The 136,801-nt window shown below is 52.8% G+C and overlaps 12 protein-coding genes across 18 annotated transcripts in view; all 12 read right to left on the reverse strand.

The window, feature by feature from the left end:
- Positions 3,155-8,921, reverse strand: KLK1 (kallikrein 1). Its single transcript, NM_001001911.1, is given in 5 exon segments — positions 3,155-3,359; positions 4,288-4,424; positions 4,582-4,874; positions 6,433-6,592; positions 8,876-8,921. Coding segments are annotated over 5 exon segments (792 nt in total). The 3' UTR covers positions 3,155-3,203.
- On the reverse strand, positions 10,999-18,920 carry KLK15 (kallikrein related peptidase 15). The gene is made up of 6 exons (XM_013998716.2): positions 18,861-18,920; positions 16,852-16,939; positions 13,104-13,257; positions 12,529-12,812; positions 12,271-12,407; positions 10,999-11,626 (listed from the first exon to the last, which is right to left on the reverse strand). Exons 2-6 carry the CDS (start codon positions 16,904-16,906, stop codon positions 11,474-11,476), a joined length of 783 nt encoding a protein of 260 aa, XP_013854170.1. The 5' UTR covers positions 16,907-16,939; positions 18,861-18,920; the 3' UTR covers positions 10,999-11,473.
- On the reverse strand, positions 22,520-50,037 carry KLK4 (enamel matrix serine proteinase 1). Of its 4 annotated transcripts, none has more exons than NM_213802.1 (6): positions 26,760-26,817; positions 26,110-26,180; positions 24,680-24,842; positions 23,917-24,167; positions 23,694-23,830; positions 22,520-22,972 (listed from the first exon to the last, which is right to left on the reverse strand). In NM_213802.1, the coding sequence occupies exons 2-6, from the start codon at positions 26,168-26,170 to the stop codon at positions 22,820-22,822; spliced, it is 765 nt and encodes a 254-aa protein (NP_998967.1). In that variant the 5' UTR covers positions 26,171-26,180; positions 26,760-26,817; the 3' UTR covers positions 22,520-22,819. The 4 variants fall into 4 exon arrangements, with proteins under 4 accessions (NP_998967.1, XP_020949141.1, XP_005664846.1 ...); XM_021093482.1 differs by lacking the exons at positions 26,110-26,180; positions 26,760-26,817 and adding exons at positions 32,441-32,597; positions 49,648-49,730 and having other exon boundaries at positions 22,521-22,972; XM_005664789.3 differs by lacking the exon at positions 26,760-26,817 and adding an exon at positions 32,441-32,527 and having other exon boundaries at positions 22,521-22,972.
- On the reverse strand, positions 50,617-60,041 carry KLK5 (kallikrein related peptidase 5). Its single transcript, XM_021094831.1, is given in 8 exon segments — positions 50,617-51,107; positions 55,681-55,814; positions 55,924-56,180; positions 57,218-57,443; positions 57,446-57,487; positions 59,211-59,294; positions 59,561-59,717; positions 59,836-60,041. Coding segments are annotated over 8 exon segments (1,182 nt in total). The 5' UTR covers positions 59,962-60,041; the 3' UTR covers positions 50,617-50,951.
- On the reverse strand, positions 62,506-71,738 carry KLK6 (kallikrein related peptidase 6). Of its 2 annotated transcripts, none has more exons than XM_021094833.1 (7): positions 71,601-71,738; positions 70,361-70,479; positions 69,898-69,945; positions 68,732-68,888; positions 67,136-67,383; positions 65,848-65,984; positions 62,506-63,133 (listed from the first exon to the last, which is right to left on the reverse strand). In XM_021094833.1, the coding sequence occupies exons 3-7, from the start codon at positions 69,941-69,943 to the stop codon at positions 62,981-62,983; spliced, it is 741 nt and encodes a 246-aa protein (XP_020950492.1). In that variant the 5' UTR covers positions 69,944-69,945; positions 70,361-70,479; positions 71,601-71,738; the 3' UTR covers positions 62,506-62,980. The 2 variants fall into 2 exon arrangements, with proteins under 2 accessions (XP_020950492.1, XP_020950491.1); XM_021094832.1 differs by lacking the exon at positions 71,601-71,738 and adding an exon at positions 71,315-71,545.
- Positions 77,150-81,523, reverse strand: KLK7 (kallikrein-related peptidase 7). 3 transcript variants are annotated; one of them, XM_021093277.1, is made up of 6 exons: positions 81,430-81,523; positions 81,027-81,157; positions 80,374-80,533; positions 79,988-80,235; positions 79,522-79,658; positions 77,150-77,934 (listed from the first exon to the last, which is right to left on the reverse strand). In XM_021093277.1, the coding sequence occupies exons 2-6, from the start codon at positions 81,097-81,099 to the stop codon at positions 77,779-77,781; spliced, it is 774 nt and encodes a 257-aa protein (XP_020948936.1). In that variant the 5' UTR covers positions 81,100-81,157; positions 81,430-81,523; the 3' UTR covers positions 77,150-77,778.
- On the reverse strand, positions 87,970-93,109 carry KLK8 (kallikrein related peptidase 8). Its single transcript, XM_021094834.1, has 5 exons — positions 93,040-93,109; positions 92,419-92,578; positions 91,248-91,507; positions 88,890-89,023; positions 87,970-88,164 (listed from the first exon to the last, which is right to left on the reverse strand). The coding sequence occupies exons 1-5, from the start codon at positions 93,107-93,109 to the stop codon at positions 88,009-88,011; spliced, it is 780 nt and encodes a 259-aa protein (XP_020950493.1). The 3' UTR covers positions 87,970-88,008.
- Positions 94,631-101,986, reverse strand: KLK9 (kallikrein related peptidase 9). The gene is made up of 5 exons (XM_021094835.1): positions 101,903-101,986; positions 101,574-101,730; positions 98,079-98,344; positions 95,961-96,097; positions 94,631-95,378 (listed from the first exon to the last, which is right to left on the reverse strand). The coding sequence occupies exons 1-5, from the start codon at positions 101,943-101,945 to the stop codon at positions 95,226-95,228; spliced, it is 756 nt and encodes a 251-aa protein (XP_020950494.1). The 5' UTR covers positions 101,946-101,986; the 3' UTR covers positions 94,631-95,225.
- KLK10 (kallikrein related peptidase 10) lies at positions 106,031-110,248 on the reverse strand. Its single transcript, XM_021094837.1, has 6 exons — positions 110,132-110,248; positions 109,600-109,704; positions 108,669-108,852; positions 107,831-108,105; positions 107,519-107,652; positions 106,031-106,776 (listed from the first exon to the last, which is right to left on the reverse strand). The coding sequence occupies exons 2-6, from the start codon at positions 109,688-109,690 to the stop codon at positions 106,624-106,626; spliced, it is 837 nt and encodes a 278-aa protein (XP_020950496.1). The 5' UTR covers positions 109,691-109,704; positions 110,132-110,248; the 3' UTR covers positions 106,031-106,623.
- Positions 112,385-118,211, reverse strand: KLK11 (kallikrein related peptidase 11). Its single transcript, XM_021094838.1, has 6 exons — positions 117,802-118,211; positions 115,999-116,074; positions 115,133-115,289; positions 114,491-114,756; positions 113,529-113,665; positions 112,385-112,831 (listed from the first exon to the last, which is right to left on the reverse strand). The coding sequence occupies exons 2-6, from the start codon at positions 116,033-116,035 to the stop codon at positions 112,679-112,681; spliced, it is 750 nt and encodes a 249-aa protein (XP_020950497.1). The 5' UTR covers positions 116,036-116,074; positions 117,802-118,211; the 3' UTR covers positions 112,385-112,678.
- On the reverse strand, positions 119,189-125,229 carry KLK12 (kallikrein related peptidase 12). The gene is made up of 5 exons (XM_021094839.1): positions 124,761-125,229; positions 123,744-123,903; positions 122,339-122,598; positions 121,061-121,194; positions 119,189-119,916 (listed from the first exon to the last, which is right to left on the reverse strand). Exons 1-5 carry the CDS (start codon positions 124,795-124,797, stop codon positions 119,761-119,763), a joined length of 747 nt encoding a protein of 248 aa, XP_020950498.1. The 5' UTR covers positions 124,798-125,229; the 3' UTR covers positions 119,189-119,760.
- Positions 135,937-136,801, reverse strand: part of KLK13 (kallikrein related peptidase 13) — a 9,563-nt gene continuing 8,698 nt past the window's right edge. The window contains exon 5 of the mRNA XM_021094840.1: positions 135,937-136,801. This exon is cut by the window's right edge and continues 533 nt beyond it. The gene's annotated coding sequence lies outside the window, so the exon portion shown is untranslated.

Here is a 136,801-nt window from a genome sequence, read left to right on the forward strand (position 1 = left end):
TTATGTAACTGATCCTGAGAGCACTATTGCTATTCTGTAATATGTGTGGTTTGCCAAAAACAAAGCAGCTGAAGTAGTCTTGCCCTGCTCAAGAGCAGGCAAAGTAGGGGAGTTCCCATCATGGTCAGTGGAAATGAATCCAACTACTATCCATGAGGGCACGGGTTTGATCCCTGGCCTTGCTCAGTGGGTTAAGGATCTGGCATTGCCGTGAGCTGTGGGGTAGGTCACAGATGTGGCTCGGATCCCACGTTGCTGTGGTTGTGGTGTAGGCCGGCAGCTGCAGCTCCGATTCAACCCCTAGCCTGGGAACCTCCATATGCTTCAGGTGCGGCCCTAAAAAAAAAAGAAGTAGGCAAAGTAGGCAATGGCTAAGAGGAGGATATGGAATTCTCAGAAGGGGCTGAAACTCTTGTATTGAAATGCAAACTGGATAAACATTGATTTTAAACTGAGTGTGATTCTTTCATTTAGGTACCTTGGTTTTAGAGTTTTAGAGTACTGAATTGAAAGGCTTTTTTTCTTTTTTCTTTTTTTTTTTTTTTGCATTTTAGGGCCCAACCTGAGGCATATAGAGGTTCTCAGGCTAGGGGTCTAATAGAATGTACAGCTGCCAGCCTACACCACAGCCACAGCAATGCCAGATCTGAGCCACATCTGCAAACTACACCACAGCTCACGGCAATGCCGGATCCTTAACCCACTGAGCGAGGCCAGGGACTGAACCTGCAACCTCATGGTTTCTAGTTGGGTTTGTTTCCGCTGTGCTACAACAGGAACTCCTGAAAGTTTTCTTGTGTGTACATCTGTGTGTGTGTTCTGGGGCATATGGGGGGTGGGTGATTTGATATCCAGGGAGGGCTGGGGGTGAGAATGGGGTCACGAGGGAACAGTGGGCTATGAGTAGAGAGAAGTAGGGTGACTTTGGAGATCACTAAGGAGACTAAAGTGTCTTGTGTAACTTCAAGGGTGTTCTAGGGAGTGTCTGCCATTGAGGGCACTAGTGTTAAGTTAGTCTGGAACTTTGGGGGTGTCTGTGGGGCTGACTCTAGAAATGATAGGGATGATTCTGTGGGATGAACTCGAGGGTGTGGGTGGAGGTGACTCAGGGGTCATTGCATGGGGGTGAACTTGAAAGTATATTTGGAGTTGACCGTGAGGGTGTCTGGGATTAACTCTGGGTTAAATAGGGGTGATTTAAGACCACTTTGAGGGTACAAGTGGGGCTGACCTTGGGTTGACTTTATGGGGGTGACTTTGTGAGAGTGGGAGTCATTTGGGGGTTTCTAGGAGGGGACTGGCAGAGGGAGTGATTTTGGGGACATCTGTAGCTAAACTTTGAGTGTCTGTTGGGCATGCTCTTCATGGGTGTCAGGGGGATGAATTTCGTGGGTGATCTTGGAGGGAAAGTGGGGCTGACTCTGGGCCATTTCTCCCTTTCCCCCCAGTTCTCATCCACATGAGCATGGGCTTCATGATGCTGGCCCTGATCCTGTGTCTCATCCTCCTCCTGGCCATGAGCCTCTCCTTCCGGCAGGTGTTCCAACGCCTGAACAAGACCGACCTGGTCTTCAGTTCCCTCTGCTTCAGCATTGGTAAGTGCCGCCCCGGGGCAGGGGCCCCCTCCTAGGCCAGCATCTCTCCCTGGGGCTCTCTTTCTGGCCTCCGGAGGTGTATCTCAGATGGTCTCTCCTGCTGGGTCTCTGGGTCTCTTGGGATTCCTGCCTCCCTGTCGCAGTGTGTTTCTCGGCTCTACCACATCGTTTCCGTCGGGGTGAGGGGCGCTGGGGCTCTCGCACTCTCTTCCTGTGTCTCTCTCTTTCCACCCGCTCCTGGTATCTTTCTGTGCGTGTTCTGTGTGCTTGGAGGGTGGGAGAGGCAGTCTGTCTCCTCTCTTCTTTTCCGAGGGGCTCGGGGTCCCTGTCTAGCCTCGTGTCCATCTCTGGCTCCCCCCCAGCGCAGGGCTCCTGATTGTCCTCAGCCTGACGCTCTTTGTAGTCAACTGCGAGACGCTGAGGCCAAAGGCACAGGTATCTTACCTGGTGACCACCTACCTGTGCTGGGGCGCCGGCGCCTTGATGCTGTGGGCCGGTGAGGGGCGGGGCCTCTGGAGGAAGGGGCGGGTCTGGAAGGGCAGGGGGCGGAGCCCGGGGAGAACAGGGTCTCCGGCCGGGTTGGGGTGGACCTCGGGGGAGATCAGCCTCGAGGGGCTGGGCGGGGCTCGGAGTCCGGCAGCCTACCTAGCCCTCACCCCCAGGAACCCTGAGCTACTTAAACTACGTGGGCATGTGGGGCAAAGCGACCCCCTTGATGGAGCGGCGGCTGAGCTATCGCCGGTGGGCCTTGCAGCAGAGCACCCAGAAGTCCACGCCCAAATAGCAGCAGTCAGACTCATATTCCAAGCGCACCGAGGACGCGCCCAATTCTCTTCTCTCCCAAGCACCCCCCTCTGAGCCTCTCTAAGCAATTGCACCCGAGCTTCGCAGGACACAGACACGTAACTGCGGCCGGGTGCCGGGCCCACCCCTTCCATCTAGGCCAAGGGTGCGAGATGACCCACTCCCTCCGAGAGCAAGTGACAGAGCCCCACCCCTTAAACGAGAGCCCACCCTTTGCAGCTCTGTCGCGCCCACGGGGCTCCCTCGTCCCCCACCCCGGAAGTCCCACACCGCCCCCTCGCGTTCAGCCCCACCCCCGAGCCAAGCTAGGCCCCGCCCCCTGGCGTCCAGCCCTCGCAGGCCACGGCCCGAAGCCGCTCTCCATCATCGGAATTCCTCCCCCTCCGAGGGGCAGCACGGCCCCAGGATGTCCAGTCTTGGCCCCAGGCCGACACGACACTGCCCATCATTTGATGTAGCCCCGCTCCAAGGCAGAACAGGCCCCTCCCAGGGAGGCGTGGCTTGCAATAACATCCCCGCCCCTTCCTGGTTTACCCGCTGCAATAAAACGTGGGCCTAGCCTCTCAGAGCCCGACTCTGTTTAGTGCTCTCCACCTACTTTGCCCTGTGGGGTCTGAACCTTTCTCTGCCTCTTGGTCTACAACCTGCCTCTGGCCCTTCCCTTCCTCGCTGCTCTTTACTGTAGGCCGGACAGGTCCCGAGTGTCCAGGTGTCCGGCGTCTGGAAGGCCAAACAACATCAGGACTTGATGCGAATGTGTTGCATATTTGATTTTACTGTGGGCATGGGACAGGACGGGGGCATTCAGGGGTTTTCAGTAATGGTGTCATTGATCCAATCCAGATAGAAAATCAGTTTGGTGTAGATGGACGGCTTATTAGCGCTACCACACGGAGTGTGGCCCCAGGACGTGATCCCTTGCCACATACCGTTGCAGATCAGCGGGCCTCCTGAGTCACCCTATGGCACAAGCAGGAGAGGGAGAGTATGAGAAGGGGTAGCGAGGCCTGGGGGTCCAGCCGGGGAGCTCCAGCTATCAGATCTGGATGCACAGATCCAGACAGGGACTTGCCAGCTCTGGAGACAGAGACAGTCGTGGAGCTCGCGTGGTTAATGAACCGATTAGTATTCACAAGGACGCAGGTTCAATCCCTGGCCTCGTTTAGTGCGTTAAGGATCTGGTGTTGCCATGAGCAGTGGTGTAGGTTGCAGACGCGGCTTGGATCCTGAGTTGCTGTGGCTGTGGTGTAGGCCAGCAGCTACAGCTCCGATTCAACCGCTATCCTGGGAACCTCCATATGCTGCGGGTGCAGCCCTAAAAAGGCGAAAAGACAATGAAATATAAAATAAAATAAAATAAAATAAAATAAAATAAAATAAAATAAAATAAAATAAAATAGTAAAACAAGGTTAAAAAAGAGACAGTCTTCTCCTGAGTCCACTGCTAGAAGAAGATCAATGGGAATTCCAACAGAGGAACAGAGGGGACAGTGGCTGGAGTCCTGCCCCCGGGGGATGGGACCTTAGGGTCGAGTTTCTGCCCAGGGTGGACAAGATCCAGGAAGGGGGTGGTCCCCGCAGACACGTCAGGAGGGATGGGGAGGACCCTCCCATCTCAGACCCTCCCACCCTCAGGGCTGATCTCAGATGTCGCCTCTCCTGAGAAGCGTTCTCTGAGGGGACTGGACGCCAGCGGTTGAGGGAGGAATGCATGAAGGGTGACTGGGAGGCAGGAGATGCATGGGAATGGGGATGGAGGAAGGAGAGGGCGGAGGGAGCCAGCGCTGGGAAGCAACGGAGACAGATGCCTGCTTAGTGCTGAAGCCCGGTCCAGGATTGGAGTACCCTCCCCCGGCACTTCAAGGCCCCAGGGGACAGGCTGGCTCACCATACAGGTGTCCTTGCCACCTGGCAGGTATCCAGCACACAGCATGGACTCCGTCACCTTGTCAGGATGGGCATCGGCACAAAACGTATTCTGCAGGAGAGTGAGCTCCACACACTGGATTTCGTCGGGGAATTCGACTGTGGGCACAACATGGGAAACGCAGGGCTGTCGCAGCCAGACCCCACTTCCTCTGCCCTCCCCGCTGAGACTCCGGAGTCCAGGTCCCCCGCCCCCTCCTCTTACACCCAGGTGCCTGGGCTGCACCGTCCCGCCCCCGTCCCGCCCCCGACATACAGTCGTCTGGTCCTGGCTCGATGCTGCCCCAGCCGGAGGCTTGGCAGGTGCTGCCCAGTTCGGGTTCCTGGGTGGGCAGCTCCAGGACCTTCACAGCGTCTGTGATCTTGGCGGGGCTCTGCAGGCGGAGCAGCATGAGGTCGTGGCTGTAGTCCTTCCCGTCGGCCTTGGTGTGGTTCTTCAGGAGGCTCAGGTTGAAACCGGGGTGCGGGAAGTCCGCAGTGACCCCGAAAAACTGGGCTGTGTCTTCGTTCTCGAACAGGTTGTGGCGACCCAGCCAGACCTGATAATTACTGGGGAAGGAGAGGGTGGAGACAGTGAGGATGACGAGAGGAGGGGCCAGCGGGGGAGACTACGGGGCAGGGGGGCACAAGGACGGGTCCAAAATGAGGAAGAGAAACAGGAGGTGGGGGAGAGGGCGGGGGAAGCTCTAGCGTCACTGAAAACACAGAGACAGTAAGTGAACATATAAGAAGGGGAGTCGCCTCCCCCGAGTCAGAGACAGACGGGGAGTGAAGGGGGGGAGCCGAGGGCAGCAGAGGGCATGAGAAAGATGCAGGCGAGGTGGTGAGAGGGAGGGAGTACGTGACATGCAGGATGAGGAGGAGCCAGTGAGAGAGAGACTAAGAAAGGAGGAAGGGGGGAGTTCCCGCTGTGGCTCAGTGGTAATGAACTCAAGTAGTATCCATGAGGACCTGGGTTCGATCCCTGGCCTTGCTCAGTGGGTGAAGGATGCCGTGTTGTGGTGAGCTGTGGTGTAGGCTGGCCTGGGAACTTCCAAATGCTGCAGGTGTGGCCCTTTAAAAAAAAAAAAAAAGGAAGCAAAAAGACTGATCCAAGAGGGAGAGTGAGGAAAGGACCAAGTGAGGAAGGGAGGAGGGGGTAAGAAGAGAGAACGAGGAGTTCCCAATTGTGGCACAGTGGACATGAATCCGATGAGGAACCGTGAGGCTGCGGGTGGGATCCCTGGCCTCGCTCCGTGGGTGAAGGATCCGGCGTTGCCGTGGGCTGTGGTGTGGGTCGCAGATGCGGCTCGGGTCCCAAGTTGCTATGGCTATGGTGTAGGCTGGCAGCTGTAGCTCCGATTCGGCCTCCATATGCCAAGAGGGTGGCAGAAACAGGCAGAGGGGCTGAGAGTGTGAGAGAGGAGGCGGGGCGGGGCCTGGGACCAGCTCAGCCGCCGCTGGGGTTGGGTCCCCTGCAGGAGGGCAGGTGGCCTGGCCTTCAGCCCAAGGTCGGAGTCCCTTCCGGCCCCAGCCCCCTCTCTCCTTGACTCCTCCCCCTTCCCCCCTTAGCTCCCACCCAGCTCCAGCCCTCCCAGCCCGCCGGCTGCTATGCCCCCCACAGTGCTTGATTGTCCTGGAGGGAGGGGCTGGGCAGCATGAGACACTCCCCCAGCCCCCATATCCACTGGCTGGGGATACTCTTCCTTTCTCCTGGGGGACGACATGCTCAGTGATGGGAGAGGGAGTGAGGCAGAGATGGGGGGGGAGGCAGAGAGATGGAGGGTGAGACACAGGTGACAGGGTAGCAGAGAGCCCTTGACATGGTCAGAGACATGGAGACAGAGGACAAGTCAGAGTCACACAGAGAGACCCACAGAGCCAGGTCCTGAGAGACACAGCGATGGAGACATAGGAAGCGAGAGGGACAGTTACTCCGACCCACCAAGAGAGCCGGGCAGCCACGGAGAGGGCTTTTTCAGGGTCAGCCCTGCCCCTCTCCTTGTGACCCTGTGACCCTGGACCTCTCTGCCTTGGGTCCCCCAGCCCTCCCGTGGTTATCCGAAGAGACAGGGCTGGCTGCTTGATCTCGAGGGGACTTAACCCCCGTCCTGCAGCCCCTACTCACTCGTTCTTGCAGTGAGCTGCTGTGAGCACCCACTTGGGGTCCACCAGGACGCCCCCACACTGGAAGGAGCTGTAATGGTAGATAGCCACCTGCCAGGGGTGAGAATCTTTCTCACACTCCCTGCCTCCTATGATCCGAGACTGGATGGGGGGCGCAGCTCCTGTGGACAGGATGCAGAGTCAAGTTCAATGGCGGCAGAGGTTGGCAATGGGCCCGAGGGACTGGGCTGGGAGAGAGCACTGGGCTGTGGGATGGGGGCAGGGGGACACAGGACCAGAGCTGGGGGCTGAGGACAGGGGCAAGGGGTGTGGTGAATGGCCTGGAATTCTGGAACTGTCCCTGGAATTGTGGGTTGGTGGCTCATCCTGAGTGTGGAGACTATGCTGAGCCCAGAGTCACCCCCTGTGACCAGGGTAGGGGACAAAAGGTAGCACCTGGCCAGGCATCTGGTGGAGGGGGTGATTTGGCTTCTGGGGAACAGGAGGCTATAGGTTCTGAGAGGGGAAACCTCAGCCCCAAGGGACAGGCTCGGGGGTGCCAGGAGTAAGGGGCTCCCAGGCTGAGGCAATGATTAGGGCTTGGCTTGGTCTTTTGGAGGGGGAGTTTCTGGAAAGAACGCTGATTTGGGGAATCAGGTTAGAGGGGCCAAGAAGGGCCTCGGTGGAATTTGGGGGGCTCCTGGATTGGGGCTGGGAGATTTGGGGAGAATTGGGGTTCCAAGGCAAAGGCTGAATAAACAGATTCCGCTGAGGGTTTGGGGTCCTGTGACCTAGGAGTGGCATTCTAAGGGGAGTGGGGGCCCCGGGACTGGGCTGGGGTCAGACTGGGAAGGGCTCAGGAGGAGGGGGAGTGGAATGACGTCATTCTGGGACCAGGCGATCCTCACAGGGGTGGAGTTGAGGGTCTCAGGCTACTGGAAGCATCTAGGGCTCTTTTGGGAGCCGTGCCTAGACAGGAAGGGGCCCAGCAGCTGTGGGACTGCAGAGAGAACTCACCTGATGTGGAGGTTTTAGAATCATGTGTCAGGATCCTTGGGGCAGGACAGCTGGGGCTGGGAAGGTATTTGTTGGGATCCTGGGTGGGGGCATTGGTGCGGGGGGGGCGGGGGGGTCCCAGAAAACCAGAGGTTGGGAGGGGTCGAGTTGAAGAGGGGCTGGAGCTCAGGGCGGGATGCTAATTCTACAAGGAGAGAGCGTGTGGTTGTGGGTTCTGTGAATTGTTTCCTGGGGGGTAAGGCTGAGGGTTCTGGGAAGGAAGACACCCCACACCAGAAGGGGGGCCACCTGGTCACAGATGAGAAAGTCTGCCTTTGAAGAAGCGTAGGTATCTGGTAGAATTTGGGGTCCTGGGAAGATTGGGCGAGATTAGGTGCCAGGACTGGAGGAGCTCATGGAGGGCCGGCAGCTGGATGGGGAAAATCACCAGAATGTGGCCAGACTTGGGGCCAAGAGCCAGACCATTGGGCCAGAGAGAAATAGGGCAGGAGTTCCCGTTGTGGCTCGGTGGTGATGAACCTGATTAGTATCCATAAGGATGCAGGTTCCATCTCTGGTCTTGCTCAGTGGGTTAAGGATCCAGTGTTGCCGTGACCTGCAGCCTAGGTTGCAGATGCAGCTCAGATCTGTCACTGTGGCTGTGGTGTAGGCTGGCAGCTGCAGCTCCTATTCAACTCCTAGCCTGGGAGGCCATATGCTGCAGGCACGGCCCTAAAAAAAAAAAAAAAAAAAAAAAAAAAAAAGAGGAGTTCCCATCGTGGCTTGGCGAAAAGGTATCTGACTAGGAACCAACAGGTTGCCGGTTCTATCCGTGGCCTTGCTCAGTGGGTTAAGGATCTGGCATTGCCATGAGCTGTGGTGTAGTTCGCAGATTTGGCTTGGATCCCGCAGTGCTATGGCTGTGGTGTAGGCTGGCAGCTGTAGCTCCGATGAGACCCCTAGCCTGGGAACCTCCATATGCCGTGGGTGCAGCCCTAAAAAAAAGCCAAAAAAAAAAAAAAAAAAAAAAAAAAGAGAGAGAGAGAGAAATAGGGCATAGGATGGAGGACCCGGGTCCCAGAGTCTGATGGGGTTGTGTGGGGGGGTCTCTTTGGAAAAGAGAAACAAGGATGGCTCAAGATCTGCCCCTTTAGATAAGTGGATGGGAGCAGGGACCTGAGCGGGAAAGAGGAGAAAATTCTGCTTGTTCCTCGGAGGGAACAGGGACATAGGGTGAATAAGGTGACAACGAGGAGGGGCCAGTTTGGATTTTAGGGTGGGGCTGGGAGAGATAAGAAAGAGCCTTGTATTCTGGTCTGGGGCTGGACTATGAGTTGGAGGGGGTGCAGACGAGAGGGGAGTGAGGGGAGAGGGGTGAGGGGAGAGGGGAAGGGGTTACGAAGTGGGATCAAGGGCAGCATTAGAATCAGGGCCCACCGCCCCCTCCCACATCTTCCCCACTGTCTCACCAGTTCCTGCCAGGGACAGGGCAAGGCGCAGAACCAGGAACCACATGGTGACAGAGGTGTCCAGGGACAGCAGGCGGTGAGCTTGGAGCTGGGGAGCCTTCCTGAGGAGCCTTTTAAAGCCCTCACTCCCCCCCCACCAGGGCCCCACCCCTGCCCTGCTGGCACCCAGATGCTGGCCAAGGCCCTGCCCCTGCTTCCTGGGGGCTGGACCCCCACCCCCACCCCACCCCCCGCCCGAAGAGCTGTGACAGCGGCGGGAGAGCCAGCACCTGTTGTTCTGTCGTCAGCCCCTTGATCGCGCTGGAAGCATTCCTGAGACCTGAAGCCAGACAGGGCAGGGCTTGGAGCTCCTGGGGCCTTGCTCTTGGGGGCAGAGCCAGCGAAGGGAGGGGGAGGTGGGGTGAGTGGGATCAGAAACAAGAAGGTGGAAGAATCACTGACTCCAATACGCAGCTCCAAGTACCTTGAGCCCCAAGGTATATGGCTATGCACCCCGAAGACCCAGCATACCCCCAGAGCAGGGGGCCCTGATTCCTTTCTTCCTACACCACTTGCACCCAAAGATACCAGCTTCTCAGCTTCCAGTGCCCCCATATAAGCCCTGATTTTCAGAATGTCCTGACTCTTGAACTCCCAGCCTCGGGATTCAGGTTCCTTTCTTTCTTTTTTTTTTTTTTTTTTGTCTTTTTGCCATTTCCTGGGCCACTCCTGCGGCATATGGAGGTTCCCAGGCTAAGGGTCTAATCGGAGCTGTAGCCTCTGGCCTACACCAGAGCCACAGCAACATGGGATCCAAGCCACATCTGCAACCTACACAACAGCTCACAGCAACGCCGGATCCCCAACCCACTGAGCAAGGCCCCTGATCGAACCCACAACCTCATGGTTCCTAGTCGGATTCCTTAACCACTGAGCCGTGATGGGAACGCCTCAGGTTCTTTTCATAATAAAATTTTAGGTACCCCTCACCAAACCCTAGCACCCGTAAATGTGGGAATATGAAGTTCCAGGGGTCCCCAGAGTAAGTTTCCTAGACTGTCAAAACCCAATGTCCACCCCCCCCAGTGATGTTGGGGTCCCATTACCCACCTCCTCCTTGTATCCAAATCTGGGTATTCAAGCTCATGTCCTCCAAAGTCCCAGAGATGCTGGACCACCTGCCTTCCAAGGCCAACAGAACCTCACCACAGATTCCCATCCACCCTCCCCTCCATTAAATATTTAGGTTTCAGAAGCCAGATTCACAGACTTCCACATTTGGTGACCTGAAAAAGCACATTTTGGGGCTCCCTGAAGAGAGTCAGCAACTAGATTCCTGTGGCCTCCGTGGTAAACCCAGAGGCTGGACTCTTCAGTGAAATCAAAGCAGCTCTCAGGGGCCCAACCTCTGCTGTATGTCAGGAACCTACCTATGGAAAGGAGAGTTTTTGCCTCTTTGTCATGGCCACTAGGAAGCCCAGAGCTAAATTTTGAAGACAATCCCAGGCTAGGGGTCAAATCAGAGCTGTAGATGCTGGCCTATACCACAGCCACAGAAATGTCAGATCCAAGCCATTTCTGTGACCTATACCACAGTTCACAGCAACACCGAATCCTTAACCCACTGAGCGAGGCCAGGAATTGAACCTGTGTCCTCATGGATACTAGTTGGGTTCGTTACCACTGAGCCACGAGGGGAACTCCCAAAGAAGTCATTCTTTTTGTTTGTTTTGTTTTTTTTAAGTCGTTCTCTCTCTCTCTCTTTTTTTTTTTTTTTTTTTTTGTCTTTTTGCCTTTTCTAGGGCCACTCCCCCAGCATATGGAGGTTCCCAGGCTAGGGGTCTAATCGGTAATCGGAGCTGTAGCCATCAGCCTACAGCCACAGCCACAGCAGGCAATGCGGGATCCAAGCCACGTCATCAACCTACACCACAGGTCACGGCAATGCCGGATCCTTAACCCACTGAGCAAGGCCAGGAATTGAACCTGCAACCTCATGGTTCCTAGTCAGCTTTGTTAACCACTGAGCCACGACGGGAACTCCCCTAAGAGTCATTCTTGACCATCTAGTGTGTGCTGCACCCTTTCCCTAGGGTCGAGTTAGAGTATTTTCCCAGGGCCAGGCACTGCTCACATCAATGCACTTGCCTCAATTCATTTAATCCTCACGACAAGCCTGTGATGTCAGCAATATGAGATGGGGAAACGGGCAGACAGAATTTGGGTCTATTGCTCAAGATCAAATAGCTGGTCCTAGATGCTGAAGGAACAGAGCCCTACTGCCCTGCTTTAAGTCCTTTTTCCTCCCCTAGGGATCAAGGCAGTGGGTGAAAAGGAAGAGGGCATGGTGGCTCTATGCTCCCCACCTCGTCTCTGGCTCCCATTCCTCTTCATCCCCAGAAGAAAGTCACAGAAACTCCCACAGAGAAACTTGCATCAGTGCTTTCTGTTATTTTGGTATCCAGCGGGTGACCTGGAGCCCCAGCTCTGGTCCCAGATGAGCAAGTCCTTGGCTAACCTCTGGACCTTGGGGGGATGGCCCAGTTCTGTCACCAGGTCAAGAGGGGGCTGCTGGCCAGCCACGGGGGCTTCTGGGACACAGGTGGAAGGCCAAAACTGTCAGTTCCTCTTCATGGTTTCCTTGATCCACTCCAAGTAGCTGCAGACTTTGGTATAGACCCCAGGCTTGGTGGTGGTATCACAGGGGACATCACCCCAGGACACGATGCCCTGCAGGACACCCCCACAGACCAGGGGTCCCCCAGAGTCACCCTGTGGGGAGAAGGGGACGCTTGAGGGGGAACCCTCTGGACCCAGTGCCCCCACGCCCATCCTAATCACCATTAAGAATCACAATCAAAACTCAACCCAATCCCACCCCAGGCAAACCCACCCTAACTCAACTCAGTCCAACCCAATTTAACCCAATCCAACCCAACTCAACACAGCTCAATACAACTCAGCTACCTCAAGTCCAATTCCCCCCCATCCCTGAAACCACAGCCCAATAGACTCTCACATCTTTCCCATTCAAAATCTAGCCTAATTCATGCCTGTCCTCACTTCCAAGACAACCCAGCCCCAATCATCTTCTGCATCCCAAACACAATGCACCCCATCCCCAATTCAACCCTGATGTCTTTCTCACCTGAAATCAAACCAACTCCAGCCACTCATTCTCAACTCCAGCCCATGCTGCTCCCAAACCCTATGGTCCATCCCAACCCCAGCACCTCTCTGACCCTAACTGCAATCTCACTCCCATTCTAACTGCCCTTCCTTCTCCATCCCCAAATCTATAACACCCCCCACCCCCCAGCATATCCTCTGGCCCAAAGCAAGCCACCCGGCCCCATCCCAACTTCCAAACCAGTCCCCCCTCCCTCCTCCTTCCACCGCTCCCTCTCAGCTCTGACCTCACAGGAGTCGGTGCCTCCGCCCTCCACGCCCGCACACACCATGGTGTTCAACAGGCACCCCGGATAGTCCTTGTTACAAGATGCAGTCGAGATAACACTGATGTTGCCACAATGCAGCGTATCTGGGAGGCTCACTGGGGAGGACAGTGGATTTGGAGTGAATGCATAAAGTCTCAAGCCCTTGTCCCCTCTGCCCAAGAGCCCTGGCAAGCAGGATCCTCCAGGCCTGATATCCAGCTCCCTCCTTTCACGCACCTTGTGACTCTGGCCTCCCGGTGGCCCCAGGCTCCTTGCCAGACACCAGGCCCCAGCCGGACACCACACAGGCCTCGCCGGGCCGGGGGCAGCGCGTGGGCAGCGGGATCGGATGCACTTTGGCAGAGAGGTGCGCGGGCCGGAGGAGACGCAGCAACATGACATCGTGGCGGTGGCTTCTTTCTTCGTAACGAGGATGTGGGATGATGCGAGCAACAGCCCGCAGTTGCTCGGGGCCATCGCGCTTGCGCAGATTGTGCTCGCCCAAGCGCACTCTCATGCCGCTGTGCGCGGGCGGAGTGAAGAGCAGACAGAAAGGTCAAAGAGCGTGCCACTTGGGGTTCCCTGGCCCTCTGGGTATCTCTAGATCCCATTACCCTTTCCCCAAGACCCTGAAGCCAGTAGTTCCAGCCCCTGTCTTTCAGAAACCAAGGTGCCAAAGTCATGCACACTCCTGGAACTCATTTCCCGCCCCCCCACCACCGCCAGGCTCCAGCTCTTCCTCTGAATCAAAGATTCTCAGATCCTAGACCCTCCCGCCAAGCCACTCAGGACCGTGAGCCCTGCCTTCATACCGGGTTTGGCAGTGAGCTGCAGTCAGCACCCAGTTCGGGGAAATGAGGGAAGCGCCACAGTTGAAGCGTCCGTGCTCAAAGAGGGCCACTTGCCATGGCTGGGAGTGGGGTGCACACTCTTCACCCCTCGCCTTGTCACTGTCGTCTTGGGCCCCTGGGGGAGGGAACAGAGGAAGATCCTTGAGGACAAAGTTCTTTTCCTTCCCCGAGTCCTCACTACCTACTTTCCACCCGTGTCTTCTCCCAACTTCTTAAGATTTGTTAAGCACTGCCTTCTCTCTAGCTTTGACCACTGCTGTCCCCAGAACTGTCCCTCTGCCCTCAGCCCCCACCCATTTGCTACAGGGCTCTGGGAGAAAGAGGACAAGGAAAAGGGCAGAGGGCAAGAGTCCTCTGTGATTAAGAGTGAAGGCAAGGACGATGAATACAGGTCCAGAGAGATGGCCACTTGGAACCAGCCATTAAAGGTCATCGAGCTGTCATAGACATCAAAAAGATGTGACCACTTAATATGTATGACGCACAGTTTTGGCTCCAGAGTCTGGACGTCTCAGCCAAACGCAGTGTGTCTCACAAGGACGCAGATGTGGCCACACAAGGTCACAGGCAAATACACAGTCACGATCAGTCTTCCGAACTTAGCAGCTGATAAGGGCAGCACTTGAAGCTGAAATTCACTGGCAGGTACATGGGTTGCAGCTTCAGGAATCCCAGCACAGAAGTTCACATGTATATAGGATCAGGGACAGTTCAGACACAAGTGTGCCTGTGCACGTGCACACACACACACACACACACACACACAGATTTGGACATAGGAGCTCAGACCTAAATTTCCAGGGCGGAGCTGCATATACTAGGTCACAGGTTTGTGCACTTGGCCATGGGGTCTGAACAAGGTGAGTCCTTAATAAGGGTCTATGGGGAGAAACTCTTGATATACAAGTGGGCCCCCAAAGACTTGTCACCAACATGGGTCTGGAGTATAGTGGTGACATCTAGTGTAAAGCCCCCTGGATCCAAACATACTCTCTCTAGGACTTTAAGCAAACTGATCTCTCTGTGCCTCTATCTCCTCATCTGTATAATGAGATTATTGCAAGAATTAAATAGGGGAGAAAGAGGGAAAGTGAGACTATGATGTCTGGCACATGAATTACCTAATAAATATTAGTTATTTTATTTTCATTTTTTGGCTAGGCCCATGGCATGTGGAAATTCCCAGGGCAGGGATCAAACCCATGCCACAGCAGAGACCCAGCCACAGCAGAGACAATACTGGATCCTTAACCTTCTGTGCCACAAGAGAACTCCCAAGTTCTTTTCTTTTCTTTTTTCTTTTTTTCTTTTTTTTTTAGGGCTGCACCCACAGCATATGGAGGTTCCCAGGCTAGGCGTTGAAGCGTAGCTACACCACAGCCACAGCAACGCCAGATCTGGGCTGCATCTGTGACCTACACCACAGCTTGTAGCAACGCCAGATCCTTAACCCATGGAGCAAGGCCAGGGATCGAACTTGCATCCTCATAGTTACTAGTCAGATTCATTTCCACTGAGCCATGATGGGAACACCTGGAGTTATTTTAAACAAAGGACGTGCAGATTTATTTATGTGCATGTATGTGCAGACGTTTGAGTGTGAACTTAGCCTAAGTAGGTCAGATGTATGTGCAGGTGGAGAGAGTCAAGGTCAAAACTAAGATTCATCCCCAAGCCTCTTTGCAGAGCTTCAAAGTTAAAGAACCGACCTGTCCCAGAGCTCAGATGTAGACTCCCTAGATTGGACCCAGAGAAACATCAGACACAGAGGTGGCATTCAAGGTCAAAGACACGTTGCTGGAGACACAGGCAGCTAGAACAGGACATAGTTATCCACCTCTAGATCTGCCCCCAAGTCACTCGGCTTTCAAGGTCACTCATCAAGTTTAAGAGCTGGGGACCTGGTTCTCACAGATAAGCTGGATGTGGACACCCACCCACCCACCACAGTGCACCCTGCACAGAGATGTGTTAAGATCACAGGACCATGGAGTTCCCGTCATGCCTCAGTGGGTAATGAATCTGACTAGCATCCATGAGGACGCAGGTTCGATCCCTGGCCTCGCTCAGCGGGTTAAGGATCTGGAGTTGCCATGAGCTGTGGTGTAGGTCACAGATGCAGCGAGGACCCTGTGTTGCTGGGGCTGTGGTGTAGACTGGCAGCAGCTGTAGCTCCGACTCGACTGGTAGCCTGGGAATCTCCATATGCTGCAAGTGCGGCCCTAAAAAAAGCAAAAAAATAAAAATAAAAAAGAAATAAAAAGATCACAGGACCATGACCCCCTATGCTGGGACGTGGATATGTCCCTTCAAAGTCACAGCCAGCACAGACACTCACCCCATTTGCATAGTCACACCAAATGCCCACACTCTCCCCACCAGGGTCAGGAACGGGGCCAAGGGCCCTGGCAAGGCCGGGGGGAACGCGGATGTGGTGGACAAGGGGCTTAGCAAGGGAAGGGTGGGGTCGTCCTACAAACAAGGACAGGGAGGGTGCGGGCTGAACAGCTGGCCACCGAGGCCACTCCTGGCCAGTCCAAGCTGGTGGAGGGTGGGGGCCCAGCTGGGTGCAGCGGGCTGGCAGGAGGCAGGGAGGGGAGAGCTCAGAGCCCCAGGGGAGGCTGGCAGCGGGGCAGGGGATGGAGTCTGAGGGGCCCCCAGGAGTGAGGGTCATGTGAGGTTGGGTGGGTAATAAAAGTCCGCCTTCAGCGTCTCCAGGGTGGAGGCGTCAGGTTACAATTCATTTCTCCGTGAATGGTGGTGGCTGAATGTGGTCTGGAGCCACCAGGGGTCACCTTGACCTGATGATTGCCCCTCCTGGAGCTGCAAATCCCTCCCCTGTCAAATGAGGCCAGAAGTGCACAAGCCCCTAAGCCCCAAGCTCAAGGCCTTGTATAAATCAAATGCCCAGCATCACCCACCCTTACTGGGCACTACCCTGGGGCCAGGACCACATTTTGTTGTTGCTTTTTAGGGCCGCAACCGTGGCATATGGAAGTTCCCAGACTAGGGGTCTACACCACAGCCACAGCAACGTGGGATCTGAGCCAGCTCATGGCAACACTGGATCCTTCACCCACTGAGCAAGGCCAGAGATCGAACCCGCAACCTCATGGATCCTTGTTGGTCTTGTTACCCACAACGGGAACTTCCAGGACCACGAATTTAATTCTCACAAGCGCATGAGAGGGCCTGTGTTTCCTCTCCCCACGGTACAGTTAGGGAACCCGAGTCACAGAGACGTTAAGTAATTAGAAAGCGGCAGCGGCAGAATTTGAACCCAGACTTTGTGTTCTTGAGCCTCCCGGCATTTGTTTAATGGGTCTTATACCAGCTTTACCTAATTGTGTTGCTGAACCCTCCCCATTATGGCTGCAGGTTGGAGCTTCCAGAGAAGGTACTCAAGGACCAGAGAGGTGAAGCAATTCCTTGAAGTCACACAGCAAGGAAGGGGCAGCCCTTGAATTCCAGCTCGGGTCTGTGTCACCCCAGGGCCATGTTCACTGTCATGGGGACTCCAGAACAGCCCCAAGCCCCTGACAGACCGCTCCTGGAGTAGGGTGAGGACCCAGGGACCTTGGCGGGTAGCTGGGGTGGGGGTGGGTTGGCGGATCAGTAGATGGTGGGGGAGGGGCTGGCAGACTGCACCCTGGGCATGCTGGTGGACTGGGGGGGCCCCACACTCCCCCGGACCCTGGGCCCACCTCACCTGCACAGGTCAGCAGGAAAGAGAAGATGAGGTGAGACGTGAGAAGCAGCCCCATTGTGGAGGAGGAGCCAGGGCTCGGGGCGGAAGTCTGGGGGCGGGAGAGAATGAATTGGTTGAGCCTGGACCCTCCTGCCCCCACCTGGATCCCTCCAAACACAAGCTCATCCCACCTGCTCACTCGCTCTCTGTCTGTCTTCTCTTTTCTGGCCGCCCTGCCGTTGGAGTTCCAGAGATCAGATCTGAGCTGCTGTTGCGGCCTGCACAACAGCAATGCAGCTGGGGATCGAACCTGCCTTGAGGTGGTTCGATTGGCAGAGATGCCACCAATCCTGTTGCGCTGCCCGCCTATACCACAGCCACAGCCACAGCCACAGCCACAGCCACAGCAACGCAGGATTCGTAACCCACAGGGCGAGGCCAGGGATCGAACCCAGGTCCTCATGGATACTAGTCGGGTTCTTAACCCACTGAGCCACAAGGGGAACTGGCTCTAAGCCCCCCTCCTTTTCACTATCTTTGTTCTCCAGCCCAACATGCTCCTCCTCCAGGATTCTCCATCTCCCAAGGGTCTGCTGTTCCTCCAGGCACCGGGGCAGACCCCGCAGGTGCCCTCCAACCTTGGCAGACACCAACCCCATCCGTTTGCCCCAAGGCTCGGGCTCAGGATTCGGTCTTTCTGCACTCGATATCCTGCCTCGTGTCCTCTCCGGTCTTTTTCCCTAAGTCTGTCCCTCCACTCAAGTCTCACCCCCCCCACCAGCCTGTCCCCTTACACGGCCCCACAGAGTCTTTCTACACCCCGAGTTGACCAGGTCCCTTTTCACAGCCCTCGCAGACTCCCAGCGCCCCCAGGATAACATCCCAGCCACCCACCCCCGCAGCCTCACTTTCAAGGACAGGAGTGGCTTCTTCCCTTGCAGCCCCTCTGGCCGGATCTCTCATGACCTTGTCCTTTAGCTGCAGCCCATTCTTCCATCTTTCCGCCTGCAATCTCATGCCTCTGCACTTTTGCACAGGCTGTTCCTTCTCCCAACTATGCTGTTCCCGTCAATGGCCACTTTCTCCTTAAGGCTTTTTCTGATGTCCCCAGATCAATGGTCTCTGCCTCTCCAACCAGCACAAGAACCCCCTGAGGGCAGGCCTGGCCTGGCCGGACCCTGGCTCCCCAGCACTGCCCGGTGCAGGGATTTAGGAATGAATGAAAGTCCTACTTCCAAATTCATATTTGTCCTCTGAGGCTTAGCCCTCCCCTCATCTGGGAGACCTTGATAATTTTTTTTTTTTTTTTTTTTTTTTACTTTTTAGGGCCACACCTGCAGCATATGGAGGTTCCCCGGCTAGGGGTCAAATCAGAGCTATAGACGTCAGCCTACGCCACAGCCACACGGGATCCGAGCCATGTCTTCAACCTACACGACAGCTCACAGCAACACCAGATCCTTAACCCACTGAGTGAGGCGAGGGATCGAACCTGCGTCCCCGTGGTTACGAGTCAGGTCCTCAGGTTTGTTAACCACTGAGCCATAACAGGAACTCCTGGGAGACCCTGATACTTAACAGGTATCAGGTATCTTTTCTGGGTCCTACAGTACCTGTTCTGGTTCACTTGGCTTGGGGTCCTCTCTGGGTCCCCAGCCCTGCCCAGCTAGGAGCCCGGCATACAGGAGGACTCGGGGAGGTTGTGCTGAGCTGCCCTGCACCCGTGACAACTCATGATCTTGTTCTTGGCTCTGGTACAAGACAGCCTCCCGACTCCCTCGATCCCGCCCCCTCCCCCCGCCCATCCCGCTGCAGCGCCTTCGGCATCTCCAGGACATTTTCTTGGTTCAGGTTCAATGCAGGGCCTCAGTGAAGGACACCTGGCCCTACCCAGGTGCCCTTGACCTCAGCTCCCTCAGAGCGGTCCGTGTCTGCTCCCCGGAACCAGGGCCTCCCAGCTCCACCCTAGACCAGGGCAGACCCAGGTCTCTACTCGCTCCAACCCCCCTGCCCCATCTCAAAGGCCTCACCCCCTCCAGATCCTCCTGCAGTATCTGGGGCGGCGTGGATGCCAGAAGAAAAGGAGCAGACACTTGAATGCCTGAATTTATAAGTTCCCAGCCCCACCCGGGTCTGGGGGGGGTGGGAAGGTAGGGTGGGGTGGGAGGTGGCTGAGAGTCGGGTTTACAGGCGGGGACGCCTAGACAGCTGGTGGGGCGGGGGACAGGGCCTAATGAGCATTTATTAGGCTGAAGCTTTGGGCCGAGTCTGTGGGGAGGAACCTCCCTACCAGGGGCAGTTCATCGAGGGGGAGGAGGCAGGACGGCAAGTAGGGGGAAATCAGAGGAGATAAAAATACAGAGCCGTGGAGTTCTTGTTGTGGCTCCGCGGTTAGCGGAACCCGACTAGCATCCATGAGGACACAGGTTCGATCCCTGGCCTCTCTCAACAGGTTAAGGATCTGGCGTTGCCATGAGCTGTGGTGTAGGTTGCACTCGGATCCCGCATTGCTGTGGCTGTGGTATAGGCCAGCAGCTGTAGCTCTGATTCGACCCCTAGCCTGGAAACTTCCATATGCCGTGGGTGCAGTCCTAAAGAGACAAAAAGACCCCCCCCCAAAAAAAAATACAGAGCCAGGAGTCTGGAGCATGTAATCTGAACCTGAGGGTAGAAACTGGATTCTAGAAGCATGCTTCTTGTGCCTGGACTAGAGCACTGAATCTTGGATTCAGGACCTGGACTAGGATCCCCGATTCTGGATTCTGGACTCTTTTCTTTCTTTTTTTTTTTTTTTTTTTTTGCATTTTTTTAGAGCCACACCCACAGTATATGTAGGTTCCCAGGCTAGAGGTCTACTTGGAGCTACAGATGCCAGTCTACGCCACAGCCACGGCAACACAGGATCTGAGCTGTGTCTATGACCTACACCACAGCTCTAGGAAACACTGGATCCTTAACCCACATGAGCGAGGCCAGGGATTGAACCTTCAGCCTCATGATTCCTAGTTGGATTTGTTTCCACTGTGCCATGATGGGAACTCCCAGGACTGTCTATTCGTGATTCTGGACCATGGATCTCTGATTCTGGATTCTAGACAGTAGAGTCTAGATCTCCACAACCGATCCTGGATCTTTGGGTTCCAGACTTCCTTGTTTCTGGATCTTGGCGTCTGGATCCAGATCTCTGGGTCTGGCCCTCCAAATCTGAATTCTGAGTTGGGGAGTCTGGAATCAGGCTTTGGAGTCTGGCTTCTGGAGTTTGGGTCTGGAGTCCAGATCCTGACGTCTGGCTGAAGCAGATCTACGGAAAGATCCTGATGAAGGGGAGGAGACTGAGGTGGGGGGGAGGCCAGGTGGAGGGCGTGGCCTGAAGATCTGAGGGGCGGGTCTGATGTGGCCAAGAGCCTGGGGTCTGTCCTGGGGCCCGGAGGTAACTCGTACTTTCCCCACAGGGAGGGGCCAAGATGAAGAGCATGTTGGAGGGTGCGGACGAATGGGTGGGAGTTCACGACCCTCTTCCCCAAAGTTCAGCTCTGTCCTGGCCTGTCCCTTCCCCCACCACGTTGCCCCCCTAGCCAGGTCCCCTGCCCGCCTTCAGCTCCATCTGGCCCAGTGCAGCTTCAGCGCCCAACTGTCAAGAACTCTGAAGGGGGAGTTCCCGAGGTGGCTTAGTGGGTTAAGAATTGGACGAGGAAGGACGCTTCCATCGTGGCTCAGCAATAATGAACCTGACTAGGATCCATGAGGATGTGGGTTCGATCCCTGACCTCGATCAGTGGGTTCAGGATCCGGGGTTGCCATGAGCTGGGGTGTAGATCGCAGACATGGCTCGGACCCGTGTTGCTGTGGCTTCGGTGTAGGCTGGCAGCTGCGGCTCTGATTCATCCCTTTGCCCGGGAACCTCCATATGCCGCGAGTGCGGCCCTAAAAAGAAAAACAATACAAAACAACAAGAAGAAGAACTCTGAAGGGTCTCGGATGTTACTGACATATAGACAAACACGGTCGCTGGCCCCGGTTTCCTGGGTAGGGGCAGGACGCACCAGACTCTGAGTCAGAGACAGGGTTTTATTACTCAGGGCTCAGCAGACAGACATCACGGCCAGTTTCCGCACCTGCCCGTCCCTTCCAGCCCAGCAGCCAGGCACCATTGATTCATTTTGCCTGTTCTAGACTTCCACACACAAGCAGAATCATAGTAGACATTTAGTGTCTGTCTTCTTTCCCTCAGCACAGGGATTTTGAGATGCTTCTCTGTTGTCGTATGTACATATCAAGGAATAACGTTCCATTGAATGGACAGTTCATAGAGCGTCCATTCGCCTCTTCATGGACATTTGGGTTGTTTCCGATTTGGCTATTACAGTTTTTTTAATTTCAATTTAAAAATTTAAAAAATTTTTAGGGCCGCACTCGTGGCATATGGAGGTTCCCAGGCTAGGGGTCAAATCAGAGCTACCGCTGCGAGCCTACACCACAGCCACAGCAACACAGGATCCAAGTGGCATCTTTGATCTGCACCACAGCTCATGGCAACATCAGATCCTTAACCCACTGAGAATAGCCAGGGATTGAACCTGCAGCTTCATGGTTTCTAGCCAGATGCGATTCCGCTGCACCATGACGGGAACTCCCTATTATTATTTTTTTTAAGTATATATTTTTTTGTCTTTTTAGGGCTACACCCGAGGCATATGGAGGTTCCTAGGCTAGAGGTCCAGTCGGAGCTGTAGCTGCTGACCTACGCCACAGCCACAGCAATGCGGGATCTGAGCCACGTCTGTGATCTACACCACAGCTCACAGAAACTCCGGGTCCTTAACCCACTGCTCGAGCCCAGGAATTGAACCTGAATCGCCATGGGTACTAGTTGGGTTCTTAACCTGCTGAGCCACAATGGGAACTCCCCAAATTAAGGAGTCTTAAAATGCATTTAAGAAGACGAAACCTGGGGAGTTCCTGTCGTGGCATAGTGGTTAACGAATCCGACTAGGAACCATGAGGTTGTGGGTTCGATCCCTGGCCTTGCTCAGTGGGTTAAGGATCCCGCGTTGCCGTGAGCTGTGGTGTAGGTCGCAGACACGGCTCGGATCCTGCGTTGCTGTGGCTCTGGCCTAGGCAGGTGGCTACAGCTCCGATTAGACCCCTAGCCCGGGAACCTCCATATGCCGCAGGAGTGGCCCAAGAAATGGCAAAAAAAAAAGACAAAAAGACAAACAAGAAGACGAAACCTAAATAAGTCAACTAAAGCTAAATAAACCGAAGGAGGAATTCCAATTTTTTGCCATTTGCTGATTTGACTTTTCAGAAAGGACAACAGCCACAGAATCCATTTCTCCTAGCCTCCCATGGAGGTCTCCCCCCGCTTTTTTTTTGCTTTTTAGGGCTGCATCTGTGGCATATGGATGCCCCCAGGCTACAGCTAACAGCCTACATCACAGCTAACAGCAACACCAGATACTTAACCCACTGAGCAAGGCCAGGGATCGAACCCACATCCTCATGGATCCTAGTCGGGTTTGTTAACCGCTGAGCCACGAAGGAAACTCCCGGATGTCTCCTTCCTTTGGGACCCTGTAGCCCCAGGGCTCCCCTTTCCTGGATGGGGAAACTGAGGCCCAAAGAGGGGGAAGCTGTTTGTTGGAATCCCTTGGCTAGGAAGGAAAGCAAGGAGGGCTGTTTGAACAGAGTCTGTGCTTCTTATAGACTTTATTTCTGGCCTTAGGGGAAGGGACAAAAAAACTAAAAAACAAAAAAACAGGGAAAACAAACTTTCTCTACCAATGGTTAAGCGGGGCTAACCTGTGCCACTAGGGGGCACTGTGTTCAGGAAAAGACTCTCGGTGGGAGGGGACTCCTGGGAGGGAGGGGGTTGGGGGGTGTCTAGACTCCTGGGGCTGAGGGAGGAAGGCACTGGGAACCCAGATTCCTGAATTTCTTCAGCAGAGTACATGTGGGGGTTCCGTTTCATGCATCCCAGTCCTGGGAGTTAACTGGCCTGGATGGTCGTCTGTATCCAGTCCGTGAATTTGCAGAGGTTGGTGTAGACGCCTGGCACGTTGGGTTGGCCACACTGGGCTTGTCCAAAGGACACGAGGCCCTGCAGGGACCCATTGCAGATGAGGGGGCCCCCAGAGTCACCCTGTAGTGTGAGAATGAGAATCCAAAGCACAGAGAGTGGAGATTCGTGTGAGATCAGAAAAGAACCAAATGATTGAGAGTTCCCCTAATCCTACTCCTCCATGTCCTAACTTCTACCTCCGTGCCCTCCTTTTTTTGTTGTTGTTTTGGTTTGGTTTTGGCCTCTTCTATAGCACATGGAAGTTCCCAGGCCAAAGATCAAATCTGTGCCCCTGCAGTGGCAACGCCGAACCCTTAACCTGCTGTGCCACCAGGGAACTCCCTTTCCTTCCTCCTCTTCTTCTCCTTTTTTTTTTTTTTTTTTGTCTTTTTAGGGCTGCACCCGCCGCATATGGAGGTTCCCAGGCTAGGAGTCCAATCAGAGCTATAGCCGCGAGCCTACACCACAGCCACAGCAACACTGGATCCGAGCCTCATCTGCGACCCACACCACAGCTCACGGCAACACCAGATCCTTAACCCACTGAGCAAGGCCAGGCATCGAACCCACAACCTCATGGTTCCTAGTTGGGTTGGTTGACTGCTGAGCCACGTGGGAAATGCCTCTGTTTCTTTCTTTGCTTCTCTTCATTTCTGTGTCTATTTCTTTCTCGCAGTCTCTCTCCCCGTTTGTCAATGACCCCCCCCCCACAGCCCATATCTCTGTTGCTCACTGTGTGCCCCCCCACCCCTTCCTTCTGCCTCTCTCCCTGGATCCCCCCTCCCCTTCCCCCATCTCTCACGTGGCAGGAGTCCTTTTGGTCCTGGCCTCCGCCAGCGCAGAACATGCTGGGGTGGTACACGGGGCCGTAGCGCGCCTTGCAGACCTCCTCAGAAGCCACGGAGATGTTCACACACTGCAGCACTTGGGGCAGTCTGCCTGGGACGCGGAGCATCGGATCAGCCCCTCTGGCTGGGCGGAGAGCCCCTCGGCGAGGGCAGACACACCCACCCTCCTGAGCTCACCACTGGCCAGCCGACCCCAGCCGGAAACGAGGCAAGAATCCCCAGGGGTCGGGCACTGGGAGACGACGCTGATGTTCCGGACGGTGTCAGACAGCGACACCGATTCTTTCAACTTGATGAGCATGAGGTCGTTGGCCATAGACGGCTCGTTGTATTCTGGGTGCTGAATGGAGAGGCTGGCCTCCATCATCTGGCTGCCGGGTTCTTGTTCGGGCTCAAGATTGTGCAGACCCAGCCCGATGGTGTAGGAACTGAGGGCCAGCGGTGGACAGAATACTTCTGGGACACCTGCGCCCGTTATCTCCATTCTCTCCATCAACCACACTCTCCGTCCCCCCCGACCCCGCGGCCGCCTTCCTTGCTAAGCGCTGCAATAAGAGCTACGCAGCTGTGATTCAAATACTAATTCCCAATCGATAATCCGGGGGCAAGGCTTGCCTTAACTCGCTAGTAAACGCAGCAGCGGAGCTGGGATTTCAACCCAGGACTCTGTCTTTCCAAAGAGACCCCGCCCCCAGAAACCCTGGTTCCACCCTGACCACGCCCCCTAAAGCCAGGACCCGCTCCCCTCCCCCGGAGGGGGTATCCTGCATCCTGGGCCATTCCTCCCGGCGTGATCGCGACCCTGTCCCTCGCAGACAGAGACTTCTTCCACAGCGGGGTGCACTTTTAGTACCCAGAGATTGAATTTATTACGCCCCTGGCCTCCACGGACCCGTAGGACCCAGGTCCCGCCCCCATCCCCACCCCGCTCCGTGCTCACTTTTGGAAGCAGTGTGCGGCTGACAGCACCCATTGCGGATGCACCAGGACGCCCCCGCAGAAAAAGTCGTCTTCCAGGAACAGTGCCGCCTGCCAGGGCTGCGAGTGGGGGTTGCAGTCCTCGCCGTTTATGATGTGGCCGCCGTTAATGAAGGCGAGGGATCCTGAGAAGCGAGTCGGGGCCGGGGGATTTGCTCAGAGTGGGACTGGGGCTTCTGGGGGCGGGGCTCGGTGCAGGGGCGTGATCACGCCGGGAGGAACCGCCCGGGATGCAGGATACCCACTCCTGGGTGGGGGGTGGGGGGGTCTTGGTTTTAGGGGGCGTGGCCACAATGCAGGGGCGTGGTCATGGTGGGCTCAGGGTGGAACCAGGGTTTCTGGGGGCGGGGACTCGGTCCAGAGGGGCGTGGTCAGGGCAGGGGGACAGACTCAAGAGGCAGGATAAGGCCTCTTGGGGGTGGGGGGGGTCACAGTGCAGGACGTGCGGTCAGGGCCTCAGGGATGGAGTCAGATGCTGAGGGCAGCCTGGCTCTTAGGGGTGGAGTCAAGAATGAGGAGCTGAGCTCAGGAGGTGGGACCGGGGCTCCTGGGGACTGGGCTTTTATTCCACAGGTCAGGTTCCTTGGGGTGAGGTAGGGTTCAAGGGGTGGAGATCAGCGTATACGAGGTAGGGTCACTTGTCAGGATGAGTTTCAGCTGAGTGGGTCACATCCATATCTGGGGACCTGCATGCCACCTCTCCCTCTGTCTGTCTCTCTCTCACACTCACACACACACACACACACGTAACAAAGCACCACGCCAAGTTCGTGCACTACTGGGGCCACAGCCTCCCAGCACCAGCAGACCCTGGCACACAGGTGGCAGAGGCAAGGGCGACACAGCCAGACACTCAAGGAGGCAGTGCAGCCCTCTGTGGCCCTCAGAGCCTTGCCTTCTCTGGTTCAGTCTCCTGGACAGCAGCAAAAAGCTGGCTCACCCAGAAACCCCATCACAAGTGTTTCATGATGTGGGTCCCTGGGGTCCCCGCCGGCGATGGGTAACTCCCCCAGAAGCACAATCTCCCTTTTAGCCGCACTCCAGACTCCTCCCGGTCCTCAGGCCATCATCTCTCACGCCCTCGCCTCCTTGTCACTCCACAGGATATTGAGAGGCGCAGGCTGTTAGAATCTTCTCCCAATCACGCATCAGCTCTCACGAGGAGGACACCACACACAAGGATGCGCACAGCCACACACTTCCAGGGCACAGGTCGTACACATGCAAACTCCCGGTGATACGAGGAATTACACACGTGCAACCGGAACGCAATGGTCACAGAGTACTGTCACCCACGAAGTTTTGGTCCCATGGCAGAACACTGAGTCACGCCTGCAGAGTAACCAACACTGTACCTCGGGCGCAGATACACACACACACACACAGAGGTACCTGTGATACCAAGGAGGAGGTACCCCAGGAACCAGCCCCAGGGGTTTCCTGCTGCGGTCATCATTCAGCACCTGGCACGAGGGTCAGTTTCAGGTGAGTCTGGGGTCCTATGACCCAAGTCGTTCCATCTGTCTCTTTGTCCCCCCTTCCTGCCCCCTTCCCGGAATCTCATTGAGCAGACAAGAACCTATACAGCTCCCCTCCCCTCCAACACGCACACAGAATAGGATCTAAGACCCCGGCCCAGAGACCCAGAACCTAGAGAAATTCGGAGGCTGAGAAGAGAAAGAACGAGGGGGAGAGAGGGAGAAAAAAGAAAGAGAGAGAGAGCCAGGAGGAGAGGAGGGATGGAGAAAGCGTCTCTCCATCCATAAACCAGGAGACCGAGCCCTCAGAATGGAGGGAAGACAGAGACAGACAGAGATCGAGATGATCAGAGGTCATCAGAGACACGGTCATGGAGAGAGAGATTCAGAGACAGACTTAGGGAGACAGAGAAAACTGGAGAGCCACTCCTAATGAGAGTCCCATTTGGAGATGAGATCTGGAGACACAAGGTCCAGAGGCTGAGAATCACAGTGACAACACGGAGCTGCAGGGAAAGTGGATCACAGACTGTTGAGTTTTTAGGGGGCGCTGGGGACGCTTACCTGGCTGCCTGGGATCTCCCGATCCAGCGCTGGGCTGCGCTCCTGCCTGCTGCTTCCAACAAGCACCCACCCCCCGACCCCACCCTCGTGGGGCTTATAAGCCTCCTGGGCTGGGCCAGCCTGCCCCCTGGGGACACATTCCTGGGGTCAGGTGCTCAGCAGCCCTGGGCCAGGCTGCGGTCAGGAAGCAGGGGGCCTGGGGGACCTTGGCCTCACACCTACTTCCTTCTTGGTTCTCTATCCCTTTTCCCTCCTCTCTCTCTGTCTCATTTCCTTTTTCTTATTCTCTCTTGCTTCCATCCCTCTTTGCTGCCCCAGCAAAACTTCCCAGATTCAAATCCTCGGCATCACCTGTTCTGCCTTCCGAATCCTGGACAGGTGACTGCGCCCCGTGAGCCTCCGTTTCCCCATCCATAAAATCGGGGGAGGGGGGACCATTGTTCCTCCCTCCCTCCCAACATGTATCCAAAGAGACAATGTATTGTACAGCAACTCCACTTTGATAGAACTTTTTTTTTTTTTTTTGTCTTTTTGCCATTTCTTGGGCCGCTCCCACGGCATATGGAGGTTCCCAGGCTAGGGATCGAATAGGAGCTGTAGCCACCAGCCTACGCCAGAGCCACAGCAAAGCAGGATCCAAGCCGCGTCTGCAACCTACACCACAGCTCACGGCAACGCTGGATCGTTAACCCACTGAGCAAGGGCAGGGACCGAACCCGCAACCTCATGGTTCCTAGTCGGATTCGTTAACCACTGTGTCACGACAGGAACTCCCCTGATAGAACTTTTTAAAAAATGGGCCAAAAAAGAGAGAGACAGAGAGAATGCTGGGAAAGCCCCTGGACTCAGTGTCAGGCTTGTGGGAGATGCGCAATAATTGGGAGCAGGAGGAAGTCTTGGCTCATGTAAAGAACAACCTGGCACCTGCTGTGCTCTGAGCTCTGCTGTCACCCTTGAGACCCAGGAAGGGACAAGCAAACTCCCCGGGCAGGGAAGATCGGCAAACCAAAGGCAAACAAATATCTGGTAGCAGAGAACACAGGTGATGCTGGAGGGTGCCTGGGGTCAAGTGGGGTAACTGTAGTGGTCGGGGAGTCTCAGAGGAGGCGACTTTGAGGCTGAGAGCCATCATGGCACCTGAGCCTTGCAGGGAAAAGGGAAGTTGGTGCGTGCCAGGAAGAGCAAGGAGAGGCATGGACAGACCGTGCACGGAGACCATGAATGCCGGGGTTTAAGTGCAATGGGTTTTCAGCACAAGGTGGCAGGAGCAGCATGATCTTATTTATTATTTAAGAATATCCTGCATAGAGGATGCTAGTAGGGGTGAGATGGAAGCAGAGAGACCAGTGAAGAGGTGGGAGGTGGCAACAGCCCGGGTGGGAGGTGCTGTGGTCCAGAGAGAAGAGACAAGAATCAGGGAGTTCTCACTGGGGTGCAATGGGATTGGCAGCGTCTTGGGTGCGCTGGACGCAGGTTCGATCCCTGGCTGGCACAGTGGGTTAAGGATCCGGCCGTTGCTGCAACTGCGGCTAAGATCTGATCCCTGGCCGGGGAACTCCATACGCTGAGGGGCAGCCAAAAAAGAAAAAAGAGAGCGCGAGAGAATCCACATTGGGCAGAGGGGGGCTCATTTGAGGAGATGGGGGAGTCAGGTGCCAGCCAGGGGGAAGGAGATGAGGAGGAGGCCAGGATGGTGTTTTTGCGGCTCTGTCTGCGGACACGTGCACGTGCCGAGGCGCTGAGAAGGGTGGGGAGGAGGACTGCGCGGGAGGCGCCCACTGGGGAGCCGAGCGGTTGGACGGAGGAGCACCCCAGGGCAGACGGAGGTCAGGGCTGGTGAGAAACAGCGGGGAGTCATCTGGGGACAGTGGTGTTTAGAGCCATGGGGTGAATGAGATCACCTAAGGAGCGGGTGTGGACAGCGCTGATGACGGGTTGTGCGGGCAGATGACAGGGATGCTGAGGGGTGACCGTCTGTGCCTCTCTCCGTCTCTCTGAGTCTCTGTCTCCCTCAGATTCCTCCATCTCTAGCCACTTCTTAGCGTCTGCCTGGTCCTCTGGCTCTGGCTCCGTCTAGCTGCCTGCGTTTGGTCTCCTGGGGTCCCATGGCCCCTTGACCCCGCCCAGCTCCTGGGACCTGGGGCTCTGTCCAAGGGGACCGAGGAGGGTGCAGCGTGGGCTCAGGTCTCGCATCAGCCCAGACATGACTTAGGTCTGGACGGCGGGAGGAGGCGGATTGAGGCCAGCGAGAGGGACGGGACGTGGCTGGAAGCCGGGTAGGAGGGAATGGGTGTGACATCCCTCCACCTCATTCTGTGGCCTGTCCTTTGCCCTGTCCTGCCCGAGGTCAGGCAGGGGTGACCCAGGTCCTTGGGGATGGTTCCAGGATGTGGGGGGGGAGGTGGTCCCGCCACGGAGACACTTCCAGTCTGGCAGGGGGAACAGTCTGGAATGGGGCTTGGCGGGGGGATGGGGAGCGGCAGAGATGGGGAAAGACAGAAAAATAAAGTCACAGGCTTTCGATAGCGACACGGAGACAGATGGAGACAGAGGAACAGAGACACCCAAAGGGAACGGAGGGAAGAGAGGAAGACAGAGAGATATGAGACAAGGAGAGACAGAGACCCAGAGAGATGGAGGCAGAGACACACAGAGAGAAAGAACAGAGACACAGGAGTTCCCGTTGTGGCTCAGTGGGTTAAGAACCCGACTAGTCTCTGTGAGGATGCGGGTTTGATCCCTGGCCTTGCTCAGTGGGTTGAGGATCCGGTGTTGCTGTGAGCTGTGGTGTAGGTTGCAGACGCGGCTCGGATCCCATGTTGCTGTGGCTCTGGCGTAGGCCGGTGGCTGCAGCTCCAAAGAGACCCCTAGCCTGGGAATCTCCATGTGCCGGGGGAGCGGCCCTAGAAAAGACAAAAAAAAAAAAAAAAGCAAACAAAAAACGGAGACACAGAAGTTAACAGGAAGAAGAGATAAGACAAAGAGGTACAGAGACTAAGAGACAACAGGGTTAGGGACCCAAACTGAGGCAGAGGCGGACTGCAACACAGAGGGAGACAGGGAGAGAGGCCAGAATACTGAAGGACAGAGGGATGGGCACGGACAGAGGCAAAGACAAAATGACATGGAGGGATTGTACAGGCATCCTGGAGGTCATTTTTATTTATTTTTGGCTTCGCCTGCAGCATACAGAAGTTCCGGGGCCAGGGATCGAACCTGTGCCACAGCAGTGACAAGGCCAAATCCCCAACTGTTGGGCCACCAGGGAACTCCTGGAAGTCATTTTAAATATAGAAAAAAAATATATTTTTAATTTCCCCCAACTTGGCCCACCCCTAGCCCCCAAGGCCCTCCCCCCCCCAATAGTGTCACCCCATTCACAGGAACACCTTTGATTCTTCTCTCAGTTGCCCTAGCCTACCTTCTGGTCCTTTGGCTGGCATCTCCAAAACATAACTCAGACCCAGCCAGGTCTCTCCACCTCCACACCCCCGCTCCTGGCCCAGCCCCCTCATTGGGTTCTCTGTTTCCCAGTCGATTTCCCAGAGGGACATGGCTCCTGTGAATGGCTCCAGGCCCCTTCCCAGCCTCCCGTCCTCTGGGCCACCCACTAGTCTGTTCCACATGCCTCCAACACGCTTCCCTTCACACCCTCGATGACTCCTACTTCTCATTTCATCTTATCTCAAGTGTCACTTCTTCTGAGGGGCCTTGCCGGACCTCTCTCTCAATCGAATACAAGGCCCCCGTTTTCCTAGGTTTTGTTTGTTTTCTTGTCAGAGCCGCCTACATGCTTCTTCAGAGCCCTGGCAAAATTTACAAACGCGTTCCTGTTTGCGAGTTTCTTTTTCTAACACCTGCTTCTCTCACCAGCCCGGGAGCCCCTGGGGGGCAGGGCCTGGGTCTTTTCTGTTCACTGTGGAAAACTCAGAGCCTCCCCTGGAGCAGTGTGTACGCGCCGACCGGACACAGAGACAGACAAAGACGGACACCGAGAGAGAGACACACAAGGACAGACAGACAGAACGAGGAAAGAGCAGGACACGAAGACTGATGGAGAGAGAGGATAATGATATCAAACAATAGCCACACCTTCCAGCTGATAAGAGCACTCCACACCGAGTAGGGACAGGAGTAGGAAACATTTAATGGGATGAATCAATGAATGTCGAATTAATTTCATTATGCCAAGGGCTTACTCTGGTCCTGTTTAAAGTGCTTTATATTTTATTTTTATTTTATTACTATATTTTTAGGGCTGCCCTCATGGCAGATGGAGCTTCCCAGGCTAGGGGTCCAATCAGAGCTGCAGCTGCCAGCCTACAGCACAGCCACAGCCATGAAGGATCCGAGCTGCATCTTTGAGCCTCGCCACAGCTCATGGCAATGCCCAGAGCGAGGCCAGGGATGGAACCCACATCCTCATGGATACTAGTTGTGCTCGTTACCACTGAGCCACCATGAGAACTCTTCGACTCTGACTTCTAGCCTCTAAAAGAAAAATCAAGCATTCCTGATGAAGGAGTTCCTGTTGTGGCACAGCAGGTTAAGGATCCTGAGTTGTATAAGTCACAGCTGCGACTCGGATTCGATCCCTGGCCTGGGGAACTTCCATATACCATGGGTGCGGCAAAAAAAATTTTTTAAATTCCTGATGAAAATTTAGCATTCGGGGGCACCGTCTTTAAGGCATTGGCCTGCTGTGGCCCCCTTTGCCTGGCAAAGCAATAAAGCTATCTTTTTCTCCTTCACCCCCCCAAATTTAGCATTATCATGGAGATGCTGCTATAAGTGTGAAATAGTCACGAGATTTTCAAGACTTGGTACTTAAGGAAGCAAATTATAAAATTAATAATTTTATATTGACTGTAGGTTGGAATGATCATAATTTGGAAGCACTGGGTTAAAATAAAATATATTACTAAAATTAAAATTTTGCTTGTTTCAGGAGTTCCTGAATCTGACTAGTATCCATGAGGATGCAAATTCAATCCCTAGTCTTGCTCTGTGGGCTGTGGTGCAAGTCGCAGATACTGCTGGTGTTGCTGTGGCTGTGGTGTAGGCTGGCAGCTGTAGCTCTGATTCAACCCTAGTCTGGGAACTCCCATATGCCACGAGTGTAGCCCTAAAAAGCAAAAAAAATAAAATAAAAGTGTTCCCTGTTTCCTTTTGCTTTTTAAAAAATGTGCTATATAGGAGTTCCCGTCGTGGTGCAGTGGTTAACGAATCCGACTAGGAACCATGAGGTGGCGGGTTAGATCCCTGCCCTTGCTCAGTGGGTTAAGGATCCGGCGTCGCCGTGAGCTGTGGTGTAGACGCAGCTCGGATTCCGCGTTGCTGTGGCTCTGGCGTAAGCTGGAGGCTACAGCTCCGATCTGACCCCTAGCCTGGGAACCTCCATATGCCGTGGGAGCGGCCCAAGAAATGGCAAAAAGACAAAAAAAAAAAAAAAAGTGCTATACAAAAATTAATCAACAGAAGAAACCCTAATGAAATAAAGCTGGAGACCAGAAGGGGGAGCTCTTACCCCCTTGAACCAATAGCAGAGCCCAATAGGAAGAACACCCTCTTTTTTCCTGTCAAGGACTCAGCCAATGAAAAGCCAGGAGGCTCTTTGTTTACTGTAACCCCAACTCCTCCTCCCCCCCCCCCCCCCCGCTATAAAAGGGTTCTCCTCTTACCCTGCGTGGACTTGCACGTGGTTCTGCATGGTGGCTGACTGATCCCTGGTAAACCTATCTTTTCTGGAAACATCTGGCTGTCAATTTGTTTCAGGTCTACAGTCACTACTGGACGATTTTAAAGTGTACAGCTCTGTTACATTTCCATTGGATTGTGCTGACGTGGAGGAAATAAGAATAAAAGATTAGCCAAATGAAAAATCTTAAGTGGTCTTAAGTGGAAACAAACAGAACCAGTTTGTTAACCGGTTCTGGCTGGGACCACCCTTCCTGTGGCACCACAGCAGAAACTCCCCATCTACTCTTTTTGTTTGTTTTTTAAGGCCACCCCAGGGGCATATGGAAATTTCCAGCCTAGGGGTCAGATCAGAGCTGTAGCTGCCAGCCTACCCTATAGCCACAGCAACTTGGGATTTGCCACGTCTGCAACCTACACCACGCTCACATCAACCCTGGATGCTTAACCCACTGATGGAGGCCAGGGATTGATCCCACATCCTCATGGATATTAGTTGGTTCTTAACCTGGTGAGCCACAACAGGAACTCCTGTGATCTGCAAGACTTCTGATCACATTCAAGATTAGGAGCTAGAATCCTAACCATGACCCAAAAACCCACATGTAATCTGCCCCATTTGTCCCTGTTCTGACCTCCTCTCTCACCCGCTCCCCATCGATAACTCCAGCCACACCTGCATCCTCAATGCTTCTTATATATGTGAAACATGTTCCCACCTCAGGACCTTTGCACCTGCTGCTGTTTCTCTTTGCCCAGATATCTACCTGCCTCAGTCCTTACGTTAGGGGACCACTGACTGAAACTGCCCACCTTGGCCAGGCACAAAAAAAGGCCCTGATAAGGAACGTGGTGCTGCCCTGAGGACTGACCAGGAGGATTTAGGAGGGGCCAGTAGGAGGAAGGAAACAACCAACTTCCCAGAATCCTTGGCGCTGGAATCCATCTTGGCTGAGAGCCTCACATGCCACCAAGAACTCCGAGCCAGACCAGGTACAAGCCGAGCAGGATGGTTGGCCAGGGATGACCCGGAAACTAAACCCAGTCCCATAAAACCTGAGCCTGCAAGCCACGTGGCCGTTCTACCGGGTTCCCTCACCCTATGGCCCTCTGCCCTGATGCCCCTTCCCAATAAAGTTTTTGGCTTTGTCAGCACACGTGTCTCCTCAGACAATTCATTTCCAAGGGTTAGAAAAGAGCCCGTTCTCGAGGCCTTGGAGGGGGTCCCTCTTCCTGCGACACTTGTCGACTCTGTCCACTGGCACTGAATAGAAACGTGGAAACAGAGTTTTGGGGGCAGGAGAAAAAAAAATAGCTGTACTCCTTTGCCAATCAAAGGAGGGTCACAGCAGGCTAATGCCCTGAAGACTGTCCCCCTACCGCCTTGGGAGAGATTGGGAGGTGGTTTTATAGTTTTGAGGATGGAAACTCAGGATGCAGATAAGGATTAGGGTAGAGGTGAGCTGGCGTCTGGTGTTCAGCGGACTGGTGATCTTTTTTCTGGAGTAAAGAAGGCTTCATTAACATCTTCCATTTGTTGGGGGTTTGGGTTCCATCAAGAACTCAAAGCTATTTTTATCTATATTCCTTGAGGTGGGACCAGGACCCTGCCCTGAGGCTGCACCCTTGTCTCTTGACAGCTCCTCCGGGGTCTCTGCATCCCCTCCCTTCCCTGATTGGTAAATGTTTGAATTTTGCCCTTTGGAACTCGGGAAGGGTCCTGGAGCCTGAAGCTTATTCCCTAAAAATAAGCAATGGGGGGGGGCACACAGGAGCCCCACAGGGCCCTGCCCAGTTACACACTTATTCAGATTTCTTAAACACCCCCTCCTCAGAGAAGCCTTCCCTACTTCCCCCCCAACCTCCACCATCCCCCCACCTAGAGCGGCTCTGTTACTTTATCCTTTTTTTTTTTTTCTTCTTTTTCTTTTTAGGGCCACACCCGGGGCATATGGAGGTCCCCAGGCTACGGGTCAAATCGGAGCTACAGCTGCCAGCCTACACCACAGCCACAGCAATATGGGATCCAAGCTGCATTGGCGACCTACACCACAGCTCACAGCAATGCTGGATCCTTAACCCACTAAGCGAGGCCAGGGATCGAACCTGCGACCTCATGGATGCTAGTCAGATTCATTAACTGCTGAGCCAACGGGAACTTCTACCCTTTTATTTTATTTTATTTTATTTTGTCTTTTGTCTTTTGTTGTTGTTGTTGCTATTTCTTGGGCCACTCCCGCGGCATATGGAGATTCCCAGGCTAGGGGTCGAATTGGAGCTGTAGCCACCGGCCTATGCCAGAGCCACAGCAACGTGGGATCCGAGCCGCGTCTGCAACCTACACCACAACTCACGGCAATGCCGGATCGTCAACCCACTGAGCAAGGGCAGGGACCGAACCCGCAACCTCATGGTTCCTAGTCGGATTCGTTAACCACTGCGCCACGACGGGAACTCCCCCTTTTATTTTTTTAATTAAAAATTTTTTTTCTTTTTAGGGCCACACCTGCCGCATAGGGAAGTTGCCAGCTTGAACTGGACCTGCAGAAGCCGGACTATGCCACAGCCATAGCAGTGCCAGATCTGAGCCACCTCTGTGACCTATGCTGCCACTTGCAGCAATGTCGGGTCCTTAACCCACTGTGCAAGGCCAGGGATGGAACCCACATCTTCACGGATACTATGAAAGGCTCTTAATCCACTGAGCCACAACAGGAACCCCTACCCTTATTATCAGTATCTACACTCTGATCATATATACACACACACACACACACACACACACACATCTCCTTTGTTTTTTGCATATATATGATATAGCCTGATTATTAGCATGAAATATATTATGTCAATCTGCATTCATTTCCAAATGGTGCCGTAAGAAATTCCCACAGATTTACTGGCATAAAACAACACACATTTATTCTATTACAGTTGGGAGGTCAAAGTCCAAAGTCATTGTCACTGGGCTGATTCCTCCTGGAGGCTCTAGGGGGAGAGTCCATCCCCTTAGCCTTTTCAGCTTCTAGAAGCTGCCCACAATCCTTGGATCACTTTTTTTTTCTTTAATTGGTCACCAGCATTGAAAGATGGGGACATCATGGGGTTCTCATCATGGCTCAGCAGAAATGAATCTGAATACTAACCATGAGGATGCAGGTTCGATCCCTGGCCTCACTCAGTGGGTTAAGGATCCCCTGCTGCCGTGAGCTGTGGTGTAGGTTGCAGACACAGCTCAGATCTGGTGTTGCAGGGGCTGTGGCGGGGGCCGGTGGCTACAGCTCCGATTCGACCCCTAGCCTGGGAACCTCCATGTGCCGCAGGTGCAGCCCTAAAAAGATTTTTAAAAAGAGAGAGAGAGGGAGAGATTGGGAGAGCTTAAGCATCTCTTGAAAAGGCCATGACAGGTGTCAACTAAGCATCTGCATTCCCAGTGGCCATAATCGTAATCCATAATCCATCCCTTGCAGGCTCCGAGTGGCTACCGCCCTGGGGGCGTCCTATGGTTTTCCTTGGCTCCCAGCCTGTCGGCTTCCCCCTAATCTGCCTGGCCCCAGGTGGCAGCAGACTCTGTGACCCCAGTGAGGAAGGAAAAATAGAAAGGTGGATTCTGACTTGGGCACCAAGAGAGCGGAGGGAAAGCAAATGGCAAATGACAACATCATCATCGTCATGCAGCGGACTTGGTATAGGAGCTATTATCACCCCCACTTCACAGATGAGAAAAATAAGGCCCTGAGAAGCTGAGAGTCATTTGCGGCGCCAAGCGGGCTGGGTGTGAGTACCCCCCTCACCCGCCTCTGTGCACCGAACCGCTGTGCAACACTGCCCCCTTGTGGGGACAGAGAAAAACACAGGGAGAGAGAGAGACGGGCGAGGGCTGAGACCAAGGAGGGGCCCCCGGTTCTTTGAGCCTCAGCAGCCAGCGCTGGACCCAGAGGTGGGAGCCGAGGAGGCAGGCGCAGCCCAGGCTGGTGGCGGGAGCAGGGGCCGCCACCTGAGCTTTGTACCTGGTAACCAACCTCTGAGCCTTGCGCTCGGTGAACTCAAGCCTTTTTTTTTTTTTAATATTTTTTTTCTTTTTTGGCCGCCCCGCGCATGGCAGATGGAGGTCCCGGGCTGCAACGCAGAATCCTCAGCCCTCTGTGCGCGGCCGGGATGGAGCCTGCGTCCGAGCGCTCCCGAAAGATGCCGCGCCCATCCCGCTGTGCCCCGTTTTTTGGTTTTTGGTTTTTGTTTTCTTTTTAGGGGCGGCAAATGGAAGTTTGCAGGCTAGGAGTCGAATCGGGGCTGCAGCCGGTGGCCACAGCTTCACCGCAACACCAGATCCCCAACCCACTGAACGAGGCCAGGGATCAGACCCGCATCCTCATGGATACTAGTAGGATTCGTTTCTGCTGCGCCACCACGGGAACTCCTCCCTCGCGTCACTATTCTTAATTCTCTAAAACCACGAACCTGTCTTTTAAAAAGGCAGAGATAGATTCAGAAATACGGCTTTCCCCATTATAGAAGGAAACCAGTTTTTTTCACTGGCTCTATTCGTTAAGGCGGCGGGGGAGGTGAAAAAGGAAGCACTTGGTTTTTACTTGCTGGGGGAGAGTGTTAACTAATCGCTAACAATGCCCAGGGCATGCTGGGTAAAATTGTTTTTCCCAGATTAATTTGCTAATATTCCCATTAACCTTAAGATGTTGCTGCTTTTTGCTGTCTCCACCATAAGCAAGGAGAAACCTAGGCAAAGAGTCAAGTCATTTTCCGAGGCTCCACAGTAAGAAACAGTGGGGTTTGAACCCAGGGAGCCTTGCATGAGGATTTCTGTATGTGTAACATCATTTCTATTGCATTTTTTTTTTTTTTTTTTTTTTTTAGGGTTGGACCCACGGCCTTTGGAAGTTCTCAGGCTAGGGGTTGAATTGGAGGTATGCCTGCTGGCACAGCCACAGCAACAGGGAATCTGAGGGGAGTCAGCGACTGGCTCCAAACCACAGCTCACGGCCACGCCAGATCCTTAACCCATTGAGAGAAGCCAGGGATCGAACCTGCATCATCGTGTATACTAGTTGAACTCTTTTCCACTGCACCAGAATGGGAACTCCTCTACTGCATGTTTTAGATGAGCTGTGATTTCCACAGGGTACCAAAAGCAAAAATGTTTACTAAACATTTTTTACTAAAAAGGTACAGAGTGAGTGAGAAATCTCCACTGTGACCTCACGTCTCATGTCTGTCCTGCCTGTCCTGTCTGTCTTGTCCTTACCCCTTCTTCAAAACAAAAGAACGAAAATATATTTCCTGGGTCCTCTACAAGGATTTTTGCTGCCAGAACAAGTGAGTGGAAAGATTGAAACCCAGCAGTGCCCTTGGGGCTCCTGGGCACACAAGCCTTTCTGTGTTCCCCGCTTCTTGTTTATAGGGAATAGGTGGTAGGCTTCGGATCCTCCCTGAGTTCCAAAGCGTAGGTCCAAACAATCGCTAATTGCAGAAACCAGGGAGGAGCCGTCAAGAGACAAGGGTGTGCCTCAGGGCAGGGTCTGGCTCCCCCTCAAGGAATGCACCCAAGAATCTCTGCAGAAGGAAAGCCCCCAACAAAAGAGAAACAGAGGAGGACCAGAATCCCTCCTGAGGGCACTAAACACCAGCTTTGAAGAAGAATGGAATCTTGGAGTTGCCAGCGCAGTGGTTAACGAATCTGACTAGGAACCATGAGGTTGCAGGTTCGATCCCTGGCCTCGCTCAGGGGGCTAAGGATCCGGCGTTGCTGTGAGCTGTGGTGTAGGTGGCACCTTGGATCCCACGTTGCTGTGGCTCTGGTGTAGGCCGGCGGCTGCAGCTCCGGTTGGACCCCTAGCGTGGGAACCTCCATATGCCGCGGAAGCAGCCCTAGAAAAGGCAAAAAAGACAAAAAAAAAAAAAAAAAAAGAAGAAGAAGAATGGAATCTTGTATGGACCCCGATCTTTACCTATGGCTCTATTTTCTATGCTCAAACTATAAAACCACTTTCTAATCCCTCCCGGAGGAAGACACAGTCTGCAGGGCATTAACCTGCCATGGCCTCCTTTGCTCAGCAAAGAAATAAAACTATTTTTTTCTCTTTCACTCAAAACTCTGTTTTCTCATTTCTATTCAGCCCTGCTGGACAGACCGAATTTCAGTAACAAGATGTGTCTTTATTTATTTTCCTCTTGCCTTTAACCACCAGCCTGGGCTTTTGTTTTTGTTTTTGTTTGTTTGTTTGTTTTTCGGGGCCCCACCCGCAGCATATGGAGGTTCCCAGGCTAGGGGTCTAATCAGAGCTACAGCTGCCTGCCTACACCCCAGCCACAGCCACACCAGATCCGAGCCACGTCTTCGACCCCTACGCCACAGCTCCTGGCAACACCGGATCCTTAACCCACTGAGCGAGGCCAGAGTCGAACTTGCAACCTCATGGTTCCTGGTTGGATTCGTGTCTGCTGCACCACGATGGGAACTCCTGAGCTTCTTGAAAAGTAAGGTTTCTCCTGGTGCTCAGAGCACTTGGTGGATTCTTCTTTCTGTTATAAACATCCAAGACTTGTAAGGCCTCATTAACTTCAAGGTTTGTGAAACACTGTTGAGATAATTACATAAGTTATAAGACAATGGCTGCTGTGAAAATGACAGATGATTCATAATTATATCTATGAGTATAAAGCTCTCAGCTGGCAAGACATTCCCTCTCCCTCCTCCACACCCTAAAAACCTTATTACTCATTTTGTGGTGATCAGACCTGGCCAGAAAAAGCAGATTGAAAATAAAGCACATAAGATTGAGTGAAAAATGCACATAGGTGTTGTGGTCCTTACGTGTGGTTCGGAAAAAGAATGTTCAAAGCTCATAGTGAGGTGAAGAGAAAGAAGAGGGGTTTTTTGGTTTGTTTTTGTCTTTTTAGGGCTGCACCTGCAGCATATGGAAGTTTCCAGGCTAGAGGTCGAATTGGAGCTACAGGTGCCGGCCTATGCCAGAGCCACAGCCATGCCAGGTCCAAGCCACGTCTGTGACCTACACCATAGCTCACGGCAATGCTGGATCCTTAACCCACTGAGTGAGACCAGGGATTGAACCTGCATCCTCATGGATACTAGTTGGGTTCATTACTACTGAGCCATGAGGGGAGCTCCAAGAAAAAAGAGTTTATTGAGAAAAGAGATGCCTCTGATGCAGTGTGATGACTTCCTGATGATCACAGAGAGCCCAAGTGTGGGGTTGTGTCTTTTTACAGCACAGGGAGAGAGGTGAGGGTTCGATCCCTGGTCCTGGAACTTCCACATGTTGTGGGCATGGCCAAGACAAAACAAAACAAAACACCTACCACTGTTACATTAGGAAAGCTGTTAATAAGAGAATAAACCCTATGAGTTATTACAAGGAAAAAAGGTTTTTTTCTTTTTCATCTATATGAGATGATGGGAGTTTGCGAACCTTATTGCAGTAATTATTTCATGATGTAGGTAAGTCAAATCATTACACTGCACACCTTCAACTCACAGGGTCGATTATATCTCAATACACATGGGAGGGAAAAAAAGGAACGGAAATCAATCGAAAAGTGAATAACCAAAATGTGAGGCCCTCAAACAAGAAAAATAAACACATAAAATGTTAAGAAAGACCTCCTGATTCTGGAGTTGGTTACGAAGTTTGTGACACTCCTTTAGTTAGTTGCATAAGTTATAAAATCATGACTAAGTGTGAAAATTAGCGACGACTCCCTTAATTGTTATCAGTGCCGGTAATAACACAGCACCAAAGCTTCCCTGGCTTATTGCCTAAGGTGCACTATTTTATTATTTTATTTTTTGGCTGCGCCATGGGGAAGTTCCCAAGCCAGGGATTGAACCCACACCACAGCTGCTGTAGTGCCAATGCCAGAGCCTGAACCCACTGCACCATGAACGAACTCCCAAGGTATATTGGTTTTTTTGGGTTTTGTTTTTTGGCTTTTTCCCTTTTCTTGGGCCGCTCCTGCGGCACATGGAGGTTCCCAGGCTAGGGGTCGAATCGGAGCTGTAGCCACTGGCCTACGCCAGAGCCACAGCAACACAGGATCCGAGCCGCGTCTGTGACCTACACCACAGCCCATGGCAAGGCCGGATCCTTAACCCACTGAGCAAGGTCAGGGATCGAACCCGCATCCTTGTGGATCCTAGTCAGATTCATTTCCGCTGAGCTACAACGGGAACTCCAGCAAGTTAATAATTGCTCAAGAAAGGCAGCAGATTGCCTGCAAGGAAGCAGGCTTGCTTAACGATAAAACCATAAAAAAAGTACAAGATATGCCTCGGGTCATGAATGAAAGATAAGATCGGGCCTGACTTCAAGTTCAGCAAGACAATGATCTTTCGGACCCAGGACAGGAACGTAAGGGAAAGACGACCTCCCAAAGCCAGAGCCCCTCATTATTCGGGAACCTGAGATGAGGCAACATATTTTAGCATCCGTTGCCACCCTTCTGCCTGGGACCTGGAGTTTGGCGCCTGCCCCCCCCCCCCCCGCCTCTACATGGACTGAATCATGAGCCACGGCAGGTGCCGACCTGCAACCCCCCCTGAGCAGAGCTTGGGGTGAACATCAGGACTGAGGCATTCCCCTGCTCCAGAAAAACTGGCAGAACAGGTCTCCAGATAGTCAGACATTGTAGGAGAAGATGTTATGACCCCAATTCTTGCATCTCCTTGTATCTAGAAAAACACGAAATGCCTTCACAGTGCTGTCGGCTCCAAGGGACTTGTAACCTTCAGGAGAATCGCAGCAACTTCTGTGAAATGCGTGCAGGGCTGCAGGCACCTCTCCCTTCTCCGGTATCACATAGGCACTGATATTTTTTCCCCTTGCCTCTCTGGGGCACTATTCCAGAGCTATCTGAAATAGTGCTGCCCAGGCTCTTTTATTTATTTATTTATTTTTTGCTTTCTCAGGGCCGCGCCTGCAGCAGCTGGAGGTTCCCCAGGTTAGGGGTCGCATCGGAGCTACAGCTGCTGGCCACCGCCACTGCCACGCAGGATCCGAGCCACGTCTGCAACCTACACCACAGCTCATGGTGATGCCAGATCCTTCACCCACGAGCGAGGCCAGGGATCGAACCTGCAACCTCGTGGTTCCTAGTTGGATCCGTTTCCACTGAGCCACGACGGGAACTCCTCAGTTTCAGTTTCTAGACAGTCTTTCTTGAGACCCAATGCCAGAGGCAAAGCTTTCTGGAGTGTTATGTTCCATCATCCTGAAAGCAATCCTGTAAAGCTGTACTACCAAGCTTATCATTTCACAGACGTCCAATACAGAGCAAAGCTGGGGCTGAAACTCAGCCTCTGTCCACAGGTGTCAAATAGAAATGCAGAGACGGGGCTTGGGGCAAAGAAGAAAGAAAACAGCTTCATTGCTTTGCCAGGCAAAAGCGGCCACAGCAGGCTAATGCCCTGAAGACGGTGCCCTCCCTTGGGAGAGATTAGGAAGTGGTTTGATTGATTGGGAGCAGAAAATAGGGCCACAGATAAGGACCGGGGTAGATGCAAGCTTATGTTCTTCAAGCAGGTGCGGCCCTAGAAAAAGACAAAAAGACAGGGGAAAAAAAAAAAAAAAAAAGACAGACAGAGCCGTCATGGCTCAGTGGTTGATGAATCTGACTAGGAACCATGAGGTTTCAGGTTGGATCCCTGGCCTCAGTCAGTGGGTTAAGGATCTGGTGTTGCCAGGAGCTGGGGTGTAGGTCGCAGACGCAGCTCGGATCTGGCGTGGCTGTGGCTGTGGTGCAGGCCGGCAGCTGTAGCTCCGATTCGACCCCTAGCCTGGGAACCTCCAAAGGCTGCAGGTGCGGCCCTAAAAAGTTAAAAAAAAAAAGAAAAAGAAAAAGGTAAAGTTAATCTTTATATTTTATTTAACCTAAAACAGACTGCAATAGTCTGAACACGTACTTAATACAGACATTAATGTGATCATTTACTTTTATAAGAGGTCTTTGAAATCTGAGGTGTATTTTCTACTTACAGTATATCTCATTTCAGACTAGCCTCATTTCCTTCCTCTTTTTTGCTTTTTAGGGCCAAACCCACAGCATATGGAGGTTCCCATACTAGGGGTCAAATCAGAGCTGTAGCCGCCGGCCTACACCACAGCCACAGCAACGCCTGATCCTTAACCCACGGAGCAAGGCCAGGGATCGAACCCGCATCCTCACAGACACTATGTTGGGTTCTTAACTCACTGAGCCACAATGGGAAGGCCTCATATGCTTTGATGCAGTCTAAATTGCAAGGAGAGAAAACCTCAGGCCATGTCCTATGATGGGACTTAATGAGAACATTTAGGAGGAAAAAGATGGCACCAATGCCTTTGAGAATCCAGAGTGCCCATGTGGGCATCCTCCTTTGTGGAAAAGATAAGGTCGATAGCTAAAAGCCTTATGTGGAACCATTGCAAATAAAGCTGCTATGAGCATCTGTCTGATGGTGCTTTTAAGTTGCATTTTTCTCATGATTACAGATGTTGAGGGAGTTCCCGCTGTGGTGCAGTGGGTTAAGAGTCTGACTCCAGTGGCTCAGGTTGCTGCAGAGGCTCAGGGTCTATCCCCAAAGGCACAGTGGCTTGAAGGATATGGTGTAGGTCCCAGCTGCAGCTCGGATTCAATCCCTGGCCTGGAAGCTTCCATATGTGTCCCTTAAAAAAAAAATGTTGAGACCTTTTCACACGCTGTTGAAGAGATGTATTGGCCTTTTGCTACCTTCTGCTGTAAAGTAGTCCTAGCTTTGGTTTCCTCTCAAGGAAAGAGGTCTTGAGATATTTTCTAACTTCCTTAATGTACATAGAAGTTCAACCTTCCAGCTCTGCTGTGGCTCCAAGGTAACAAGCCCAACTAGAATGCCTGAGGATGCAGGTTGGATCCTTGGCCCTGCTCAGTGGGTTGGGGATCCGGCACTGCTGTGAGACGCCGGGTAGATTGCAGACACACTTGGATCCTGCATGGCTGTGGCTGTGGCATAGGCCGGCAGCTCTGCTTCCATCTCTAGCCTGGGGACTGTCATATGTTGCAGGTGCAGCCCTGAAACGAAAAATAAAATCATCCTTCCCATGGGTATTCGTTTCTTGGGGCTGCTGTAATAAAGTCCCACAAACTGGGGGGCTTAAAACAACAGAAATGTATTCTTTTACAGTTTTGAAGATCAGATGCCCAAAGTCAGGGTATCTATAGGGCTGTTTTCCCTCTGAGACTCTGGGTAAAATAGTTCCTTCTCTCTTCCAGCCTCTGCTGGTGGCTGGCAATCCTTGGCACTCCCCAGCTTGCAGCAGAATCACTCCAAGCTCTGCCTCTGTCTTCCCATGGCTTTCTCCCCCGTGTCTCTGTCTTCTCATCACCTTCCCTCTTCATATGAAGACACCAGTTATACTGGTTTAGGGTCCACCCTCGTTCAGCATGACTTCATCTTGACTAATTATTTGCCATGACCCTGTTTCCAAACGGCCACATTCTGAGGTCCTGGGGATGAGGACTGCAACATATTTTTTTTGGGGGGGGTGGGGGCACAATTTAACCCAAATACTCTAGACTCAGTGGCCTTTTGCCCCTGAATTATGTCCAGGCTCCATCTTGGAAGCATTGTTGAAATTGGTAGAGCATCCTGAAATTGGTAGAGCATTGTTTGGTCTTCCTGCACCCACGCTGGGGCAAACACGGTACATGAAGTGGAACTGTCATCCCAGTGGTATGTAAAGGAGTTTGACCCATCCACGGTTCAGATAGGTTGAATACCTCGAGAACCGGCACCCGAAGCCACCGGACTCCTGCCACGTTCCTGGCTTTCCCAAGTCAGTTCTTCAACGGGCCTCAAGGTGGCGCCATATAGCAAATGGTGGATTCATAATAACACGGGTTTAAAATTCCTTCTTCCCTGGGTGCTCGGCAGTGCCTCTCATCTTGAAGAGGAACAGGAATCGCCAGGGGATCTTGCTAACCTGCAACTCCTGATTCAGCTGCTCTGAGGAGGGGCCAGGAATAAACTCCTCAAACTGGATCCTAGGGGATGCTTAAGTATCAATGACTCCCTTCACATTTGTGCAGGCAGCTTAGGGAACTCTGGGACAAAGTTAAGAAAGAATAGTAAGAAAGCTCTGGAGTTCCCATGGTGGTGGTGGCGGCGGTGGCGCATCGGAAAGGAATCTGACTAGGAACCACGAGGTTGCGGGTTCGATCCCTGGCCTCGCTCAGTGGGTTAAGGATCTAGCCTTGCTGCAAGCTCAGGTGTAGGTGGCAGATGCTGCTCAGATCCAGCTTTGCTGTGGCTGTGGTGTAGGCCAGCAGCTGTAGCTCGGATTGGACCCCCTGCCTGGAAACTTCCAGATGGCATGCTGGATCCTTAACCCACTGAGCGAGGTTGCAGATCAAACACGCATCCTCACGGATCCTAGTCATGTTCATTACCTCTGCCCCACAACCAGAAGTCTCAAGGCAGGTCCTAGCATCCAGAACAGGAAACAGATGTTCTGCTGAATTCATCACCTCTGGACTATGGAGCAGACACTATCCATGCGGGGGGGGGGGGGGGGGACTAAGCCCAAGGGGTGGGGGTGGGGCACTTAGGCATCTGGAAGTGGAGGGAGAGCTAGGTCAGGGTCATCGGAGGAAATCTAGGGTCCTGGATTGACCCCCCCCAAAAAAAAACCTTTCATTGTAGGAATCCTTCTTATCCTTCTCTCTGGTTTTTGTTTTTGCTTTGTGTTTTTGTCTCTCCCGTTTATCTAGCTAGCTAATTAGCTATCTACCTATGTAGTGTGTATGAATGTATGAATGCAACTTTTTTTTTTTGTCTTTTTAGGGCCACACCCCTGGCATATGGTGGTTCCCAGGCTAGGAGTCCAATCGGAGCTATAGCTGCTGGCCACAGCCACGGCCACAGCAACACCAGATCTGAGCCGTGTCTACGACCTACACCACAGCTCACGGCAACACCGGATCCTTAACCCACTGAGGGAGGCCAGGGATCGAACCCATGTCTTCATGGATACTAGTTGGATTCGTTAACTGCTGAACCAGGACAGGAACTCCCTGTATCTAGCTTACTGAGACCTTCTCTCAATTTCCCTAAGTCCTTCCATTGAACCTTTCTCTGTAGTTTTGTTTTAGTCTTTTTTTATGGTTCCACATAGGGCTGGCTCCTTCTCTCTCTCTTCTCTTTAAATCTCTGTGTCTGTACACACCTACAATTAAAAAAGATACATGCATCCCTATGTTCACAGCAGCACTAGTCACAATAACCAAGACATGGAAACAACCTGAAAGTCCGTCGACAGATGAATGGATTAAGAAGATGTGGTACATATATACAATGGAATATTACTCAGCCATAAAAAAGAACAAAACGATGCCATTTGTAGCAACCCAGATGGAACTAGAGAGTCTCATACTAAGTGAAGTAAGTCAGAAAGAGAAAGACAAATTCCATATGATATCACTTCTATGTGGTATCTAAAACATGGCACAAATGAACCCGTCTATAGAACAGAAACAGACTCAGACATGGAGAACAGACTTGTGGTTGCCAAGGGAGAGGGGAAGGGAGAGGGATGGACGGGGAGTTTGGGGTTGGTAGATGCAAACTATGGCATCTAGAATAGATAAGCAATGAGGGCCTGCCATACAGCGTAGGGAACTTGATCCCATCACTTGTGATCCTCAACGTGATGGAAGATAACATGAGAAAAAGAATGTATATATATATATATGTATGACCGGGTCACTCTACTGTACAGCAGAAACTGAGAGAACATTATAAATCAACACTACTTTAATACACAAAACTTAAAAAAAAAATTCTGTCTCTAAATCTCTTTTAGCCTTTTTTTCTTTTTTCTTTCTTTTTTTTTTTTTTTTTTGCCATTTCTTGGGCAGCTCCTGCGGCGTATGGAGGTTCCTAGGCTAGGGGTCGAATTGGAGCCGTAGCCACTGGCCTACACCAGAGCCACAGCAATGCAAGATCTGAGCCACGTCTGCGACCTACCCCACAGCTCACAGCCACGCCAGATGCTTAACCCACTGAGCAAGGCCAGGGATCCAACCTATGACCTCATGGTTCCTAGTCAGATTCATTAACCACTGCGCCACGGCGGGAACTCCGAGCCTCTCTTTCTTTAAAGCTCTCCGTCTCTCTCCCCCATTCCCATCCCCTCCCTCTTCCCCGCATCATCACCTATCTCCCTAGCTTTGACCCTGCATCCCTCTGTTTACGTTCGTTGGCTCAAGTACCTTGTGGTTTCGGGCGTGAGCTCAGGACTCCTACTCTCTCGATTCACAGCCTGGCAGCGCCACGTACCACCTGCAGAAGGGGAGCCAAATTCACCCAACCTCGCTGCCCTGGCAGCCTCCTGACTTGTTGAGCTCCTCCCTCCTGAGACACTGCTGTCACAACCAGAGACCCGACATGCCACGAATGCAGCGAGGTGTCTGGCACTCAATAAATGGTAGCTGTCGTCATTGTCATCGCTATCATTATTATTAATAAAAGCTAACCCACTGCCAACCTCCCTGTAGCCAACAATTAGATGCTTATCTGGTGTGAAGAATGCATGGGGAAGGTCCTCCCACCAGCAAAATTGGGGCTACTCCCTGACCTCGGTTTCTAGCCAGGATCACCCCAAGAGCAAGGGCACTGGGGTGGAGGACGCGCCAGCTTTCCGAGACACACCCGATGACATGTTTTGTCCTTAGTCTTGGCCTCTCTGACACCCTGAGCCAATTCGGGGCATTTGGTACGTGTGTTGGGGTGGCGGGGTGTTCAAGCAAGAATCAGCCACATTGGGGTAGATTAAGGGGCTGATTTAACAAGTTAAGGGTGTATAATCGTATCAGAGGGTGGCCCCAGTGAGTAGAAACAGACAGGAGCACACACACCGCTTCCCTGACCTTGCAGAAGAAACCCAGCCTTCTGGACACTCTTTTTGCTTGTTTACTTAAAAAAAAAAAATTTTTTTTTGGTCTCTTTGTCTTTTCTAGGGCTGCCTCCATGGCATGTGGAGGTTCCCAGGCTAGGGGTCCAATCGGAGATACAGCTGCCGGCCTCCACCACAACCACAGCAACGTGGGATCCAAGTCACATCTGCAATCTACACCACAGCTCATGGCAATGCCAGATCCTTGACCCACTGAGCAAGGCTAGGGATTGAACCTGCAACCTCAAGGGTCCTAGTCGGATTCGTTTCCGCTGTGCCACGATGGGAACGCCAAGAAGCTTATTTCTTTTTGTGGTTGTCGTTTATTTTTTTCCGCTGTACAGCATGGGGACCAAGTTACACATGCATGTATACATACTTTTTCCTCCCATTGTTGTGTTGTGATATAAGTATCTAGATAGAGTTCTCAATGCGACACAGCAGGATCTCATGGTAAGCCCATTCCAAGAGTGATAGTTTGCATCTATTAACCCCAAGCTCCTGATCCCTCCCACTCCGCTCCCCCTCCAGGGCAGCTGAAAGTCTCTCCTCCAAATCCATAATTTTCTTTTCTGTGGAAAGGTTCCTTTGTGCTGTATATTAGATTCCAGTTCTAAGTGATATCATATGGGATTTGTCTTTCTCTTTCTGACTGATTTCACTCAGTATGAGAGTCTCTAGTTCCGTCCATGTTGCTGAAGAAGTTTATTTCTTGCACCACCACAGCCCACTTCGCACTGCTTTCATCACCACGCAGCAAGCATACTCCTCCCTTAATGCAAACTATTTACCGTCATAGGTCCCATCCCGGTTCCCGGGCCAGCCTCCCTGCTGGCAAGGACAGAGCTGCATCAACGAAGAGGAAGTCAAATACGTCCAACGCCTAGGCTTTTAGTTCCTGGAAACTTTATTTCCCCCATCACCTCTGTATCAGCAAACTGAAAATCTGTTACAGTAGCCCAGACACTTGAGGTTTTAGTCTCTCTCTCTCTTTTTTTTTCTTTTTAGGGCCACACCCGAGGCATATAGAGATTCCCAGGCTAGGAGTCGAAGTGGAGCTGCAGCTGTCGGCCTACACCACAGCCACAGCAACACGGGATCAGAGCCGCGTCTGTGACCTTCACCCCAGCTCACAGCAACACCAGATCCTTAACCCACTGAGCAAGGCCAAAGATTGAACCTGAATCCTCATGGATAATAGTCAGCTTCCTTCCTGCTGAGGCCATTTTTTTATAAATTTATTTTACTTATTTTATTTATTTATTTATTTTTGTCTTTTTGCCTTTTCTTGAGCCACTTCCGCGGCAATATGGAGGTTCTCAGGCTAGGGGTCCAATCGGAGCTGTAGCCACCGGCCTACGCCACAGCCACAGCCACAGCAACGCAGGCTCCAAGCCGTGTCTGCGACCTACACCACAGCTCATGGCAACGCCGGATCCTTAACTCACTGAGCAAGGGCAGGGATTGAACCTGCAACCTCATGGTTCCTAGTCAGATTCGTTAACCACTGCGCCACGATGGGAACCCCGAGGCCATTTTTTTTTAATGGCCTCACCTGCTGCATATGGAAGTTCCCAGGCCAGGGACTGAATCCCAGCCATAGCTGCGACCTACAGGGCAGCTACAGCATTGCTGGATCCTTTAACCCACTGGGCCACCGCAGGACCTTCCCAGCTAATGTCTTATTGCTTAGAACTGGATCACGTGGCTGCCCGGGTGCAGGGTGAACAGCTTTATTCAGGTCACATGCCAGCCCGAGCCAGACACCCGCTTGGGCGGTAATGCCTTGTGGAGAATGACAGCTTCATTTCTGTTTAGCTCAGCTTGCCCTGTGCTAAGTCAGACAAGTTCACGGTCCCTCCATCTCTTCCTCCTGGCTCACGCGCTTCCCTTCTGATCTCCTGTTCACCCTGGAGCCTAAACCGGATCCAGGATACATAAGGCTTCTGCCATCAGGGGTCAGAAGCATGGCGATGGGGTGGGTGAAGCCGCAAAGCCCACTGCGTCTCCTAAACTTTTTGCGTCGTAGTTTTAGCAAAGGCCACATCAGGAAAGTATTCAACTGTTTAAAACTTTTGGAGAAACTAGAAACTACCCCCATGCTGAGTCACAGCAAAAAACGGGCAAATAAATTGAAGTACATTGACACAAGAGTATAACGTGCAGCAGTGAGAAGGAAACGTTTATGACTGTAGACAAAAACCAGAGTGAACCGAGTAAATATAATCTGGATGCTGAAGTCTACAACTTACCTCTCCGGACGTGTCCGTTTCCTCGACGGCCATTCCCGCCGCCTTCTTGGGGGTACCGCTGCCGACCACCGCCGACCACCGCCGATGAAGAGGTGACTCGAGGCTCCTCCCAGACAGGGTGGCCCCACCCTTCTTGCTCATAGCTGATTGGACCCAGAGGCAGCACCTGACCTGGGAGCAGCCAATCTGCTTCTCGAATGTGAACTAAGAAAAGCCAATCCCGGGGGCCAGTTATCAGGGGGGATGGCAAGGAAACAGAGGATGCCCTTCGGAGGAAAGGAGACGAGAGCGACCAGGAAAGCAAGGTCACCTGGAGGTGGGGAGAGCCATCCCAGAGGCAGCTGCTTCTGTGCTGATGTTTTCTGATAATTGTTGTTAACTCACCTCTCTTTTCTACTCTGGCGGATCAGCAGCTCCGCTTTGCTCTCTCCCAGCAGCCAGCATGATCTTCTTTTTTTTTTTTTTTTGCTTTTTAGGGCTGCACCCGCGGCATATGCCCAGGCTAGGGGTGGAGTGGGAGCTGTAGCCACCGACCTACGCCACAGCCACAGCAATGCTGGATGGAGCCACTTCTGCAACCTACACCACAACTCAGGGCAACGCCAGATCCTTAACCCACAGAGCGAGGCCAGGGATCAAACCTGCATCCTCATGGATACTAGTCGGGTTCTTAACCCGCTGAGCCACAATGGGAACGCCTGGTGATCTTTTTCTTGTCTGTCTTTTCCTGTCTACACGTGGTAGGAATTTTTCTGATTTGCTCGTGGCAGTGTCTCCAGCATCTGAAGACCATTGTTGGCACGAAATCGCCAGCTGATCGAAATTTGTGAAGAAAATGAAAAGCAGCTCAAGTGAATCTTTGTTCCCCACACCTGAAATAACCCAAGGGAACAAACACAGCCCATGCCCAAAGGCTGAGTCACTTGTTCCTGGCTGCCTGGCCATCTGGGGAAGAGACCACACACAGAGCCCACTTCTCAGAGGCTTTATTTCTTGCACCAAATCTGGATCATAGCTGCTAAGCAGGTGGAAGCCGAGGGAGGCAGGCCTGGGGAGACTGGGGTGCAGCGCTTGCCCTGGTCTTGATGGGAATTGTCTTCAGCATCTGGACCAGAGAGCCTGGTCCATCCAGGGTCCAGGAAGGGGGACCCTGATTCCAAGAGATGGGGTGGGGAGAGCTGGATCAATAAAGAACTTCAACATTTTGGGGGAGGAACTTCAGTCTGGAAGGAGTGTCTGGGTCCCTGCAAAGGTGGAGACTTGCAGGGGGCGAGGGATGCCAGGATGCCAGGTCCCGGAGTGACTCATGAGTTGGACTGGATGGTGTCCTGGATCCACTTAGTGAACTGGCAGAGGTTGGTATAGACGCCGGGTCTGTTGGGCTTGGCGCATGGAGAGTCTCCCCAGGACACGAGGCCCTGGAGGGTGCCATGGCAGACCACCGGGCCCCCGGAGTCACCCTGTAGAGGAGAGACGGAGGCACAGAGAAGCAAGCGATGTGGGGAGAGGGGAAGGAGTCGCACGGGTGAGGAAAGACGGGGCAATAAAAATAGAGGTGGGAAAATAGAGAGATGAGGAGACACAGACAAAGGCAGAGAGAGAGGCAGAGAGGGATGGTGTTAATATTTTACTCCAAGTGCACCTGCAGAAACCCCATGGGTCCCTCTCTACCCAACCTCTAGCCTCTTTTCTGTCTCCCTCCAGGCATGTCTGTTTCCCTCTATTTCTCTCTCCTGCTCCCCTCCAGCCTCTGAATATTGCGTTTCGCCTACTGGACACGCCTTCCTTTCCTTTCTTCCCTCTTCACCCATCCTCCACCCCAATCCATCTTGGACTTGACTTTTGCAGAGAGGCAGTCCTCCACCCCTGGGTGAGGGTCTCTCAACCTGGGCATGCCTGACACTGGGGCCAGATAATGCTTTGCTGCGGGAGGCTATCCTGTGCCTTGTAAGATGCTTAGCAGTGTCCCTCTACCCACGACAGGCTAGGAAACCCCACCGTCCCCACCAGACACAGCTGTGATGACTAAAAGCATCTCCAGCCATCCCCATACATCCCCTGGGGGGGGGGGGTCAGAATTACCCTGGGGTTGAGAATCACTCCCTTGGACCAATTTGGATCGCTGGTGCTGAATTCCCCATAGAGCCCTATAATTACCCTCTTCCAATAATAGCATTCTTTATGGCCATTTTTTATTTCTGTTTATGCAAAGTACCTATGACTGGCTTCTTCTATTATAATACAGATGCTGATTTTGAGGCAGAAAAGCTAAGCTGCCCTGATCCACTAAGGTTCAACTTTCTTGTGGTTTAATGTCTCTCGTTATTTTTTTTGCTTGCTCCTGTTTGATATCCCTGCAGAGTTTCTTTTGACTGGCACTTAGTTCAACTGCTCTGAGCCTTGGCGCCTCGGCTGTAAAACAGAACGACTAATAATGGTTAAATGAGTTAATGGGCTGATGCATGGGAACCACTTAAACGAGTGTCTGGCAATTTGTTCGCTGCTATTATTATTAATATACTATTAGTATTGTTGTTATTCCTTCTTGCCACATTCGTGGCCACACCCAGACCACATTCTGGTATGAAAAAGCCACCTGAGGTCTAGGGGAAAAAAAAAAAAAAAACCAAAACCCAAGATACTAAGCTTGGCTACAGAAAAGTGAAATGGGGAGTTCCCATGGGGGCACAGTGGAATTGAATCTGACTAATATCCATGAGGATGCAGGCTTGATCCCTGCCGGTACTCAGTGGGTTGGGGATCCAGCGTTGCTATGAGCTGTGGTGTAGGTCACAGATGCAGCTTAGATCCTGCTTTCCTGTGGCTGTAGCTATGGCCAGCAGCTGTAGCCCTGATTTGACCCCTAGCCTGGGAACGTCCACATGCCACGGGAGCGGACCTGAAAAAAAAAAAAAATCCCCCATCCACCCCTTTATCTAGAAGTATTTGCTCCCAAGTGTTAAGTGGGAACAAAGTACGATCTGGGGGAAGCTTCTCACAGCCATCAGAAGGGGACTGGAGGGCTGTCTGAGCCCCAGCCAACTAAACACCAGTTTTACTGAAACATATTCCTGCCAGCAGAGAGCGTGTTAATTTCAATCCCGCTCTGAGCCTTTGGGGGCCTGAATACAAAGAAGAGTCCTGAGCTGTAACAGTTTAGTTTCTTTTATCCTCAACAATACAGCTCCCATGACAACACATCAAGAAATATTTGCTGAACTATTGGACCCCATCCATCCCTCCAGGCTCAACTCCTGTTCCCCAAACAGGCTGGCTCTTTTCTTTGAATCAGCCTAACACCTCCCTGCCTCAGGGCCTTTGCATGTGCTTTTCCTGCCTTTAACCTTCCAAAGCCTGGCTCATGTGTGTCATTCAGGCTCTGCTCAGAGGCCACCTCTTCAAGGCCTCTCAACCATCCTTCCAAATATTGCCCCCATCACTGGCTATCATAAAACTTTTATTTTCTGCAGAGCCTTTACCAATCTCTGATGAAATCACTCTGTTTATGCTGTATCTTCACCATAGGGCTTTCTTGCTTTTTTTCTTTTTTTAACTTGTTTGCTCCTCCAGCTGTACCAAAAACTTTGTAATCAATCCTTTCTCTCTCTCTCTCTTTTTTTTTTTTTTTTTTTTTTTGCTTTTTAGGGCCACACACTTTTTTAGGGTGGCATATGGAGGTTCCCAGGCTAGGGGTCCAATAGGAGCTACAGCTGCCGCCTACACCACAACCATAGCAAAACCAGATCTGAGCCAAGTCTGCAACCTACACCACAGCTCACGGCAATGCCAGATCCTTAACCCACTGAGTGAGGCCAGGGATCAAACCCGCAACCTCATGGTTCCTAGTTGGATTTGTTTCTGCTATGCCACGATGGGAGCTCCTCCATTCTCTCTATTAAATACGTTATTTTCCTCTTTCTTTTGGGTGTGCCTGCAGCATGCATAAGTTCACAGGCCAGGGATAGAACCTGACCCCAGCAGTGACCCAAGCCACAGCAGTGACAATGCCAGATTCTTAACTGCTAGGACACCAGGGAACTCCCAATATTTTCTTTTTTTTTTAATTAATTTTTTTTTCTTTTTAAGGCTGCACCTGTGCTATATGGAAGTACCCAGGGTAAGGGTGGAATTGCACCTGCCAGCCTACGCCACAGCCACAGCAATGTGGGATCCAAGCCACATGTGGGACCTACACCGCAGCTCGAGGCAACACAGATCCTTAACCCACTGATCGATGCCAGGGATCAGACCTGCATTCTCACAGCCACTATGTCGGGTTCTTAACCTGCTAAGCCACAATGGAAATTCCCCCCCCCCCGATGTTTTCTTTTTAGAAATACCTACGATGGGTTTCTGTTTTCCTTCCTCAAAACACTTCACTAGCATTTGTGAGAAAAATTTCCTACTACAGATTTTGTGGGATGAAGATACTTGACTGTATCTGTCTAAAATATGCCAAGGAGTTCCCGTCGTGGCGCAGTGGTTAACGAATCCGACTAGGAACCATGAGGTTGCGGGTTCGGTCCCTGCCTTGCTCAGTGGGTTAACGATCCGGCGTTGCCGTGAGCTGTGGTGTAGGTTGCAGACGCGGCTCGGATCCTGCGTTGCTGTGGCTCTGGCGTAGGCCGGTGGCTACAGCTCCGATTCAACCCCTAGCCTGGGAACCTCCATATGCCGCGGAAGCGGCCCAAGAAATAGCAACAACAAAAAAAAAAAAAAAAAAAAAGACAAAAAGACAAAAAAAAAAAAAAAAAAAAGCCAAAATAGGAGTTCCCGTCATGGCTCAGCAGGTGACAAATATGACTAGTATCCATGAGGATGCAGGTTCGATCCCTGGCCTCGCTCAGTGGGTTAAGGATCTGGTGTTGCCGTGAGCTGTGGTGTAGGTTGCAGACGCAGCTCAGATCCCGAGTTGCTGTGGCTCTGGCTACAGCTTCGATTCGACCGCTAGTCTGGGAATCTCCATATGCCACGGGAGCAGTCCTAGAAAAGGCAAAAGACAAAAACAAAAAACAAAAACCAGTCTTGATCTCTCTCTTGAGATCTGTGCTGTCTGATATAGTGGCCATGAGGCCCCCTTGGGCTCTCTCTTGAGCCCCTGACACATGGCTAGCCCAAACCAAGGTATGCTGTCAGTGTAAAAATACACACTGGCTTTCAAAGACTTACTACGAGAATAAAAGGATGTCGAACATCTCATTTGTAATTGTCTCCTATTAATTATACCTTGAAATGATGGCACCTAGGATACATGGGACGAAGTAGGGTGTTCTATTAAAATAGTTAATTTCACCTGGTGGGGGGGGTTGTACTTTTCTCATAATAGGTACTGCAATATGTAAAATGACACTTATAAAGAGCCAAAACGTGGACACAACCTAAATGCCCATTGAAAGGTGAATGGATAAAGGAGACGTGGTCTATATACACAATGGAATATTACTCGGCCCTGAAAAAAAGAGGGAAATGATGTCATTTGCAGCCCCATGGATGGGCCCAGAGCGTCTCATACCAAGTGAAGTAAGTCAGAGAGAAAGACAAATAACATATGATATCACTTATATGTGGAATATTAAAAGTACTACGAATGAACTTATTACAAAACAGAAATAGACTCAGGCTTAGAAAGCAAAGGGGGGGGGAAGGGTCAATGAGGCGTTTGGGACTCACAGACGCACGTTATTATATGCAAAAGATATAAACAAGGACCTCCTGTACAGCACATGGAACTATATTCAATATCTTGTAATAAGCTATCATGGAAAAAATCCGAAAATGAATATATATATATGTGTGTCTATACATAGACACATATATGCTGTATTTAAACCATACATTAAATTGCACATCCAGCTGATAGTATACTTTTGCTGGCCTGCACTGCTCCAGCATATGAGCTCTGTGAAAACAGAGGGCCCAACGGATCCGATCACTGCAGAGTGGGTCCCCAGCCCCTCCTATAGCAAGGTGCCGGCTCACAGAGTTGGTTTCAGGGTGTATCTGCTCGATGGACGGAGAAGCCGCGGGCCTTACCTGGCAGGAGTCTCTGCCCACCTGGTCCCCAGCACAGAACATAGTGGCATCTATCTGATTAGGATAGGCCTTCTTGCACCTGTCCTCACTGAGCACAGTGATGTTCAAGCACTGGAGGACGTCGGGGTACTTCACTGTCAAACGGAGAAATGCAGAGCAGGGCCACGGTGAAGGTCAGGGTCAGGGTCAGGGCGTGGGAGAAGGCAGACTTGGGTGGGTGTTAGAAGGGACCTGGACACTCACCCTGGGGACTGCTGGTTGTGCCCCAGCCAGACACCAAGCATCTGGTCCCAGCAGTTGGACAATGAGAGGAGATGTTGATAGGCCTGACGGCCTGAGTCTTATGGATTTTTCTGTTCAGTTTGATGAGCATGAGGTCATTGGAGTGGCTGGGGTGGGAATAGCCGGGGTGGGGGATGGACTTGATGCCCTGGAACAGCTGCTGCCCGGCTTCGTAGGTGGGTGACAGGGAATAGTGGCCAAGACGGATTCTGAAAAATCTGATCACGACCAACCCAGATCACCAACCCGCAATGCCAAACCTGGTCCCTCCCTCAATTCCACCCCCAATCTTTATCTCCTCCTCATGCCTCCCTCCACCCCTAACCCCAACTCCACCCAGCCCAGCCCAAGACCAATCCTAATCCTTTCCCCACGCGAAAGCACCACCATCTGCATTCTCAGCAGCAAATCTAAGCATCCTCAACCCCAAGTCTAACCATGCCCAACCTCATCTCCAACCACCTCCAACCCCGCCCACAACTCCAAGCCCAAGCCCGTCTTCAATCCTTCCTCTGCTCCCAGTCCCATTCCAGGTCCATGTGGGAACCCTATTCCAGCTCCATTTTGATCTCCATTCCATCCTAGGCTCCACCCACCTCTAATACTGGGGCCAAACCTGGTTCCATCTCCATCCCAAACCATCAGCCTGTGCCTGCCCGAACCAAACTCCAACCCATTCTCAACCCTGAACCCAACCCTAACCCTGGCCCGAATCCTTTACAACATATGCATTCCCAACTTCCAACGCTGCCGTCTCATTCCCATTCCTGTATCTCCAACACGATCCTATCTTCAGCTCCACAGCCATTTCCAGTCCCAGCCCCCTCTTCTTCCCATCCCGCCTCCAGTTCTAAAGCCAAACCAAATCACATCTCCATCCCTAACCCTCCAACATGTGTATTCCTAGCCCCCAATCCATCCCAACTCCCATCCCTGACCACACCCACTTCCCAATATCACCCCATCCCCACCCCACTCTCCTCCCCAACTCCATTCTAGGGGTTGAATCAGAGCTACAGCGCGGCCCTACACCACAGATCCTTAACCCCCTGAGCAAGGCCAGGGATCGAACCCACAACCTCATGGTTCCTAGTCGGATTCATTTTCGCTCCGCCACGACTGGAACACCCCCAACTCCATTCTAAATCCCATGCCCAAACCCATCCCCACCCAGATCCCCACTCCACGCCCTATGCCCCGCCCCCATTTCTCGCCTCCACTTGTGTCCAGCCCGCCCCTTGAGGCCCCCACTCACTCCTTCCGGCAGTGGGCGGCCGTGAGCAGCCACTGCGGGTTCACCAACACGGCCCCACAGTAGAGCTGGTTGGGTTTCATTAACAGCGCACCCTGCCAGGGCTGGCTGTTCATTCCGCAGTCGGTCCCATTCACGATGCGGGTGCTGCTGCCGCCGCCGTCATCCACCCGGATGTCCTCCCCGGACCTAGGTCCGAGGTCCCTGGTGCCCCCAGAGGGCTCGGGGCAGAGGGGTTGTCGCAGGAAGCCACGTAGTTTGCAAAGACAGGCTCTGGGGGCAGGAAGGGGGCGGGGCTTGTCTTAAGAGGCGGGACCAGCCAGAGGCCGTCCAACCTCCGAGGGGCGCTCAGGTTGAGGGGGCGGGGTCGAGGTTTTAGGGCTGGGACCTGGTTTCAAGAAGGGGGGGGCGAGGGGGCGTGTCAAGCCTTGGTGAATGGGGGCTGGGCTAGAGGCTGCAGAGCCTAAGACGTGGGAGGAACTTGGGATACAGGAGAGCCTGGGTAGAGTCAAGGCCAGGGTCCCAAGGAGGTGTGGATGCTCTAAAGAGCCCCGACTTGGGGAGAAGAGGCAAGGGCTGGGTTCTAAGAGCTGTGGCCAGGATAGGAGGTGGTGCCTGGCCAAAAAGGGGGAGAGCCAAAGAGGCTGGGTTTTTTCTCTGGCTGGGGCGGGGGTCGGGGGCTCATGGGTCCCTGGCTGGAGATAAAGCCTGGACTTGGGGTACGGTGGAGGAAAAGGAGCTTGTGAGCTGAGCCAGAATTGGAGGAGCGGCAAAGTGGTCAGCATTGGGGGCGGGGGTGTGCTCCTGTGGGGTGGGCGGTGGAGAGCAGAGCTGTTTTGTGCATTCTCACACCCAAAGGTGCCTCCCGCGAATGCCCTTGGTCCTCACACAAACCCGCAGACAGGGACACGCGCCCGGCTCCATCACCGGCTCCCATTGTCCATTCACTGATTCACAGGCTTGCTGAGAACCCGGGTGAGGGAAACCCTCGTGCCACCTTCAGTTAGGCATGCAGTCCAAGAAACACACATGCACGTACGATGGCTGTCACAGACGTGCACACGCAGGTACACAGAGAGACTTGCTTTGTCTCCGTGAGAACAGCTACACACAAAACTCTGACTTGTGGTCCATTCACTTGCCAGGTACACACAGTCGGGGGCAGCCTCATAGGCTCTCCCTCACCCGGGGCCTGGAGTCTCAGTGACCTGTGTCTATGTGCCCGCTATGGAGACACATAGAGACTGTTACTCACGTCTGCACCCAGCACAGTGGTCTGGTGACAAGATGAAATTCAGTGGACCAAGCATGGCACAGGGCCAGTCACCTAGCATCATCCACCTTCACAGAGCCACAGTCTTTGACACGCTCCATCTGTCACAGCCGGGACCAAAATTACATGCCCATGGGCCCCTACAAACCCACCGTCACCTATGATCATTCATTCGTAGAGCCTCAAACAGTCACAAATAGAGCCATGTAGGATCTGGCACCCGGCCCCAACCACACAACCACAAATGGCTACCTGAAGGTAACTAGTCACACATTTTTATAGCGACAAGCATTTGGGTCACATGCTGGCCCGTAACACAGAGACAGGAACCCCAGATACACACACACAAAACCAAGCAGCCACACACAACCACACACAGCATTCACAGCTCACACACCCACACAGTCACTCTGACACACACACACACACACAGCATCACACAATTCACGTGTCACATGTATCGCCTCACATGTATGTCATCGACAGTCATAGTTACTTGATATGGGAAAAGGCAACACACACACACACACACACGGTGGGTGGCAGGCACAGCCACACACAATCGCACAATCACAAATACAGACACACGTTTGCCCCATCTTGGAGCCCTGCCTTGTCACATGCGGTCCCCCAGTGCCCCAGAGAGAGGCAGCGACAGCCACATGCACGGTTAGCCTGCACGCATGCACGAATGCACGCATGCACACACTCACTTCTGGTTACCTGTCACTCCCAGAATCAGGGCTGTGATCAGGGCACCGACCATCCATGTCCAGGGGGGTCCTGCTGTAGCCATGGTCATTGCACCTGAGGGAGGGGAGGGGAAGGGGGGAGGCCCAGGTGATTCTGGGAACCCTTTCCCCTCCCCTGTCCGGGGTCCCAGAGCAGAGAGGGACCACGAGGCCATGCCCCACCCCACCCCCAGCGCCGAGGTGCGATTTCAGACGTAAGAGGAATCAGCACCATCTTCCAGCGGGGAGGGAGGATGGAGAGAGAGATGGGGTGCATCCCAGACCAAAGCCCACGGGAAGACATTCCCCGCCCCCCCCACCCCCCGCTTCCCCAGACCTCACCTGCCGCGTTCCCAAGTCGGGGGTGGGGAATCAGCTCCCAGCTCAGTTGCAGACTCTCTGGCCCCCCGCCGCCGCCGCCGCCGCCGCTGTCCTGCTGCCGCCGCCTCCTCGCTCCAGCTCGGGGCGCCCGGGCTGGGTTATAACCACCCACTGCTCCCTGGGGCACATTCCCGGGTAGTGAGGTGCCCTGCCGGGCCGTAGCAACCACTCCTGCAGCCTCCCCCTACCTCCGCCCCCAGAGCACCCCCCACCCAGTCCCGAAAGCCACGCCCTACCTCCCTGGCCCCGGAATAGGGAGGGGTCTCCCAAAGGTCTGGCCCATTGACCTCCCCAGGCCGGAGTCCCAGCTCAACAGCTCTGGGGCGCTCTCTGTGCCCCCTGGTACTGCCGCATCTTAACATCTTTTCTTCACCCCTTCCTTCTCTTTGAGTTCTGCTGCCCTCTGAATCTTTTGTATTTTTTAGCTTTTTTAGGGCCGCACCCAGGTGGTGTATGGAGGTTCCCAGGCTAGGGATGGAATCAGAGCTGCAGCTGCCAGCCGACACCACAGCCACAGCAAGGCGAGATCCAAGCCACACCTGCGACCTACATCTCAGCTCAAGGCAACATGAGATCCTTAACCCGCAGGGCCAGTTGCCAGATAGGCACCAGCTGTGGCAATGCCAGATCCTTAACTCACTGTGCCAGGCTAGGGATGAAACCTACATCCCAGCGCTCCAGAGACACGGCCAATCCTGATGTGCCACAGCAGGAACTCCTTTCTCAGACGTTTAAGTTTAGCTTACAAACCGATTTATCCCAAATATGTCTTTTGATTCCGGGAAAGTCTTTAGAATAACATTTGGTCTCATTTACAAACTAAGTGAATGGAATGTCCTTTTCAAACATTTAAAACTGCTTTTCTAAAACCAACACATTCCATCTCTTCTGGAAGTCCTTCAGTTTTTCAGCAAACCTTCCAGGGGATTTAAGTAAGTTTGAACATCTATGCATAGTGCACATATAAATATTACCAGCATTGCATTCTTTCCAGTATGCCCACACTAGAGAGAAACGTGATTTGACTCTAACTTAAAAAATCACAGAGCTGGAGTTCTCTTTGGGGCTTAGCGGTTAACAGTCTCGACTAGGATCCATGAGGATTCGGGTTCATTCCCTGGCTTCACTCTGTGGGCTGGGGGTGCAGCGTTGCTGTGAGCTGTGGTGTAAGTCAAAGACGTGGCTCAGATCCTGTGTGGCTGTGGCTGTGGCTGTGGTGTAAGCCGGCAGCTGCAGCTCTGATTAGACCCCTAGCCTGGGAACCTCCACATGCTGTGGGTGTGGCCCTTAAAAGAAAAAGAAAAAAAGAAACACATATCAGCATTGGAAGAAGAGATTTCCCATTGTGGCTCAGTGCTAACAAATCCAACTAGTATCCTTGAGGATGCAGGTTCGATCCCTGGCCTCATTCAGTGGGTTAAGGATCTGGCATTGTCTTGAGCTGCTGGTGTAGGTCAGAGGCTTGTAGGCTTGAATCCCATGTTGCTGTGGCTGTGGTGTAGGCCGGCAGCTGCAGCTCTGATTCGACCCCTAGCCTGGGAACTTCCATATACCATGGGTGCAGCCCTAAAAAGCAAAAAAAAAAAAAGGAAAGAAAAGTAAAATTCCAGCTCCCACGCTGGACCTTCTCTTTCCCTTCTCTGGGGAGCTGCTACTGACTTAGACGGTGCTTTGTCTTCCTTGGAGATGGCGGTGTGGTGTCTCTGAGAACAGGGACAGACCTGGGGCTTGGGGTGGGGCTGTGTGCATCCAGTGAGGTCATGCCTGGTGCACGTGGGTGGGAGAAGCTCAGGAAGCACGTAGAAGCCTGGGGCCTCACCCAGTTCTGCCTGTCCGCTCCCCTCATTTGTGGGGAGGGTCTCTAGCCTCTCCCTCCTCCCTGCCCTTCCCTCTCCGCCTCAGTAGACCGCAGCGAGGTCTCTCTCACACCCACATCTGAGCCCGTCCTTCCTTTCCTCAAGGCCCTCAGGGCCAGGGCCCCAGGGACAGGGCCAGGGCCAGGGCCAGGGCCAAGGCCAAGTTCTTCTGCCTGGCACTCCAGGAAGCACCAGGGCCCCATCTTCTGTGGACCTACATTCCCAGCGATGTCACCCACTTCTCCAGCCTCAACTCCCCAGCTGCCACCATCCTGGGTGATTTGCCATCTCCTGGATACCCCAGATGATCTCACACCCCCCGGACTTTTCAGCTGATTCTAGCTGACAATGCCACCCACTCAAACTTCTCCACTTGGTACACGCATAGTCAGCTTCCCTTCTCCAGCCCCATCTTCTCGGTCTGCACCGCCACCTCCACCTGTTCCCTGGTCTCCAGTCTCTCCCTTCTGGTCCATCCTGCCGATTGCTCCCACTCACATCCCCTCCATGGCGCCCCATTACTATCAGGAGAAACCCCTGCCTTTTAATCTAGAATCCTGGAGGACTGGGTCCCCTCTTTTATCTTAGCTCTCATCACTCTTTTTTTTTAGGGCCGCCCCTGCAGCTTGTGGAGGTTCCCAGGCTCAGGGGCCGATGGGACCTGAAGCCCCAAGCCTGTGCCACAGCCACAGCAACGTCAAGATCCGAGCCGCCTCTGCAGCCTATACCACAGCTCACGGCAACGCCAGATCTTTAACCCACTGAGCAAGGGCAGGGACCGAACCTGCAACCTAGTCGGATTGGTTAACCACTGGGCCATGACGGGAACTCCTTAGCTCTCATCACTCTTATCCACACACAGTGGCTCCAAGCCTGCTCATGTCCCTGCTTCTGCTGCTACAAGGGGAGTTTTGGGGAGAAAGCCACCCCCCAGGACACCTGCAAGGGGGCGGAGCCACGAGGAGGAGAAAAGTCCAACTGGACTGTATAAGGGAACTAAGGCTATTTGGGCTTCAGAGAGGCAGAGGCGGGACAAAAGCAGAAAAAGCACCAATCATAAAACTCACTCTTTATTGTTCGCCCCGGGGTGCCAGGCACTCTTGGATGTGTCACATGTTCACAACCTTGAATCTCCCCAAAGCCATCTTCTTATGAGGAATCAACGATATTATGCTTGTTCGACAGATGAGAAAATCTGTACCGTGAAGGGAGGCAAGAGGCAGAGCTGGGACCCCCCAACTGGGATTTGGCCCGACTTGGGACCACTCCTCCGCAGAAAGAAATCAAGCCCGTGGAAAAATCAAGGAGGGAGAGAGGCTTGGAGGGCATTATCCTGTCTTCTCTTAGGGGCGGGGGTGGGATCTCAGCCCACATCCCTGCTCACCCTGCTGTGATGCAAGGATGGGGCTGGGGTAAAATCAGGGAGTTTCTGTGCTGTGGTGTCACTGCCTTTATTAAGCATTAAGGGTTGAGTCTGGGTAGGTGGAGGGGGGGCAGCTCAAGAGTTGGAAGTCACATGATAGGATCAGTTGGCCTGAATGGTTTTTTGGATCCAGTGGCCGTATCTGCAGACGTCAGTGTAGACCCCTGGCTTCTCCTTGGATCCACAGGGGACATTACCCCATGACACCAGGCCTCGGAGATGGTCACGACACACGAGTGGACCCCCAGAATCACCCTGTGGGGAAGAGGGAGAGAATCAGATACGGACTTGAAGATAAAGAAAGAGAGGGAGAGAAGTTCCCATCGTGGCTCAGTGGTTAATGAAGCCGACTAGGGACCATGATGTGGCGGGCTCGATCCCCGGCCTCACTCAGTGGGTGAAGGATCCGGCGTTGTTGTGGCTGTGGCGTAGGCCGGCAGCTACAGCTCTGATTCAACCCCTAGCCTGGGAACCTCCATATGCTGTGGGTGTGGCCCTAAAAAAGCCAAAAAAAAAAAAATGAAAGAAAGAGAAGACACAGAGGAGACAGACGCTCAGGAATAGAGAGAAAGAGAGAGAGAAAGAGAGAGACAGGCAGACACAACATCACAGACAGGGAAATAGAGACCGAGGGACACACAGAAACACAGAGGAACAGAGAGAACACCCAGATCCAGAGAAGCATTGATGGAAAAAGGGGGAGGAGTTCCTGCTATGGCGCAAGGGGAACAGTGGCGTCTCTGGATTGCTGGGCACGTTCCATCCTCAGCCCCGAGCAGTGGGTTAAGGAGCTGGCGTTGCTGCAGCTGCGGTGTAGTCAGGACTATGGCTCAGATCTGATCCCTGGCCCAGGAAGTCCTTAGGCCACAAAACAAACTGTGGCGTTCCCATTGTGGCTCCGCAGTAATGAAGCCGACTAGTTCCCATGAAGATGCAGGTCCACTCCTTGGCCTCGATCAGTGGGTTCAGGATCCCTGAGCTGTGGTGTAGGTCGCGGACGTGGCTCAGATCACCTCTGGCTGTGGCTGGGCTGTAGGCTGGCAACTGCAGCTCCGATTCAGCCCCTAGCCTGGGAATTTCCAAATGCTACAGGTGAGCCCCCACCCCCCCAAAAAAAAGAAAAGAAAAGAAAAAAAGAAAGAAAGAAAAAGAAGGGAAAAATACAGGTTGAGAACAGACTGAGAGAAGCAGAGGGACAGAATGGGGAGGAGAGAGAGAAATGCATATATACATATGTATGTGTGTTATGTTTTACCTATGTTTTGTGTGTAATTTCCACATTTATTTTTTTATTTATTTTTTATTTTTTTTGTCTTTTTTGCTGTTTCTTTGGGCCGCTCCCGCGACACATGGAGGTTCCCAGGCTAGGGGTCTAATCGGAGCTGTAGCCACCAGCCTACGCCAGAGCCACAGCAACGCGGGATCCAAGCCGCGTCTGCGACCTACACCACAGCTCACGGCAACGCCAGATCCTTAACCCACTGAGCAAGGGCAGGGAGCGAACCTGCAACCTCATGGTTCCTAGTCGGATTCGTTAACCACTGTGCCACGACGGGAACTCCCACATTTTATTTATTAATTTATTTATTTACCCTTTTGTCATTTCAGGGCCGCACCCACGGCATCTGGAGGTTGCCAGACTAGGGGTCGAATTGGAGCTGTGGCCGCCAGCCTACCCCACATCCACAGCAACACAGGATCCTTAACCCACTGAGGCCAGGGATCGAACCCGCATCCTCATGGATACTAGTTGAGTTCGTTAACCGCTGAGCCACAATGGGAACGCCCTCTACATTTCTATTTTATGTATATATATGTTTGTAGGTTTATGTATCTAATTATATTATGTCTATAATATAGTCTTTATAATAATACATAGAAAGGTGGAGAGATATTTGCTAACAAGAGGACGGACAATCTCAGAGATGGGGCTCCTCCGCCTTCCCTTTCTTTGAGTCCAGCTCACTGTGGATCCCTCTTCTCTGCCTCTTTCTCCCTCTTGGCTGGTCTCTGCAGATCCTTCAGTACACGGGGTCCGTTTCAACATCAAAAAGAGAGAGCCAGTGGGTGACGGAGGAGGAAACCCAGGTTAGAGGTGTTTGGGGAGTTCCCACTGTGGCTCAGAGGTAACGAACCCGACTAGAATCCATGAGGATGCAAGTTTGATCCCTGGCCTTGCTCAGTGAGTTAAGGATCCAGCGTTGCCAGGAGCTGTGGTGTAGGTCGCAGATGAGGCTAGGATCTATGTTGCTATGGCTGTGGTGTAGGCCGGCCGCTACAGTTGCGATTGGACCCCTAGCTTGGGAACTTCCATATGCCGCGGGTGTGGCCCTTAAAAAAAAACAACCAACCCAGAACAAAAAAAAACCAAGGTATTTGGGGTGGGGATGGTGCCACCCCACTCCCCACTAGGGTCCCCCTCCTGCACAGCTTGGCTATTTCCAAGTAGGACTTGTTGGAGGATCAACAGTCTCCTGGCACCATCTGCCTCCTCACTGTGTCTCTCTGGTTCTTAATCTCTTCATCTCCATTCTTTATCTTTATTATTATTATTCTTTTTTAGGGCCACACTCGCAGCGCAGCGTATGGAGATTCCCAGGCTAGGGAAACGAATTAGAGCTGCAGCTGCTGGCCTAAGTCGCAGCCACAGCAACGCGACCTACGCCACAGCCCATGGCAACATCAGATCCTTAACCTACTGAGCGAGGCCAGGGATCGAACCTGCGTGGAACCTAGTTGGGTTTGTTATCGCTGTGCCACAACGGGAACTCCCTCATCTCCATCCTTGTCTCTGTGCTTCCTGTTTCTGCCGTCTGCCTTTATATCTCTGCCTGCCCCTGACTATGTGTATGGAATTGAGTCTCCCTTTTCATGCCCCTGATTCTCTCCCAGGTTGTCTCTGTAAAGTTTGGTCTGTGTGTCCATCTTTTCCTGCCTTGGCTGTGTAACTGGTGCTCCCGTGTCCTCACCTGGCAGGAATCCTTCCCATACTTCTCATCCCCGGCGCACACCATGTTCTGGGTGATCTGGCCAGGGTAGGCACGCTCACACTCCTTCCGGGGCACCAGGTGGAGGTATGCACACTGGATGGTGTTAGGGAAATCACCTGCCGAGAGAAATGGGCCAGGAATCCTTCACAACCCACCCTTCCCATGTCCCAATTATAAGTCCTCCCTCCCCATTGGTCCCTATTTCCTATATGGTGCTCATTGCCAAAGCCCCATTGGCTGACTCCTGATGGGTCCCGCCTCACATCATTCTTCCCTCCCATTGGCCTGTCTTCCTCATTCTGTCTTCTTTACCTTCCTCATTAATTACACCTTCTTTACCAGTCCCACCTTCTTTGGTTGTCTCACTGGACCTCTAGACTCTCTTCCTCTATTAGTCCCTCCTCTGTTATTTCCCTTCCTCCTTCATTGGACCTTCTTGTCCATTGGCTCATTCTGATTAGTCACCTCTTGACTATTGGTTCCTTTGTAACTGGTCCCGTCTTTCCTCATTGGCTCATTCTGATTAGTCACCTCTTGACTATTGGTTCCTTTGTAACTGGTCCCATCTTTCCTCATTGGCTCATTCTGATTAGTCACCTCTTGACTATTGGTTCCTTTGTAACTGGTCCTGTCTTTCCTCATTGGCTCTCATTTCCTACTGGCCATTCCTCCAAAGGTCCAATAGGTTCTTTCCTAAAAGGCCTCATCTTCTCCCATCAGCGGGCTCCCTTCCTTTTTGGCCCTTCATTCGCAGGCCCACCCTTGATGCTTCTTGCTGATCTCTTGCACTTTTTTCTGCCTCTAGTCCTTCCTCTAGTGACTTCTCTTGACCAATGACTCTTCCCAACTGGTCCCTCCCCCATGAGCTCTCTCTACCCTGTTCGTTTCCTCAATTTACATCCTTCAGCTGGCTCTTCTGCTTTATCGATCTCTCTTCTTCCATTAGTGCCTTTTCCATTCATCCTTTCTTGGTCATCAGTGCATCCTGATTGGTCCCTTTTGACCACCGGCCCCCTTCCTGCTTAGTATCGCCACACTGACCCTTGCTCCTCATTGACCCTTCATCTCATGACCCATGTCTCCATACCATCCATCCACTGGTCTACTTTCCCCATTGGCCGGTTCATTCATTGGCTCAAAATCCATATTTTCCCTCCCTCCCTGTTGAACTTTCACCCACTGACACACTGCCCCATTGGTTCTCACCATTAGCTCACATCCCCATGACCCATCACCCATTGGCCTGTATCATTCTCCTCCTACTGACCCTCTGCCGTCTTGCCCCAGCCTAGGATGTGGCAGCTGGTGTAGTTGGCCGAGCAGTCTCTTTCCAGGGCCAGGGGCTGGATGTGTTCAGAGAGTCGAGCTGGATGCGACAGGCGCAGCAGCATGATGTCCTGGTCATGGGTGGCGGCATTGTAGCCAGGGTGGACCACGGTCCGGACAACAGAACTCTGCTCCTGGAAACTCTCCCTTTGCTGAAGGTTGTGCTTCCCCAGATAGACCTGAAGATTCCTGGGAAGGAGAAGGACAGGATCTCACCTGGAGTCCTTGGGCTGCATCTGAGGCTTCAGAGGGGGCTATGGTGGGAGGTGGGGGTAGGGGGTAGCCTGGTATACCATGAACCCCTCTGGCCTCCTCCCCTCACTGTCCTTCCAGCTCTATAAATGACAACTCCATCCTTGCAGAAGAACCCTGGAGAGTAGTTTTTTTTTTTTTCTCTCTCTCTCTCTTTAAGGCCACACCTGTGGCATATGGAAGTTCCCAGGCTAGGGGTCCAATCAGAGCTGCAGCTGCAGCCACAACGATGGCACAGCAACGCTGGATCTGAGCTACATCTGTGACCTACACCACAGCTCACGGCAATGCCGGATCCTTAACCCACTGAGCAAGGCCAGGTATTGAACCGGCAACCTCATGGTTGCTAGTTGGGCTCGTTAACCACTGAGCCACTACGGTCTCCTGCATTTTTGATGGGAAGGTAAATTGGTGCAGCCACTATGGAGAACAGCATGGAGGTTCTTTAGAAAACTAAATATAGGAGTTCCCGTCATGGCGCAGTGGTTAACGAATCCGACTAGGAACCATGAGGTTGCAGGTTCGGTCCCTGGCCTTGCTCAGTGGGTTAACGATCCGGCGTTGCCGTGAGCTGTGGTGTAGGTTGCAGACGCGGCTCAGATCGCGAGTTGCTGTGGCTCTGGCGTAGGCCGGCGGCTACAGCTCTAATTCGACCCCTAGCCTGGGAACCTCCATATGCCGCAGAAGCGGCCCAAAGAAATAGCAAAAAAAAAAAAAAAAAAAAGAAAAGAAAACTAAATATAGAGAAACCATATGACCCAGCAGTCCCACTTCTGGGCATCTATCCAGACAAAACTATACTTCAAAAAGATACATGCAGAGGTCCCGTCGTGGCTCAGTGGAAACGAATCTGACTAGTATCCATGAGGATGCATGTTCGATCCCTGGCATTGCTCAGTGGGTTAAGGATCTGGCATTGCCGTGAGCTATGGTGTAGGTTGAAGACTCAGCTCGGATCCCGAGTTGCTGTGGCTGTGGTGTAGGCCAGGGGCAGCAGCTCCAATTGGACCCCTAGCTTGGGAACCTCCACATGCCATGGGCACGTCTCTAAAAAGACAAAAAAAAAAAAAAAAAAAAAAAAAAAAAAAAGCAGCCTTCTGGTTGTTTTCCTCACGGCCCTATCCCTGGGGCCCCTGACAGTGCCTGGCACACATGTAGTACTCAGTTAAAGCCTGGTCGCTTGAACGTCATTATCAGATGGGGCAGTAGGATGTGTTTCACGTCGGGTTCCAAGTCTGCAAAGGTCTAATTGCAGCCCCTCCTCATGCCGGGCGTGGGGACTCACGGTTTTTTGCAATGAGCAGCGGTGAGGACCCACAGCGGATGGATAAGGACCCCGCCGCAGAGCAGGTGGCCAGAGACATAGAGGGCAACTTGGTAGGGGTGAGATGTCTGCTCACAGGGGCCGCCGTGCAGCACCTTATTCTGCTCCTCGGCCCGGGCTGAGGGAGAAAGGGAAGGTCTGAGTCAGAAAGGGGGCTCTGGAGACGTCAGGCATATCCCCCAAGGTGGACCCCGTTCCTGTCTTCATCGTCAAGATCAACTCCATACCCGCCCCCGACTTATTGTGCCCCGCATCCCCCAAACCAACCCAATCCTAAACTCTTCCTCATACCCACTTCCCATCTCTTCTTTTTCTTTTCTGTTCCTTTTTTCTTTTTTTTAAGGACCACATCTGCGGCATATGGAAGTTCCCAGGCTAGGGGTGGCATTGGAGCTGCAGTTGCAGCAACACCAGATCCGAGCTGCATCTGTAACCGACACCACAGCTCACAGCAACGCCAGATCCTTAACCTACCGAGCAGGGCCAGGGATCCAACCTGCATCCTCATGGATACTAGTTGGGTTCGTTACTACTGAGCCACAAGGGGAACTATCTTTTCTTTTCTTTTTTCTTTCTTTCTTTCTTTTCTTTTTATTTATTTATTTATTTATTTATTTGCTTGCTTTTTAGGGCTGCATCTGAGGCATAAGGAAGTTCCCGGGCTAGGGGTTGCATCAGAGCTGCAGCTGCCAGCCTACGCCACAGCCACAGCAACGCAGGATCCGAGCCACATCTGCAACCCACACCACAGCTCATGGTAACACTGGATCCCCAACCCACTGAGCAAGACCAGGGATCAAACCCTCATCCCAGGGATACGAGTTGGGTTCCTAACCCCTGAGCCACAACAGAACTTCCCCCATCCGCAAACAGTCTTATCTTCAAACCCACCTCCAACCAGCTGCCCTGTCTGTCTCCCCATTTCCACAAGCAACCTCATCCTCAGACTTCCCTGTCTCCAAACCTTACCCCTTCCCTGTCCGCATCCTGCATCCCACACTCAGCTCATGATGGCCTCCTCTTTCAAAACCCACCCGCTCCACACCCATGTGAGTCGCATCCCTAGTTCCAATCTCTTCTCCATCAGCCCCCCCGCCCAAGCCATGCCCAATACCCCCCTTTCCCACCTGCAGCCACCAGAACCAGCGCTACCATCAGCATCTTCATGGCCATTCCTGGGAGGGGAAGCCAAACGCTCCATCAGTTCCGGCCTCAGACTTGGCCCAGTCCCCTCCCCCTCCTCCCTCCTCCCCCTCTCCTCCCCGACCCCCTCCCCCAGCCTGCCACGCTCTCTTGACCCTTGGCTTCGGTCTCCCATTTAGCCTCCCGACTTCTCATCTCCCTACGGCTTCCAGCTGAGGGTCCCAGGGAGGGAGGTGCAGGTGCCAGCCAGGAACCCAGAACCTGCTGCCCCCCATGCACGTCTCAGGCTTGGTCTGCTCTCAGCTCCACTTTGCCTGCTGAGGAGCAGGGGGAGGCAGGGCCCCTAACCTTCTCCCCTCTCCGTGGGGTTTCTCTCTGGACCTGGGCCCTGTGCCTATCTGCCACTCACTCCAGCTCCTGTGGGTTCAGTGTGTGGTGTGATCTTACCTGCTGCAGGCCGGCTGCCTGGGGGCCTGACTCTTGGGTTGGGCAGGACAACACGTGTCTCAGGCAGAGAGATGGGGAGATGCTCAGAAATGCAGGGAGCCACAGGGAGAGAACGGCCGCTGAAAGCAGAGAAGACGGCCGGCCGCAGAGTCAGAGACGGAGGGCAGGATGGAGGTGCTGTGGGGCCCAGGGCCGGACAGAGAGCCCCAGCTCCCTGGCCTCCCTGGTAGAGGCTGATCCTGTCCCCAGATGCTCCTGGTGCTCCCTTTTAACCCCTGTCTCCCCAGGTCCCTGAGTCAGGAGGCTACCCCGCCCTTTCCCTCCTCCTCACCCAGGCCTCCCACGCACATTCCTCCCCCCCAGCCTGCTCCAGATGCCCCTGACCTTGGCTGCCAGGGAGAGGAGTGCTGGTCCCTGAGAGCAGCGGGGGCCCAGACTCCTGGGTCTGAGGGAGGAGGGGCTGGGGGCTGGATCCTGGGTCCTAGGGAGGAGGGGGCTGGGGGCCTGGTTCTTGGGTCCGAGGGAGGAGGCGGCTGGGGCCTGGATCCTGGGTCTGAGGGAGGAGGGCTGAGAGCCCAGACTCCCAGGTCTGCTGGAGGAGGTAACTGAGGACACACACTCCTGGGTCTGAGGAGGTGGGGCCTGGATCTTCAAGGAGAAAGGAGCTGGGAGGGTGCACACCTGGGTCTCAAGGAGGGAAGGGGAGGAGGGGAAGGTGGAGCGAGGGTTCTCCTCAGGTCCTGGAGCTGGACCCGTTTCTAGGTCCTTGAGCAAGACAATATCTGAGGATCCAAACACCTGCTTCCCAGGTGAGCACACAGGACCTCTGGCCTCCAGGCCTCCCACCCCCTCTGTGCGCTCTGCGGCCTGCAGGCCTTCCCTCCTGGGTCCAGCACCCTTGGGCACTGGGGACCTGGCTGCACAGGTTCAGTGGGGTTGGGGTGATTCACGCACCTGCCCGAATGTCCCTCTTAGGGTGCTGGTGACCTCTGTGTCCCAGCAGGCGAGGAAGCATGTGTCACCAAGCAGGTCGCCACCCTTGCCGCAGGCTGGGGTGCAGACCCAGGCGCTATGGTGAAAGGGCCTTGGAACAATCAGGCTTTGTCTGCCCCCAGCCCAGTGCCATGCTCCTGGCAGCTCCATTTCTCAAGCGCTCTTCCGGGCAGGCTGGCAGGCGGCTGCATCAATAAGCTTCCCTTTGTCCCCATCTGACAGTCCAGTCCTTTGATGACCCACCCACCTCGGGCCTGGATATCGTGGCTCTCCACCCTCCTGGTCCCTTGCCTCTCAGTCCGCTGCTCCCCTGCGCCGCGCGGTCTCTCTGTCCATCTCTCTCCCTGGCGGTGATGGGGGGGGCCTCCAGTCTCTCTCTGTCTCTCTCTCTCGCTCTCTTGCTGTCTCTCCCTGCATCATCTTCTCTGTATCTCTGTCTTTCCCCCTTGAGTTTCCGAGTCTCTTGCTGCTTATTTTTCTGGGCGCTTCCAGGAGAAGTGCGCGTGTGCGCGCATGCGCGCACGAGCAGGCAGCCGTGTGACTTGGGGAGCAGCGGAGGGGCAGGGGGACACAGGAGGGTTTTGGGGCTTGATGACATTTAACACATACCGAGAGGTATGGAAATAAGCAGGAATGCAGGAACCTTTGAGTGACGTGGGAGTGTGATGAGAGATGCGGGTCCAGGAAGCTATGGCGGGATCCAGGGGGATTTGAGGAAGGTGCCTTTGAACTTGGGCTTTTGGTCTGGAGGAGGGGGTGGGTAAAGGGCTTGGCCCGAGTGGGGAAACGGCAGACGGGTGCAGACGGGTGCGGACGGGTGCAGACTGGAGGAGAGAGGGTGTGTGAGGCCGCGTGGAGGGAAATGGGTGTGGTGATTACAGGACCAGCTGAGATGGAAAAGGGGGGCTTTGGGGAAAGTCGTTGGGTAATAAGTAGGACTGATATGAATAATGGCCACCTCAGCACCAGCCGGGCCGGGCACTATGGGTAATTTTAATTCTTGCATTAAATGGCATTGTCACCACCTTTGCTTGGCACTGTCACTCCTGGGATGAGAACCAAAAGCTTTCTGGGCTGCTCCCCTCACCGCCCCCTCCTCCCCGAGTCCCCCAGGCCCTCACTGAACTCAGCATCTTCGTGCCAGGACCCGCTGTCCTCCTTGGCTCCAGGTTGAATGGCTCACAGTCTGTTAATGTCCAAGCCTTGTCCCATCGCTTCTTCTCTCTATGTGGTCCTTTGTCACTATCTCTGTCCTCTGCTCAGACCTGCTCCTCTCCCACGTAGGCCATTGCCCCAAGCTCTTCCCCTTCTCTGTATCCTTTGCTTGACCTTAGAGGCATCTTCCTGTGTCCAGAGTTGAGCCTGCCTCTCTCCTGCTCACAGCCCTGGCCTGGATCTCCTGGGACCTTCAGGACGAGGTCCCAGCCCTTCAGACTGGCTTTGGAAGACCAGTTGGTGCTGGCCAATGGGAATATAATGCCAGGGGAGTTCCCTTAATAGCTCAGTGGTAATGAACCCAACTAGTACCACGAGGGCGCAGGTTCAATTCCTGGCCTCACTCAGTGGGTTAAGGATGCAGTGTTGCCACGAGCTGTTGTGCAGATCACAAATGCAGCTTGGATCTGGCCTTGCTGTGGCTGTGGCATAGGCTGGCAGCTGCAGCTCCGATTCAACCCCTATCCTGGAGACTTCCCTATGCCATGGGTGGGGCCCTAAAAAAGAGAAAGAAAAATATAATGCCAGGTACACAAGCCCTTTAAAGTCGTCTTGTAGCCACGATTTTTTAAAAAGTAAAAAGAAACAGGAGGGGTTCATTTTAATATTTCATTTTGCCCAATGCATCCAATGCTCCTGGCCCCTTGTCTCTTGTGCTCCAGCGATGGAAATGCCTTAAAGTTCTCTTGAACCATGGCATGCTTGCTGACCTCTGGGCCTTTGCCCTTTGCTATTCCTTCCTCCCAGAATGCTCTTCCCACCTTCTCCCGGCACCAACAACTCGTCCTTCAAGTCCTTTGCTGCAATATTACCTCATTCAGGAAGCCTCAGCACCACCCAACTTCCAAACTCCTGCAGTTGGGTAAGGCACCCTCATCGACCTTCCTGCAGCAGGTGCCTCCTTCACGTCACCCTGGACGGTGACCATCTGGATCCACGTCCGTCTCCCCCACACTGTACCATGAGCTCCCTGAGGGCAGGCACTGGGTCTGACTCACCCCTCTGTCCCAAGCAATGGCACAGGACTTGGCCCAGAGGAAACCTTAGGAAATGGTGACCAAATGACTAAATGACTCCATTACGCCCACTCCTATTTTATAGAAAAGAAAACCAAGGCTCAGGGAAGGGAATTTAATTGCTCAACATCGAAATCCTGGGAGACAGTGGAGCTTGAATTGAAAGGCAACTTCCAACATGGCAGTGGACATGGCCCATCTCCTGGTGCCCCCATTGGCTCCACCTGACCACCAAAGGGGATGAGTGGATTGGAGAGGAGATGTTGAGAGCCCTGGGGGAAAGGAGGGAGGTGGTAGGCAGTGGGGAGTGGAAGAACCTCTATGAGAGAGAATGAAGTTCCCAGCTCTAGGTGTTTGCCAATGGCCTTCATGATTTTCCCATCCCCCCAAATAAGCCATGCATGCTTTTTTATGGGATATTTTTCTCTAAAGTGTCATGCTCTATAAAAGTCTTCAATAAAGAAAGTGGTTTTTTTTGTTTGTTTGTTTTTGTTTTTGTTTTTTTGTTTGTTTGTTTTTTTGCTTTTTTTTAGGACCACACCTGGAGCATATGGAGGTTCCCAAGCTAGGGGTCCAGTTGGAGCTACAGCCGCTGGCCTACACCACAGCCACAGCAACTTAGGATCCAAGCCGCATCTGCGACCTACAGCACAGCTCACGGCAACACGGGTCCCTAACTCACTGAGGGAGGCCAGGGATCGAACCTGCGACATCATGGTTCCTAGTGGGATTCGCTTCAGCCGTGCCATGATGGGAACTCCCCACAAAAGTGTTTTATAAGAAGACTTTATGGAAGTATAAACAGGGAAAAGAGCCAGAAGTCACAAAGAATAAAAACCAACACTCATCAAGCTTATTCTGTGTTAGATGATGTTTTAACACTTTCTCTTTCTCTTTTCTCTTTGTCTTTTTAGGGCTGCACCCGAGGCATATGGAAGTTCCCACGCTAGGGGTCAAATTGGAGCTACAGCTGCCAGCCTACACCACAGCTCATGGCAATGCCAGATCCTTACCACACTGAGTGAGGCCAGGGATCGAACCTACATCCTCATGGGTACTAGTTGGGTTCTTAACCCACTGAGCCACAAGGGGAACTCCCATCTAGCACTTTGGGAAGTAATGACCTTGAAGGCTGATAGCGTGCAGAACTGGGGTTTGAACTCCAAAAACCCAGTTTCTAGAGTCAGCATCTTTGACTATTACACTCTACAATTTTTCCAAAGAAAAAAGAAGTTAAAAAAAAAATTTTCAGGAGTTTCCGTTGTGGCTCAGTGGTTAACAAATCCGACTAGGAACCATGAGGTTGCAGGTTCAATCCCTGGCCTTGCTCAGTGGGTTAAGGATCCGGCTCGGATCCCTCGTTGCTATGGCTTTGGCGGAGGCCAGTGGCTACAGCTCCGATTAGACCCCTAGCCTGGGAACCTCCATATGCCACGGGAGTGGCCCTAGAAAAGGCAGAAAGACAAAAAAAAAAAAAAAAAATTTCAACAAGGGGAGCTCCCACTGTGGTGCAACAGGATCGGCAGCGTCTTGGGAGCCTTGGCACAGTGGGTTAAGGATCCCACTGTTGCCACAGCTGTGTCTTGGTTCACGGCTGTGGCTCAGATCTGATCCCTGGCCTGGAAGCTCCATATGCTTCAGGGAGGCCAAAAAAAAAAAAAAAAAAATCAACAAGAGAATGCTCTCAAGTCATTGCAAATCAATCCATTGCCACACAGGAGCTGCCCAGAGGCAGAACCAACTGTCTCTAGGCTGACCTAGTGCAAATGTGATGCGGTGTTACTATTTAAATTTTAGAATGAATATTGATTTGGGGGGTGGCTTGCTGGCCAGAGTTGGAAGTTGATGGAGCTTGATGGCAGGCACAGGGGTGTGGTCAGTTGCTGGAAGTTGATGGAGCTTCATTGAGGGGGGGTGACCAAATACTCTTGACGGCCCTTCAACCTGATGCTGAGGCAGGAGGAGGTGGGGTGTCGGGACTCTGGCCTGGGGAAGGAGGAGCTAGGGGCCAGGACTCCTGGGTCCGAGGGAGGAGGGGGGCTTAAGCTTCAGGTGTGCAGGAATGCCAGAGGAAGCTAAGAAATTCTGCAGTGGCTGCGAGGCCCGCCACCCGAAGAAGAGGGGGGTGGGAGAGCGGGAGGCCAGGAGAAGGGGGAAGCCGGTGGAGAGAATGTTGGCTGGGAGGGAGTTCTGGGGGAGAAACTGGAAGGACAGGTAGGAGGAGGGGTGAGTCCTGGGCGGGAGAGCATCCTTCTGTCAGCAGCTTCTGAGGACGCAGGAAGGCGGCCGCAGGGGTGGGGTCAGGCTGAGTCACGGAGGGGGGGGGTTCCTTACTCCTCCCTTTCAGAGACCCCTTCCCTGCCTTCTTGAGGATGGGAGCCCACCGACAGGGGTTTCCAGCACCCAATCTCCTTTGGCACCCAAGACGCTGTGGGTGCTTGCTTTTGGCAGGTGCTCATGGGACGCAGGTATCGTGTCTTCCAGCCAGCCCTGTACTTCACCCCAACTTTCTCCCTCCCTCTGTCACCTGAGAAATGCCCAGAAACACTTTCCACCCTGAGAGAGAAGCCAGGCACTCCTCTTTCCCTTTTACTTTCTCTGCCTTCCCTTCCCTCTCTCTCTTCGCCGCCCTTGTACAGAGGAGGAAAACCAAGAATCGGAACATGGAGAAAAATATGCCACGGAGCAGTGACTCAGGGCAAGAGACACGACTCAGACACATCGCCTTGCTGTACAGCAGAAACGGATGCAGCATTGTAAATCAACTATACTTTCAGGAAAAAAAAATTTTTTTTTTTTTTTAAATAAGCACTGCAGGAGTTTCCGTCGTGGCGCAGCAGAAACGAATCTGACTAGGAACCATGAGGTTGCGGGCTCGATCCCTGGCCTCACTCAGTGGGTCAAGGATCCGGTGTTGCTCTGAGCTGGGGGGTGAGTGGCAGACACGCCTGGGATGCCTCATTGCTGTGGCTGTGATGTAGGCCGGTGGCTGTAGCTCTAATAGGACCCCTAGCCTGGGAACCTCCATACGCCGGCAGGAGCGGCCCTAAAAAAATTTTTTTAATTAAAAAATTAAATAAAATAAAAAAGCACAGCAAAAGAGCTAGGCTGAAAATTCAGCAAAGCAAAGCAGGATTTTCTGTTCACTGTTGGCCCTGAGAAGACCAATACCAACCAAGCTAGGGGTGTATTTTAGATTAAAATACTTTGCATTTCTTTAGGAGAACAGCAAATGTTTTTAAAAAGAAGGTTCTCTTCCAGCTAGAGCCTCATATATGCTGTAACAATAGGCTAACCTACAAAAATTACTCATCGTAAATTAGTCAAATGTAAATTGATACATCTAACAGACTGACACTGTTTATTTCAGAATTGTTTGTCTCAAGAGCTCGTTGCTGAAAAAATAAATTATGTCATTTAAAAAAATCAGATGCATCTTTCCTTCCTGTCTCCCTCTCTTAAGGGTCTCCTTTTCTCCTCCTTAGATCTTCAGAGCTTATGCCTTCTTTGTTGTTCGGGTTATGAAAGGACACAGCCACAGAAAAGTAGATGACTACCAACGTATGCAGTTTGGTACATGTCCTTTTAGATTTTATTCTGTGAATATTTTCATTTTACATAAACAGGAGCACATACATACATATTTTTTGTACCTTCCTTTTTAATTTAACATCACGTAGCATAGACATCCTTGCATAACTCTGACAATTCTGCATAATTATTTCCTTAACAGCTTCATAATAGCCTTGCCCCCAGCTGGCCTATTGTTTACTTCAATGATCCACGGATTTGGGAGCCATTCAGTGTTTCCACTGTTTGGCTCTGATAAATAAGGTGATACATTCCAGCCTTGCTCCCCATTTTGGATTTTTTTTTAGTAGTATATCCCAGGATTAAACTTACTGGGACAAAGCTGGTGAATAAGAGTTCTGATTCACATTGCCCAATCACCTTCCATAAAAATTGTATAAATTTACAGGTCAGGAGGCCGAGAGTGCCCGTCTCACTGCATCTTTACCAGCACCGAGGTTTTTGTGTTTCTTGTTTTGCTTTGAGACTTGATCGACTTACACACATGGGATATTGCTGAGGTTTTGAAATGTCTTTGAGGAAAGGTAAAGTCAAGCATGACTGTAGGTCGATGTGAATTTCCTGTTCAGGGCGTAGGGATGCAGAGAGGGGAGTATGGAGAGATTAGCGATGCTTTCTCATGGTGTCGTTTATCCAATCGATGTACTTGCAGACTTGGGTATAGACACCTGGGTCGTTGGGTTGGCCGCAAGGGAAAGTTCCCCAGGACACGAGGCCTTGTAAGGTACCTTTGCATACCAGTGGTCCCCCGGAATCACCCTGAAGGAGAGAAAGCACAATTAGCTTCGTCATGAAGCCCCGCCCCGACAGTTGTCAGTCTTGGTCTTGCCAGACCATGGACTTCCGCCCCGGCCAATGGGGAGAGACTTTTTGTCTCTGGGACCAATGGGAGAGCAAGAATTAGAGCTATTCTAGGGAAGACAAACTACGTTCTCTGATTGGCTTGAGCCTTGGCCAATGGGGCCAATCATAGCAAAGGGGCAGGGCTTCCCAGGATCGGAGCCCCATTTCCTTCCCATCTTTTAGGAAGCTGCACCGAGTCCATGCAAGGAGGGAATTTTCTCCAGAGAATGAATACACGCAGCGTGGAAGCGGGATAGAGTGGTTCTCGAAACCAGGGGTGGAACCAGTGACATAATTCACAAGGCCCGGTGCAAAAAGAAAATGCCCGTCCTCCTGGTCAGAAAGTGTTAAGAATTTCAAGACAGCAAGAGGAGCACATTAAACCAAACGTGGGACTCTCCTGAATGTGGGACCCTGTGTCACTCACTGTACAACTTGCATATTCCTCACTAGGACCCTCACAAAGGGAAAAGAAGGATGCCCTATTCTCTAGGACACACATCCCTGTCCCATCACCCCTGTCCCTAACATATACGTCCCACCACTCCTGTAAAACTGAGGGTGGCAGGTGTGAGCAAAGTGGGGTTACGGGAAGAGAGGATCTCAAAGGGAAAAAAACAGCAGCTCCCTGGTGGCTCAGTCGGTTAAGGATCAGGCATTTGCACTGCTGTGGCTCAGGTTTGATCCTTGACCCAGGAACTTCCACATGCCACAAGAGTGGCCAGGAAAAGAAAAGGGGGGGATCAAAGAGGAAGAGAGGTAGAACAAAATATGGACAGAAGAGAGGGGAAGGAGGAGAAGGACAGAGAAGCAGAAAGTAGGGGCAGAGATGGAGGCAAGTTAAGAGCGAGAGGCAGGAGGGAGACCTGAGCTTTGGGCACAAAAAACCTCGGTAAAAGCAATAAATAATATTTTAATGCAATATTTTAAAAACTGAATGTAACCTGGACATTCCCACGATAAACACCGTATTGCAGTTTTAGATAAAGACAGGGATCAGTCCATGGCTGTGCTGAGACTTACTGAAGCCTGAGGTCGATGGGGAATTCAGTAAGTCTGATGGCTTTTTATTGACAATTCTGCTGTTCTGTTCATCGTACACTTTCAACATGGATCTTCTTAACAGTATTTCATTAGAAGGTGATTTAGCTGCATTACTGAATTGTTTTGACACTTCCTCCCCTTTAAAATTTGGTGGGTTTGAAGTCAGTGCCTCATGTGCCTCCCCGGAGTCCTGGCCCCACATTCCCCAGCCCCGGTCCCGGTCCCTCCCATTCATCTTTCTGCCTCATCCTCAAGGTTGTACCAGCACCCTACTGGGTGCCCACTATTGGTGTGGGGAGAAAATAGAGTAGAAAGAGCTAGAAAAGCCGGGCCTGGGGTGGGGGGTTGGCAAAGGAAAGTTCAGCACCAAGGTCAGGTCCCCAGATGCTGGAAGGAGGGGGAAGATGCTGGATGGGGCTCTGTGCTGAGTCCCGGGCCTGGAAGAAAAGGGGCTCTCACGTTGCAGGCGTTGGTCTTGGAGTTGGGGATGCCGGCACAGAGCATGGAACTTCCCAGAAGGTCCTTGTAAACCTTCTTGCAGTCCTGGGAGGAGATGAGCTTGACGTCTGTGCACATGAGGTCTGCTGGGAAGGTCACTGTGGGGTGGGGATGGGAGGAGCTGGTCAGTCAGAGGCCTGGGACAGTGGACCTGTGGGTGCTGATGGGGAAAGGATGTGGGTCCAGAATTTTGGACCCTGAAAGAGGAGGGGGGTGGGGGGCTTAACATTAGGGTCATGAAAAGGGGTTTGACTCCCTGTCTCTTGGGTCTGAGGGAGGAGGGGCTGGGGGCTGGATCCTGGGTCTGAGGGAGGAGGGGCTGGGAGTCTGGATCCTGGTCTGAAGGAGGTAGGCTAGGGTCTTGGGCTTTTGGTCTGAGGCAGGAGGGTCAGGATCCGGAGCTCCTTGGTCACTGAGGCAGCCTCACCGTCAGGGCTGGTGGTGGTGCCCCAGCCAGAAACGGTACATGTGGTCCCAGGGGGTTCACAGCGGGAAGGCAGGTTGACTTTCTTCACACTAGCTGATAGCCTGGCCGGGCGACTGAGCTTCACCAGCATGAGGTCATTAACATGGGTCTGTGTGGAGTAGCCAGGGTGGCGGAATGACCTCATGGCCCTGATCTTCTGGCCTTTCCTGTCATCCAGGCGGTCACTGCCCAGGTGGACGTTGTAATCACTGGGGGAAGGGAGTGACATTCCGAGAGAGACACTGTGAGTAAGAGAGGGGGACAGAGACCCAGGGAGAGGGAGACCCAGAGAGAGGATAGAGCCCCAGGAGACTTAGAAGTGCTCACAGCGCCCCCTGGCTACGTACTTCATCATGCAGTGGGCGGCGGTGAGCACCCACTGCTGGTTGACCAGCACACCTCCACAGTGCAGCTGATTGCCCTTGAGCAGAGCCACCTGCCAAGGGCGGGAGCCTCCGGGACATGGGACTCCATCAATAATCTTCTCCCCACTCTTGTCCCCCTGGCCTGCAGAGAGACATGGAGAAAAGTATGGGGAGTGAGTCTCAGAGGAGGGCTGAGTTTGCAGCACAGGGACATGGAGACAGAGATGGAGAGAAACTGGGGAGGCAGAGAGATGCGGAGAAATGCAGAGGCAGGAGTGGACAAGCATTCCGAGAGAGCAGGAGGTGGTGATGGAGAGAGAGAGAGAGACAGACGCGGCAGGTTCGAAAAACCCAGGAGGAGCATATCATCTCCGGGGGACAACCACAGAAGCTGATGGGAGAGACCCTGAGTGCAGGAGACAAGATCTGGGGCGGTGGGGGACACAGAGACCCCCCCAGGTGTCAGAAGGAAGCAGGAAGAGGCAGAAGAGTCTTGTCTGCTGGGGGAGGAAGCTGCTGGGAGGGGGGAGGAAGCTGCTGGGTGGGGCTGATGTGGGGTCCCCCCTTGGAGCGAGGCGCCCCGGGGGACGATGGGAGGTCCAGGGGTGACAGCGGGCTCCCAGACTGGCCCTCACCTTCCTGTGCAGCGGAACCCAGGGCTAAGGACAGCAGTAGGATCAGCCGGGGTGGAAGAAGGGGTCTTGCCATGGTGGCCTCTCTGTTTCTCAGGGGCTGCCAGGAAGACGAGGGGTCTTTTCTGCTGGAGCTGAGAAGGACAAAGAGATGAGGAAGCAGAGTTGTGACTCCCCAACCCCCTCCTCCCTGAGAATCCATAGCCCAGGCCCCCAGACGCTCCTCCCCTTGGGAGCCTGGAATCTGGGCTCCCACCCCTCTCTGTCCCTAAGTCTCTATCCCCAGTTCCTTTTCCCCCAAGAGGCCAGAAATTCCACACCTCCAGCCCCTCCTCGGTCAGAAGCAGGCACCCGGGACCGGGAGTCGGCTGTCCCGCCAGTCAGCCTAAGTGAGGCCCCTTCTCACCTCCGGAGGGTCCGATCTGACCTGGACGCCAGACTCGGTTGGGAGCCAAGCGTCTGCAGACGTGAGCCGGGCGGCCGTCTTATACCACGTCCGCCCCGTGCCCGCCCCCAGCGCCCCGAGGTGCAGGCGGAGACGGCTCCGGGACGCCTCCTTCCTGCCTCTGTGGTTATCTCGAACCCCTGAGGCAGCTAAAGCCCTCGGCGGCATTCTGCTCTTCTCCACCCTCCTCCCGCCCCCGTAGATTCTGGCACCAGCATCCCTCGGTGGCTGCTGTCGAGGGAGGGGCCGGGTGCTCCGGCTCGAAAGGGCAGGAGCTGGATTCGAGGAGCTGCAGAGCTCAAGGAAATGGGCTTTGGCTCATGTCCTCCTCCGCTGGGACCATTTAATTGCCCTCGACCCCTTTCAGGGAGGAGCTAGACCCTATACCCTAATTCTGACCAGCTTGTGAGAACTGGTTCAGGCCGGAAGCCAGTCACATTTTTGAACCTGAGCCCATCCCCAACCCTATTACAGGTTTGGTTTAAAAAGAAAACGCGGAGCTCCGGCTGTGGCTCAACAGAAAGGAATCCCACTAGTATCCATGAGGATGCAGGTTCGATCCCTGGCCTTGCTCAGTCGGTTAAGGTTCCAGCATTGCTATGGCTGTGGCAGTGGCGGTGGCTGTGGCTGGCAGCTGTAGCCCTGATTCCACCTGGGAACGTCCATATGCTGCAGGTGCTGCCCGAAAAACCAAAAAAAAAAAAAAAAAAAAAAAAAAAAGAGAGAGAGAGAGAGAAAATGCTTTCAGAGGGAAGGAAGTGAGATGGACAGGGAATTAAGAGCTAGTAGATGCAAACTATGGCCTTTAGATGGATAAGCAATGAGGTCCTGCTGTATAGCATAGGGACCTGTATCCAGTCTCTCAGGATAGACTGTGATGGAAGATAATATAAGAAAGGGAACATACATATAGATGTATGACTGGGTCACTTTGCACTACAGCAGAAATGGGCACAACATTGTAAACCAACTATTCCCTAATAAAATTTTTTTCTTTTTTTTTTCTTTCTTTCTTTTTTTTTTCTAGGGCCACACCCGTGGCGTATGGAGGTTCCCAGACTAGGGGTCTAATCAGAGCTGTAGCCACCGACCTACGCCAGAGCCACAGCAACTTGGGATCCGATCCGCGTCCGCAACCTACACCACAGCTCACGGCAACAGCGGATCCTTAACCCATTGAGCAAGGCCAGGGAGCGAACCTGCAACCTCATGGTTCCTAGTCAGATTCGTTAACCACTGAGCCACGATGGGAACTCTCCCCTAATAAAATATTTTTAAAAAGAAAGAAAATACGTTCCCTAACTCCCCCAGGATAAATGCTTACTGTTATTAATATAGTCTGTGTTCTCATATTGTACATAGGTTTTTGTTTTTTGTCTTTTTGCCATTTCTTGGGCTGCTCCCGCGGTATATGGAGGTTCCCAAGCTAGGGGTCAAATTGGAGCTATAGCCACTGGCCTACGCCACACCCACAGCCACAGTAATGTGGGATCCGAGCCCCATCTGCAACCTACACCACAGCTCATGGCAACACCGGATCCTTAACCCACTGAGAAGGGCCAGGGATCGAACCCGGAACCTTGTGGTTCCTAGTCGGATTCGTTAACCACTGAGCCACTACAGGAACTCCTGTACATAGATTTCTATACATTATGGATGTATAACAAAAACCTCTGTATTAAACATTATCAAACATAATCTTTTTCTTTACTCTTTAGTTATCTCTTTTAATGTATTTTTTATTCAAGTATAGTTGATTCACAATGTTGTGTCAATTTCTGCTGTACAGCAAAGACCCAGGCATATGTATACACATCCTCTATAAACGATCTTTTTTAAAATCTTGAACACAATTTTCCCTCTTAGTATATGTAGATCATTTCTCTTTCCTTCTTAAGGGTTGTGTAATATTCCACATAATGGTGGTACCTTGATTTATGCAAACTCTTTCAAATTGGAGGCCATTTGGAGAGTTCTAGTTATAAGACTGCTGGGATAAACTTCCTTGTACATTCATCTTTACTGGTTGTATTCATTCCAGAAGTATCTGTTGAGCACTTACTCTGAGCCAGAAGTTATTCTGGCTCCTGGGGACACAGCAGTCAACAATGGGCACAAAAAAATCCTCGTACAGGCTCTTGTCCTCATGGATGGAGACTGTGACTATGAAAACGGTATATAGGAGAATTCCCATTGTGGCTCAGCAGAAATGAATCTGACTAGTATCCATGAGGACGCAGGTTCGATCCCTGGTCTCACTCAGTGGGTTAAGGATCTGGCGTTGCCGTGAGCTGTGGTGTAGGTCGGCAGCTGTAGCTCCAATTTGATCCCTAGCCTGGGAACTTCCATATGCTGCAGGTGCGGCCCTAAAAAGCAAAATAGCAATAATAATAATAAATCAACAGCTAAGGAATCAGACAATCAGATGGAGCAGAATTTGAATATGGAGGGGTGGCTTTGGTATCCCCATGGCACAAACCCACAGTCTGAGGAGGAAATTTCCCTGGCACATCGTCGCATATGCTCAGAATCTCATTTGGCTCAAAATGAACTCAGAACTCCAGGGGCTTATAATGATATGTGTCCCTATGTTGGTGAGATGCCTATATCCCATCCCCCCGTGACCTTTGCGTTTAGTCCTTGCACCTGCTCCTAAGTCCCCCCCCCCAGACACACACCCAGCGTCATACCTCCTTCGCCCTCAGATCTGTGTCCTGGTCCTTTGCCTGATGACTCATTTTCCAGCTCATGATCACACCTGAGAACTGGTAACTGGCTGTCCTGCACCTGCGCCTTGCCCTGAGGGATCCTGGACACTGTGATCCTGGAACCTTCTCATTCAGCCCCTTGGGTTCCAAAGGCCCATCCTTTCTGACTTCCGGATTCCTTTCCCCTTCGTTCAAGAATGGCTCCTGGCTTCTTGGGGGAAGCTGCCCACCCCCTGTTTCATATAGTTCTTTTTTTTTAGGGCCTCACCCGCAGCATATGGAGGTTCCCAGGCTAGGGCTCGAATCGGAGCTACAGCTGCCAGCCTACAACACAGCTACAGAAACTCAGGATCCGAGCTGTGTCTGTGACCTACACCACAGCTCATGGCAATGCCAGATCCTTAACCCACTGAGCGAGGCCAGGGATGGAACCCGCATCCTCATGGATCCTAGTCGGGATCATTAACCTCTGAGCCATGAAGGAAACTCCTCATATAATTCCGATGAAACTGTCCGTCATGATTTTTCAAACTCTCCTCCTCCCTGGGATGGACACACAACCCAGTCAAGCCAACAGGAGCACTGGTTCATCCCTTGAAATAATGACTGATCCAATGGGTGGGCTCAGTTCAAGCCAGACAAATCAGAGTTCTTCCCTGGGATTCATAGCAGGATGCCAGGAGAAAAGAAAAAGAAATCTTATTACTACTGCGTTTGCTTATTTGGAACTGTCAGTAGATGCTTTATTCCCTTCCTGTGAAGAAGTCCGTCTACAGAGGGTGGAGTGAGATCCACAGGAGAAGGAAAGAGACAAGCAGAGATGAGACAGTTCATACACATGAGGAGAAACAGAGAGGGAGAGAACCAGGCAGAGTGACCAAGAGAGAAATTGTCACGGAGAGACGGAGAGAGATGACTGGCTTAAGTCATCAAGCCGGGCATTTGGGACTCTGATACCCACATCACTCCTTCTGACATTATGAATAATCACCAAAGCCTTCCTAGGCACCCACTCTAACCAATCCCCTCTTACATATAAGCCAGTTTGAACTTGGGGCTCTGCGCCTTGTATTCCTGACCTAAGTGGGTTCTTCCAGCTTTTGTCCATGCCGGGTGCTCTGATCTCCTACCAGACCCCACAATCCAGAATTCTATTCCTAAATTCCTGGTCAACCATTTACAAGCCCTTTCCCTTCCTTGACCTCAGCCATCCCGCCTCCTTCATACCCTCAATTAATCTTCAAGTCCTTTCTGGTTGACATTCCACTGGGGCCATTTAAATATCACCTGAGTGTTGAGATATTAAGCTATTATTATTAACACTGTAAGAATAGTAATATTGAAAAAGAATCTATCTTTTAGAGCAGAGGTTGGCATACTTTTTCATTAGAGGCCAGATAGTAAATATTTTAGGGTTTAGGGATCAAGAGACAAAATCAAGGATATTTCATAACAAGAGAGAAAATAAAGTTCTACATAGTGTTAATTAATGAAATTAAATAACGAAATTAAATAAAATGAAATTATACAAAATTAATGCAATTAAATAATGACATTAAATTAAATAATCATTGAATAAAAATTTTTGTCATACAGGTCTATTAATGAGAAGAATAGAATTCTTGGGGGGATAGTGTCTTGCTTGATTAGGGTTCAAAGTTAGTGTTCCCTATCATCAAATCTAATAGTAAAAGCTACTTTTAGCTTTGAGATTTGGCGCATCTGCTGTAGTTTTCCATTCCTCTACTTTCAAATCACATAATGAAAAATTTGAGAATGAAATGAGCCAAGATTTCCTTCAAAATATTTCAGTGTTCAGGAAGTGTGAGGAGGGGTAGGTGAAAGAGAGTTGGTTTTACACTGCTAATTGTTAAGCTGAATGGTGGTCCTGAGGATTCATTATTTTTTTCTATTTTGTATGTTTGAAATTTTCCTTAATAAACATAAAACAATTCTTTAGGTTGAGACCACCTCTGAATAACTCTCCAGAAATCCATCCTTGGCACGAGGGGTTTAGAACCAGGCATGAAAGACTTCCTTAAGATTTCTGGTATCACAGGCTTTCACAGAGGATTATGGAGGCCAATATATACGTGAGGCATCTGGTACATCCACACCCCTTGTGGAGAACTGCCCCGCCCACAGCCCTGGGTGACCATGTTGCATATCACATGACTCCAAATATTCAGTGATTGGAGAGGATTAGTCACCTGACCCAAATGCAGTCAAACCATTGGCCATTCAGTGACCTATGATGTGACTGGAGGAGAAAGTGGAACTGGACCACTTGGATTATCTTTCATAAGAAAACAGTCTCAGACATCCTAAGGGAAGCAATTGACGTAGTCGAAGGTGAAGTTCAAAGGTTGTGAAGTAAGGAGTTAGACTGGAGCAGGACATGAGGGAGCAGACACCATGAAAATTCAGGAATGTGAGGTAGAGAAAAGAGAGAGTCAAATAAGAGAATTAAATGGTTGGCTAGCAAGAAAAGAAAGGAGCACATGTGAAGAGAGATGAGATGACATGGAGGGGAGCCAGTCTCTATCCTATTGCAATTTACTGACAGCCTTACAATAACTCCCCCCTCTATCCATGTCTTTCCTAAGACAACTTACATTAAGCCTTTGCTCTAATGAAAACACCCCAAAATGTTTTCTCCACAATTCACTTTAGACATCACCAGTCACATGACTCATTTCCTTCTACCTCAGCAGTTTAACCTCCAGAGAGTCTAAGCTGTGAAGAAGATTTATATTTTTCTTGAGAGAAAAACAAAAATCTGTCTTTCGGATTGTGGGGGCTGTCAGTGTTCTATTTCTTCACCTTGGTAGTGCTTTTATGGATGTTCTCCTGCATGATACTCATCATACTCTGGCAATTTTTTAAATCAGGGAGGAGCAATCCTCTCCCCGCAAAAGCTTAGAAAGACTTTAGCTGCTTGGAAAATCTAAACAGAAACCCGGAGTTCCCGTCATGGCGCAGTGGTTAACGAATCCGACTAGGAAACATGAGGTTGCGGGTTCGGTCCCTGCCCTTGCTCAGTGGGTTAACGATCCGGCGTTGCCGTGAGCTGTGGTGTAGGTTGCAGACGTGGCTCGGATCCCGCGTTGCTGTGGCTCTGGCGTAGGCCGGTGGCTACAGCTCCGATTCGACCCCTAGCCTGGAAACCTCCATATGCCGTGGGAGCAGCCCAAGAAATAGCAAAAAACGATAAATAAATAAATAAATAAATAAATAAATAAATAAATAAACAGAAACCCCTTCAATGATGCCTTTTACAGGCCAGCCAATTGGCTGTTTGGAAATCCTTTTTTTTTTTTTTTTTGTCTTCTTTAGGGCTGCACCCGTGGCATATGGAGGTTCCCAGGCTAGGGTTTGAATCAGAGCTACAGCTGCTGGCCTCCACGACAGCCACAGCAATGCCAGATCCAAGCCACATCTTCAACCCACACCACAGCTCACTGTAATGCCGGATCCTTAGCCCACAGAGCAAGGCCAGGGGTTGACCCTGCATCCTTACGGATGCTAGTCAGATTTGTTTCTGCTGAACCACAACGGGAACTCCTGGAAATGCTTACATGTTGTCTCTACCCTGAAATTAACCTCCCATTCCTCCAAGTCCTTCCAAAACAGAAGGGGAGTCGTTTTGGCCAGTGGTCATGGCCCAAGGGGCATGGGGGGTCCTGATCTCTCTAGTTATCCCATCGTGGTCCCCAGCAAGGTGCAGTTCTTCTGCCCCTCCACCCCTCCCAGGAGGGCTAAAGCAAAGACAGGTAGAAAGCCAGGCCGAGGTTGCAAGTTTATTGAGGAGGATCCAGAGCTCATCTTTGGATCAGGCTCTTCTGCTCATGGTCTTCTTAATCCAGTCTAGGTAGCGGCAGATTTTGGTGTAGACACCAGGTTTCTCAGGCCGTCCGCAGGGGTCTGATCCCCAGGATGTGATGCCCTGGAGAACACCATCACATACCAGCGGGCCCCCAGAATCTCCCTAGAAGGAGAGAATAGAAGACGTTCACCTGGGAGTTCCTGTTGTGGCTCAGTGGTAATGAACCCAACTAGTAACTGTGAGGACGTGGGTTTGATCCCTGGCCTTGCTCAGTGAGTTACGGATCTGGTATCGTTGGCTTCCATGAAGGGGACAAAGCCAAGGGGAACCATGAGGACTGACGGTAGGTAGCAGCCAATGGGAAAGAGAGAGTTATATCTACGATATATCCGAAGATGTGTCATCTTGGGGATGGGAAGCTCATCGAGAGAGGATTAAGGTCATGGTGCCACTCCCTGGCCAGCTGGGAAGACAGATATTTCCTCAAGGAACCCATCAGAGGGGAAGGCAGCCATGCCAGGGAACCCAGTCGGGACCCTAAGAAAAGTCAGCACGAATTCCAGGCACTGACACTGAGCAAGAGGGCGGGGAGCTGGCATACTCTCTAGCCTCAGACTAACCCTTTCAACCCCCCTCACATTCCATGCCCCCTCCCCGCACCCTATCCTGCAGGCAAGTATCCCCAAGAAAACAGGAACAACAGGAACAGGAACAGAGGAACAGACCCGTGCTGTGTGACCTGCAGGGAGAGAATGCCTTCTCTGAACCTGTTTCCCACTCTGTTGAGATGGCGCAGGGGGGGCATGAGCCTTAGGGCTTGCCCTGCCGCCAAACCTCAAGATCCTCCAGTGTGCATGACGGAAGAGGGAGTTTCAGAAGTCACTCACCTGGCACGTGTCAGCCCCACTAATGTCGCCTGCACAGACCATGCTATCTGTGACTCGCCCAGGGTAGGCATCCTCACACAGCTTCTGAGAAACGATTTTTACTTGGGCGCAGTTGAGGGCGTCCGGAAAATTCTCTGAGGGGGCAGAGGTCGTAAGTTCCCAGAGAGAGACACACACAGTTCCCCCTCCATCCCTGTCTGGATGCAACCTCCCTTCTGTGTGTCCACAGTGGCTCGGGGCAGGGGGGTGGGGGGTGCTTTCTGACACATTTCACAGGACACCTCACTTCGGCATCACATCAAGCAAAGCTGTGGCCCCTGCTCTTTTCTGTTTCTTCATTTTGAGAAGAACGGTCGGACCCTCTCTTTTGTTTCTCTCCTGGAGTCATTTTCAAATTAAGGCTCAGGTGACTGGGGCACTTGAATATGCCCCCCTTGTGACACCTCGGACCCTTTCCAGTCTTCGCCTCCCCAGACTGCCATGTCCTCAATCTTAGCTAAATCCTACTTCTTCCAAATACCAACTCTTCCTGGAAGCCTTCCTAGACCATTCTAATTAAAACATGACCTCATTGACTGTTCTTTTTTTTTTTTTTTTTTTTTTTTTTTTTTTTGTCTTTTTGCCTTTTTCTAGGACCATTTCCCACGGCATATGGAGATTCCCAGGCTGGAGGTCTAATCGGAGCTGTAGCCCACAGCCTACACCAGAGCCACAGCAACGCCAGATTTGAGCCGTGTCTGTGACCTACATCACAGCTCACGGCAATGCCGGATCCTTAACCCACGGAGCAAGGCCAGGGATCGAACCCGCAACCTCACGGTTCCTAGTGGGATTCGTTAACCGCTGCGCCATGACGGGAACTCCATCATCAACTATACTTTGAGTAAAAAAACCAAAACCAAAACCACCCCCTCTCCTATCCTCTTACCCTCCGTGATATTTCATAATAGCACTTGACTCTACCTAATACTTCATTTGATATGTATTTATTTATCATCTATCCACTCCCTAGCAGCTGAGTCATAGCAGATTGTTCTCAGATAAGCATTGAAGTGATGATTGACAGAGGATTAAAGGAATAAATCTTTCTGAGGAACCTCTGAAGAGTAGCCTTGAGAGAAGAAAAACTTCTACGTGGTACCTCGAGGGGCCAGAAGCTAGGTGCTCGCAATCTCATTTAATTCTCACAACGGCTCTTTACCCAAGCACTCGTGCATCCACGTGCCTTCAGCAAATATTTGTTGAACACCTACCACGTACCAGCCCCCATCCCAAGCATTAAGAACACGCAAGGAAGAAAAGAGATGTAACCTGAGCCCTTGTGGAGCTTGAAAATCTATTGCTGAATTATCCCCGTCTTGTAGACGAGAGGCTAAGTGACGGGAAGGGACGTGCCCCCGAAAAAAGGGGCAGAGCCATGGTTTGAACTGACCTGCCTGATTCATGGGCAGGTAGGTTTCCACAGCCTCCCATTGTCTTAAGTCTGACAAGCAGTGACCTGAGTGCTGCTTTTGCTTTCCTGGCAAATCACGTCGCCTCTTCGAGCTGAGGTGCAATGTTTTTCATTCGGAAGCAGCGCAAACCTGAATTCTGAAGTCCCAAAGGGAAGACCTCAATGGCGCTACAGGCTTTTGGGTCCAGAGAGAGGAGGGACCAGGACCATGTATCCTGGCAGAAGAAAAGCCTGGATTCCTCTGTGTGAGGGCATCTGGGGCCAGAAATCTTGGGCTCAAGAAAAAAAGGGAGCCTGTTTTTCTGGGCCACGGAAGAGCCCATGTCCCACAAGTCTGTTTCAAAGATTATGTTAAAAAAATGTCTTGGAGTTCCCATTGCGGCTCAGCAGAAATGAATCTGACTAGCATCCATGAGGATACAGGTTCAATCCCTGGCGTCGCTCAGTGGGTTAAGGATCCCACGTTGCCATGAGCTGTGGTGTGGGTCGCAGATGTGGCTTGGATCCCACATTGCTGTGGCTCTGGCGTAGGCCGGTGCCTACTGCTCCAACTGGACCTCTAGCCTGGGAATCTCCATATGCCGCGGGTGTGGCCCTAAAAAGCAAAAAAAAAAAAAAAAAAAAAAAAAAAAAGCTCAAACTCTCCATTTTAAATGAGGGACGCATTCGTTCATCCATTCATTCACTCGCCCATTTTTTTGAGCCCTGTTTAACGATCTGTTCGTTTGCTTCCTTTCTCCCAGTACTTCTATTCCTAGTCTAGCCCTTAAGGTTTCCATCATGGACCTGCTGTGAGTCTTAACATCGCAGTCACATTCCCTCCTTTTATCTACTTCTAGAGGCAAAACTTTGCCAATGGCTTGGGGTCCACTGAGGCCACAAGCTCCTCTTCTCCCTCCCACTACCTTGGGGGCTGGTGATAGTGCCCCAGCCTGAGATGGTGCACTTCTGGCCAGCTTGAGGGCAGTGATCCGCCAGTTTGATGGGCTTCACTTTGGGCCCCAGGGAGGCCCGGCCACGTAGTCGAACGAGCATCAGGTCATGGCTGCGGTCTTCACTGCTGCTGTTGTAGCAGGGGTGTGGGATGGACTGCGCTACAGACATTTTTTGTTCTGGCCCATCCTTATTCTGCAGGCTGTGCTCTCCCAGGTGTACAGTGTATTTCCTGTAATGATGGGGGTAGTTTGGGACCCAGGCAGAGACCCGGGCCCCCAGCCCTCCTCCTCCCTCAGACCCAGGAATCAAAAAAAAAAAAAAAAAAAAAAGGAAAGAAAGAAAGAGAGAAAAAGAAAAAAGAAAGGAAGGAAGGAAGGAAAGAGCTGGGGACTGGGTCTCTGAGCAAGGTCTGAGGGAAGAGGTGGGGTAGTTTGGGTTGTTTCTTTTTTTCTTTTTTTGTCTTTTTAGGGCCACACTTGCGGCATATGGAGGTTCCCAGGCCAGGGGTCTAATCAGAGCTGCAGCCGCCAGCCTACACCACAGGCACAGCAATGCCAGATGCGAGCAGTGTCTGTGACCTACACCACAGCTCACGGCAACGCCGGATCCTTAACCCGCTGAGTGGGGATAGGGATTGAACCCGAAACCTCATGGTTCCCCGTCGTATTCCTTTCCTCTGCGCCACGACGGGAACTCCCTGGGTTGTTTCTTCTCACTGATTTGCTGATTCACTGATTTGCTGTCATGTATTTCATAATTTGGATACAAATAGATGTCCTGTTACATGCACTGCAGATATCTTATACTGTGGTTAATCTTTTCATCCTCTTAACGGTATCCTTTGATGAACAGAAGTTGTTAATTTTCTCTTTTTTGGCCACCCCGAGGCATATGGAGTTCCCGGGCCAGGGGTCAGATCCGAGCCTCAGTCTCGACCTAAGCTGCAGCGGCAGCCATGCCAGATCCTTAACCAACTGTGCCAGGGCGGCTGAGGATCGAACCTGTGTCCCAGTGTGCCCAAGATACCACCAATCCCCTTGCACCACAGTGGGAACTCCCCAGCTCTCTCCTTTCTGGGCAAAGCCCCAGCCACTTCTTTCCCCAGGCTCCAGCCCGCCTCTGTCCCAGGCATCCACTCACTCTTTTTTACAGTGGGCCGCTGTGAGGACCCAGTGGTCATCTATGAGAACACCCCCGCAGAGCAGCCGGACGCCCTGGAACAAGGCCGTCTGCCAAGGCTGCGAATGGGCCTGGCACTCCTGCCCCTCCAGCACCTTGGGCTCCTGTGCCCTCAAATGTCCTGCAGCAGGAGGAAGAGGGTTGTATCATCACCCTCTGGGGCAGTGCAGGGGCCAGGAAAAACCACGGCAGGGTCAAACGGATACACACACACACACACACACAGGGACACACACGCACACACACAAAACACACACACGCCCTCAGCTGTTTGCCTCCCGGCTTGCACCCGCTGCTACACAAATACACACGTATTCTCGGAGATGCCCGTGAGTCATCACAGGCAAAGTCACCCTCCAGAGCGGGCGTCCACAGGTCTCTATATACTCCCGTGGGTATCTGCGCCCCTCAGCAAGCCGATTCGGGCTTGGTGTTTTCACGCAACATGCAGCAGAACCTGCCACGTGGGTCCGCCTCCACCCACCCCCAGGAGAGCCCATGGAGGCTCCCACACGCGTGCTTCACATCTCCCCACCCACAGGCTCTCTCGGCGGCGCCGCCGATGCCTTCCAGCCCCCTCACCTGCTGAGGCTTCCAATAGCAAGAGCAGGAACGTCCAGATCCAGACGGCAGCAGGCGGGGGGCATCCCATGGTGGGGTCTGGGAGAGGAAGAGGGGCAGGGCTGAGAGAGGGAGGGGAGAAGACCAAAATCCTAGTGACCTCGAGATCTTGGGATTGCAGAGGAAGCAGAAAGTCCGGAGCTGTTCTTCTGGGTCCTGCAAGAGGAAGGGGCTGGGGACCCAGACCCTTGGCTTTCAGGAAGAAAGCCAAGGAGGGGGCGGAGCTCGATTCCTGCCTTCCTTGGAAGGAGGGAGGTAGGGTCGGGGTCTCCTGGGTCTGAAGGAAGAGGGACCTGGGATGGATCGGGATGCCTGAGGCTTGGAGAGCAGGATTCCTGGTCTCCAAGGAGCAAGGAATCTGAGGTCCCCGGCCCTGAAGGAGGGGCCCCCGGAAGCCTGATGCCTGTGTCTGAGAACCTTGGCCCGTCACCTTAAAGAATCCAGGGGGCGGGGTCACCTACTGAGTGGGACCCAGAGGAAGAGGCCCCAGGACTTCGGCTCTGCCTGCCTGGTACAAGATCCTGGAGCCTTTTAAGTGGGGATGCCCGCCTCCGCTCCGCCTCCTCCCACTCCGGAGCCGACGGAACAGCAGGGAACTGCAACCCTGAGTGAGGAGGTGCTGAGGGGCTTAGTGAGGACTCTTGAGGGAGGAGGGGTTGGAATTTTGAACGCCAGGTCCGGGACTGAAGACGCTTAAGTCTGTGACTCCGGAGTCTGAAACAGAAACGGGCTGAGGATCCTGACATCCTGATTCCCAGGAAGAGGAGGTGGTTGGGGAGCAGGACTCCTGGGGCTAAAGGAGGAGGGGACCGGACCCCTGGGCTCCTGAGTCTGAGGGAGGAGGGGGATGATGGCTTGGATTTCGGGTCTGAGGGAGAAGGCACTGGCAGCGGAATTCTTTTTTTCTTTTTTTGCTTTTTAGGGCCGCACACGCAGCATATGGAGGTTCCCAGGCCAGGGGTCTAATCGGAGCTGCAGCTGCCGGCCACAGCCACAGCCACAGCAACGCAAGATCCTAGCCGCGTCTGCGACCTACACCGCAGCTCACGGCAACGCCAGATCCTCCTTAACACACTGAGCGAGGCCAGGGATCGAACCCTCAACCTCATGGATCCTAGTCGCTTGCGTTTACCGCTGAGCCAGGAAGGGGACTCCGGCAGCTTAATTCTTAAGTCTTCGCGGAAGGAGAAATTTGGAACTTGGGTTCTTGTGGGAGGAGGGGGCTTCCAGGAACCCGGAAGGGAAGGCAGGCGAGTCTCCCGGGTCGACTTCTGAAGGCGGATCGGCCCCGCCCGCTGCCCCCTGAGAGGTCCGGGATCTGGGAAGGCAGGTTAGGGAGGCGCTGTGACCCGGTTTCCCCTTTCCCTGGGGGCGACAGGACCAGCCCAAGCAGCACCCGGGAGTCTTGCCGCAATAAAGCTGATGGAAACAGACTTAGGCAGGACCTATTTGGAGCTTGAGGGGAACTGCAACGCGACTCCCTCTCGGCCCTCCACCGCCCACATGTTGCCCTTCCTTTATTCCACAAAACAGGCAGAGGGAAAGCGCAGCTCCGCAAGTTTAATGTCAAAATCATCCCTTGGATTGGAGGGAACTGAGACTCTTTCCCAACGTCTCTGGGTCGGGTCCCCGCCAGGTTTCAAATCCTGGACCCGCCTAGGGTGGGGCCACGCGGGGCGGAGCCCGAGTTGAACGCCACGGAGGTGCAGGCGGCGGGGCGGCGGGGGCCGACCTCCCTCCCATGACGTCACGGGGCGGGCTCTCCGAAAAAGGAGGCGGGGCCACAAAGGGTGGGGTTCGGAGGGGAAATCTCATTGGGCAAAGCTCGGGAGGGGAGGAGCTATTTAGGAAAGGTCGTAATAGCGCAGCGCCACAGGCGATGCTGTTCCATAGGGGTGGTGCCAGTTCCTGTTGACGTCACAGAAGTGGAGCCGAGAGGGGTGGCTCCTTGCAAGGGGGCGTGGCTATATCCTTCGCGGGGGCGTGGGGGGGGGGCGAGCCTGAATATCCAGAAGTTGGGAACTTGAATATCCAGAAGGTGTCTCCAGGCCAGCTGAAGCCAAGGGGGGCGGGGGGGGGGGAAGAAGCCTCGCAGATCCTCCTCCTCTGCGCCCCCCCTCTCCCCTGGTCGTCCAAGGCTTGAGGACTCAGTTGTCCTCCATGGTCTTTCGGATCCAGTCCAGGTAGCGGCATACACTAGTGTAGACCGCGGGGCGCTGGGGTCTGGAGCAGGGCTCGGAGCCCCCGGACACCACACCAGCCAGGGTTCCATTGCAAACCAGGGGACCCCCAGAGTCACCCTGTGAGCGAGAGAAGAGCAGAGAAATTGTTAGGCGGGTCTACTCATGACATCATACAAGTCACTATTCCCCTCCCAGGAAGCTCCCAGTTACCACCTCCTCCAACACCCAGGCCCATTCGGGTCTCCAGACCCTCCTCCCTCAGACCCAGGAGTAAAGGCGCATAGCCCCCACCTACCCCTAGGACCTAGCATTCTGGGATTCTAATCCCCTCATCCCCTAGGACATAGCGTCCAACCCCTCTAATCCTCTCCTTTATTTATGTATCTATCTATCTATTTATTTATTTACTGGCTGCACCTGTGGCTTGAGGAAGTTCCCGAGTCAGGGATCTAACCCAGGCCACAGCAGCGACAACACCAGATCCTTAACCCACTGTGCCACCAGGGAGTTCCATCCTCCTTCGGATCGTGCCAGGGAGTTCCATCCTCCTTCGGATCGGCTCTGGTCCTACCCTCTCCCAGGATCCAGGTATCTTCCTTGCTCTGATCCAGGAAGTTTGGGGCCCCAACTCCCGTCTCTCCCAGAACCCCGGAATTCCCCAAGGATACCCAGCCCCCACCCTCCCAGAGTAGTTCTTACCTGGCAGGAGCCCCGGCCTCCTTCCCACAGGCCGGCACAGAGCATGCTGTCTGAGATGTGGCCCGGATATGCCTGATGGCAGAGTTTGGGCTCCAGGATGCTGATGTTGGCACACTGCAGTGTGAGTGGGTACTGCACTGTTGGGTAAGGGCATCCGTAAAAGACCAGCAGCTGTCTCCATCCCACCCAGCCCCCACTCCCCCTTTCTGGAGACAGACCCACGGAGTCACAGTATAAGAGAGAAACGAGAGACCATGATGAAGCCAAAGAATCACAGCATGGAAGAGAAACGAATGGATAGGATGGGGAGATGGAGGAGGGGAGAGAGAAACAGAAAGATTCAGATAGCCAAGAGACAAGAAGAGGTAACTTGCACAGGGGAAAAGAGGCACCATGGCAGGAGATGGAAACCCCTTAAAAGGGAGGAGATTCTTGGAGGAGGCAATGAAAAAATAGGGAGAGGAGTTCCCGTCGTGGCGCAGTGGAAACGAATCCGACTAGGAACCATGAGGTTGCAGGTTCGATCCCTGCCCTTGCTCAGTGGGTTAACGATCTGGCGTTGCCGTGAGCTGTGGTGTAGGTTGCAGACGCGGCTCGGATCCCGCGTTGCTGTAGCTCTGGTGTAGGCCGGTGGCTACAGCTCCGATTGGACCCCTAGCCTGGGAATCTCCATATGCCGCGGGAGCGGCCCAAGAAATAGCAAAAAGACAAAAAAAAAAAAAAAAAAAAAAAAAAAATAGGGAGAAACTGACCCAGAGATATCCAGGGAGAAGGCAGTGAGATAAAGGAGAGGAGATGTTTATAGGAAGATGGTCTTTTTTTTTTTTTTTTTTTTTTCCTTTTTGAAAACAGCTGCGCCTGCCGCTTATGGAAGTTCCTGGGCTAGGGTCCAATCAGAGCTACAGCTGCCCGCCTATGCCACAGCCACAGCCACACCAGATCAGAGCTGCATCTGTGTCCTACACTGCAACTTGCACATCACCGGATCTTTCACCCACTCAGTGAGACCAGGGATCAAACCCTCATCCTCATGGATACCAGTTGGGCTCTTAACCCGCTGAGCCACAATAGGAATTCAAGACGATGGTCATTGACAGAGACAGAGATAAAGATTTGCAGAGACTAGATAAGGATAGAAAGAGATGCAGTGTATGTAAGAGGGACTGAGATGGCTACGTGTGTGTATCCAGGTATATAATATGCCAGGAGTGAAACTCAGATGCTTCCAGGGGCTTGATGGGTAAACAGAAGTGGATGGAAGGGACTGTAGGGAAAGCAGCTCTTGGGGTGAACTGCAATGGACCAAATAACCCACATCTTGTCTGCAGGGGGCAGCCTCTGCTGATGCTGCCACACAGTGGTCACTATTTTAGAAATGTGGACCGGCATTGTCAGTTTTGAATTTTTCCAGGGAATCCAGAAACCTGGCTTTTACATAAAAACCTCTCAGGGTTTAAATGTCGGCAGCAACAAAAGGACGCCTTTTTTCCAAGACACTTTGAAACCCGCTACTGCTGTGGGAAGCCAAATTTGATGAATGGATTTGCTGATCTGTAACTCTGACCACAGACCTTGTTTCAATTCCAAGATGCATATATCTGCACCTTTAGACATCTCTGAAATCAGGATGGGTCTTCCAGCAAATGGGGTCATATGAAGATGGCTGGGACCTGTTTTCCCTTTTCTCACTCTCAGTGAGTTATAAAACAATGGTGCGGAGTTTCCGTTGTGGCTCAGTGGTTAACGAATCTGACTAGGAACCATGAGGTTGCGGGTTCGATCCCTGGCCTTGCTCAGTAGGTTAAGGATCTGGTGTTTCCGCGAGCTGCAGCGCAGTTTGCAGACCTGGCTCGGATCCAGTGTTGCCATTGCTGTGGTGGAGGCTGGCAGCTGTAGCTTTGATTCGCCCCCTAGCCCAGGAACTCCCATATGCCACAGGTGCAGCCCTAAAAAGCAAAAAAAAAAAAAAAAGGAAGAAAAAGGAAGAAAAAGAAATATATCAATAGATAGGTGATAGAGGATAAATAGAGCACAGAGATGGAAAATGCAGAGAGAGAGAAAGGGGATTCAGAACCCCGGCATGACACATAAGGGTGTGTGTGGTAGGCATGGCTGTACCCTTGGGACTGGACACGGCCCCCCAGCCTGAGATGAGGCACTGGGTGCCTGGGGAGAAGCAGGTCTGGCTGAGGTTGAGGGGTTGCACGGTGGGTCCCAGATTTGCCTTCCTCGGCAGACGGATCAGCATGATGTCATCGTTGTGATCTTGAGCGCTGAGGTCCTGGTTGAACCCAGGGTGGGGGAAGAAGTCTGTGGCCCGGAACAACTGTTCCGGCCCCTCCCATTTCCAGAGGTGGTGCTCCCCGAGGCGGACCCACAGGTGTCTGTTGGATGGATCTCAGAGGTCAAGATGGGAGAAGAAGGTGGGGTGTCTTCTCGGCCCCCAATCTCTTTCTTTTCTGTCCAAGATGCTGTGTGACTCTCCACAAGCCACCCACCCTCTCTGGACCCCCATTATCCATCTTTGTGTGACCCAGAGTGCTGTGGGATTTTAAGCAAGGCACACACTCCCTCTGGGCCCCTGCTTCCAGCTCCATCTCTTTGTCCGCCTCTACCTTCATAGCTCTCCCCCAAAGCCCACACTGCTTCCTAGTCCCGTGTCAAGTAAGCCACCTTCTTCACTGCCCCACCTGGAGCCTGATGGTGGTGACCTGGGTCCCCTGGAACCAGGGAGGCATGTGGAGGCTCCACCTACCACCCAAGAGCAGCCCCAGCCCCCGCCCCCACAGGTCCAGTAGCTTCTGTGGGGAGTGGCTCTGTGTGTTTGGCTGTGTGTGTCTGCATGGAGTGGGTGGGATATGGAAAATCCCCAAGTTGAGGTCTTCTGTGGCCTCTGGCTTTTCCTGTTTGCCATATCCCTCATCCTCAGTGCATTTCTTCCTGAGGCCCAGCCTCAAGCCCTCTCCCCGCAGCCCCAGTCCACTTGTTCTGCTCTGGATCCATGCTCTGAGCAGCTGGGGACCCTCAGAGGGAGGACCTGTCCATCTTCCAGCCTCTGCCCTCTGACATTAGGGACTTGGGGTTTGAGGAGTAAGAGGTGTTATTTCTAGCTTTGTCCCTCCGTTGGTCCTGTGTCTGGGAAACCATCCCCAACACACACACACACACACACACACACACACACACACACACACACACACACACTCCCGAGCCCCAACTTGTCCCTGCCTCCAAATCTCTTATACGTCCGTATTTCTGCTTATCCCTTCTTTGTCATTGGGCCTGAAATCTGAACACTGTTTTCGTAGCCTACTTGCTATATAGGCCTGAGCTAAAAGAGGCTCCATTGAGGAGGGATGCATCATGGGAAATTCCCACACAGCATCCTGCCTAGCCCCTGTGCTTCATTCCTGGAGAGAAGAGAGTATCAGAACAGGATGGATGGCCTCTTTCCTGAGAAAATATAAAAAGGATTTCTAGAATCGAGGGTCTAAGATTTGGGCATTCTAACACCTTAGGAATCCATGATTTTAGAATTCGATGAGGCTCTTTTCTAGATTTCTCTGGGTCAAAAAGTCTAGGGTTTTTTATCTATTTATTTTAAATTGAAGTATAGTTGATTTACAATATTGTGTTGGTTTCTGCTGTAGAGCAAAGCGATTCAGTTATATACATGCATATATATACATGAATATATATACATGTGCTTTTTCATATTCTTTTCCATTATGGTTTATTACAGGATATTGAATATAGTTCTCTGTGCTATACAACAGGGTAGGAATTTTCTTTTTTTTAATTTATTTCTTTTTTCTTTTTTGATTTTTAGGGCCACACCTGAGGCATATGGAGGGTCCCAGTCTAGGGGTCGAATCGGAGCTACAGCTGCCAGCCTACACCACAGTCATAGCAGCGCCAGATCCGAGCCAAGTCTGTGACCTACACCACAGCTCACAGCAACGCTGGATCCTTAACCCACTGATCGATGCCAGGGATCGAACCCACAACGTCATGGTTCCTAGTCAGATTTTTTCGGCTGTGCCACAACAGAAACTCCGAATTTTGCAATGATTCGAATTCAATCTAGGACATAAAGAAACTAGAACTCTAATAGTCTAGGACACTAAGACTAGGATTTCATCATTTTAGATTTCTATAAATCTTTGAGTTTGGAAATAGAAGAGTCTAGGGAGTTCCCATCGTGGCACAGCGGAAACAATCCGACTAGGAACCATGAGGTTGTGGGTTTGATCCCTGGCCTTGTTCAGTGGGTTGAGGATCCCAAGTTGTCATGAGCTGTGGTGTAGATCGCAGACGCGGCTTGGATCTGGAGTTGCTGTGGCTGTGGTGTAGGCCGGTGGCTACAGCTGTGATTAGACCCCTAGCCTGGGAACCTCCATATGCTGCTGGTGCAGCCCTAAAAGGACAAAAAATAAAATAAAAAAAATAAAAGAAAATATGAGTCTAGTACTCAAAGAGTTTGAAACTCTAGAATTCTCTTGGTTAAAACTTTGAGGATTTTAGGAATCTTGAATGACAGCATTCTGGGGCATTAAATCCACCAGATTCTAGACATGTCTAACTATGAGCTTCTAGAATTCTCTTGGCTCAAGATTCTAGAATTCAACAAATCACAGGATTCTAGGATACTAGGATTCTAGGGTACAGTGTTCTAGGATACTGTGATTCAGAGGTTCTAAGACTGTGAGCCTCTGTACTCGGTAAACCTAGCTAGAATATTCTGAATCTAAGAGAGAAGGGCAGCTCTCTCAATACCACTCTTGAGCACTCGATATGTGCCTGATTTCAAAGGCTTAATGTAAAAAGACTGAACTATGTCATTCAGAAATTTTTAAAAATTGATTCCATGTTGATAATAATGTAATATTTATTATATTGCATAATGGTAAATAAAATAATATTTTGAGTAGGTTAAATCGGTTATTAAAATTCATTTTACTCATCTATTTATTTTATTTTTTTTACTATGTCTACAAAAAACTTAAACCTTATGCTGTTGGGGGTTCTATTTCCCCTGGACATCGCTGCTCCAGACTGCTCAGATTCTACCAGTCTTGCAGTCTAGGTTTCAGCTTCTAAGACTCTCAAGTTTTGTTTTTGTTTTTTTGTCTTTTGTCCTTTTAGGGCCACCCCCAGCATATGGAAGTTCCCAGGCCAGGGGTCTAGTCGGAGCTATAGCTGCAGGTTTATGCCTCAGCCACAGCAACGCCAGATCCAAGCCACATCTGCGACCTACACCACAGCTCATGGCAACACTGGATCCTTAACCCACTGAGCCAGGCCGGGGATCGAACCAGCAACTTCATGGTTCCTAGTTGGATTCCTTTCGGCTGCGCCGCGACGGGAATGCCAACGAGTCTTGAGTTTTTAAAATGTCCACGCTTAGAAGCAGATTGTGTGGACGCTAGAATTTGGAGAGTCGACTTTTTGCAAGTCTAAGAGTGGAACTTTGGGGACTAGACCTGGGGGCTCAGCCCCTCCTGCCCACATCCCCCTTCCTCCTCTACCAGAGACCCCCCCCTCCCCGCCCCTCATTCTCCCCCGCCCCGGCCCTCGCCCCAGAGCGCGCCTCCCCCCGCCCCCGTCACTCACCGCTTGCGACAGTGGGCGGCTGTGAGCAGCCAGCGGTCACTGATGAGGGTCGCCCCGCAGAAGAGGTGGGTGAGGTAGAAGAGCCCAGCCTGCCAGGGCTGCGAGTTGGGGCGGCACTCCTCCGCCCCGATGGTGCGGGTGTCTGCCCAGCCGTGCCCTGGGGACGGGGCGGGAGGCAGAAGGATTAGTGGACAGCAAGGCTGGGACGGCTGGGGAGAGTGGCTGGGATGCTTAGAGGGCGGGAGTGGACGCCTAGGGGACAGGACAGAGGGGCGCCCGAGGTGGGGGTGGAGGGAGCAGCGGGATGGGACCGACGGCGGGAACCTCACCTGCCAGGAGAGAAAGCAGAGCCCAGACGAATCCCAGCCTCATGGCCTCCGGGTGCCTGGGTCCTCGCTCCAGCGCTGCGCGTTCTGCGCTTCTTTATGGTAAGCTCTGCCATCTTCCTCCTTCCTGGGGCCGCCCCCGTGATTAATCGGGGTTGGGAAATGGCCCGAGGGGAGGGGGAAGCCCAGGGGCTTGGACTGGGAGCCTGGGGGGTGGGAGGAAGTTCCGGGGGGAGATAAGCTTCCGTCTGGCAGCATCAGGGCTCGGCTCAATGCGGAAGGGGCCCTGGATTGTCGCGTCCTTGTGGGGTACTCCGGAGAGGGGCGCGCCCTCGTTGGCCCTGACTTCCAGAGGGAGCCAGCGTCTGGCTACGGAATATTCTGTGGCCTGGAGGAGGAAGAGGGGGAGGAAGAAGTTACCTAAGGTGGGATCCTGGGTAGGAGCCCGTTGATCTTGAATGAAGCTGCGGTGAGCTGCCATCTGTGCACTGGGCAGGCTGGAGGCTTAGGGAGGACTGCCCAGAAATCAGGCTACGGGTGGGAGAAAGAACCTGGCCTCGGGGGGTGAGGGTGTGGGGATAGGGGAGAAGGCAAGTGAGCAGGTGGGATGGAGGGAAGCAGGGAAAGGGAGAGAAAGGAAAAACACACAGACACACACACAGAGGGAGAGAAGGGTGTGTGTGTGTGTCTGTGTGTGTGTGCATACTGAACCCTCCTTACCCTGGGTGTTCAGGCCCTTTCCTAGGAGGACAAAAGCCTCTCCTAGTAGGTTAAGAAACAATGGTCCCAACTGGGTTAATCCACTCCTGTCAGAACCTACGTGCTTTGTCACATCTCTAACGCCCCAAGGATCCAGGTGCCCAGCCTGCCTGGAACGAAGTCCTTTGTCCATTCTCTTAATGCCACCTGAATGTCACTAACATCCTGAGAATGTGCTCTTTTTGTCCCCCCCCCGACTCATTTCCTCCCCTCCATTGTCCTTCCTATCACACCATTCCCCCCCCCACCTCTCTCTCCATCCCCCTCTCACCAGATAGGCAGCCCCTGGAGGGCCAAGCCCAGATCTGACTCACCTGTGTCCATGGCATCACCCCATTCAGGGCTGGGCTCATGGGAGGCCTCGGGAAATGTTAATTGAATGAGTGAATGTCTTTCTCCATATCCTTTTTTTGCCCCAGTAAACTCCTACTCATCCTTCAAGGCCCACTTGAAGTGCCCCCTCCTCCAGGAAGCCTTCTCTGATTTCTCCAGGTGGAGTCCATCTTTTCCTCCCCTGGGCACTCATAGCCTCTTCTGCTTTCTGTTGCTATAGGCCTAATTCTCAAGCTGGGTCTGGGATCCCCTTGCATGTTTACACCCTACTATGATGTGGTGGTTTGGAGCATGGACTCTGGAACTGGACTACATGGGTCCAAACCTCAATGCTGGTGATTACTTTTTTTTTTTTTTTTTTGTCTTTTTGCTATTTCTTTGGGCCACTTCTGTGGCATATGGAGGTTCCCAGGCTAGGGGTCGAATAGGAGCTGTAGCTGCCGGCCTACGCCAGAGCCACAGCAACGCGGGATCCGAGCCGCATCTGCAACCTACACCACAGCTCACGGCAATGCCGGATCGTTAACCCACTGAGCAAGGGCAGGGACCGAACCCTCAACCTCATGGTTCCTAATCGGATTCGTTAACCACTGCGCCACGACGGAAACTCCCAATGCTGGTGATTATTTATTTTTTTTTTTCCTTTTTTTTTTTTTTTTTTTGTCTTTTTGTCTCTTTTTTTTTGTTGTTGTTGTTGTTGCTATTTCTTGGGCCGCTCCCGCGGCATATGGAGGTTCCCAGGCTAGGGGTCTAATCGGAGCTGTAGCCGCCGGCCTACGCCAGAGCCACAGCAACGCAGGATCCGAGCCGCGTCTGCAACCTACACCACAGCTCACGGCAACGCCGGATCGTTAACCCACTGAGCAAGGGCAGGGACCGAACCAGCAACCTCATGGTTCCTAGTCGGATTCGTTAACCACTGCGCCACGACGGGAACTCCCCCAATGCTGGTGATTATTAATGCGTGACCGTGGGCAAGTCACTGGACCTCTCTCTGGTGCTCCATCTATTAAGTAGTAATAATAACTTGGGTTGTGGGAGAAGTATGTGAGTTCACACACATGAAGCCCTTACAACAGTGGTGCATTCGATAAATACAATATATCCATCCATCTCCTACAGAGCCCTGTACTGCCTCCATTGTAATAAGTATCATCCATGGCTGCAGTCACCTTATGCTATGTGCTAAATGCTCTGCTAGCTGCTTTAAAGACTTTTTTTTTTTTTCTTTTTAGAGCTGCACCTGCGGGATAGGGAAGTTCCCAGGCGAGGGGTCAAATCACAGCTGCCAGCCTATACCACAGCCACAACAATCCGAGATCCAAGCCACCTCTGTGACCTACACCACAGCTCACGGCAACGTCAGATCCTTAACCCAATGAGCAAGGCCAGGGATCAAATCCACATCCTCACGGATGCTAGTCAGATTTGTTTCCACTGGGCCACGATGGGAAGTCGAGGAGGCGACATTTGAAGGGACACCTGAATGACAAGAATGCAAGGCTTGCCTGTCTCCCTGACCTGACTAGCAGCTCCTGGAGGGTACAGCCCAGTCTGATTCAACTTCAGGACCTGCCACAGGACAAGGCTCAAGAAACACTTATGACATGACTAAAGGAACGGGTGAATTGTCTCTGAAAATGAATCAGGTTTGCGAGTGTTTCCACCCACTTTGCTTCTGATTCTTGCATGACCATTTCCACTGATACGCCTGATTGACGTTTCCTGGGTGTGCTAAGAGGGGTGGGGGGTGGGGGGGTGGGGGGTGGGCGGGCATGAAGGTCAGCGGAAGGGAGCTGTGTTGATGCTGCTCAAACCCTGTGCCCCCGTCTTCTTCTTTGGGCTCTGTGAGGGCAGGGACCTTGTGGTCACCACTGTGTCCCCAGCCCTGGGCCTGCCACAAACAGGTAGGTGCTCAATAAATCGGTGTTGGAAAGGGAAAGAAAACTACCAGTGCTGGAGGGACACTTCCTTTTCTTCTGGGTTTTTGTTTTTGTTTGTTTGTTCGTTTGTCTTTTTAGGGCTGCACCTGCAGCATTTGGAAGTTCCCAGGCTAGGGGTCTAATCAGAGCTACAGCTGCCAGCCTACACCACAGCCACAGCAACGTGGGATCCAAACCCCGTCTGTGACCTACACCCCAGCTCACGGCAACACCAGATCCTTAACCCACGGAGCGCGGCCAGGGATCGAACCCGCAACCTCATGGTTCCTAGTCAGATTCATTTCCACTGTGCCACCACGGGACCTCCCTGGACAGACGTTTTCTGCTGTGGACATTTCTGCTTAGGTTACTGCTCCAAAATCTGGGTTAAGCAGAGACTTTTCTGTTAGCTTTGCCTGAATTCTGTGTCGAACAGCCCCCAGCATAGGAATATTTCACCGAGAGGACAAGATCCCCACCTCCTAAATTTTCAGTGCAAAATCTCAAAGCCAGGAGTTCCCATTGTGGCTCAGTGGGTTAAGAACCACACATAGTGTCCATGAAGATGTAGGTTCAATCCCTGGCCTTGCTCAGTGGGCTAAGAATCTGGCATTGCTGCAAGCTGCTCTGTAGGTTGCAGATGCAGCTTGAATCCAATGTTGCTGTGGCTGTGGCGTCGGTCGTAGCTGCAGCTCCGATTCCACACCGAGCCTGGGAACTTCCTTATGCTGCAGGTGCAACTGTATGAAGGAAAAAAAAAAAGTCAAAGCCAATTTTGGGATGGGGATGGGAATGGAGTTGGACTTGGGGTTTCGATGAGAATGAAGACACACTGGAGCTGGGATCGTAGCTGGTGGTGGGTGAGGGGAGGGAGATGGAGCTAAGAAACCAAAAAAGTCCCCTAAATTTTGGTGGGCTTTCTTGGCATAAACCTAGCACCTGAAGTGGTGGAGGTGGGGGGAGATAGGTCTTCGAGGCTGGGATGAACCCAGGGCGAGGTCCCTTGAGTTCTAGCGGCCCCAGGAAGGCACAGAAGATACCAGATGACTCAGAGACAACAATAAAAATTTTTTCAAAAAAGACAAACAACAACAACAACAAAAACCCAGATGACTCAGAGACAGCCCAGGTTCTACTGGGACAGGAAGAGCAGGTGTTGGGTGGACCCAGAGCCAGGAAAGAGTGGGAGGGAAGAAGGAAGTGGTTAAGAGATGTTTCACGGAACTTGACAGGAGGGCGAGGAACGTGATTCTCCCATCAGCCCTCAGGGATGGGGATGCGTGTGGTGTGTGGGGGGAGGTTGGGATGAGGCACTACCCCTGTGCTTTTCTCCCCAGGACAGAGGCTCACACACACTCCCACCAGGATCTGTTGACATTTACTCAGAGCTCACCACCCCCCCGTGTTGGTACTTGACGTGACAATTACCAGAACAATCCACACACACACACATGTTAGAGTCTCCTCACAGCACATTTATGAGGTAGGCCCTTCGTTGTCCCCGTTTTCCAGGTGAGGAAATTAAGGGCCCAGAGAGGGTGCATGGCTGGCCCGAGGTCACACAGCAGGGAGTGGTGGAGGAAGCCAGGCTGGGCCACTGATAATTTCTCTGCGACTGATGGCGGCCAGCATCCTCACATCTCATGAACCAACCATGCCACCACTCTCTGGATCTCAGCTTCAAGACGGGTAGAGAAGGGCTTCTGAGGATCAGTTGGAGCTGATGGTTTTCTCTATCCAGGATCTGTATTTGCAGATCTGAGTGTAGACGGCTGGATGCTGAGCAGAGCCACAGGGGTAGATGCCCCAGGAAAGGGTGCCCTGCAGTGTGTTACCACAGACTAGAGGGCCACCGGAGTCACTCTGGGGGCGAGAGGAAGGAGAGACCAGATAAATGGAAGAGAGCGACCACCAATGGAAGGACTGACACTCTGGGGTCTGGGGTAGTAATGGGGAAGGAGGGGCTGGGAGGGTTGGAGCTGGGTTGCACTAAAGATGAACTTGGGTGTTCCCACTGTGGCGCAATGGAATCCGTGGCATCTTGGGAGCGCTGGGACACAGGTTCAATCCCCAACCCCGCACAGTGGGCATTGCTGCAGCTGAAGCTTAGGTTGCAACTGCTGCTCAGATCTGATCCCGGGCCCAGGAACGCCATATGCCATCGGGGGGCCAAAAATGAAAAAAAAAAAAAAAAAAGATGAGTTTGGGGTGGGGTTGGCGATGGGATAGGATAAGGATGGAGTTGGACTTGGGTTTGGGGGCACTGGATGGGGGGTGAGGATGGAGGTAGATCTAGAGATAGGGATGGGGTAGGGGTTCAGGAATGGCTTGAGGATGGGAATGCCATTGAGGATGGGGTGGGAAGGGGGTTCGGGCTGGGGCTGGGCTTGGGAGTGGACTTGGGGACAGGGTTGGGCATAAGAAGGTGGACCCAAGGAGGAGGAAGTGTTGGACGTGGACTTGGAGTTGGGGTAGGAACAGGATAGCACTGGACTCGAGGGTGAAGTTGGGCAGGGGGTGCCTATGGCACTGGGGATGTCTATTTTCCCATGACCTCCCAATCCTGGCACCCCCGAGTGAGGGGCCCTCCCTGGCCAGGCCCTACCTGGCAGGGGTCCTGGCCCCGATCCAGTCCTGCGCATATCATGTTGCTGGTGAGCACGCCAGGATAGAAGACCTCACATTCTCTAGGGCTCAGAATGGTGACCCTGGAGCAACTCAGGCCCCTGTTGTACTTCACTGATGGGAAGAAACAGCGGGCGGTCAATCCTGAGGTCCCACCCCATCCTCCAGGGCCAGGTACCCAGACTGCTCCCATCCCAGGCCCCAGACTCCCAGCCCCTCCTCCCTCAGGTCCAGGAGTCCTGGCCCCGTCTTCCTTCCCCAAGATCCAGCCCTCAGGGCCCCCAGCTCTTGCCTCTTCGGGAGGCTGTGGTGGCCCAGCCGGCGACCTGGCACTGGTCTCCGGGCTGGGCACAGTGGTAGGGCAGGCGTAGGGGCTGGACTCGCGGCCCCAGCACCACGGGCCTGAGCAGCTTCAGCAGCATTAGATCATGTTCATCTGTTCGCCTTGGTAGGATGGGGCCCGAGCCCTGGTGGTACTTGGGATGGATAATCGGACGAGAGGTCCGACGGAGCTGCTCACCCTGGAGAAGCAGCAGGTGGTCATCCCCAACTCGAGCCCACAGAGGTCTGGGGAGGGAAGAACCATATGGATGCACAGACTTCACTGGGACTCGCACGCCACCCCAAGTCTCCGGGATGGAGGGTACAGGCAGTGGGGCGGAGGCTGGACACTCTGGTCCTCATGAGAGAGGAGGCTGGGGGCTGGGACTCCTGGGTCTGAGAGAGGAGTGGGTGATGGTGTGTTTAGGTCCGGAAATTCAGCAGAACTTGAGGGCAGAGGGGCTACCTGACTCATCGTACCCTTTTCTTCCTCCCTCAGTGGGGATTCATGAGACGAACAATTTCTTTTAGGTCTAAAGTCCTAACCACACTAGACCTTGACTTCTGCCTGCGGCACACAGCTATCTACACCTAAATGGAACCTTAGGAGAATCAGCTGAACAGTAGCTCTGGATGGGCCCAGAAACGCTGAGAAAGACCATACTGCCCCCTCGTGGCCACAGCGCAACCCCATCTCCCCTCCTACAGGAAGCCCTCCAGGACTGACCCTACATCAAGGGGGCAGTTCCATACCCTCAAGTGACCCATCCCTTCCCGCCTCCATAGTGTCCCTGAGGAGCTCCCCTTACTTATTGTTCCCGCAGTGCGCAGCCGTGAGCACCCAGCTCTTGTCCACCAGGACGCCGGCGCAGTGGAACGAGAGGCCATTGAAGAGGGACACCTGCCAGGGCTGCGAGCCATGAGCGCACGGGGCGCTGGAGGCCACAAAATCCGAGGTCGTGTCGTTTTGGGGGATCAGCAGAGCCTCCGCGACTGGAGAAAGAAGGAGGTGGGGATCAGAGCAGGCAGGGCAGCTGGGAAAGCACTGGGCTTGAGTGGGGCCTTGGGGCGGGGCTTCGAGGGGCACAGCCAGAACCCGAGGGTGTGTGTGGAAACGGGATCCTGAAGAAACCGAAGGGAAGTGGGTGGAGAAGAATGGTGTGAAAGGGGAAGGAGGCGAGGATAGGAATGGAGGAAGGAGACCCCAGAAGACTGGAGGAGCAGGGACGGAACTGAGAGCTTGAAGTGGTCAGGGATGCAAGAGGTGGGGGGCGCAGGACAGCAGGGGCGGGGCCGTGACGGGGCGGGGCAGAAGGGCGGGGCTAGGACGGGGCGGGGCAGTAGGGCGGGGCAAAAACAGGGCGTGGCGGAAGGGCGGGGCTAGGACCCAGCGCTTGGAGGGTGAAAATGAAGGTGGGAATGCAACCCGCTGGAAGAAGTGACGAGGACAAAAAAACTCTAAGGCAAGACTTGGGATAAAAATAGGGCAGAGTAAAAAGGGGCGGGAAAGGACGCGGCGAGGAGAAAGGGGAGTAGGAGTCCTAGAGGAGTGAAGGGGGCGGGATCCCAAGGGCGGAGCTAGAGGAGGGGCGGGTCTGGCTCCGGGTTGGGCCTCTCCCGATCCCTGGTTGAGCTCTGGGGTCCCACCGGGAGAAGGGCGAGGGGCTGGGTGGTAACAGCACACTCTCCCGGCGGCCCTGGTCCCCGGCGCCTCCCGTCGAGCCCTGTCCCCCGTCTCACCCCAGAGTTGCGCCATCAGTAGCGGCAGCAGCAGCCTCTCCAGAGCCCAAGCGCCAGAGGCGGCGGAGAGGTGGGGGTGCCGGGGTCTCATGGCCAGGACCTAGGCTGGGAGAGGGGAGAGTGCGGGAGCGATTTAAAACACTTGCCTGGTCAGAGACCCCACCCTGCCACGCCTGTGTACCCTTCTCGGGCCACCCCAGCCTGCGGCTGAAGAGTGCAGTGGGAGGCGCACGGGTGATTCGAGCCAGATCAGCTGTAATGGGCGCAATTACCCATATGACGCCCCCCGCTGGCTTCCTCCTACCCTCCCTACGCCCGAGGGGAGCGCTCTCCATGCCCGTTTGGTCCCAGCTTCCAGCCCCTCTGCGCTTGGGGTTTCCTCCTCCTTCTTAGCTGGGTTGGGGGTTCGAAGCCCAGAGGTGCTGCGTTCCCCAGTAGATGAGGCTCGAGCAAGTTTCCTACTCGCGACCCGAGGGTCCCCACCTATGATCTAGTGAGCCACCCCAACCGAGGTGCGGTGCATCCCGCTCACCTGGAGTCGTCCGGGGGAAAAAGTGCCCCAGCCCTGCGGTGTGGGTCACTGGAATCTTCTGCCCAAGGACCCCTGGTTAGGCCTCCCTTTTTAACCCTGAAGATCCCGGAAACTTCCCCACCCTCCCCCCAGGGATTCACCCCCTCCTTTTCCTTCTCCCTAATTATGCCATGGGTGAGGCTGGCACCCGACCTGGGCCCCAGATTCCTGCTCTGGGAGGGGCCCGGGAACACAAGCTTCTCCCAGTGCCCGAAACACCCTCTTTGGAACTGGATTTCATGGGGATTCCCCAGCTCCCCGGTTCTAAAAAGTCTTCCCAGACTGGGGGCAGGGGGAGAAGGCGCCACATCCCCAAGGACCCTGAAGGGTCCCAGGATAGTGTTGGAGACAGGTGACTGTAACCCAGACAGAGGAAAATAGAGGGCAGGGAAATGCATACCCAGAGTGACATAGTGAGAAAAGCCAGAATGCTGACCGGGGAAAGAGGGAGGCAGAGAGATAAGATAAATTGAAGGAAAGAGTAGGAGAAAGAGACACACACAAAACGAGGAAAAGAAAACACAGAGAGGGAAGAGATAGATGCAGACCCAGAGGGGTGCTCTGCGCTTGAGCCCACGCCCAGAGCCGGAGCGTGAGTGCCCTTGTGTGTCCCAGCGACTGGCCCCTGTGGCTTAGGGGAGGTTGCTCATCATACCCACGTGTGGTCACTTCACATTCTGCCATCTGCGTGTCTCCAGGTGGCATATGGCCCGTGACTCACAGGAGGTCAAAAGCTACAAGGGGCCTCAACATCACTTCCCCCCACTCCCGCACCTTGGGAGAGGAATGGGAGGTTCAGAGAGGGCAGTGACTTGCAGGAGGTCACACAGCAAGTCCATCTAACAACCCGGAGGCCCCAGTTCTAGCTCTGGGCTCTTACTCCTCCTACCAACCACCTCCCCTGCAAGGACATGGAAAGGATCCTGCATTCTGGACTATTTGTGAGGCATCTTCTCCAGCGAGTTACCTCCAGAAGTTGTCCAGCTCGGCCCCATCCAGCAGAACTTCCCCCGTACCATGGAAAAGCTTGATATGTCTCATCCAATACAACAGTCACCAGACGCATGCCGCATGTAGCTAAAGAACTTCTGATACATGGCAAGTGCAACTGAAGAATTGCATTTCTGATTTTAGGTGAATTTAATTTATTATGACTTTTTTCTCTTTTTTGGCCGCCCCTCGACGTATAGAGTTCCTGGGACAGGAATCTGAGCCACAGCTGCCATCAACCTACAGGTGCCAGATCCTTTAACCCACTGCTGGGGCCAGGGATCGAACCTGCATCCTGGTGCTGCAGAGACCCCCCCGCCGCCGCCGCCCCCCCCGACCCCGCACCAGTTCTGTTGCGCCAGTGTTCTCTGGTAATTTTAATTAATTACTTTTTAGGGCCACACCCACAGCATATGGAATTTCCCAGGCTTGGGGTCCAATTGGAGCTGCAGTTGCAGGCCTACCCCACAGGCATTGCAACTCGGGATCCGAGCCGCATCTGTGACCTACACCCCAGCTCACAGCAATGCTGGATCCTTAACCCACTGCGTGAAGCCAGGGATCGAACCTGCGTCCTCATGGATACTAGTCAGAATCGTTAATCGCTGAGCCACTATGGGAACTCCAGGCGGCCTTACGTGCTGCGCTATTGTACCTTTGCCCGCAGGACTTTACAGATAAGGAAACTGATTCAAATCAAGCCAGTATTGCTTGGTAGTGAAGAAATCACCCTGCTTCAGCTTCCTCGTGTTTCTACTTCCTGGCAATGTGACCATGAACTAGTGACTTCATTTCTCTGTCTCGATTTCCTCATCTGCAAAATGGGTATGTCAACAGCACCGACCTCGTAGGGTTTTATAAAGATCAAGTTCATCCATATATTTAAAAGCCCTTGGTAGAGTTCCCGTGGTGGCGCAGTGGTTAACGAATCCGACTAGGAACCATGAGGTTGCGGGTTCGGCCCCTGCCCTTGCTCAGTGGGTTAATGATCCGGCGTTGCCGTGAGCTGTGGTATAGGTTGCAGATGCCGCTCGGATCCTGCATTGCTATGGCTCTGGCGTCGGCGGGGGGCTACAGCTCCGATTCGACCCCTAGCCTGGGAACCTCCATGTGCCGTGGGAGCGGCCCAAAGAAATAGCAAAAAGACAAAAAAAAAAATAAAATAAAATAAAATAAAAGCCCTTGGATCAGCATCTGGCCCATAGTACACATTCAAAAGATTCATTCATTGAGTAATATTTATTGAAACCTTGGTGTGCGTGCCAGGAATGGCACTTGGGGCTGGAGGTAGACCCATGAACCAAACAGCTGTTATCCCTCCCCGAGTTACTGGTTAGAATGGGGCAGGATTTGAACCCAGGCAGCCCAACTCCAAACCTCAGATTGATTAAGCTACAGCATCTCTCAGAGTCAAGAAGGCCCCCCAAAAGTACATAAAGAGCTCCTGGCTCAGGCTTCATTAAGAGAATGAGCAGGAACCACAGCACCAAGTAGGGATTAGTGACGAGCCGGTTCTGGCTAATTGTTCTCCATCGTGTCCCGAATCCAGTCCACGTATTTGCAGACCTTTGTGTAAACACCAGGCTTTCTGGTGACCGCACAGGGATCCTGGCCCCAGGAGATGATGCCTTGAAGGGACCCGTTACAGACCAGAGGGCCCCCAGAATCACCCTGGAGATGGGGAGAGAGAGAACTGGTTAGAGAGAAGGAGGCCACAGGAGAGGGGCCAGGGCTGCACATGGGCTTAGGGAGGAGGTAGGGATGGTGTTGGAAGCGGGGTGAAGCCTGAAGATGCCGTTGACAATGGGATTGAGGGTGAGGTTAGGGTTGGGAGAGAACGAAAATGAGGATTGTCAAAAATGGATTTGGGGGAGTTCCTGTCATGGCTCAGTGGTTAACGAATCCGACTAGGAACATGAGGTTGCGGGTTCAATCCCTGGCCTTGCTCAGTGGGTTAAAGATCTGGCGTTGCCGTGAGCTGTGGTGTAGGTTGCAGACTGGCTCGGATCCTGCGTTGCTGTGGCTCTGGCGTAGGCGAGCAGCTGCATCTTCGATTCAACCCCTAGCCTGGGAACCTCCATCTGCTGCAAGAGTGGCCCTAGAAAAGACAAAAAGACCAAAAAAAAAAAAAAAAAAGGATTTGGGGATGGTAGGGGTGGGGAATACAGGTGGGGGTGGGACTGGAGCTGGGGATCACGTTTAGGTTGGACATGGGAGCTGTGGGGTGGCGAGGGAGGTCGGGTTGCAGGTGGAGGAGGGGAGGAGGCTGGAGATGAGCTGGCGGATGTTGCGGATGTCAATGGAGACACCGTTGAGGCTGCAGATGGGAATGGCGATGCGATGGGAGACCCGGGCCCCGCCCTCTGACCTGACAGGAGTCCTTGCCCTCTTCTCCGACACTGGCACACACCATGGTGTCCGTGATGTTGCCGGGGTAGGCCTTCTTGCACTCCTGGTGCTCAATGATAGTGATATTGGCACAGCGCAAGGTATGGGGCAGGCGCACTGTGGAAACGACAGGAGGGGGGACGGGAAGTGAGAAGCCGCCAGTGCCCTCCCCACCCTGCAGGGCTTGCTCGAAACCCAGCGCCTGGGTTCCCTGGCCCCCAGGGACCCGGCACCAGATCCTGTCCCTGTCCTTCTCGCTTGAGGCCACCTCATCTCTGGCTTGGAACAACGGCAATGGTCATGCTTTCGAATAAAATGCCTTATGCCAGTTGCTCTGTAAATGCTATCGCTCACCCAGCCCTAGTAGGGGGGTGTAATTATTTTCGTTTTATAGAGAAGAAAACCCAGAGAGGATGGGGGGGCCACAACTCGTGTATCCGAGCTTGCCCATCGGGTCCGTCTGAACCCAAGGCCCCAACTTTTGTCCTCACCCTCCTCGGCCCTTACTTATCAACTCTTCCTGGCGACTTATCCCACTACTGATACCCCTTCCTTGAGTCTCTTCTTTGTTTTTTGTGTTTTTGTTTTTTGTTTTTTGTCTTTTCTACAGCCGCTCCCTCGGCCTAGGGAGGTTCCCAGGCTAGGGGTCCAATCGGAGCTGTAGCTGCCCGCCTACACCAGAGCCACAGCAACACGGGATCCAAGCCGCATCTGCGACCTACAGCATAGCTCACGGCAACGCTGGATCCTTAACCCACTGAGCGAGGCCAGGGATTGAACCCACAACCTCATGGTCCCTAGTGGGATTCGTTAACCACTGCGCCACAACGGGAACTCCCCATGTCTCCTCTTTGAAAGTTCTTCTAGTTCTCTCTGTGCTTCCACAGTAATACCACCCTCCCCCCGGGGCACCACCACCCTGTCCCCTTCGGGAGCCCCTACACTGGGGGCTGGACGTGGTGCCCCAGCCGGAAATGAGGCAGCTGGTGCCGGCAGTGACACACTGTGAAGACAGGGTGAGGGGTCGCACAGCCCGGGTGATGACGGCTGCGGAGGACATTTTCACCAGCATGATGTCATTGCGGTGGTCTTTGTTGGGGAGGCTGTTGTTGAAGTGGGGGTGGGGGAAGGACTTGGTGGCTGTTCGGGTCTGCTCGTAGCCATCCCATCGCTGGAGGTTGTGCTCTCCCAGGTGAACCAGGTATTGGCTGAAGTGGGAGCGACGGTGGTCAGAGATGGGAGGGGGAGGGGGAGACGGGAGATGGAGAGAGGCATGGGGGGAGGGGCAGACATGCAGCGAGGGAAGCAAGGAAGGAACGGGGCTCCGCTTCCAACCTCGTCCCCAGCTCCCACCAAACCCGCGGGCCCCGCCCAGCATCCAGCCCCGTCCCCAACCCCCGCCCCCATTCATCCTTCCATCTTCACTTCCAACTACATCCCCCGTCATCAAGGCTAACGCCACCCAAGCCCCTCTCTGTCCCCACCTCCCCCACCCCCTACGCGGTCTCCCCGTCCCCGAGCCCCTCGCCATCCCTTTCTCCATCTCCAGCCCCCTCCCAGCCCCGCCCCAGCCCCCGCACCCACGGCTTGCGGCAGTGGGCTGCTGTCAGGAGCCATTTGGGGGCGATGAGGGTGGCCCCACAGAGCAGCCGTGTCTTCTGGAACAGAGCCACCTGCCAGGGCTGGGAGTGAGGACGGCACTCGTAGCCCTTGATGATCCTAGTCTCTCCCCCGACATGCCCTAGAGGGGGTGGGGGCAGAAGAGGGGGCTCAGGCAGGAGAGGACTCCCAGAAACAGGGGAGGAGGAGTGCGAGTGGGCTGGACCCTTGCTTCGTGTCCCACTGGGACGCACTATAGAGACACAGGCTGACTGTCCAATGACTGCAATCCTTCCAGGCTGAAGGGCGGTAGCCACTGTCCTGAGCTCTTCTTCGAGGGTCTCCCGCACCACCCGGCTGCCCGGCCCCTCCCCGGGACCTTCTTTGACCTCTCCCCATCCTGGCTCTAAAGGAATTGTACCTGGTGCAGCCAGGAGCATCCAGGACCCCATTATGGCTCATAGAGCCATTCAGATGCCCTAAGGGTTATTCTCTCTCCCCCTATATATATATATATATATATATATATATATACATTTTTTTTTTTTTTCTTTTAGAGGGCTGCACCTGCAGCATATGGAAATTCCCAGGCTAGGGGTAGAATCGGAGCTGCAGCTGCTGGCCTACACCACAGCCACAGCAACGCAGGATCCTTAACCCACTGAGCGAGGCCAGGGATCAAACGCACATCCTCATGGATCCTAGTCAGGTGCCTAACCCAAAGAGCCACAGTGGGAACTCCCTTACTCTATCTTTTTAATATCAGCCCCATCAGTGTCCAGATGGAGAGGGTTGGGGATCCTAGAGATTCAAGAGGAAGGTCCCTGCCCACCCCCATCCCCCCACCATACCTATGACCAGAGCAAGCAGGATTAATCGCAGAATCATCACAGCCTGGAGTGGGGGGAGGGCAGGCCCCAGGTTCTTCTGGGAACAAGGACAAAGGGCTAACTCACTTTGAGGAGACAGTGGGGGCTGGTTCCTGCCCCATCTTTCTCCCTTGCCTGCTCCAGCCGCCCCCCGCCGCCGCCGCCACCCCCAGGGAGAAACCAACAGGGTTTGACAAATCCTCTGGCTCTCACAGCATCCCAGCCTCCACATTTTTAAAATACATTTTTGGTATCGAGGGTGGCCTTGCAAGGCGCTTAATCCAGATTAGAACTTTCTGGTAGCCAAGTAGGTTGTGGGGGCTGGTGGGAGGGCTTTGCAAGCGATGGGCTGGCCCTGTTTAAGTCAGCCATGGGGGAGGTGGCAGGGGTGGGGAGGGACCTCGTAGGCACATTTTGGGGAACGTTTTCCTTCTTGCCCACCTGAGACCTGGCCTGGCCCCAGCAGCTGCGGGTAGGAGGGGATAAAGGGAACCAGGTCCATTCAGTAGCCACCCCAGGGTGATATGGGCCCTTTTGAGGGGGGACCTGCCTGGGGCAGTACTCTGGCCCCCACCCAGCCGAACCCCTGCCAACCTTGGAGAACCTCCAGACAAAGCCGGGCAGGGCTGGTCCCCGAACATGGGGGTGGAGGGTGGGGTTCAGTGACCGTGGGGGTGGGGGTGGAGGGTGAGGTTCAGTGACCGGAAGAAGCTGGGGTCAGAGGTCACTGAGATGGGGGGCAGCTGGCTGGAGACACAGATCGAGGCAGAGAGACACAAACCCTTCTCCCCCGCCAAGCGAAGAAATACCGAGCAGAAGGAGAAGTGAGCCGGGGGAACTGGGGCAGGTGCCAGGATGAGGGGGGCACCTTCCCTCCCCTCCTGGACTCACAGGCTCCAGGGCTTGGGCTCTAGGGGCCTGGCACTGGTGGCAGAGGCGGCAGGCTGGGTCTCGGAGCGGGAGGCACCAGGAAGCAAGCTGGCAGGGGGTAGCCCAGGATGACTGGGCTCCCGGCCCCTGCCTTATCACCCTGGGGGCCGGGGTGTGGGGCCTCGAGCCTCAGAGATGCTTGCCCACCAGCCGCTGTCACCTCCCCCAGCCCCTCTTCTCTCTGCATCTCTGTCCCCACACCCCTGGGTCCATCCTTCTGTCTGTCTGTCTGTCTGTCTGCATCTTCTCTGCCACTTTGAATCTCTTTATCACTGTGGCTCATTGCCTTTCCATAATGCTCTGTGTGTGCGTGTGTGTGTAATTCTTCTTTCTGTTTCTATGTGTCTCTGCGCCTGTCTCTCTCACTGTCTGTTTTTCTCTCCCCATCCTCCTGTCTCTTCTAATGCTTTACCTCTGTCTCTGTCCCCCTCCATCTCTGTCTGTCTCTGTCTCTCTCCCTCTGACTGTCTCTAAATCTCTCTCTCAGGCCACCTTGTCTCCCAGGCTCTCTGTCACCTGCCCCAGCCCCTCCCTCCCCATAGCCCAAGCCTAGGGGGGCCTCTGGTCTCCTCTGGGCCCCTCCCTTCTCCATTCGGGGGGCGGGGGAAACTGGGGCGTCACACAGGTGGGGCTGCTGCTGGTCGAAGGGGCGGGTGGCGGGGGGGGGGGGAGGGGGGGAGAGGCAGGTTGGGACCTGAGGGATTCAAAGCCCAGGAAAGTCAGCCCTGAGCTTCCCCCCGCCCCCCACCGCTGGGACATATCCCTTCTCTGCCAACCTGTCCCTCCACTCCCTTCTCTCCACCCCCTGGGGCCCCAGGAACCATGGGGTCCTCAGATTCCTGCTGTGGCACTTACTTGGTGACTTAGGTCCGATGACTTCCGGAATCTGAGCCACCACTTCAATTTCCTTCGGCTGCAAAACTCAAGTGTGGATGCTACAGCCTCGGGCTTGTTTGTTAACGCTCTGAGCTGGCTTCCTTCTTGCCCTCCTCTCTCCCACAACCAGATGTGGGGCAAGACTACAGGGAAAGGCCAGGGTTCTGACAGCAGCCCGCCCTGGCCTCAAACCCCGGCACTGCCTCTTCCTACCTCAGTGACGTGGGACGAAGGACTCCGCCCCGGCCAGGATCAGTTTCTTCATCTGTGAGGTTGTAGGGGGGGCGAGGTGACAGCCCTGTCTCAGGGGTTGGGATGAGGCCTCCAAGAGAGTACAGCAGGCATTCAGCAGAGGCTCCCGTGGCTGCCTGATTACCCCTCCCCCCTCTCAAATCACAAGGGAGAAGTTTTTTTTTCTTCTTTTTCTTCTTCTTTTTTTTTTTTTTTTTTTTTTTTTTTTTGTCCTTTCAGGGCTGCACCTGCAGCTAATGGAGTTCTCCAGGCTAGGAGTCAAATCGGAGCTGCAACTGCCAGCCTACACCGCAGGCACAGCAACATGGGATCTGAGTCATATCTGCACCTTACACCACAGTTCATGGCAATGCCAGCTCCTTAACCCACTGAGCGAGGCCAGGGATCAAACTCTCATCCTCATGGATCCTAGTCGGGTTCATTTCCACTGAGTCACAATGGGAATTCCTAAATGACATTGCCTTTCCAACTCCTGGACGGTCTGTGAAGACAGACCTTAAAAGGTGGGCCAGAGCTATTTTAAGACCTAGGTGGGGTCCTCTTCTCTCCAGGCTGCACTTCACCTTCCATCCTTGCAGACGTATTCAAACAAACCTGCATCCCACGTGAAATATAACGTGCGCGCAGCTCCAGCTGAACCAGGTGGCAGCTGGCTCATTGGGAGAATGTTACCTTTTATAGACATTTAATTAAATGGTTGTGAATATTGGTTTCGCAGTTTGGCATGGTGGAGCCGATGATCCGTTCCCCCACGCCAGCCCATTGTAGGTCCTCCATGGGCCCTTGAAAAACTTATAAACTCTAGGCAGTGTTCCTGCCGCGGCTTTTTTTAAATGTTTTTAAATTTTTTTTTGTCTTTTTAGGGCCGCACCCATGGCACATGGAAGTTCCCAGGCTAGGGTTCAAATCCAAGCTGTAGTCAATGGCCTACACCACAGCTCAGGGCAACGCCAGATCCTTAACCCACTGAGCAAGGTCAGGGATCGAACCTGCATCCCCATGAATGCTAGGCATTTTTGTTTCCGTTGCCTCTGCTCACCGGTGCCGAACAGAAACTCGAGACAGAGTTTTGGGCAAAGGTGAAAAAAATAGCTTTATTGCTTTGCTAGCCCAAGGAGGGTCCTAGCAGGCTAATGCCTTAAAGACTGTGCCCCCCCCCCCAGAGATTGGGAGGGGGTTTTACAGTGTGAGGAGTGAAAAACAGGGCCCCAGATAAGGATCAGGGCGGAGGCGAGCTTGCATTGTTTTCAAAGCTGGTGTTGAGTGGTCTGGCCTCAGAATAAAGAATGCTTCATTAACAGCTTCCATTAGTTGGGAGTTTTAGTTCTGCAGATAGCATTATGTATATTCCTTGAGAAGGAACCCCGACCCTGCCCCCAGGATGCATTCGTGTCTCTGCACCTCCTCCCTTTCCTGGTTAGCAGTAGACTTTTGGAACTCAGGGAAGGTCGTAGAGGCTGAAGTTTAGTTCCTAAAAACAAGAAATGGGGGGGGGGGGTAGCACAGAAGGGCATGTGTGCCCAGAAGCCCCACAGGGCCCTGTTTGGTTTCATTTTCACTCTTAGAAGTAACTTTCCCTCCGCCATTGCTACGTGGCCCCCGAGGGAAAGCCCACACCCTCTCTGATCCATCTTTCTGAGCGTCAGAGTGGCCCCCAAGCTGAGGCCGGAAGGTAGACAGAGCAGGTCAGTTGTTCCCTATGACCATCCGGATCCAGTCCACATATTTGCAAATTTTGGTGTAGACTCCTGGGATGCCATCTTGCCCGCACGGCCCCACGGCCCCCCAGGATACTAGACCTTGAAGGACTCCTCCACAAACCAAGGGGCCCCCAGAATCAACCTGGAAAACAGAAGGAGAATGGCCTGAATATGGGACAAATCCTGTTCCAGTTTCTTCCTCCGACGCTGTCTCCCCCAACGCATTCCTAGGTCTTGAGGAATGTGGCTCCAAGCCTCATCAAAGGGAAGAAAAGAGGCACAGCCAGGTTCCCAGAGGACAACAGCAATGAGCGTACCTAGGGGTCAGTCCCAGGGAAAGAAGGCTGGATGCTACGCAGGGTTAAGGGGTCCCTTAAGGGCGACAGCTGGGCGCTAACCAATGGGGGAAGAGGGCAAAGGCGCCAATGACCAATCCCAACGAAGGTGGGCGAGACTTCATCCAGGACAATGGCTGAGCCCTGACCAATGAGAGAAGAGAGCACAGGCACCACTGACCAATCTCAGAGGAGGAGGGTGGGACTCCTTAAGCGTTCTCTCCAGGAAAAAAAAAAAGTAAATAAAATTAAAAATCAAACAATTAAAAAATAAAAGCAGTTCCCCTTGTGGCACTGCGGAATCGAATCCGACTAGTGTCCATAAGGATGTGGGTTGAATCCGTGCCCTCGCTCAGCGGGTTAAGGATCCGGTGTTGCTGTGGCTGTGGTGTAGGCCCACCGCTACAGCTCGGATTCGACTCGTAGCCTGGGAACATTCATATGCCACAGGTGCGGCCCTAAAAGGCAAAAACAAACAAACAACAAAACAAAATAAACAAACCAAAAAACCCATCTCTCCAGGACAGTGGCTGGGGCTCCAAGAGGATAAGGTGGCCGAACTACGAGCGGGAGAGAGTCCTCCAGCCCCCTCTCCTCCTCCGTCCTGGCCTGGACCAGCGCCAGAGCCGACAGGAGGATGCTGTGGGGACACCTCAGAACTAGAGAGAGCCCGAGTCACCTGCCTGAGCTCAGAAGGCCGGCTCCCCCTTCTCCCTCCCTCTTCCCCTCTCTTGATCTCTTCCTCTCCCTCCCTCTGTGCCCCACCCAGCTTTCCTGCCCTGTTTCTCCTCCCTCTCGGTCCTCCATTCCCCGGCCCTCCCTCCCGCCTTCTGTGCCTCTCCTGCGTTGTGACCTCGTCTGCCTCCCATCTCCTTTCCCTGACGTGTCCTCGCTCCCCCTCAGTTCACCCTCCTCTGCTTCCTGCCCTGGGTGTTGCTGGAAGCCGCTCACCTGGCAGGCGTCCTCCCCAGCAGAGCCGCCCGCGCACACCATGTTGTCGGTAATTCTCCCCGGGAACACAGCCCGGCAGGTGCCTTCGGAGACGATGGAGAGGTTGAGGCATTGGAGCCGGTCAGGGAACGCGCCTGCGCATGAAAGATGCTGCCTCAGGATCCCCCAAATTTGGGGGCGGTATTCCTCTTCTCAAGGAAGCTCAATACGAGTCTCTACCCCACCCTCTCCCTGTGACCTCCACTACAATCCTAGAACCTCTAAATCTCAGATCCACAGCTTAGGTACACAGTGGCTCTCGACTTTAATTCATTGGCCCAGTCCTCCTTCATTGGCCTAGGACTCAGATACAAGGAGTCCAGAACTGATCTCCGCCTTTGGTCTTAGCTGCTGTGATCTTTGACCTGCAATCTTACTACTTTTTTTTTTTTTTTTTTTTTTTTTTTTTTTTTTTTTTTTTATGGGCACACTCTCAGCATATGGAAGTTCCCAGGCTAGGGGTCGAATTGGAGCTACAGCTGCCGGCCTCAGCCACAGCCACAGCTAGGCAGGATCTGAGCCACATCTGCTACCTACACCGCAGCTCACAGCAACCCCGGATCCTTAACCCTGAGCAAGGCCAGGGATTGAACCTGCGTCCTCATGGCTGCTAGTCAGATTCGGTAACTCCTCTTACTTCCCTTTGATCCCAGCTTGGCCTCCTGTCTTTTCTCTGTCCCCTGGTCCCATATGCCTTGTCTTTACCTTACCGTCCAACCTCAGCCCTGCGTCCTTTAAACCACTGGCCCCTCCTCTAAAGTGACCCCAGACCTTAGTTTATTTGGTCTCAGACTCCATGACCTCTAACCTCTAGGTCCCCACACCAAACCCTCTGGCTTCCCATCCCAGGCCAGTGATCCCTGATAGAAGCCCCATGTCCATCCTCAGATTGTGGCCAACATCTGGATCCCACGACCTCAACCCTACAATGTCGAACAGCAGAGTCCATGGCCCAAGACCCCGAGGTCTGGCTTCACATATGCCTTTTGCTGCCGTCTGATGACCCTGGCATCACTCGGTCCTCAAAGCACAGGACCCAGGACTTCTGATGCTATACCCAACCACCTAACCTCTTTGACTCCCAAGACCCCCAGAGGCCCCCTGATCCCAGACCCCAAAGCATGATCCTGATGTGTGACCTTCTTCTACCCAGCCTCCCTCTGAGATGGCATGACTCCTGACCGCTCACCTGACACCCCAGACTTTTGCCCATCCTGACCCCCCCAGATCCCCCCTTACTCCATGGCTGGTTGGTGGTGCCCCAGCCTGAGATGTGGCACTCGGTGCCAGCCGCCGCACAGGATGTGGGCAGGGGCAGGGGCCGGACACTGCGAGTCTGGAGGACGGGGGTGCCCAGTCGCAGAAGCCGGAGGTCATGGTCATGGCTCTTCAAGGCTCCCTGATAGCCTGGGTGGGTCACGGAGAGGCCGCTGCGCCGGATCTGTTCTGTGAAGTCCAGCCAGCTGAGGCTGTGCTCCCCCAGGCGCACCCAGTACCTGCTGGGGGGCACGGCGGCTCAGCAGGTGGCAGGTGGGATGTCCCGCAGGCAGATTCCCAGGCGCCCTGCCTCCCTCCGCTGCCCTGCGCCTCCATGGCCATCCTCTCGCTCACGCCCTGTTCCCCCACCTCCCTGACCCCCATCTCTTGGTCTCCATCTCTGTTGCCTTCTTCCATGTCTAGTGTTTGCCCTACGTCTCCTAAACATGCTACTGCCTCTGTATCACTCTCTGGTGCTCTTAGCTGGTGATGCCCATGGGGCAGGGACACCACTTCATCCTGTTCACTGCCCTGTTCCCACCACCCAGCGGATGGCCTGGGCCCCCAGCACTGTCAACCAAAGGAACAGACGAACAGGGAGTTCCCACTGTGGCTCAGCAGTAATGAACCCAACGAGTATCCATGAGGACACAGGTTCAATCCCTAGCCCCACTCAGTAGGTTAAGGATCTGGCGTTTCTGTGAGCTGTGGTATAGGTCACAGTCGCAGCTTGGATCCCACATGGCTGTGGCTGTGGTGTAGGCCGGCAGCTATAGCTCTGATTCGACCCCTAGCCTGGGAACTTCCATAGGCTGCTGATGTGGCCCTCAAAAGCATAAAAAAAATAAAATAAAAAATAAATAAAGGAACGGGTGAACAGTGAGTGGATTCTCTCTGTCCTGCTCTGTCTCTCCCTGTCCCCAAATCTCTCCTCCATGTCTGAAACTTCCCTTTTGCCAAAATATCTAGAGCACCAGACCTACAAAGCCCAATCCCCTCATTTTACAGGGGGGACCACTGAGGCCCAGAGAGGTACCAGAGGTAGCCATTAAGGCCACACAAAGAGTGTGGGCCAGATATAGGCCCATGGCCCAGACTGGGTCAGGGGATGCCAGGGCTGGTGACAGGTGCCATATGGGAAGGAAGTGGGACACAGAGAATGGGGGAGGGGGTGGGCAGGTTCCAGGACCCTCCCCTGCACTCCACCCCATTGCCCCCAACCCAGGTCCGCTCCAGACCCATTGTGGGGAAATCCTGCTTCTTGTCTAACCTCGGACCGTCTTGTTGCAGGACCATCTCCTGGCTCCTGTGAGCCCCTTCCCCAGCCCTCCCCTGCCTGACACCCTCCCTCCAGCCACCCCGGGAAGGGAGCCAGGTGGGGGCTTACCTGCCACTGCAGTGAGCAGCCGTGAGGACCCACCTGGGGTCAATGAGGACCCCCCCACAGCGCAGGTGGGTGCCCTCAAATAGCCCCACCTGCCAAGGCTGCGAGTGAGGGACACATTCCGTGCCATTAACAATCTTCTCTTTGGCCTCGTGGCTGAGCCCTGAGGACGGGAGCGGACAAGAGATGAGGTCAGAGCCCTAAAGATTGTGGATCAGATGGAACGAGAGACACAGAAAGAGCAAGAAAGATACGGAAACAGGGCAAGAGAAGGAGTTCCCGTCGTGGTGCAGCGGAAAAGAATCCGACTAGGAACCATGACATTGCGGATTTGATCCCTGGCCTCGCTCAGTGGGTTAAGGATCCAGCATTGCCGTGAGCTGTGGTGTAGGTCGCAGATGCGGCTCGGATCTGATATTGCTGTGCCTGTGCCTGTGGCATAGGCTGGCAGCTGTAGCTCGGATTGGACCCCTCCATATGCTATGAGCACAGACCTGAAAAACTAAAACATAAAAAAATAAAATAAAATAAAAAGAAAGAGGGCAAGAGAAAAAAAAACGAGAGTCAGAGGCAAGCAGACACAGATCCAGTGATATATAGCGAAACACCCAAAGAGACACAGAGAGGAAGAGAGAGAGAGAGAGAAAGAGAGATGCTTAAAGAAAGGAATGGAGATTCAGAGAGAGAAAAAGGACAGGCAAGAGAAAAAAAAACGAGAGTCAGAGGCAAGCAGACACAGATCCAGTGATATATAGCGAAACACCCAAAGAGACACAGAGAGGAAGAGAGAGAGAGAGAGAGAGAGAGATGCTTAAAGAAAGGAATGGAGATTCAGAGAGAGAAAAAGGACAGACACAGAGACAGGGAGACAGAAAAGGGGGGATGGGCCAGAAGACCAGGGAGACAGAGGTACCCAGGACCCCTGGAGATGGCAGTGAACGGAGGCAGCGCCTTCCCCTCCGCGGTGCCAGGCATCTTCATGAGAAGCAAGGGACCCCCCACCCACCCCAGGAAACTCACCAATAAAACAAAGGAGCAGAAAGATTCTGGACCCCATGGTGAGCCACCTCCAGGTTCTGGGGGAAAGGGTGGGGCCTCTCAGAGATGCCACTTGGCCTGTCCTTCTCCCTGTTCCTTCCGCCAGCAGCCCCACAGGGAGGTCCACACGCTCAGCTCTCCCTGTGCCCGTCCCTTGCCTGCCTGCCTGCCGGTTCCTCCACGTGGCTGTTGGCAATCTTAGCCTGTCGGGTCTCTCTGCTATCTGCCTGGCCACCTACCTGCCAGTCCTTTCATCTGCCCGCCACCCTGCCAGTCAAGTCTCCCACTGTCCACCTGGCCTCTCAACCCCCTGTCATGGCTGTTCCACCTGTCCCCCTCCTGCCGGCTGTCTGTCTCCCAGACCCGCAGGTGACACAGCTTTTAACTCTCTTTGTCCCAGCCCATGCAATTTCCGGATCGAGGGAAGGGGACAAAGAGGACAGGGGGTGGGGTGCCCTCTAATCCCGTGGGAACTCTTCTCTTGGCTAAGGACGCAAAATCGCAAAATCGAGTTTTATAGACGGGGAGGGCGGGGGATAGGGGTGGCCCAGGATGGCTCTGGAAAGAAGACCCGGCCCCTCTCTTTCCCCCACCTCCTTTTCAAACCAGCAGCAGCCCTGAGACCAGTGACTCAAGGTGACCTGGGAGCTAAGTTCTAATCCTGACCCTGGGGAGGAAGCCTCAGGGAGGGCAGGGCCCATGAATACCTGGGCCTCCTCCCCAAGCGAGTGGTGCAGGGAACTCAAGGGCAGAGAGCAGCTGAGGCATAAGAGGAGGAAAAGGAAAAGATTTCAAAGTAGGTGAGACCAAGCAGTTTCTCAACCGAGATCTGAGGAAGCCTGGTCCTAATTGAATTATTTCTTTATTTTTATTTTTATTTTTATTTTATTTTTTGTCTTTTTAGCGCTGCACCCACAGCATATGGAGGTTCCCAGGCTCGGGGAAGAAGTGGAGCTACCCCTGCTGGCCTACACCACAACCACAGCAGTGTGGGATCCAAGCCACATCTGCAAACTACACCACAGCTCATGGCAACGCCAGATCCTTAACCCACTGATCGAGGCCAGGGATTGAACTCACACCCTCGTGGATACTAGTCAGGTTCGTAACCTGCTGAGCCACGATGGGAACTCCATCACTGGATTTTTAAATGCACAATCAGCTCAGCTCTCTGCTTTCAGAACACCAGTCTTATTATAAGAGGTCCGTTTGGAGTTCCTGTTGTGGTACAGCGGAAACAACTCCGACTAGTATCCATGAGGAGGTGGGTTCGATCCCTGGCCTGTCTCAGTGGGTTAAAGATCCAGCATTGCCGTGAGCTGTGGCATAGGTCACAGACATGGCTTGGATCCTGCATTGCTGTGGCTGTGATACAGACTGACAGCTGTGGGTCTGATTCAGCCCCCAGCCTGGGAACCTCCATATGCCACAGGTGTGGCCCCAAAGCAAAAAAAAAAAAAAAACAAAAAAACAAAAACACAAAAACCCAAAAAACAAAAACAAGCCCCCCCCCAAACAAACAACAACAACCAAAAAGGCTGGTTTACCTATTTCCATGCAAAAGGGAAAGTGACAGAGAGATTTAGGACAGAAACCCTCTCTCTTATTCTCTCTGCCATTATCTTTGTTTTTGGAAGTAAAACTCACATAACATAAAATCCAGCCTTTTGAACCATCTTCAAGTCTACAGTTCAGGAGTTCCCGTCGTGGCGCAGTGGTTAACGAATCCGACTAGGAACCATGAGGTTGTGGGTTTGATCCCTAGCCTCCATCACTGGGTTGAGGATCCAGTGTTGCCATGAGCTGTGGTGTAGGTGAAAGACACGGCTCGGATCCCGTGTTGCTGTGGCTGTGGTGTAGGCCGAAGCTATAGCTCCGATTCGACCCCTAGCCTGGGAACCTCCATATGCCTTAAAAAAAAAAAAAAAAAAAAAAAAAAAAAGATTGAGCTACCCTATGTGCCTGATCCTCTACTGAGGTAATACTGGGACCACAGAGTTTAATCAGAACCAGCATCCTGGAGTTCCCTTCGTGGCTCAGCAGTTAAAGAACCCCACTAGGATCCATGAGGATGCGGGTTTGATCCCTGGCCTCGCTCAGTGGGTTCAGGATCCAGCGTTGCCGTGAGCTGGGGTGTAGGTCGCAGACGCAGCTTGGATCCTGCTTGGCTGTGGCTGTGGTGTAGGCCAGCAGGTGTAGCTACAAGTGGACCCCTAGCCTGGAAACCTCCAATGCTGTGGGTGCGGCCCTAAAAAAGCAAAAAATTAAAAAAAAAAAAAGAACTAGCATCCCCGCATCCCCTCTCAGTCACTACCCTGTTTTTCTACCATCCGTCCCACCCAAACTTCTCCATGAAGACCTACTCCCTGCTTGCACCCCACAACCACAGCCTTCTGGAATCTCCAGAGACTTCCACGTTGAGCAACCTCAAGGTCACCTGTCCGTGCCTGGCTTACTCAACCTTTGGGCAGCATTCAACCAAGCCAGCCCCTCCTCTCCCGGCTTCCTTCTGGGACTTCCGTGTGCTTCTGGTTTCTCCTCTACTTTTCTGGCTCTCCCTTGCAGGCTCCTTCATGAATAGGCCTTTTTCCTCCACAGGTATCTATACAAACAAGGGCGTTCCCAGGGCTCCATCCTAAGCCACGTCCTCTGCGCTGACTACATACACCTGACAGTTTCACCTGTCACCTGGGGAGGCTGGTTCTCAGGTCTCTCCCCAGCTTCAGGCCTGAGCATCCAACAGCCTCCTGGCCCATCCAGACCGACCTCACCATCTGTCCCCAGTGACCTGTGCTCAGACCCTGGCCTTCGTGTCTTTGGGATGGCTCCACCATCCACCCAGGCCCCTGTCCAGACCCCTTGAGAGACGGGCTGTCTCCAGGGCCCAGCTTCTTTTCTTTCTTCTGAGACAATGCATTCTCCCCAGAGATGGCTTCAAACATGTGGAAAAGAAAAGAAAAAAATAAAAGGCCACACTTCAGGGAGTTCCCATCATGGCTCAGCTGAAACGAATCTGACTAGCATCCATGAGGACTCAGGTTCGATTCCTGGACTCATTCAGTGGGTTAAGGATCTGGAGTTGCCATGAGCTGTGGTGCAGGTTGCAGACGCGGCTCAGATTCTGAGTTGCTGTGGCTCTGGTGTAGGCCAGCAGTGTAGTTCCCATTCGACTCCTAGCCTGGGAACTTCCACATGCCATGGGTGCAGCCCTGAAAAGCAAAAAAAAAAAAAAAAAAAAAAAAGAGAGAGAGAGAGAGAAAGAAAGAAAGAAAAGAAAAGAAAAAACAAACCAATTCTCCACTTTTAGGTTGTGCATTTTTTTCAGTTGACAAGGAAGCAGTCCTGTCCAGACTCCCACCCATAGCACCAATTTGTCACCCCACAGGGGCAGGAAGGACTCTTTGGTGCCCATGTGACTCTGTGAATCGTGACATCTGAACCAATTCCCGGCTGGGAGGTGGGTGCATCTTATTTCTGTGGGATGGCCACTTTATGCTTTGCTTGCTCCTCTCATCTTTTTTTTTTTTTTTTTTTTTTTTTTTTTTTTTTGTCTTTTTGCCTTCTCTAGGGCCGCTCCCATAGCACATGGAGGTTCCCAGACTAGGGGTCTAATCAGAGCTGTAGCCGCGGCTGACACCACAGCCACAGCAACGCTGGATCCTTAACCAACCACTGAGCAAGGCCAGGGATGGAACCCGCAACTCATGGTTCCTGGTCGGATTCGTTAAGCACTGAGCCACGACAGGAACTCCTCTCATCTTTTTTCTTTACAATTTTTTTTCCCCTTATAGCTGATTTACAATGTTCTGTCAATTTTCTACTGTGCAGCAAAGTGACCCAGTCACACACACATACATATATACATTCTTTTTCTCACATGATCCTCCATCCTGCTCCATCACAAGCGACTAGATAGAGTTTCCAGGGCTATACAGCGGGATCTCATTGCTTATCCATTCCAAGGGCAATAGCTTGCATCTATTAATCCCATGCTCCTCTCTTTTTTTTTTTTTTTTTTTTTTTTTTTTTTTGTCTTTTTAGGGCCGCACCTGCGGCATATGGAGGTTCCCAGGCTAGGGGTCCAATCAGAGCTACATCTGCCAGCCCTATGCCACAACCACAGCAATGCTGGATCTGAGCCACGTCTGCCTCCTACACCACAGCTCATGGCAATACCAGATCCTTAACCCCCTGAGTGAGGCCAGGGATTGAACCTGCGTCCTCAAGGATCCGAGTCGGATTGTTTCCACTGAGCCATGACGGGAACGCTGCTTCTCTCATCTTCACATTGAGTCTATTAGAAGGGAAGTGTAAGCTTCTCTGCCCATCATTCCCATCAGCCTGGCAAGTCCAGTCTAGTTCCTCATTCAAGGAATCCCACACTGGGCAGCAGCCGAGCTCTGTCTGGACCCTCCCTCCAGACTAGAGGGGGAGGTCCCTCAAGCACCTTCTCAGAGGGGACACCCAGGAATGTGTTTCATCAGCCTGGATGGGTTCAACGCACCTGTGGCTTTGGCTCAGTCCCCGTCTACGTGTCTATAAGGGGGGCGCAAGGTGTCTTGTTCGCGCCGCAGGTAGAGCTTCAGTCTCATAAAATGGGGAGTACATATTCCCCCAACGGGGGCCTTGGGAGCATCTGGTGCCAGGACTTTACCTGTCGGACGGATGACAGGAGTGTTGCTGTCTCCCTGCCACCCCTCTCTCTCTGTGCCTGGGTCCCTTCCCCCGTCTTTTAGGCCTCCTCTCCTCCTCCACCAGCCTCCACATTCCTTCCTGCACAAATCCCATTGTGAGTAAAATCCCCCTGGGCCAAAACAGGAAGAAAAAGGCGTGTGGCTGCGGAGGCCCTGGCGACGGAGGGAGGCGGGCTGTCTGCTCCACCTGCCACCTGGCTGGCCGTCTTGAATTAAGGTCCTGCAGGCAGTCGGCATCTCCAGCTCCGGTATGTCATTATTTTCTGTTCCACAGGAAGAATTTGGGCGGCTGTCTCCCATTCTCTCCAATGCCAAGCTGCCACCTTGGAGACGCAGCCTCATAATCATGACACCAATCCCAAGAACAGCAATAATGCTAATGACAGCTGCCACTTAGTAAGCCCTCCCCGAGTACCCGGTGTGCTGGGTGCTTTCACGTAGGCAGTCACCCCTCCCAAGAGCCCTCTGCGTGGATGGTCCTTTCTGTGTGTTTATCAACGCAGTGAGGTCGCTCTTAATCCTCAGATGGAGGGAGAGGAATTCGTTGGGGGCACGTTATCATTAGTGATCTTACAAGTTCCCGCTTTTGTTTTCTTGTTTCTTTCTTTTGTCTTTTTGCCATTTCTTGGGCTGCTCCCGCGGCATATGGAGGTTCCCAGGCCAGGGGCAGATCGGAGCTGTAGCCGCCCGCCTACACCACAGCCACAGCAACTCCGGATCCAGCCGCGTCTGTGGCCTACACCACAGCTCAGGGCAACGCTGGATCCTTAACCCACTGAGTGAGGCCAGGGATCAAACCTGAAACCTCATGGTTCCTGGTCGGATTTGTTTCCGCTCCACCACAACGGGAACGCCAGTGTATAATTTGGTACGCAAAACAAATTGCATATTGTTTTAGGTACCTTTAATTTATGTCATGGATGGTGCAGTACATAGCTTATTCTTTTGGTTTTTTTCTTTAGCTCAGAACTGTGCTTTTTTGGGCATTCTCTTGCAGCACAGCAGTTTAAGGATCCAGCATTGTCCCTGTTGTGGTGAGGGTTTGATCCCCGGCGGGGAATTTCCACATGCCCCAAGCACAGCCAAAAAATTAACAACAAAAAGATGGTGCTTTTTTCATTTTTCATTTTTAAATAAAACATTATCAGAGAGTTCCTGTTGTGGCACATGGGAAACGAATCCAACTAGGAGCCCTGAGGTCGCGGGTTCGATCCCTGGCCTTGCTCAGTGGGTTAAGGATCTGGTGTTGCCGTGAGCTGTGGTATAAGCTTGCAGCTACAGCTCTGATTCGACCCCTAGCCTGGGAACCTCCATATGCCGTGGGCATGGCCCTAAATAGACAAAAGACGAAAAAAAAAAAAAAAAAAGAAAAAAAATTGCCTAAAACAAAATCCATCCATTTTAATTATTCAGCTTGTCAAATTTTGAAAATTGGATGCCATCTCGTAAACTATCACCAAAACATAGAACAATACTTTCTCACCCTCCTGCTCCCCTCCTTAAGCTGCCTTGTGTTTGCAAATCCTCCCTCCCCACCCCAGCCCCAGGCAATTGCTGATCTACTTTCTGCCGCTAAGGCTCAGCCTTTTTAAGAACCTCATCTAAAGGCTCAGCTTCCCTCCCTGGCGTAACACATTTCAGATTCAACCACGGTTTTGCCCTTATCTACACACAGTTCATTCCCCCCCCCCTTTTTTTTTTGCTCTTTTCTTCTTAGGGCCGCACCCTCGGCCTACGGAGGTTCCCAGGCTAGGGGTTGAATCAGAGCTACACCTGCCAACCGACACCACAGCCACAGTAACGCGGGATCCTTAACCCACTGAGCGAGGCCAGGGATCGAACCTGTATCCTCATGGATCCTGGTCGAGTTTGTTAACCGCTGAGCCACGCAGGGAACTCCCATAGTTCATTCCTTTTTGTTCCCGAGCAGTATCCTACACTATAGAAATATCCCAATTTGTTTATCATCCACCAACTGCGGGATATCTGGGTTGCTTCCGGTTTCTGGCAATTACACATCATGTGGCTGTGATCATTAGGTGGACGTATGTTTTTGTTGCTCTTGTGCACACACCTAGATGTCGAACTGCTGGAGAGTAGATTAGCTGTGTGTTGAACTTTATAAGAAGTTGCCAGATTTTTTAAAATTCGCTGTACCATTTCCCATTACCGCCAGCAGTGTGTTCGTGTTCCAGGGGCCCCACCCCTTCGCCAACACTTGGCATGGTCATTCTTTTAAGTTTCACCGTTGTAATTGGGAGCACTCTTCCTGTTGCTCTATGCACAGCTAATCTTTGGGGTTTTTTGGTTTTGTTTGGTTTTTACACAGCCACACCCGAGCTAAGGGTCGAATGGGAGCTGCAGCTGCAGGCCTGCACCACGGCCAAGACCATACTGGATCCGAGCCACGTTTGCATCTGAGACCTATGCTGCAGCTTGTGGCGACACCAGATCCTTAACCCACTAAGAAAGGACAGGCATCAAACCCTCATCCTCATGGAAACTAGTCCAGTTCTTAATCCCTTGAGCCGCAAGGCAACTCTTTTTTTTTTTTTTTTTTTTTTTGTCTTTTTGCTCTTTCTTGGGTCGCTTCCGCAGCATATGGAGGTTCCCAGGCTAGGGGTCGAATCGGAGCCGTAGCCACCAGCCTACGCCAGAGCCACAGCAACGCGGGATCCGAGCCGCGTCTGCAACCTACACCACAGCTCACCGCCACGCCGGATCGTTAACCCACTGAGCAAGGGCAGGGATCAAACCCTCAACCTCATGGTTCCTAGTTGGATTCGTTAACCACTGCGCCACGACGGGAACTCCCATTTTTAATTAATTTTTAAATTTTTGACTGTGCCCGTGGCATATGGAAGTTCCCAGGCCAAGGATCCACACCAGATCCTTAACTCATGGAGCCTCCACAGAAGTCCTGGAGGTTTTGAATTTCTCTAATAAATATAAAGTGGTAGGTTATTCGTATTTGCTCTCCTTAGATAACTCATGAGTCTGATTACTTTTTTTTAATTCAATTGTATTGATGTAGAGTTGACTTACAATGCTGTATTCGTTTCAGGTACACAGCAAAGGCAATTAGTCAAACATAAATACAGCCATTCTGGAGTTCCTGTTGTGGTGCAGTGGAAACAAATCCAACTAGTATCCATGAGGGTGTGAGTTCGATCCCCGGCCTCGCTCAGTGGGTTAAGGAACTTCTATGTGCCTCAGGTTCGGTCCTAAAAAGACCAAAAAAAAAAAAAAAAAAAAAAAAGTCAAAGGAAAACAAATCGATCCATCGATCAAAGTGTAGTTGACTTACAATGTTGTGTTAATGCCTTCTGTAGAGTGAAGTGATTTAGCTATACATCTATATACCTTCTTTTTAAAAACATATTCTTGTTCAATTATGGTTTATCATAGGTCATTGAATATAGTGCCCTGTCTCTGCGGGATGACTTTGCTGTTTATCTGTTCTCTCTATAACGGCTCCCATCTGTTAACCACCCCCCAGCCCCCCCCCCGACTCCACCTCTCCCCCAACCCCCTCCCTCTTGGCAACCACAAATCTGTTCTCCTTGTGCCTGAGTCTGTTTCTGTTTTGTAGACAGGTTCATTTGTGTCATATGTTTGTTTTTTTTTTTTTTCCTGGCCGGCACCTGCTGCATTTGTAATTTCCCAAACCAGGGATCAAACCCACACTGCTGCAGTGACAACACCAGATCCTTAACGCACTGTACCACAAGGGAACTCCCTGTATCATACTGTAGATTCCACATTATAAGTGATATCATATGATAGCCGTCTTTCTCTTTCTGACTTACCTCACTTAGTTTGAGAATCTCTAAGTCCATCCCTGTTGCTGCAAATGGCATTATTGCCTTCTTTTCACTGGCTGAGTAGTATTCCATGGTATATTTGCTTTGATACACAAACATAGGAGTTCCCGTTGTAGCTCAGCGGTATGGAACCTGACTAGTACCCCTGAGGACACAAGTACAATCCCTGGCTCTGCTCAGTGGGTTATGGATCCAGCATTGCTGTGGCTGTGGCATTAGCTAGCAGCTGCAGCTCCTATTCAACCGCTAGCCTGGGGACTTGCATATGCCGCGGGCAAGGCCCTAAAAAGACAAAAAAAAAAAAAAAGGCAAAAAACCCCACAAACATATTGTTTCCCCCAAGGGAACCAGGGATGGTAGGAGAGTCACCCTTGATATGTCTGAGACCTTCGCCCTCGCATTCGCAGTGGATCTTGGATATTCGAGAACTTGCCTTTTCGCTAAAATCCACCCATGACTCCAAAACCCATACTCGGGGGCTTTTGTGGTCCTTCTCAGACACACCCAGAGTGGGGCAAGTGCTGACCACCAGAGTGCATGCGGCCAGCTGAGGTCGAACAAAGCACTGCTCTGCCTTCTTCGTTCTGCTCTCATATGATAAACACACGTTTTTGGAGTTCCCATCGTGGCGCAGTGGTTAACGAATCCGACTAGGAACCATGAGGTTGTGGGTTCCATCTCTGGCCTTGCTCAGTGGATTAAGGATCTGGCGTTGCCACAAGCTGTGGTGTGGAGGTTGCAGACGCGGCTCGGATCTGGCGTTGTTGTGGCTCTGGTGTAGGCCGGGGGCTGCAGCTCTGATTGGACCCCCAGCCCGGGAACCTCCACATGCCACGGGAGCAGCCCAAGAAATAGCCACAAAAAAAAAAAAAACCCTCACGTTTTTGCCTTTTTGTGCGCTTTCATGGTGATTTCGCTGTTTAAAATGCTCCCCCCATGCCCCTGGCATAGCACGGAAGTGCTGGCTTGTGTTCCTAATCTGCCTTTCTTGGGAAATAGACGTGTTGCATGAGCTTCCTTTGGGCATGAGGTGTAGGGCTGTTGGCCGCAGGTGCAATGCAAATGAATCAGCAATGCATATATTCTTCCTTTCCTTTCCTTCTCCAAAAATTATGGTTGATTTACACTGTTGTGTCCACTTCTGCTGTACAGCAAGGTCACCCAGTCATACATGTATATACATTCTTTTTCTCATGCCATCTTCCATCTTGTTCTATCCCAAGAGATTGGGTAGAGTTCCCTGTGTGGTACAGCAGGACCTCATTGCCTCTCCATCCTAAATGAAATAGTTTGCACCTGCTCACCCCAACCTCCATCCCACTCCCTCCCCTTGGCAACCACCAGTCTGGTCTCCGTCTGCAAGTCTGTTTCTGTTTTGTAACAACGCATACATGAAAGTGTCTAAACAGGAGTTCCTGTCGTGGCTCAGTGGTTAACGAGTCTGATGAGGAACCATGAGGTTGCGGGTTTGATCCATGGCCTCACTCAGTGGGTTAAGGATCCAGCGTTGCCGTGAGCTGTGGTGTAGGTTGCAGACACGGCTTGGATCCCACGTTGCTGTGACTGTGGTGTAGGCCGGCGGCTACAGCTCCGATTAGACCTCTAGCTTGGAAACCTCCAAATGCTGCGGGTGTGGCCCTAGAAAACACAAAAAAATAAAAAAAGAAGGTGTCTAAACAGAAAAAAACCTGAGGCCAGGTGATCTACTGATAAAGATGTTGTGACCCAAAGCTCACAGGAAACTAACACTGCATGTCCCCTGGGAGTGCAGATTCAGCATCCCTAAGCCAGTGCTCACAGTTAAACAGTTTGAAACCCAGTCTCCTGATGGTTCCCTGCAAACCTGTTCCTCCTGGTTTTCCGGTTTTAGTAAACGGCAGCTCCATACTTCCGGTTGCTCAGGCCAAACAAAGCCTTGGAATCATCCTTGATTCTCCTCTTTTCCTCACGCTCTCCAGCTGAGGTCAGCAGATCCTGTCGAGCCATCCCCCCAAACAGATCCAGAAGAATTTGACCTTTTCTCTCCTCCCAGGAGGTCACCCCGATCTGGGCCTCATCACCTCCCACCCGGGCTATTGCAATCGCTTCTGCATCAACCGCTGTCCCCTCTTCACTGATACCATCCATCAGGCAGGCTCCTGCCTCAGGGCCTTTGCACCTGCTCAACTTTCCTCCTGGGACGCTGCTCCCCAGATATGTAGCAGGCTTTCTCCATCCTTTCAGTCTTTCTTTTTTTAAAGTTATTTATTTATTTTCATTTTTTTTGCTTTTTTTAGGGCCGCACCTGTGGCACATGGAAGTTCCTGGGCTAGGGGTCCAATCGGAGCTGCAGCTGCTGGCCTACGCCACGGCAAACACATTTGGGTCTGAGCCGCGTCTGCGACCTACACCACAGCTCACGTCAACGCCAGATCCTCAACCCACTGAGCGAGGGCAGGGACCGAACCCACAACCTCATGTTCCTAGTTGGATTCGTTAACCACTGCACCACGACGGGAACTCCCTCCTTTCAGTGTTTATGTTACCATCTCAGTTAGGTCTTCTTTCTAGGCTACGCTATTTAAAATCCCAACTCCATCCACTTCCCCAACCCGACATCCTCCACCCTTCATCTCTGCTTTTTTTTTTTTTTTCTTTTTACCATGACTCATGTCACCACCTGAGAGAACTTCTCTCTATTCATCTTGTTTATCGTGTGATCCTGCAAACACAAAAGCTATACAAAGGCAGTTGTTTCTTCAACACACTGTTTCCTACCTGTGCCTGGAACAGTGCTTGGCTTGTCATAGGTACCAACGTTTCTTGAATAAATAAACAAAACTGTATGTGCCAGCACCCAGGAGAGTATTTGCACGTGGTCAGCACTGAATAAATGTCTGCTGAGAAAAAAAAGCAGTGAACGCAGCACATCTGGGGCACCGTGAACTTGAGGTTGTTGTTATGAAAAGCCGAAGGTAACATTTTATAAGGAACCTGGCAAATAATAACAGCGATCTGTGCTCAACGAGTCCCATTTTACAGATGAGAAAACAGAGGTTGTGCATTTTAGGACTTATTCAAAGCAGGGATTCTTGCAGCTGAGCATTCAACCACCGCATTTTGGGGTCACAGACAAAGAGGCATCAGTGCAGCCCCCAAACAAGGATGTTTGCGGATAAGATAAAAACACAGAATAGTTAGTGGACAATAGGGCAAGGAGGCTCCTTGGATACTCAACCCCATCGCCCTAGTGTTTAGAGAGCTGCTGCTGCTTGAACAGGAGGATCTAGAAGCAGAGGATATTGGCCACATGTGGAATGTAGGCTGCAGCGGGACAATTCCCAGAAATGTCCCCAGGGATGTCCCCATGTTCCTTTGGTGCATATAATGGTGAGGCAGCAGAGTCTGCACACGAGTGAAGATTTTTCAGGAAGAAATGTCATGGGAGTCTAGAACCTTCTGGAGTACAAAACACAGAAGGATCTAGAATATTGGCAACGAAAAAATACTTGAAGGGGTATTTGTT

Source organism: Sus scrofa, chromosome 6 (genome assembly GCF_000003025.6).
Source record: "Sus scrofa isolate TJ Tabasco breed Duroc chromosome 6, Sscrofa11.1, whole genome shotgun sequence".
Taxonomy (NCBI): domain Eukaryota; kingdom Metazoa; phylum Chordata; class Mammalia; order Artiodactyla; family Suidae; genus Sus; species Sus scrofa.

Excerpts from the sequence above, each read along its gene's own strand:
- KLK15 (XM_013998716.2), bottom strand. The coding sequence starts at position 16,906 with ATGGGGCTGCTTCTCACGTCTCACCTCATCTTCTCTTTCCTGCTGACC. Across the intron at positions 13,258-16,851 it reads TTTCCTGCTGACCTGTGCAG|GGGCCCAAGACGACAGTGAC; the intron begins GTGAGGTGGGCC and ends TCCCTCCCCCAG. Across the intron at positions 12,408-12,528 it reads CGGGAGGCCAGAGTCACAAG|TGAGCCTCCCAGATACGCTG; the intron begins GTGCGTGAAAGG and ends TGTCCTCCCCAG.
- KLK4 (XM_021093482.1), bottom strand. The coding sequence starts at position 32,513 with ATGTTTCCAGAAAAGATAGGTTTACCAGGGATCAGTCAGCCACCATGC. Across the intron at positions 24,843-32,440 it reads CACGTGCAAGTCCACGCAGG|GATCCCTCGCCTTCATTAAC; the intron begins GTAAGAGGAGAA and ends CTCGCTTCTCAG. Across the intron at positions 23,831-23,916 it reads CTGGGGTCGGCTGGCCAGTG|GCAGACTGCCCCAAGTGCTG; the intron begins GTGAGCTCAGGA and ends TCCGCGTCCCAG.
- KLK6 (XM_021094833.1), bottom strand. The coding sequence starts at position 69,943 with ATGGCCATGAAGATGCTGATGGTAGCGCTGGTTCTGGTGGCTGCAG. Across the intron at positions 68,889-69,897 it reads GCTGGTTCTGGTGGCTGCAG|CCCGGGCCGAGGAGCAGAAT; the intron begins GTGGGAAAGGGG and ends TTTCTCCCTCAG. Across the intron at positions 67,384-68,731 it reads GCTGCTCATTGCAAAAAACC|GAATCTTCAGGTCTATCTGG; the intron begins GTGAGTCCCCAC and ends TCTCCTTCCCAG.
- KLK7 (XM_021093277.1), bottom strand. The coding sequence starts at position 81,099 with ATGGCAAGACCCCTTCTTCCACCCCGGCTGATCCTACTGCTGTCCTTA. Across the intron at positions 80,236-80,373 it reads GCCGCCCACTGCATGATGAA|TGATTACAACGTCCACCTGG; the intron begins GTACGTAGCCAG and ends CCCTTCCCCCAG. Across the intron at positions 77,935-79,521 it reads CCAAGACCAACGCCTGCAAC|GGTGATTCCGGGGGACCACT; the intron begins GTGAGAGCCCCT and ends TCTCTCCTTCAG.
- KLK8 (XM_021094834.1), bottom strand. The coding sequence starts at position 93,109 with ATGGGATGCCCCCCGCCTGCTGCCGTCTGGATCTGGACGTTCCTGCTC. Across the intron at positions 92,579-93,039 it reads GCTATTGGAAGCCTCAGCAG|GACATTTGAGGGCACAGGAG; the intron begins GTGAGGGGGCTG and ends CTCCTGCTGCAG. Across the intron at positions 89,024-91,247 it reads CACTATCACCAGCCCCCAAG|AGAATTTTCCGGACGCCCTC; the intron begins GTAGTGGGAGGG and ends CTGCCCCCTCAG.
- KLK9 (XM_021094835.1), bottom strand. The coding sequence starts at position 101,945 with ATGAGGCTGGGATTCGTCTGGGCTCTGCTTTCTCTCCTGGCAG. Across the intron at positions 101,731-101,902 it reads TCTGCTTTCTCTCCTGGCAG|GGCACGGCTGGGCAGACACC; the intron begins GTGAGGTTCCCG and ends CCCCGTCCCCAG. Across the intron at positions 98,345-101,573 it reads GCCGCCCACTGTCGCAAGCG|ACACCTGTGGGTCCGCCTCG; the intron begins GTGAGTGACGGG and ends TCCATCCAACAG.
- KLK10 (XM_021094837.1), bottom strand. The coding sequence starts at position 109,690 with ATGAGACCCCGGCACCCCCACCTCTCCGCCGCCTCTGGCGCTTGGGCT. Across the intron at positions 108,106-108,668 it reads GCGCACTGCGGGAACAATAA|ACCTCTGTGGGCTCGAGTTG; the intron begins GTAAGGGGAGCT and ends TTCCCTCCCCAG. Across the intron at positions 106,777-107,518 it reads GGGGCCAGGACCCCTGCCAG|AGTGACTCCGGTGGCCCTCT; the intron begins GTAGGGCCTGGC and ends TCTCGCCCCCAG.
- KLK11 (XM_021094838.1), bottom strand. The coding sequence starts at position 116,035 with ATGATTCTGCGATTAATCCTGCTTGCTCTGGTCATAG. Across the intron at positions 115,290-115,998 it reads CCTGCTTGCTCTGGTCATAG|GGCATGTCGGGGGAGAGACT; the intron begins GTATGGTGGGGG and ends CACCCCCTCTAG. Across the intron at positions 113,666-114,490 it reads CACCACGTCCAGCCCCCAGT|TGCGCCTGCCCCATACCTTG; the intron begins GTAGGGGCTCCC and ends TCGTTTCCACAG.
- KLK12 (XM_021094839.1), bottom strand. The coding sequence starts at position 124,797 with ATGGGGTCCAGAATCTTTCTGCTCCTTTGTTTTATTG. Across the intron at positions 122,599-123,743 it reads GCTGCTCACTGCAGTGGCAG|CAGGTACTGGGTGCGCCTGG; the intron begins GTAAGCCCCCAC and ends CGTGCCCCCCAG. Across the intron at positions 119,917-121,060 it reads CTGGGGAGGACGCCTGCCAG|GTTGATTCTGGGGGCCCCTT; the intron begins GTGAGCGGCTTC and ends TCTGTTTTCCAG.